Raw genomic sequence first — 144,179 nt, 5'->3', positions numbered from 1 at the left:
AGCAATTTAATAAATGTGTTATGTGCAGCATCTGTTTGCTCCTCATTACACACCAAGGACCAACAAATATTATTTACATCAACAACATAGGAATCACTACAAATAATATTGTATGACCTCTTATACACTATATTAGGCCCAGATATGGCTAATATATTGTGATCACTACATCCGATGGATCTGGATGCTGCTTTCAAGCTAATTTCTGCAGCGTTAATAAAGATGTGATCAATACATATTGATGATTCCCTTCCTGTGCTGTTTGTAACTACCCTGGTAGGTTGACTGATAACCTGAACCAGGTTGCAGGCACTGGTTACAGTTTGAAGCTTTTTCTTGAGTGGGCAGCTTTATTGAAAGCCATATGTTGTCATGGGCTATTTTGAGCACTTTTCTTCTGGGATGCTTACTTGTTTTCATTGCTTTACTGGGAAGCTTAGCAGAAGTAGATATGCTCATGTTATTTATGTTAGTGCAGGGTGAGCTGCACACAGTGGACTTCCAACTAGGGCACACCGCCTCAGTGCTAACAGCATAACTCTGGTTCATAGGCACATGGTTACTGCATACAATAGCTGTAGGATCAGCAGAGGCATTCAGGGCAGTTAGAGGGACATACATTAGGTTACTTACATTGTGTCTACCAACACCCCTGGTATAATGTACATTTTCTGAAGCATTATGACAACACAGCATCACAATGGTAGTGATTAACTGAGCTGGGCTTGGGTCATTGGTAAGTCATTGTCTCAACACATCCTTATAATGCTGTGAAAAGTGATTTGGGTGGATCCCATCCTCCTTATAAGACGTGTTTTGTTTCCACAAGGTATCAACATTGTCCACAAAAGTTACACCCATTGAGCTGCAATAATCACGTAGACAGTTGTGAAGAGAAAGAATCCTGCTAAAGCGTTCAATGCCACAATTCAGAGAGGGCACAGGACCTGATATGATGGGTCTTTTATTAGGGTCTAGCAGAGAGTCAATCAGCATTTTGAAATCCAGTTTCAACTGTTCAGAGCTACCTTTCATAATGTCATTAAAACCCACATGGACTACGATAGAATCAATATTCATGACCTAACGTAGTGCATTCGGGAGCAGCTTAGTAATGTCATTTACTCGAGCTCTGTGATAGGACATTATTTTTGCACCAGGAATGGTCACATTCCTTACCATGGAGCTCCCCAAAATCATGGCTGGCGAGAAGGATAAGGAAATCCACCCACTCCCACGCTTCACAGGATTCAGAGAACCTTTTATGGATGGGCGAGAGGCAGGATAACTTGAGCTCGTTGCACCTAGCGCCTTGTGAAGGCCTCTGACAGATGGAGAAGCCCCACTCGATCCAGATTAGGGACGGAAGGTTGCCGACATCGACTTCGAAATCGTAGGAGTAGGCACTGCGGCCACAGACACAGGTACCCTCACCGACGAAGGTGCCGGAAGATCAGGCTCCAGGACGGAGAAACTATTTGTTGTTTGTATTCACTCTGGGTCTCTCGTTAGGAGTGTAGACTGCTTTGCGGGAGGCCAGTGTCTTCGGCTTCCACGGCTCGTGACATGCGACCATCGTTGATTACCTTGCTCCTCTTGCTGTGCTCCTTTGACTCCGCTATCAGATGGGGGAGCTCCGGGCAACAACGGCCAGTCGGATAACGACAAACGACAAGGCGGAGATGCATCCAACAAGCGCGAACGCCATCCAGTCACCGTCGTAGAAAAGGTAAACATTCCACTCTGCGTTCTCTACAGTTTCTTACGTAGGCTGGCGACCCACGTGATCAAGGAAGCCACCTCAAGCCTATAATCTTTGGCAAGCAAACAGTTTTGGAACTTTAAGTGATCTGGTTCATCCCGAAACAAAGCGTAGTAGATACAGCTCCTACATCGCTGGAACCGTTCATTTATTTCTCCAGAAAAAGAGGGCTCCATTGCAAAACTCATCTGGGATTAACTTCGTTAGCTTGATGGCTAGCAGCTTAGCGGCTCTGTCAAGCAGGCTTCAACCTGTCTGTTCAGCGGGATTCCGGGACAAGAAATAGCGGTCCTAGCTGTTAAAAGATAACATGTCAAGGAATCCACGCAAAAACAAGTTCGGTATTTCTATTTAATGTTTTAGTCAAAAATAACAAGCCAAGTGTTTCCAGCATACAGTGTTCAGCTGCTGATGACGTCACAAGGGTGCGGCAACTGCCAAAGCACTCTTCATGAGAGTTGGACTTAATGTTTTAGCCTAAGGATGAGTCTGAGTTTTATTTCACTGTTAGTTTTACACAAAATAATTCTACATTTTCAGTTAATAAAATTGACAATTGTTTATTTTGGATGATGGGTGTACTGTTGCTTGTATGCGTTGTATGCGTGTGCTTACTGTGACTGTCACCCTGATATTGGCTACACTAGCCCAGCTACTTCAGTGCTTGATGAGCTGGAGCGAAGATACTGTGTCCCGGTGTTGTTGCCGTTCAGATGGTTATCAATATTAGTCATTTATTGTGTAGGATACTATCCTACTTGAAATAAAATCAAGGGAGGGAAAAAATTGACCATGTTAGCTAGCACCGGCGATACCATGAATACAGTGAAAGCGCCAAGTTGCTGTCTGGCTTCATAACGTCCAAACTCTTGTGGTATTTCAATGGTAAATCTCGTCCCTAGCTGTATTCCAAAATAGTTTTGTATAGGCTATACTATATATGGTGTAGTGTGGCTACACTATACTTTGTATAGTGTGGGTATAACCACACCTGTAACTACAAGTATAATTGTCTAAAATGCCTCTTCATTTTAATCAAACATAGGGTCAGGCATAAGCTATGCTTTGGTCAACAAAATCACTATTCAGTTAACCTCATTGGACTATTTCCTACTCTTCGATGTTATCAGAAACTGACTAGTCATCAGTGGGGTAAAGTACTTAAGTAAAAATACTTTAAAGTAAAATACTTTAAAGTAAAGTCGTTTTTGGGGTATATTTACTTTACTATTTATATTTTTGCCAATGTTTACTTTTACATTCCTAAAGAAAATAATGTAGTTTTTACTCCATAGATTTTCCCTGACACCCAAAAGTACTCGTTACATTTTGACTGGAATATGGTCCAATTCACACACTTATGAAGAGAACATCCCTGGTCGTCCCTACTGCCTCAGATCTGGCAGACTCACTACACACAAATGCTTCTTGTTTGTAAATGATGTCTGAGTGTTGGAGGGTGTCCCTGGCTATCTGTCAATAAAAAGAACAAGAAAATGGTGCAGTCTGGTTTGCTTAATATAAGGAATTTGAAACGATTTATACTTTTACTTTTGATACTTAGCAATTCCATTTACTTTAGATACTTAAGTGTATTTAAAACCAAATACTTTTAGACTTTTACTCAAGCAGTATTTTACTGGGTGACTTTAACTTTTACTTGAGTCATTTTCACTTCGGTTAGCAAGGGGTTACCATGTTCCCTTTCTCATCTCAACTGTGCTCACCTAAAAATATCCTCCGCTGGTACTGGATCAAAGGGGGCAGCAACACCGACGTGGATCCCGCCCCGCGATTTCGCCTAATAGGAGGAGCATGTAGACAACTCTACAGTGGAGCAGAAGGCCCATGGTAACCACTTTAGCACAGAGGCGAGTGAGTGGGTAGGGTTTCAGCTGTTCAGCGAGTGCTCTCTGGTGATCTCGCAGAGATAGTAGTCTAGAGCCTGTCGTCTAGGACACTGCAGGACCGCTTTGAAGAGCTCATCAAATGGCAAAGCTGAACCACACGGAAACTGAATAGAGCTCCCTTTCAAATAGGAAATGACTTATTGATTTATCCAAATCTACAGAAAGCCTCACATGACTTTGATATAGACACTCACCTGAAGATAGTAAGGTGGTTGGAGAAGAAGACAGTTGCAATCCCCCCCTGTCAAAAGTTAGGTCGTAAGGATTTCTATACCTTACGATTCGCTTTTCATCGTTCTCCCGATGAATATTGGAATTTCGTAGTGGATAAAAATCGAATAGACACTTACAACAAAAATGGAAGAAGATCAAAAGTGGGGAGTTGTTGATAAAAGTGTGCGGAGGACTTGCAGTGACCACCCTTGCAAAAAGGGTGGTCACTGGACGATTTGGAAAGATTTGTCCGGTATAACTGTCTGCATCGCATTATCTTTATTGTCTCTTGGATTTTGCGTTCTCGTTTACCTGAGGACCTCGGAGCTGAAGTCCAGGATACTAAACCTGGAAAAACAGAGAGATACGCAGCTCTCCGCGTGGATCACACTCGAGCAGGTGGAACCCGTTGTCTTTGGACGAATAGATCAGATTCTGGAAGAGGTAAGGGTTATGGACAGATTATTCCATATGAAACATATTCTTACTTTTTGTTCAAGTGATACATTGCAAGTAGGCCTACTGTGTTTTTGAAATGATAATAGGTTATGGGAATTTTAAAAAATACACACCTGTGGGGAAACAAGCTATTTAAAATGTAAAACCTATTTAATCATTCCGTTGGCTGCGCTAATGAAAATATTGATTAAGCTACTTAAAAAATGTAGAATATGTATTTTGTTTACATGTCTTATTTTAAAGGGCATGGATAGGATGTGTAGCCCAGTGGCGGTTCAGACCATTTCAACTGGGGGGTGGGGGGCAAGCTGGGGCCAGTTGTACTGTTAGAGGGGCCAGTTACATTAGACGTTATTGTTGTCATATCGTTTTCTTCACTGCATTGCAGGCATTAGCAGGCAAAAGACCATGTTCATAATCATCATCGTTGCCACTGTCTAATAACAGATGTAAAAAAAGAACGATAGCAAAAATTTGTTATGGGAAAAATATTTCATACTCTACATTTAGGGGGGCCACAAGGGGGTCCAAAATTATTGTCAAAGGGGCACTGGCCCCTCCTGCCCCCCCACCCCCCCAGAAGCGCTAGTGGTGTAGCCTGCCGCGCATATCGATGTCTCTCACTCATTCCACAAGTGGTTGAAGCAGCGGCAGTTCCGATTGGTATTAGACCAGCTGCTCATGTTAACATGCACGAGAATATAATATCCAAAGTTCAAATAAGTTTGTTTATAATAGCCTACGTTTCAATTAAGAATTTAGTCTAATATATATTTTATATTTTATTTAATCACATGCACTCTCATAGTCTACCTGTGCTACCTTAATATCTTTCTTTTAACTTTTTGGATTGTATGTCTTGTTTTGTATTGCTTAATGCACCGTTTGAGCTAGAAACACAAGCATTTCTCTGCACCTGCGATAACATCTGCAAATCTGTGTACTCGACCAATAAACTTTGATTTTATTTGTATTTTATTTGTATATTGCATGGATGAAATGTCCATAGCACGCTGGCTTTAGTTCAAAGTCTATTTTTTATCCCTAAATGTAAACCGAATGGCAGGATAATTTTTCGTCCGTCTTTGCGGCATCGTCATGGTTTAGATAACAGGACTGTGAATGACCCTGGGATCAAATCTGTTGTTTTAAAATGTGCTTTTCAACGGGCCCTTGCGCTGGCCACTTCCACACTCATACCAACAACCTCTTCTCTTGTGATTGAAGTCCCGCAGGGCCCCTATTCCCCCCCTGTTTACTTTAGGCTACCTTTGTTGCATAACCCCCCCCCCCCCCCCCAGCCCTCCACTTTTACTCAGGACATCATTGTAAATGCACTTATTGTAGGGACAGCAGTGCACTTCAAAGGGGTGCGTCAGAAGACTCCCTTTTCACTGCAATCATGGTCGCCACACTATTTTCAGGATGCACATTAATGTGTTCTTATACAACATGTACATAGGTTTGTCTTTTGTTCATCTCGGATTTAAAGAATGTATCTGTGATGTTTCTTTATCAGTTATTAGCAGAATATTAGCAGACTTGACATTTTGCATGTCTCAAATAGCTATGGAGCTTATATGTTTGATACCTTCCTTGTCCTTATTGCAGTTATTGACTATCTGCTATTGAGCATTGTGCATCCTAAAAAGTGGAGTCCTATAAACAAGCTTACTCCAGTCTTGCTGGAGGTATTGTGATTCACCCCTTTGTTTAGATCTGTTTATATATCTGGCCATTATTAATATGATGCAACAGCAGATGTGGCCGCTTCTAGCCCGACTGCCTTCGCGTGTTTCTGTCCAGAACCTCCAAGACTTTCTATTGATTTACTGCAAGTTGGAATCCTCTCTGGAAAATGGAAGCTGCAGAGGCCTAAATTATTTCCCACTATTCACATTCTGATTTTGAGGAAATATCTCATACATTTGCTGGATAATGTTCATGTTTTTGGACTCTAATCTTTGTTGCCTGAATATATATTTTCTGCTCTCCATCTCTCTATTCCTCTGAAAAAGCACAGTACCTGTACACTAAATACAGAAATTGGTAAAGTATTCTCCCACCTGGATAATGGCAAGAAAAAAATACAGTACAGAGTGCTGATGCCCTTGAATCTCAGCAGTCACATGTGACACGAAAAGCTGCTGAAACCACATCAATGGTCCGGTCACTGAATAGAGAAGTCTGCTGGGAGGAGGAACATATGTAACCAAAGGACTTCAAACGATCAATATTAACCCAACTTGTACCATCACAGACATATTATTTCTTTAGTCTAGGAATGAATATAGTTGTGTCTTTACTAGCAGACTGACTTGAGAGTGATAACAGGTATCATGATGTGGGTGGATGGATGGATGGTGAGGAGTCCGACTCAGTTATAGTCCATACATGGCAGCTGAGGCTCTCGCTCCTTTTTGGTTTAGGGGACAGAGAAAGGGAGGGTAAAGAGGGGGGCACATTCTCCGCCTCTCTGCCTCCCCACTTTAATGGTAACCCGATGCCAGAGTTTTTGATCTGGTTTTAACATTCTATTTTAAAAGGATGACAAAACATTTTACAGTCCCAAAGTCAGATTAATATTAAGACCCTCTGACTTTGCTGCCCAGGGGCCCTGCTATGGAGGCACTATAGTGAGCGCTGTCCCCTTGTCCTGTCCTGTGGCTACATCTCTGTTACTGGACTGAGGGCCTTTGGGGCATATTCTCCAAAATTCTGCTGTGAAACCTATACCCCACCTGACTCTCGCTGATTTCTCGAACAGACGTGCCACTAACACATGGGTATCATCAATCACATGGTCTTGAATCATTTAACACCAGGACATAAAATACATTATTGATCCTTTTGTTCTCATCAACAATCAACGTGTTGTTTCCATGTGTCATTAAGAGATTCACCTCCACACTCTTGTTTGCCCTCTGCAAATTCTGATCCCCTCCCGGACGCAATGGACACACCAAATACCCGCTGGTCTGGATTGTTAAATCAGCTGTAAAGGAACTTGACCTTTGCCTTCTTTGCTTTCCGAGGGGCCCTAAATCAATACACATCTACAAATCAAATCAAATTGTATTCGTCACATGCGCCGAATACAACAGGTGTGGTAGACCTTACAGTGAAATGCTTAATTACAAGCCCTTAACCAATAATGCCGTTAAGAAGAAAAAAAGTTTTTACTAAATAAACTGAAGTAAACAATAAATAAATACACATTTAAAAAAAAGAAGAAAATGGAAAAATAACAAATAATTAAAGAGCAACAATAAAATAACAGGATCTACACATCTTCTGAGGCTGTGGTTGTTTTGAAATGTCTTGGGTACCGAAATATTGAGATACAGTACAAGAGGAGAATTGTAAGGTGGTTCCATCATGCAAAAAAGTTGGAGATCTCATTCTTATCCACTTGTGTTCTACAGACCTCTCAGCCCTGATCCTTCCTTAGAACTGAATCTCTCACTGCTAAATCACTGTGAGAGGTTGAGCTCTGGTCTTGGCCTCAGCCCTACTGTACCTGGCTGTGACTCCACCAGAGAACTTTACTCTGGCAGAGCACAAAGGCGTCTCAGGCACTTCTAGATTGTGTTGTTTTAATTCCCCTGACTTACTAGCACATGTAGCATTTATCCCCACTACTCCGCTGTTGCTTTCTGCTCTCTTGAACTGCAGCATTAGGTAACATGCAAAGAGATGGCGGGTGGCTGTGTGCTCAGCGATGGTCTGCCTGCCCAGAAAACCACATCTAGTTTACACACTGTGGGGTGACAGACCAGCAGGGACCAGAGCGAGGAAACCGGGGCAAGTGGAGGTGTATTTTCCCTTTTCTACACCCCAGAATCTGGACTGAAACTCACACGAGCTTGAACAGGCCTCTGTCATTGTTCATGTTAAACAGGCCAGTTTTAAGGTGACATAATGACGTGTTCAGGGAAAGTCAGAGAATTTTCAAAGAATGAATGTTTCTCAAGACTTTTGATTTTGCTACATTGGATTTGACACCTGAGGTGTATTGTTGAAAGGTCAGCCTCTGGGTTTTATGAGTAGGCAGTGCTAGGCACTGAAAAGAAGAGTGTTTCAATCAGTGGAAGTGTCACACCTGCTCCCGCTCTTCCCCCCTGGCACTCGAGGGCGCCAGGCTCCCCAGCATTGCGTACTCCTGCCACCATCATTACGCACACCTTCCTTCCCCCCGTCACGCGCATCAGCGATTATTGGACTGACCTGGACTCAATCACCTCTGTCATTATATGCCTGGTTACCCGCTCTGTTCCTTGCTGCAGCATTAATTGTCGTTTGTCTTTGTCTACCCGTGTGCTGACGCTGTTTCTGTTCTGTTACCTGTCTGTTCCTGATTAAATGTTGACTCCCCATACCTGCTTCTCATCTCCGGCGTCGGTCCTTACAGGAAGACATTTTCTATTTCTACAGGAGTGGCTTAAACTGCGTAGAAATAGCAGCTCACAAGTCATTTTTACTGTACAGCTACTGTGATTTTTCAGAGCAATACAGAGATACAGAGCAGGAAATATGTATTCGGGCAACAGAGCTTAGAGTACAAAAACATGAACCACAAACATTATCCAACAAATGTATGAGATATTTCCTCAAAATCAGAATGTTAATAGTGGGAAATTATTTAGGCCTCTGCAGCTTACATTTTCCAGAGAGGATTCCAACTTGCAGTAAATGAATAGAAAGTCTTGGAGGTTCTGGACAGAAACACGCAAAGGCAGTCGGCTAGACGTTTTGGACGTTTTTAGAAAGTTCTTGGGATGTTGTGTCATGGTCCCCAGGAGGTTTTTGTCACGTGCTAGTCCCAGGTGTTCCAAGTAAAAGTAAAGTAATAAAATGTAATAGGGGGTTTTAAGGTAAGTGGTACGCTGTTCAGCTAAAATAGTGTAAAAGTCTTTAATCAATGATAGTATGATTACATTTGACATGATCAGTTAGTACTGACTTTTCAATATGGGTTTTAATTTAAAAACTCTGGATTTGGGTTATAAGGATATTTCTGCTGCGCCACAAAGTCTGTAGAATTTCAGAAGTCTCCTACACATTCATTACCTATGATGCATCTCTGCACTTAGCAAAATAGTGCCACCTGCCCTGCTATTTAAGTTATCAGTTAATCTGATTATTCTCTTATTGAGTTAATTTACTTATTTCAGTCATTTGAGTTTGGATTTTCAGTATAGTTGCCTAATGTTGGTGGAGCATATTATTTTGTTTTAATGTTACTCCTGAATCCCTATGATAAATATAATAGTTTTTCTTCTGTGTATTTTTAACAGAGCTGAGATTTACTTTGAACAGCAAAGTGTAGGAATAAACCTACAGGTGGGTGAAATCTGTCATTGATACAGATATGGTGGCGTAGCAGGAAGTTTGTAATGCTGTCAACAAAGAGATTGTGAGTTCAAATCCCAGGTGAGAACATGTCAAATAATAAATACTCTTTAAACAAACATGCACAATGTAATCACATACAGTACCATTCAAAAGTTTGGACACACCTACTCATTCATGGGTTTTTCTTTATTTTTACATTTTCTACATTGTAGAATAATAGTGAAGACATCAAAACTATGAAATAACACACATGGAATCATGTAGTAACCAAAAAAGTGTTAAACAAATGTTTTATATTTGAGATTCTTCAAAGTAGCCACCCAGTGTAAAAACTATTTCTTTTTGAGGGGGAGAACGTTTCTTTGCGACTACCAGGTGACGTCCCCGGTACAAACCGGGAACTAGACAAAACTTCCAGGGGACCATGACACAACGTCCTGACGACTTTAGGCGACCATTTTGTTCTAACGACTCATTATTGTTTGCAGGGGCCATAACATATACATTAATTTTAAGCTGTTGAATTAAAGTTGATACCAAGAATGGACTCACTTTTCCATGACCAGTTTGCTCCATTCCCGAGTCTGTAGTGCAGTATCTTGGTTAGAGACCAGATAAGAACATTGAGCTAACATACACAGTTCCTTTATTGTACCCGATGCTTAGAATTACTGAACACTCATAACTACAACATGTCAACTCCAGCACCTGTTGGAGGTCTTTAAACAGCACACTGACATGCCTCTGACAGTAAGTACTATGAATTGTCTTGACTGCTGTGCAGTGGGACAGTACTGGAAATTCTGTTTTGGTTCAGGGTTGAAAAGCAAACTATACTCTGAATTCATCACCATCCACAAACTAATATTGTCTTCCGTTTTTTTACCCACGTGCAGAAATTGGCGGCTCGACTTCCCAAAACACGAGAGACCAGAGAAGCGCCCCCTAGCTGTGTCTGTCCACCAGGTAAGCCTCTGTCCCACCCACTTCTCACCTCTTACCCCACACCCTCACTTTTGACTGATTCTAGCACACCTCCTGCAGCTGTGCTCAGGTTTAATCGAGGGTTTTATCCACCACGACTAATCTGTGCTGCTCAAATCCTGCTTTGGTTTCACCCCTCTGGGTGAGCTCAGTTTGCCCTGTTTAAATGGGTCACTACCCTGAGTACGTAAGCGGGAGGAGTGTAGGGTAGACTTGAGTACTCATAGTGAGATCCGCTCCTCAAGGCATTAGCTACCTGCGACTACCATAAAAGTAGCCAGGGTGCCCGTTTTTTTCTGCTTTCTTGCTAACTTCTTATGAAAATATATTTTGTATTTATTATTATGGATTCCCATTAGCTGCTGCCAAGGCAGCAGCTACTCTTCCTGGGGTCCAGCAAAATTAAGGCAGTTATACAATTTTAAACACCTTACAATACATTCATTACAGAATTCACAACACACTAAATGTGTGCCCTAAGGCCCATACTCCACTACCACATATCTACAATGCAAAATCCATATGTACGTGTGTGTATAGTGCGTATGTTATCATGTGTGTGTATGCATGTGTCTGTGCCTATGTTTCTGTTACTTCACAGTCCCGCTGTTCCATAAGGTGTATTTTTACCTGCTTTTTGGAATCTGATTCTACTGCTTGCATCAGTTACCTGATGTGGAATAGAGTTCCATGTAGTCATGGCTCTATGTAGTACTTTGCACCTCCCATAGTCTGTTCTGGACTTGGGGACTGTGAAGAGACCTCTGGTGGCATGTCTTGTGGGGTATGCATGGGTGTCCAAGCTATGTGTTAGTATTTTAAAACAGACTGCTCGGTACCTTCAGCTTATCAACACCTCTTACAAAAACAAGTAATGAGAAAGTCAATCTCTCTTCCACTTTGAGCCATGAGAGATTGACATGCATGTCATTAATGTTAGCTCTCTGCGTACTTTTAAGGGCCAGCCGTGCTGCCCTGTTCTGAGCCAACTGCAATTTTCCCAAGTCCCTCTTTGTGGCACCTGACCACACAACTGAACAATAGTCCAGGTGCGACAAAACCAGGGCCTGTAGGACCTGCCTTGTTGATAGTGCTGTTAAGAAGGCAGAGCAGAGCTTTATTATAAACAGACTTTTCCCCATCTTAGCTACTGTTGTATCAATAGGTTTTGACTATGACAGTTTACAATCCAGGGTAACTCCAAGCAGTTTAGTCACCTCAACATGCTCAATTTTCACATTATTCATTACAAGATGTAGTTGAGGTTTAGGGTTTAGTGAATGATTTGTCCCAAATACAATACTTTTAGTTTTGGAAATATTTAGGACTAACTTATTCCTTGCTACCCATTCCGAAACTAACTGCAGCTCTTTGTTAAGTGTTGCAGTCATTTCAGTCGCTGTAGTAGCTGACGTGTATAGTGTTGAGTCGTCCGCATACAAAGACACTGGCCTTACTCAAAGCCAGTGGCATGTTGTTAGTAAAGATTGAAAAAATCAAGGGGCCTAAACAGCTACCCTGGGGAATTCCTGCTTCTCCCTGGATTATGTTTGAGAAGCTTCCATTAAAGAACACCCTGTGTGTTCTGTTAGACAAGTAACTTATCCACATTATAGCAGGGGGTATAAAGCCATAACACATATGTTTTTCCAGCAGAAGACTATGATTGATAACTTCACTGAAGTCTAACAAGACAGCCCCCACAATCATTTTATAATCAATTTCTCTCAGCCAATCATCAGTCATTTGTGTAAGTGCCGTGCTTGTTGAGTGTCCTTCCCTATAAGCGTACTGAAAGTCTGTTGTCAATTTGTTTACTGTGAAATAGCATTGTATCTGGTCAAACACCATTTTTTCCAGAAGTTTACTAAGGGTTGATAACAGGCTGATTGGTCGGGTATTTGAGCCAGTAAAGGGGGCTTTACAATTCTTGGGTAGCGGAATGACTTTAGCTTCCCTCCAGGCCTAAGGGCACACACTTTCTAGTAGGCTTAAATTGAAGATGTGGCAATATCGTCCGCTATTATCCTAAGTAATTTTCCATCCAGATTGTCAGACCCCGGTGGCTTGTCATTGTTGATAGACAACAATATTTTTTTTCACCTCTTCCACACTGACTTTACGGAATTCAAAAGTACAATTCTTGTCTTTCATAATTTGGTCAGATATACTTGGATGTGTAGTGTCAGCGTTTGTTGCTGCCATGTCATCTCTAAGTTGTTTATCTTGCCAATGAAAAAGTCATCAAAAACGTCGGCAATATCAGTGGGTTTTGTGATAAATGAGCCATCTGATTCAATGAATGATGGAGCCGAGTTGGCTTTTTTCCCCAAAGATTTAATTGAAGGTTCTCCAAAGCTTTTTACTATCATTCTTTATATCATTTATCTTTGTTTCATAGTATAATTTATTTTTATTTAGCTTAGGCAAGTTATTTCTTAATTTGCACTACGTTTGCCAATCAGTTGGGCTGCCAGATTTATTTGCCATACCTTTTGCCTCATCCCTCTCAACCATGCATTTTTTCAATTCCTCATCAATCCAAGGGGATTAAACAGTTTTTACAGTCATTTTCTTAATGGGTGCATGCTTATTAGTAACTGGAATAAGGAATTTCATAAATGTGTCAAGTGCAGCATCTGGTTGCTCCTCATTACGCACCACAGACCAGTAAATATTCTTTACAACATATGAATCACTACAAAACTTCTTGTATGACCTCTTACACACTATATTTGGCCCAGCCTTTAGAACTTTGGTTTTCCTAGATATGGCTATTATATTGTGATCACTACATCCTATGGATTTGGATACTGCTTTAAATCAAATGTATGCAGCATTAGTAAAGGTGTGATCAATACATGTTGATGATTTAATTCCTGTGCTGTTTGTACATACCTGGTAGGTTGACTGACAACCTGAACCAGGTTGCAGCCACTGGTTATAATTAGATTTTTTTTGTTGAGAGACAGTCAATATTGACATCACCCAGAAAATATACTTTTCTGTTGATATCACATACATTATCAAGCATTTCACACACATTTTCCAGATACTGTTAGCACTTGGTGGTCTATAGCAGCTTCCCACCAGAATGGGCTTTAGGTGAGGCAGATAAACCTGTAGCCATACTACTTCAACAGTATTTAACATTAGATCGTCTCTAAGCTTTGCAGGAATGTGGTTCTTTATATAGGCCGTAACATCTACCCCGTTGGCATTTCTGTCTTTTCGGTAAACGTTATAACCATGTATTGCTACCACTGTATCATCTAAGTGAGTTTCAGAGATAATCAGAACATGAATCATCTGTTACAAGCAAGTTATTGACTTCATGGACCTTGTTTTTCAGGCTGCATATGTTAATATGGTCTATTTTTAGCACTTTTCTGGGTTGCTTGATTGTTTTTAATGGTTTACTGGGAAGCTTATCAGAAGATGACTTGATAGTGCAGGGTGAGCTGCACAAAGTGGTCTTCCTACTAGGGCACACCGCCTCAGTGCTAACAGTGTAACTCTGGTTCATAGACTCATGATTACTGTATACAATAGCTGTAAGATTAACAAAAGTATTCAGGATATTAGGGGGACATAAATTAAGTTACTTACATTGTGTCTGCCAACGCCCATAGGATAATGTACATTTAATGCAGCATTATGATGACTCATTGTCACAACGGTAGGGATTAACTGAGCTGGTCTTGGGTCCTTGATTAGTCATTGTTTCAACGCAGCCTTGAAATGCCAAGATGATTTGGATGGACTCCGTCATTCCTGTAGAGTGTCTTCTGTTTCCAGAAGGTGTCAAAGTTATCTATAAAAGTGACTCCAGCAGAGCTACAGTAGTCTTTTAGCCAGATGTGTAAGGCCAGCAGTCTGCTGAATCTTTCACACCCGCGGCCCAACGATGGTACTGGACCTGAAATTATTGGCTGTTTTTTGGAGTCTTTTAATGCTAAAATCAGTTCTTTAAAATCCATTTTCAGATGTTCCGAGCTAGCCCTCCTGATGTCGTTTGATCCCACATGGACTACGACAGTGTCAGCCCCCGGCATCTGTGGTAGAACAGTCAGAAACAGCCTTGTGATGTCCTGTTCTCGTGCTCCTGGGTAGCACAGAGTTTTTGCCTTGGGAACCAAGATGTTTCTCACCATAGAGCTGCCTATGATGACAGCTGGCGATGTTAAATGGGCCAGTCATTGGCTTGACAATGACAATGAAGTAGTCAAAAGCACAAACAGATCTAGAACCAGGCTACCATATATGGATCTTTAAAGGCCCAGTGCATTTAAAGTTCTGTTTTACCTTTGTATCATATTGTACAACAGCTGATGAGGCTAACACTGTAAAAGTGTGAGTAAAAGTCAGCAGTGTTACATCCTGATAGTTGCTGGTTGAAAATACAATCGAAAGACCTTCTAATCAGCGTGCTTCCATGGGCCGAAGTTTCGGCTTTCCTGGTGACATCACCAGTTAAGACCACTTTATTGGTCAATTGCAGACAAAGTCCAACTGAAATTTGACTTCCGCTTTTAACCCCTCCAAAAGACAAACATACATAGGTTTTGGAGAGGTGCAGGGGGCTGCCACACTGGGAGCTGTTATTGTGGGGGGTTAAGTGCCTTGCTCAAGGGAACAACTGCAGGCAATGGCCTCTAGGATTTGATACCAGCAACCCTCCGGTTGCCAGCTCACTTCCCGCCACTTCCCGAATTGTCAACTCTCCGGTTGCTGGCTCACCTCTCTCCAACCTCTCGACTACAGTACCTGCCGCTTCTCTTGAATATTGGTTAATAGACCAATAACAAAGAGAGTTCCAAACCTCTCGGCCAATAAAAGCTTGTTTTAAGTTTCCCCTCCCCACTCAGACCACTCCCAGACAGTCCTAGCAAAATTCTTGCTTGAGAAATAGTTTTTTGATAAAAAGCTATTTTTGTCCAGAAATTATTTGATTTTGATATAAAAATGGCTGGATTGGACCTTTAAAGTTCTCTAAAAGCATAATACTGCAGTGAGGCTTTTTGTATAATGGTGTTGCTATAGCAACGTTTCATTCAACGTTTTTCTTTCTAAGTGTGATATTGAATTACTTTATTTTTTAAAGACGGATGACAAGTTGGATAAGATAACGATAACAAGAGTAAACACATGAACAGCAACATTCACACATGACAGATGCAAATGCTTACAAGGTATAAACAAGATCATTTCATTAAAGAGACGTGCTATACGAGATAAACATATATATAAATATGTATATGTATAGAAATATAATTGATTGCGGTCATTCACTGTACTTTGGTTGTCAATGGGAACAGTGTGCAACACCCATGCCATAAACGGATGATGAGAGAAGGACTTTAAATTAGGTTGCGCTCAGCTGCTTTATAACACCCTGTGAACGTAATGACACTTTCGTGATTCACTGGTTACTGATGTTGGGTACTGATAACTTGTTTGTATGGGCTTCTGTTGTTGAAATTGTGTTACCGACAGCCATTAACGATAGAATGCAAACTTAACAAACACTAAAGACGTCATGGCAAGGTTGGAGGGTGAAAAAACAAACATGATCAAAGCAAGTTAGGGAAGATTGTATTGATGCAGTAGCTGTGGCACTGCCGCACAATGCAGGATTCCTTGTCTGAGTTTTAGGAGGGGCGACAGATGCAAGGATCCAACAGGTTTCACTGGTATATACTATGTGTACACTTGATCCTGTACATGCCAAATATTGCCCTCCTTTTGCACTTGTGCCCTCAGGCTAGCTTCATAATGACGACAGGTGCAGGTGTATTTCGGGCACAGTTGGCGGTGGTCGGCAGCGCAGGCGTTTTGTATCACATTGGGTAATGGTGCAAGCTGGTGTGACGAGGTACCATCATCAAGGCATTCCTAGGCAGGGACGACAGCCCACTGATAACTAGCCACATCCGCTACACAACTAACCCTGTAGATACAGTATGAGTGGATTGAAATGAACAGCAGTGAACTGACAACAAATCGCATCTGTCTTTGTTCCATTAGAAAAAGGATGCCACAGAGAGCACCTATGGCGCCAGTATATTAGATTAGTACCACATATTCTGGAACATACATTATCTTGGGCTGTCGGGCAAGCATGAAGCATTGTGTCTGACAGTGTCTGAAAAGGGTCTTCAGTCACCAAGCCCACCTGTTTCTCAGCTGTCAGTCATTAAGTAATTAGGTAGTGAAGAGTGTTTGTGTGTGTGTGTGTGTGTGTGTGTGTGTGTGCCTGCGTGTGTGTGAGTGGGCCTAAGCGGAACAGGCCTGTGAGAACCAGTGGAGGTGAGAGCGTACACACATTAGTGCTAATTTGTCTTGTCAGTAGGAAGTCAGGGTCTTAACTGACCGGTAAGTGTCTTTGGAGGTCCCGTAAAAAAACAGTTAAGGTGGACAGAGCTTCTGAGAGGAACCCTTTCTTTTCAGGTGTGAGAGCCTTCTAACTGGAGACTGTTCGGTAGTTCCTGGTCACACACCTCAGAAACAGGCTCTTAAATGTACATATGAGGCCTTGTTTCATTTTTTGGATTTCTCTAAATGTATGTTTTCTAAATATTTCCGGCTAACCATTCCTGAATATACTTCATGAAACAATTTGCCTTCGGTTTTTAGCTGTCAGGGTATGAAGACGACAGTTCCAAATGCCATCTCACCGAAGCATGAAGAATGCCATCTTAGCCTGAGCAGGATCCACACTGTTCATCAAATGTCCTGTTCATGAACTGTCCCCCCAACATGCACCTCTCTATAAATGGCCCCTTAACAATGACGAGGTCCTGGTTCGGTTCAGCATGGCAGGCTGCCCTCAGGATGATGAAGCAGTGCATTGTTGGATATGTGTATGTATATATGGCTATACAGTGCTCCCAGTGTCTACCTGGCCTCTGCCAATCAAGGCGGAACAAAGTGTTCGCATGGCTCCGATTCATTAGTTTATTTTCAGTTCCCGGCGACGAGGTATAATAAGCCCTCCCCTGGTCCTCGAGTCCCTGTACAGACACAGGAACCTAGGCACCTGTTGTTCAATAAAACAGAGGAGGCGTTAGATGTTGTTGAAAGGCTGGTTTAAGTAATGGTCGCTGTGATGCCTTAAGAGGAACGCTTTCGTCCTGAAGAGATTTCCAATTGTCCCTCAAAAAAAATCAACAGATGTAGTATTTGATTGATCGTGAGCTCGTCAGCTTTGCTTGACTGAAATGAACTACGGTTGAAACATTGTAAGTCTGCGTAGTGTGGTGTTGAGTGGATGTTTTTAACTGGGGTCAGTGTGTGTATTTCACTTGAAGGACATTAGGCATTATTCTGAGCTTGACATGTTTCATGAGACGCTGTGAAAATGTACCTCTCTATGCTGAACGGAGCTAGTTAGCTAGCATGCTTTACACATTTCAGTTTCCCTTTTTCACTGCGTCATGATTATAGACATATTTTTATGACAATTTGTGACACAACTCCTCAATGCCGTTATAACACTGATGACTCTCTAATGTCGTCTCATACCACGTTGCCGGATATAAAAAGTCAGACTTGGTCATTGGTTGAGTTGTGCCCATGAACCGTCTGGGAATGCAGAGATGTGTACTGTACATCCCTGAGTTTGTAATAAGCATCACATGCTGCCATAGCTAAACATGGCGAGGGGGTGAGTAAGACCCTCTATGTGTCACCATTCAATTACCCCATGTTAATGGTCACATGTTGACCAATGCCAAATAGAACGACAGTCGTATTCTTAGCAGCATGGATTATAGTATTTCACAAAGCCTTGGGCTCGAGGACTTGTTTTGGTTGGCTGGAAATCAGACATGTTAAATGGCTTGGATGTTTGTGGTTTTTATCGAGAGGTGAACCATATAATATAGATATTGAAAATGTGTTAGCTGAACTATTGTACATAACTCTGATGAATTGATTATCACATTAAAGTCCACAGTTGCATAAATCTGGGATTCTTGAAAGATGGGAAAAATCAAATCTTTTTTTTTCACACTTTAAAAAAAATGTATATTTCAAAAGAACAAAGTATCAGCTATGTAAAGGAACAACCTAATAATTGTAAAAAATAAAAATAAAAAAAAAGATAAAGCCAGTTGGTTGCATTTTATGTAAACTCCGTCAGACACCATAAAAGGCATTTCATTTGTACATTTATTGTCCAACGAGTGTTTAAACACTTTGTTAATTTCTTATATTAGATTATTCAAATATCTCAAACTTCTTTTTGTTTTATTTTACAGCACTATATAATGCTCCATATAATGCTAATTTCGTTAGCATTTTGCTATGTTTTTCTAGATACAGAACACAAAAAAAACCTAAGGAAAACATTATCCCTTTGATCAGCAAATAAGTCAATAGTTTAAGCATACAGTATGTTGCAGAACGGTGATTAAAATATTTTTCAGAATATTTACAAAAAAAAGGCATCTTAAGGGGTTTAGTTTATTTTAATGCATTTTTGTCAACTCTGTAAAATATCAACTTCGTCGTCTTTTTGTCTAACGTGAACTCCATCCGAGTGCTGAAATATCTGAAAGAATGTTTATATTTTTATTGGAGACTTTCAAATGAATCATTTTCTATATTTCACAAATGTTTGTACTGAACAAAAATGTGTGTTGAGTACTTGATGTCAGTATTTGGATATCCTATTTTAATCTATCGGGGAGATGGAGTTGACAGTTCACGGTTGTGACCATAGTGATTTCAATATTGTTTGTTTAAATCTATCAAAAGAAAATCTATCAACTTTACAGTTTTGTTGCACTACATGTAATGAAGACACGAAGAAGGGGTCCTTATGGTGTGGCTGACCCTGTTCATTCCTGATTCATTTAGAATTGAATACAAATCTGATGCAATTGACCAAATCTCTAGACACATTTTTTTGGAATCAGTTTTGAGAGATATATTCTTCAAAGTCAGAGAGGGCTATTGCAAGAAACTACATACCATCCTTTTCAGTTAATATTCATTATTGCCCATTTAATTTTAATTTTAAAAAAACGACACTTTTTTGGAGAGTTTGAAATTGTGATCCTTTGCTCTGGACAAGAGCATTTCCGGGCATAGAGCCGACATGGAAATTAATATTATTGAGAAAAAAAATGAAAGTTCCAAAAGCAAATCTTTCCCCTCATAAAATTCCCCTAAATGTAATCTTTAAACTCAAATAATGTATCCCCCCCCAAAAAAATGTCAACTATAAAAATAAAGTTTCCCTGCTGGACAAGGATTTTCCCAACTTTCAAGAATCTCTGAAATATGATTTTTTTAAATATGAAAATAAAACATTCTCAAAAGGTAGGTAAATGTATAGGTAATTCAAGGAGATGCTCATGAACATGATCATACTGTGAGATCTTGGTAACAATGAGAGGGACATCGGGAAGGAACTATCATTAACAGTGTTTACATTGACATCTATGCCATCAGAGGAGGCACGGATGGAGAAATTGTGGCTTTGTGCATATTTGTTGCAAATTAATGACATTTATATAAAGGCTTATTCATATTTTGCACCAAATTAATACAAGTAACTAATAATCTGCCAACGTGTAGGAAAATGTATGTGACAGGGAGATTGATCCAGGCCCATGTTGCCAGAGTTCGACTCCAGAGTTGACTTCAATCAACACATTATTGGCCGACAAGCTGAGTGGCACTTTCTTGGATCTAACATCAGGAAAAAGAGAAAAGAGAGAGAGTGAGCCCACCCCCCTCTTGTCAATTGCATTTCCGCTTCACCAAAGAAGATAACCTTCTGGATTTAGCTGCTTTGTGGCTTGATATCACAGTAGTGACCAACATTGAGCATTGAGGGAGGGTAAGAGTGAATGGGAGGCTAAAGGGGATGCGGGGGGGGGGGTCTATCTTTGGAAGAGCATGTCACTGGCACTGGTTGGACAACTTCCTGGGACAGTTAGGCCAGAGTAGATCTATCCTCTCCACATTGCTTTGGAAAAGAGCAGGGCGCGAGCTCACATCACATCCATCTGGGAGTATTAATCCCGGGGAATGGGGATAGCAGGTAGGGGGCAGGGGATAAAGGCCTTTAATACTTGCTGCCCGAGAGGGAGGAAGTGGGCTTTGACAGTTTACCTGGCAGGGGTCCGAGGGGAAGCCAGAGACAGAGTGTAATCAGAACCCCCTGCCACAGAGCTGGCAGCCTTGCATGGTTGGCAAAGCGGACCCCTACTCTACCCCCTCTCTGCCCACAGAATACTGGGCAATGAAGGAGCCAGCCAGGCAGGCAGGCGCTGCCACCCACAGGCCCTCACACAGCCACCATCTGGCCTGAGGCCGGGCATGTGGATAGACACACAGCACTGCATGACACAGGCAGAACTCTTTCCAACAACACTTGTTCTCCATATGCACAATAGCATAATGCATAATTGCAATTCTTTATTTCCCTTCGAATATTAATATTTTACAATATTTAGAGATGGTGTATTTGAATGAATGCATTTTAAAGTATAGTTTTAAATACAGATTTGAAATGCACATCTTTTGTATCAAAATGTGTCAGTGTTATGAAGACAATCCATTCCCTACATTAGCAGTGAAAGAGTTAACCCTTGCTTGTCCATCAATCTAAATTGGACCTGGTTCGAGGAGACGGACCACTTGAGGAGACTACGCTACGTGCAAACATTATGACTTTTTTATTGCCCAAGGTACAAACACTTGTCAGAGTGGCTCCAGTGCCAGTTTCCCTTTGAGGATTGTGGCGCTCATTGGCCAACTGGCACGCTGGGCACTCAGAGCATAACCATAGCCTGCTTGCTGACAGATCAATGCATCACCTAGCATCGGATCAAAAGAGAGCTGGGACTGGGATGTTTGTGCGTGCGTGTGTGTGAGAGGGAGAGAGGGAGACAGAAAGCAAGCAAGAGAAAGTAGGAGAGAGAGAGGAGAGACAGGGAGTGAGCACACACACACACACACAGCAGCTAAATTAAACCAGTGCAGTAAAGCCAGTTAATCCAGAGCCTCTTTTTTTATATAAATACTCTCCCTGCAGATGATAATGTAGTTCAACAAGATCCCTGTTGCCCTTGTAAACTGGGGTGGGGGTGAAGAGGTTGTGGGGCTGGTTATTTAAGGAGTCCCCAAGTTCACCTTGACATCTCTGCTGACAGGAAGAGGGGCTGGCGGATCCCCTTTCTTCGCCCATGATTAGTTTTCAGCACAGCTGCCAGTGTGTGGCCATACTTGGAGGGCTGTTGCCTGCTGCAGACAGAGAAAGAGAGAGAAAGAACTAGGGAGTGGTCTTATGGGCACAGAAAGAGAGGAATAAGAGAGGTGATGACTTAATAAGGTAGATGAGGTGGAGCACAGTAGAGCTTGCTGGCCATCTTGTTTCTAACAGTCTGGTCCTGACCAAAGAGCTTTTCTGCCACCTGATCCCCCTCCCACTGGTCCAGGTCCAACATAATTCACATCCTAAACTTGTTAGCATCTTGTTTGTAGACTTTTCACAGCTAACTTCACGTTCCACGAAAAAAAGAACAAGAAACGCCTTTATGGTGCATTTGCCTTCCTGTTGTTTCCGTTTTGAATTTGAGAAAAGGTTGAGCTAATATAGAGAGTATGCTGTCTGCAATGTGTATACTGGATGCAATATCGAAAGTTTGATATACAGTGCCTTCAGAAACTTTTCACACCCCTTGACTTTTTTCCACATTTTGTGTTACAGCCTGAATTAAAAAATGTATTCAATTGAGATGTTGTGTCACTGATCTAACACTTTACTCCATAATGTCAAAGTGGAATTTTGTTTGTAGAAAATGTTTGAAATTAATACAAAATGAAAAGCTGAAATGTCTTGAGTCAATAAGTATTCAACCCCTTTGTTCTGGCAAGCATAAATAAGTTCAGGAGTGAAAATGTGCTTAATGCATCACATAATAAGTTGCATGGACTCATTATGTGTTCAATAGTGGTTAACATGATTTTGTTAATGACTACCCCATCTCTGTACCTCACACATACAATTAACCTTAAGGTCCCTCAATCGACTAGTGAATTCTGGTGAACAGATTCAACCACAAAGACCAGGGAGGTTTTTCAATGTCTTGCAAAGAAGCGCACCAATTGGTAATGTGTAACAATAAAAAATAAACAGATGCTGAATATCCCTTTGAGCATGGTGAAGGTATTAATTATGCTTTGGATGGTGTATCAATACACCCAGCCACTAGAAAGATACAGGCATCTTTCCTAACTCAGTTGCTGGAGAAGAAGGAAACTACTCGGGGATTTCACCATGAGGCCAAAGGTGAGTTACAGATGGTTGTGATAGGAAAAAACTGTAGATGGATCAACAACATTGTAGTTACTCCAAAATACTAACCTAAATGACAGAGTGAAAAGAAGGAAGCCTGTACAGAAAAAACAAAAAATATTCCAAAACCTGCATCCTGTTGCAAAAAGGCTCTTATGTAATACTGAAACATTTTTGGATAAGAAATGTACTTTCTGTCCTGAATACAAAGAGTTGTGTGGGGCACATCCAACAACACATCACTGAGTACCACTCTTTATATTTTCAAGCATGGTGGTGGCTGCATCATTATATGATTATGCTTGTTATCAGCAAGGAGTTTTTGCACCAAAATAAACAGAATACAGCTAACCACATGCAAAATCCTAGTGGGAAACCTGGTTCAGTCTTCTTTCCGACAGATACTGGGAGACAAATTCACTCTAGCAGGACAATAACCTAAAACACAAGGCCAAATCTACACTGAAGTTGCTTACAAAAACATTGAATGTTCCTGAGTGTCCTAGTTACAGTTTTGACTTAAATCTGTTTGAAAATCTATGGCAAGACTTAAATGGCTTTCTAGCAATGATCAACAACCAATTTGACAGAGCTTGAAGAATTTTTAAAAGAATAATGGGAAAATATTGTACAATCCAGGTATGCAAAGCTCTTAAACACTTAATCGCTGCCAAAGGTGTTTGTAATATATGGGGGGTATTTTCTGTAGAACAACAATTACATTCGTTTTAATCTCACTTTGTAACACAACAAAATGTGGAAAAATTCAAGGGGTGTGAATACTTTCTGAAGGGCACTGTAAATACCAGTGAATCAGACATGTACTGAATTAGGACTTGTGCTATGTACATATAGATATATACACATTACAGTATGTATCCAGGTTCACATTGTGTTTTCAGTCAGGCATGTTGCGTGAATTGGCTTTAGGAAATGCATGGTCATTCAGCTCGAGTTGGGCTCCAGTGAGCACTAATTTGTGCTTTTACAAATACGAGCATGATAGTGAATACATAGAGGTGAAATTAGATGTAATTCAAACTGGCCTCCAGGTTCCACCTATGAACCACCAGAACAATTATAGTTAGCTGCTTTGGATGGAATGCAGTGGACTATGTCTGACTGTCTTGGCATGGAGAAGTTTAATCATGGGTAGAAAACCCAATACAGTACAATGCCATCCTGCTGCGGTGACCCTAGAGGATTAAGGAATTGCTTACATGAATGTATCTATGTTTTCTTGGAACATGCCAAAGGCTCTAGACTGTAGATGTACAATTGAAGTTGGCAAGTTTACATACACTTAGGTTGGAGTCATTAAAACTAGTTTTTCAACCACTCCACAAATGTCTTGTTAACATTTACATTTACGTCATTTAGCAGACGCTCTTATCCAGAGCGACTTACAAATTGGTGCATTCACCTTATGATATCCAGTGGAACAACCACTTTACAATAGTACATCTATATCCTTTTTTTTTGGGGGGGGGGGGGGGGGGGGGGGGTTAGAAGGATTTCTTTATCCTATAAATTACTTTATTCCTTAAAGAGGTGGGGTATAGTTTTGGCAAGTCGGTTAGGACATCTACTTTGTGCATGACACATGTAATTTTTCAAACAATTGTTTACAGACAGATTGTTTCACTGTATCACAATTCCAGTGGGTCAGAAGTTTACATACACTAAGTTGACTGTGTCTTTAAACAGCTTAGATAATTCCAGAAAATGATGTCATGGCTTTAGAAGCTTCTGATAGGCTAATAGACATAATTTGAGTCAATTGGAAGTGTACCTGTGGATGTATTTCAAGGACGACCTTCAAACTCAGTGCCTCTTTGCTTGACATCATGAGAAAATCAAAAGAAATCAGCCAAGACCTCAGAAAAAACATTGTAGACCTCCATAAGTCTGGTTCATCCTTGGGAGCAATTTACAAACGCCTGAAGGTACCACGTTCATCTGTACAAACAATAGTACGCAAGTATAAATCACCTCCCTGACCAAAGCCTTTGCTCAGTTTGGCCAGGCAGCTATCTCTAGGAAGAGTCTTGGTCGTTCCAAGCTTTTTCCATGTAAGAATGATGAAGGCCACTGTGTTCTTGGGGACCTTCAATGTTGCAGATATGTGTTGGTACCCTTCCCCAGATCTGTGACTCAACACAATCCTGTCTCGGAGCTCTACGGACAATTCCTTCAACCTCATGGCTTGGTTTTTGCTCTGATATGCACTGTCAACTGTGGGACCTTTCCAAATTATGTCCAATCAATTGAGTTTACCACAGGTGGACTCCAATTAAGTTGTTGAAACATCTGAAGGATAATCAATGGGAACAGGATGCACCTGTTCCCACCTGAGCTAAATGTTTTGTCTCACAGCAAAGGTTCTGAATGCTTATGTAAATAAGGTATTTCTGTTTTTTTTATTTATAAATGTGCAAACATTTCTAAAAACCTTTTTTCATTTTGTCATTATGGGATTTTGTGTAGCTTGCTTAGGATATTTAAAAAAATAAATAATAATAATTTTAGAATAAGGCTGTAATGTAACAAAATATGGAAAAAGACAAGGGGTCTGAATACTTTCCGATGGTACTGTATACAAAGAACTATTAATAGAAAACAGGTAAAACGAAACGAATTATACTTAGTTTGCTGTTTTTCAAGTTTTAGGTTGAAGTGATTGTGTTAGTTGTGTTGTTGGCCATCTCCTCTGAACAACAGTATCCTGAAGACAGAGCACATTTTCTATGCCAGGCGAAATTGTGCATCATTTGCTCATTGTTATGGATGTATCCCAATAAATGTTTCTAGAAAATAGCTTAAACAAACGCAAATGCAGCTTCTTCACTGTTATTCTGGCTGCACTTTTTGACGTGACTGTAATTTAGCCGTAGTTGGCTAGCTAGCGAGCAAGGGTCAAGAACTTGGCCAGCCAGTATGGCAATGGAACATTTAGAACGAACGACTAGGTCCCGTCCATAGATACAGAACAAAAAGACTGAACGACTGGGTCGCATCTCTGGCAACCGAACGGGTAGAACGAACGACTGGTCGGCTTGGGTAGCAACCCTAGGTTTGTGTCGGGACTATATCTTGGGGAAGGATGAAATAGTGTGAACAAATTAATCAAAATAATGTTTTTAATGAAAATATGTCAATCTTTATTTGAATCTGTTGGTAACCCGTTGTATAAAAGTGATAATGCCCTCGAAGCCTTACAACACCCGTGCCAATATCCTCCAAACACCTGCTTCTCAGACATTATCACCTAAATATTGAATTGTGTTTGGTTGTCAGCGCAACCAAATATCAACATTTGAAGCAGATGTATTTTCATCTTAAATATTTTCATCTGTGCCACTGATTTTAATCTGGCTTTAAATATTTGTATGTTGGATTCACTTCTCCATCTCAACCAAAAATCTATGTTAAAGAATAGGACTAAGTCAAATCAAACTTTATTTATAGTGGTTGAGATGGAGACGTGAATCCAACATATCAAATATTAATTTGTAGACAAACTGGAATTAAAGCCAGACTAAGTCAGTGGCACAGATGGAACTATCCAAGCAGGAGATACATCTCCTTCAAATGTTGATATTCGGTTGCGTTGACAAGCAAACATGATTCAATATCACTTTTGAAATACAATAAATAGCCTATTAACTTGTCGGCAAGTTAACAAGTTACATTTTGGAATCATGTCTCCAACTCAACCAAAAATAAAAGTTGAAGAAAGGAATCAAGCCAGTGGCTGAGATGGAACTATGCAAAGAGTAGATACATCTCCTATGTTGATATTTGGTTGTGTTGTCAACACAATTCAATATTAATTTTGAAATACAGTAAATAGCCTAAAGTTAAGGCTAATATAAAAACGAATGTAACATTCAACCTTAGAATGAGTAACACATCCATGGCCACATTTTGAGGTTACTGTAACTATAAATGTGTTATGTAATCATATAAAGTGTGCATGTTCAAAATAGCATGCATAGGTCATCGCAGGTCTGTGGAGATCTTCACAATTGCTGTAATAATCTGTGCAGAATCTCGAACGGCATTGATAATTTGCACCATGTACTTTTAATGTAATCTCAACAGCAATCCAGGTCATTTGGTTCTGCTATTAGATGAAGCACAGTGATATCACATGAATCGGTTGTATAAATAAACAAAATATTCTGACATTGTATTCCCATTTGCTTTTAAATGGTTGAAAGCGCAGTGATAGACATTTGGGTGACTAACCCAAAAAATTCGGACGTTGTTTTTCCGTTGGAATTTGGTTGTGCTTTTAGATGGTTGAAAGCCTAGTGATAACACATTGGAAATTCAACTAACTTTTGGCTGTTTTTTTGCTGTAGAGTGGGATAATATAGTTTGTAATCTCATTGATCAACGTCTCGGCCAAATATTACCCATGTTGAAATGACGCAGTGTGCCCAGTGGGAATGTATCCATCATTTATTTGGCTCACCGAACGAGTCAGTCAAACTACAGTGTGTGTATCTGTGTAGCTGAGGTCCTGGTTGAATTCCACACATTGCTGCTGACACATTGTTCACAACCACATACCTCTGACATTTGACACTGATAATTAGTCCCTGTGTGTATCAAACTCAATGATAGTGTCAACTGTAACTACTGTAGCAACAGAAAATCTGTAAAATGGAAGCCACATTCCATATGGCAATGCAACACTTCTAAAGCCAGGCCCTGATCTGACAGGATTTTTAGGGGGTCGTATCTGCTCTATTATCTGTGTCCACGGAGAATTTCATAACTTTATACTTGGGAGTTATGCATGAAATATAGTAGAGCCTGAGAACTGCTTAGACCACAGAAAGGCTGCTGCCTTGGAAAGCTAATCATGTCCTAACCGGTATCACGCCCAGACCCTTTAGGTGTAGTAGCCCCTGAAGCCACTTTGTGGGAAGTAGTCATACTGAGATGTTTTTGTCAAGTCATTTTACTCTCCCTGTACAATAGAGATTATCCACATTTACCTGGCTGAAAAGGTTTTTGTTTTGCTGCTTGTTGCTTTTGGCAGCTTTGATACGTCAGAGAATTTTCTGTGTCGTGATTGGGAAGTATCAACTAGCCACCTCAACAGTTAGAGTTACTTCAACGTGACATATACTGTACAGTTGCTTTCAACAACAACAACAGAATATGCCCCTTGTGCCTGTGTAGATAGGTTGATTATACTTACCTAATTTGTCATATTAAGATACTTATTAAGACACTGTGCTTACAGGAAACATGGGCCAAAACATGATACCAGGTGTCATGTGAGTGTGTGGCCCGCTATATGTTGACACCGTCCACAGCGGCCTCCTCGCTCGCTCCAGACTTCCTGTGGGCATCAGAGCAGACCACAGCCAGGGTACCACATGGACCATGCTCTTATGTTAACAGAGCTGGGACGCCTGCCAACGGCAACACATTTCATTGAAATTTAGCGGGGAAACAGTATTTCTGTGTATCTCCCGTCGGCAAGGGAGGGCAACGGTAGTTGGAATTGCAGTAGCTCATTTGCTAAGGTCACGTATTACCTTTAGGAGTTCAGGCGTAATTAGGGAGTTGAAAGCTTTCGGGCAAGAAGAGACACCGTACACCGTAGAATGGCACCCTGCCACCTCCCGCAGACGGATTGCGTAAATGTACGTGTTTAACTCGCTAGCAGATTGGCTAAATGACAGCACTTCATTGCTGATTGTTAATAAGGGCTATTAGGAGCGTGGATGAGTATTCCTCTCGTCTAATGGGGCCATCTGCTTCACATCACACTCTGATTGGGCGAGGGAGTGGAACCTTGAATAATATTATGTTCTGGTGGAAAAAAAATCTCTCCAGGACTATCCTCCAAGACCTCTGTGTTTGCCAGTTTCTCTCCAGCTGAAACATCAACATCCAATCGGAGGGGAATGAGTTTATTTAGCATTGTGACTTTGATGGATGTTGCTCTTCTCGTGAGGCATGGAGGAGTTTCGCTCGAGACGTTTCTGTTTTACACTCTCTTGCCTGACACGTCTTGCTAATGATAGTAGGCTAATATACAGGATGATAAGGCTGTGTCAGTGATTCTATTGAAGTGATTTTGACCATATTATAACTGGGTTCTATTGGCATGTGTAGGCCTATGGTTCATTCCACATTCACCTCAAACCAAAAGTACTGTGCTTTTTTGCAAAACAACCTCTGGAGTACTGGATATGATGTACAGGATATGATGCTACATCTGGGCCAAAAGTACATGTGACCACTGTTGTCCGTAATGCTTTTCCCTCAACAAACAAGAGATCTAATGGTTGCTAATTTGCACCATGCAGTCAATACGTACCAATTTATTTTTTAACCTTCTCTCTACTTGTTTTCAGTCCGTGGTACAGGAGGGCCTAAGAAAGCTAACAGCACTGGGAGTTCTTATTTCCATATTCCCGAAGATGAAGGCTTTTGAGGGGAGCTTGCTCTTATGTTGGAGTGGAAACTCGGTGGAAATGTAACTCTTCAACAAATGTGACGTGACACCCTAATACCCTATGATGATTGCACATTAAAAGGATCCGAATCAGAGTGCTCCCTCTAATTTTCGGATTATGTTTCTTTTGACTGACTTATTCCTGTGCCTGGTGCTGCAAATGCTCCATATAAGCATACAGGCAAATGGTTTTCAAAATATATAAGTGGCCAAACGTATAGGCAATGGTGGTCACATCAGAGAGCACTCTTTACCTTTCTGAAATATCAGACATTTTAAATCAAGGTCAAATCAATGAAGGGATCATTCTTTCTTAATAAAAGCATGGCTTTCCTCATGTCTTTATACCAATGAGGACTTTTCCAGATGTCAAATCCGAGAAAGGGCTCCCATAGATGGGTTACCTGTTGCTTTTGTGTTAACATCAGGCATTGATTTCGTAGACTTAGGCCTTGGGGCTTGGCTTATGCTATTCCCTCTTATGTTCAATTGCCTTTTCATATGAAACCATTACCCACAGGATCTGTGACGCACACAGCCACTTTATAGGGGTCACTTTTTTAAACAGTGACATTGCCTGGTAAAAATGTGGATTTCTTAATATTACTTTAATTGCAGGACTGCGTATTTCAAAAAAAAAAAGTTATGGAAACGATTGCCCGCGTTACCTGATTTGACTTGAATGAGTATTACATACTTATTGCAGCTCAGTCCCAGTCTTTGTAAAGGCCAGTAATGTATTTCAGTCAAGTAGAGACGGTATCGACAGAGTTCTCCCCCATACTGTACCTTGATATTCACAGTGACACATTGTGTCAGGAATACCAGTGACATAAGGAGTGTCTCTCCTAGGAGTTTTAGTGGCCAGCCTATCACAGTCATACAAGGGTTCCTCTCAGAACACAGGCTTTTCCTGGAACATAGTAACTAGCTAGCAGGGCCCTGCTACAGGGAGGAGTTAAGTTGCATCACAAACAGACACCAAAGGGCTGCCGCCAGTCGAGGGGAGCGGGATCCATTTCAGGCCCAAGAATCTCTTACAGGTCGCTTTGACCTCTGCCCCTGCCCATTTTAGTTGCCTAAAATTACTCCCAATCACTTTGGGAATGTATACTGGAGCCCTGTAAAAGGCAGAGTACACACACATTCTCATACTCTCTCTCTCTCTCTCTCTCTCAAACCCTCTCTATCTCTCACGTGTAGACATGTGTCTACATTTTCATTTGAGTCATTTAGCAGACGCTCTTATCCAGAGCGCACATTGACAGATTTTTCACCTAGTCGGCTCAGAGATTCAAACGGTATGCAGGCCTGCACTGCTCTGCTGGGAACGGATGTTTTTGTGCTCAGGGTGACCCCCATCAGCGCTTTCCACCTCCTTCCTCCCTCCCTCCCTCCCTCCCTCCATGCTTTGCCCCCCCTCCCGTAACCCCTTACAGCCCTCTTCTGAACCCTTTAAGAGCTAATTAGGCCCATTAAACAGATAGGCTGCATTTCTTTCTTCTTTGTTTATGTTGGCCGCTCTGCCAAAACTGTCACCCTCCACCTTGTCAGTTTGGTTTACTGCTTTTAACTCACCAGGACCCCCTCAACACACACGCACACAGACAGACACAGAGACGGACACGGACGCATACATTAACGATATCTGAAGGGAATTATATGATGGTTTTGTAAGTGTACCTTTGGGATGATACATGTACCAAAATATAAAATATATTGTAATTGCAGAATTCAGTCAAGTTGAAAATAGCTTGTTTTGTTGGTGATCTAAACCACTTGTGATGGTAAGTTGGTACAGCTTGATCCCGTCTCCAAGCTGTTTTGTGAAAAACATCTGAAGCTTTTTTCTTTTCAGACTTCTCTAAATGCTGAAAACGGTGTTGTTTTAGGATGAACTGTAGCTCAGTTGGCCTACCCATGGACTTCCTAGGGCACAGTATTAATATTTCCTTTTTGGAGTCTAGGAGACTGGAGGAAAAGTTCAGGACTTCATATTTCTCTCTAATTTGGTTGACTCTGCAGGTCTGTCACCCTTGCTCTTGACAGTTGAGCCTTTCTGGAGTTCGTCATTGCTGGAACAGAGGAAGGAAAAGAACAGAACAGTTCAGATGTTTTTTAACATTTGTCCTGCTATCATAATACACTGAATTGTTGTTACATTCTGAAGTACACCTATGAGGTACCATACTTAATCCAACTGAAGAGCACTTCTTGGAGTATTCAAAGTAGAGAGGTTATGTTGTCTGACAACTTCAACACAAATAAATCGTTGTAAATAATTGGTTTTATTCACAACACTCGATTGACTTCAAAAAATAAATACTGGAAGGTTCGTACACAAAAAAAAGCTTGTTTCCTTAAGAAAACAATCAGATCTCCACCTTCAAGGGAGGCTTTGCTGCTGTTTTTGACTTGGAAGTAAGTCCAGAGTGCTTTGGATTCCTCTCTGGTCAAAGAATGCTCCTGCTCCCACGTAGGAGCTCCTTTTCCACTTTTCGCTTGTAAAGACGTTAGAGCCTCAATTCTCTGAGGTGAGGAGAAAAATGTGGAGGAGCTCTATACATTTAACAGGGAAACCGGGTCCTGGCCTGGCTGTCGGTCCACCACAAGCCCAAAGCGGTGGACTCTGGTTGACTTACAGGGTTAACTGAGAAACAGTGAGAGAGGCTTTTAAATTGCTGGGATTCCATTGTTACATGAGATGCCAGTTACCTCAGAATTCTGCTCAGGCACCATTGGAGACAGACAGTTCATTCACACCTTATAGATCGAGTATGGCTTATCATTGTTACCTCTGCATCATCAGAGGACCTGTTAAGGCCATTCCTGGTGCGGTCTGAGTCCATCCATCCGTTTGTCTGTTAACGAACTCAATGGGAGCCATTTGGAAAGAGGAGAGGATGGGCTGTGCGGCGGAGGTCTGGGAAAGTGTATCGCGGGAGACGAGGGTAGAGGTCAGAAACGTAGTGCGAGGCTAATCATTTGCCCCTCTCACACACAGCAGAACATATAATGGGCACTTATCAATTACAGGGCCTAGAAGCCCTAACCCTGGGAAGGGTTTGTCTGTCAGGGTTGCAGGCCTGTCAACACGGCTAAGGCTTCCCAGAGCCCTGCATTCAAATGAAGGAGAAAATGTCTACCCACACTCCTTGTTGGGAAATTACATGAAACAATTTGTGAGATGGGGAGGTCATAATTGTCTTGGCGATTCCAGTAAAAGTTACTCAATGACTATGTTGACTGATCTCATAAAATGTGTCTATTTCCCATTACAAGATAATTGGATAGACATTGGTCTGCTTTTTAGCACGGCAGTAGTATTTTATGACTGCAATATGTATATGTTGACGTCTTGTTACCTACGTTTTATTACCGTGCAATAATTGAAACCTCCCCTGCTTAGATAAATGGGCTTGGAAAGGTGGGACGAGACAACAACGACGAAGAGACACATTGACTTCCTACTGTAGCTCCTAGTAGTCATAATGTCACATCCCATCAGATATCAGAGGGCATTGTCAGTTGTTGTCAATGAAGGTTATCTGGCTCTGTATCTCTGGTGCCTGACGGCCCTTATCGAGGGGTGAGAGGTCAGGCCTGTTGCTGTGTCCCCCTGGGGCTGTGAAAGAGGGGAGATGATGACACCAGCCCATCACAATGACTTCCCCAGCTGTGAAATGAGAGAGCCTGTGGACCAAGAGAAGGGGAGGGGGGTGAGGGAGTGGTGAGAGGGGCGATCCAACAGAGAGCCGTGCCAGGGGTTGGGAGAAAAAGGCCCCAATCCAGACAGTTGGTTTGCTCATCTAGCCGTTAAACAGACGTTTGATGCCCCCAAGATAAACAAGGTTATTTACAGTGCTGGAGAGCTGTGACAAGCCAGCAACGGTGGCCTCTCTTTACATATCAGTGGGTTGTCAGGCAGATGTGTGTTTAAATGTTTGTACTATCAGTGTGTGTGTGTGTGTGTGTGTGTGTGTGTGTGTGTGTGTGTGTGTGTGTGTGTGTGTGTGTGTGTGTGTGTGTGTGTGTGTGTGTGTGTGTGTGTGTGTGTGTGTGTGTGTGTGTGTGTTGTGTGTGAGAGGAAAGAAGAGTTAGAGTTCTCGATCATGGTGTCTTTAGATCTGAGAGCAGGGTTTAGTGTACAGGTCACATACGCTGTGTAAATTAGTTCTGTGTAAATTGGTTCGGTGTAAATTAGTTCGGTGTAAATTACTGCGGTGACCCGAGTCTGCCCTTTTGACCTCGGGAGCCTCTGTCCCATTGTACTTCAGACAGGCCACTCTCCCAAAACAGTAATGTTCAGAGTCGTGAATGAGAGGGTAGCTAGCTGCTTAATTGTTAGAGGTCCCCTTTAATCTGAATGATAAGGAAGTCTTCTGTGGAGGTTTCAGTCTCTTTTCAGAGAGAGACTCGTAATGCCCCAAAATCTGTGACTGGGATAGTAAACGCATAAATAAGGACTTGAAGGTCCATGTTTATTCCCCTTTCTATGTGTGGGTCTTTTCCCGACAGTGAAGTGCCAGTGTGATGGCTCTTTAGTTGACATGGCCAGTGCTTTCCCCCTCCATTTTTCGGTGCCAAGTGCTGGGCCTCCCGGTGAAATCTAAAAGACCCTCCAGAGAAAGCACCCCCTCTGCCCTCCCAGGCACAGACCCACCAAACCTGATACCATCATTCACTGTAGTGCTGCACCCCCCCAGCTCCGGGCCGGGCCGGGCCAGGAGGGTTAGACAGGCTTTCACAGCCAGGTCGAGGTGGTGATGGTGGGGACGGGGGGCGCAGGGCAGGGGGGAAAGTAGTGTTTTCAGCCGGTCGAGGCCCTTCATAGTAATCCAGGATTAGATCCCTCTGTGTGTGTGTGTGTGTGTGTGTGTGTGTGTGTGTGTGTGTGTGTGTGTGTGTGTGTGTGTGTGTGTGTGTGTGTGTGTGTGTGTGTGGGGGGGGGGGGGGGGTACAGCACGACAATTAACTGATGATGGAGTCTAATCCAGGACTGGGTGTTGGTCGGAGAGGGGAGGGGAGAAGCGAAAAAGTCACAAATTATGTTTCTCTTTCGCCCATGGTAACAGTGGCCATCTAGAATACATTGAACACATTGAATATATTCAATTACTGAAGATGCCTGGATGGTAGAAACATGCCAAAGGCAGGTATACCGTCAGATTTCTGTGTTTGAAATCGTGAGCTCTCCATAAATTATAGAAAGATGTTGAGAAAAAATGATGCTCTACTTTTTCAAAACTGAGGCATCATCATGAGCCCCCGTGGGCTATGTGACCAGAGGGCAATGGAGGCAGCATGGAACAGTCTCAGGGCCTTTGTCCCAGGCCTGTCGAAAATGTTTGGCTGCGGTTCATGGGTGTCCATGACTCTGGAATGGAATGGACTGGGGAGATGTGAGAAATACGCAAACACCTGTGTTTGGCAACAGGTTCATCTCCCTGGCCCAACTTGTGATGTCAGTTCTGACCTAGTTACCAAAGTTTCTGTTTCCTTTTGTGAAACAGCCCTACACTACCACCATAATATTTACTCTGTGTCTAAGAGAGAACTACAAAATCGCAGCTATTTCACTGAATTGGGAAGCTTAAAGATAGGCCTCTTTATCTGTCTTTGCTGTTCAGTATTTACGCTTGACCCTCCTGTGATTACTGATGCGCGGTGACATGGATATCCCAGATTATGAGGTGATAACAGAGAGCTGGGTTGGACACTACTGTGTATCCATGGTGAATCGGTCTCACTCCAGTGAGCCAAAATGGATTTCATGACTCCCTGGCAGCACTGTTTCTATGTGGCAGTAGTTTGAGTGGAGGTATGCACTGCAGTAGTGATGGCGGGCGTTTGGTCAAGGGTTCTGCTTGGCCGATCTGAGATGGAGGGCTGAAGAGTGGGCGGGTGTTGCGTACAGAACCATTTTGTTCTGGGGATAACAATCAAACAGCAGATGGTTTGTGAGCCAATGTGGCCACCAGCGCCAGCCAGCACCATCAGAGAGAGGACCACTTCCATATCCTGGAGCATCCTTTGTTCCGGAAACTTCCAGATTTGAGTTATCACCCCAAGGATTGCAATTTGGGATTGTTTTATTGGCGTCCACGTCAGGCCTGGGGTCCCGTGTTTCATTCTTTGAAGTCTATAATTCCTGGAAGTGCATAGCCAGTGACCGCCCTGCAAATATACCCCCACCCCTTTCAGATCATGGATGGTTTACAATTGAAAGGCCTTATTTTCCACAGTCAGGGATGATGACCGTGGTTAGATGAATGGTAGCCATGGATACGGCAGACAATTGTCATAATTTGGATCTGGTGAAGTAGGGAGAAGTAGTTGGAGACTGATTGGACGGTCTTGGTGCAAATGTAAATGATGTAATTCTTCTATAACATGTCTAGAAAGTGTGCAGGCTGTTTTTGAGTGTTATCAAACACCAATGTATTTCTAAGTTAAACTAAGAATGAAATGATTCTCAATACCCTCATAATACACAATAGGTAACATTGTTGAAAAAAAATGACAACATCTAGATGTTCTCAGCCCAATTCCCTTTTTGACTGACCAACCTTTTCACATGGGACTTCAATTCAGAATTCCCTGAGCTTTCCCTCCTGTTCTGTGAAATGAGATTCATTTTCATAAGACCTAGCCTAGCCTGGGGCTGTACCAACCTGAAGTTGATCTCTTTGGCTTTTGAGTGGAGCCTGTTCAGCCTTTAGAGGAGAGTGTAAGAGAGGGTCTGGACATATTTTCTCCGAAGAGTTGACTTCCCCCTGTTTTGGAATGCCCTGTTGTTCCGTAGGGGAGTGTTCCCCCGAAACGAGACGTGCCTAACTTCTTCTGTGGACTGCGAGAGAGTCCATATGCTCCAGTTAAATGGTTGGAGGACAAATAAGGCCTGTTCTCCATTTAGTGATGTAGTATAAGGATTTTTGAGTGTGTGTGTACACAAAGGTCACTACACTACAGAGGTTTATTAGAGTCTGTGTACCATGACGGGTCTCTTCACACTGGTGTGTATGTGTAAAGGCATGATATGTATATCCATACAAACCTACTAGTTGGGTATTTAGACACTGTTTGGACATCGATTTCATACATCCACTTTAGAACATCATGACGCACTTTCGATCGAATCGATATGTGCAAAGCATTGACGCTTTGTGGAGAAGCTGTAAACGTGTGTGGGTCTGTGTTTTAAGGGAGCCGTTCCAGTCAGTTTCCCGTTCTCTGGCCTTTTTGTCCACTTTGCATTTGTCCAACAGTGGAATGGGTTCCCAGGAGCAAAAGGATCTGGGTCCTGTCTCCCAAAATGAGGGTGAGCTGGAGTCTATGCACCTTGGATTGACTCTCCTGGAATGCAATATCTGACTCAAACGTTTCCACCCCTTTGTCCATGTCACCCGTATCCATGGAGCACAACTGCTGTTGGCAGGACAGGCCCAGAGGCCCATAGCAGCTCTATCTGCCAGTCTGAGCCCAGCGCCAGCACTGTTTTTGAGAGGGACCAATAGGCAGGTTTAGGGCATGTTTGGTTTATGGGAGAGATGCACTCTCAGGGGGACCCCTGGAATAGAACTGGTTTGGGTTCCAGGGGTTCACAGCTGGGGTTATAGGGTGACTTTATACCCAGCAGAGGGGTGAAGTTGTTTATATGTCTGTGTGTTCGGTTGGGGGTTTGGTCGGGTGAAGGGGGAGGGGGGGGGGGTTGAGGTTTGCAGAGGTTTCTGTCTGAGCATTCAGTGGATGTGTAGGACATCTCTTGAAGATCACAGCAGGTCTGTCTTCTGTGTAGCAGGGGAAGACATCTGGAAAGAGAGAAAAAGAGTGAGAGTGAGTGATGAACGTCTGTGTTGACTGAGCAGGTTCTGGGAACTGACTCTGGTCAGTGTTGTCTGTAGTTACGGCCAGACAGGGACAGATGAGACTGAGACAAGATGTTCAGCTTTCTTCAAATCTCTATGGATTTAGAGTGAACGCTGCCTCCACTTTGGAATCCCCGTGGCAATGTGACGCAAATATAGGACAAACACAGAGATACTGAAAAAGATTCTGCCGTGCTCAGAAGTATGAACACGATACCGTCCCATTTCAATTGAGTCCTCAAACTCAGAACATTTTTTTCACCTCAAATATTTAATCCAATAATAACCTGATCATTTCTTCAGACACCTTTTCAAATCAAAAATCCAATCAAATCAAATTGTATTAGTCACATGCGCAGAATACAACAGTGAAATGCTTACTTACAAGCCCTTAACCAACAATGCTTTAAGAAGTTTTAAGAAAAGTTATGGGATCCTACCCACCTTCATGTGGACCAGGTCACCAGCCATATTACTCAGTGAAAATGTTAGTTTTATTTGTTCACACAGCTCAGAGATCATTACTGTGGTCCTTTACTCCAGTGCGGTTGTATAGAGTTTTATTTAGAGATGTAACGGAGAGCAGTGAAGAAAATGTTCTCATGTCCCCGGCAACAGTCCTTAACTAAGACGTAGGGATCAGTGCACATAGCAGTAACCATTTACAAGCGGCATTATGCATGGTTCATGATTATTTTTGTTTTCTTGTTCAGTTTTCAGAGACAAATCTCAGAGCTTCTGTTTCTGGTTGAAAGGGGAAGCGAGGAGGGAGGAAGGGAAGGGGGAAATGGGGTTCAAGGGGGTTGTGAGTTGAAGGTATGTGAGAATGTCTTGTCAGTCATAACTCCACTCTGCTGGACGTACGCTTGAGTTCGCGGCCAAGTCTGTTTTTCCCATTTAGGCTTTCACCTTCTCAACGAAGAAACCCGATACTTTCATGTGATTTGGGTTTTCACTTTGTTTGTCTTTGCAGTGGACATGTCATTCTTCAACAGGCCTGTGTTTATTTTTGATATCCTGTTTTGTGGGAACAGAAATAGACAATTGATTGGGACACACGCTTTGATATTTCTCACGGGAGAGGCTATATGGACACGCCTGGTGCCCAAATTGATAACCTATGCCGTGCAGCTGAGAGTCGAGTGGAGACGAATAGATTCGGTTCAGTCAGTCGTCCTGATGAGCCCTTCCCAGCTAGCTAATTTATGCTGGCTAGCTGGCAACAACAGCAGCATGGCACTAGTTAAAACTTGTAAAAGAAAGTGATGCTTATTTCGATGGGCGAGGGAGAAATAACTTGTAGTATTGGTCACCAGCTGGAATCTGGATGTCGCCATGACATGTCAATTAGCTAACGTAACGACAAGCCAGTGTGAATGACCAGTGCAACGGTGTTGTATCGAGGCAACTGTTGCTTCCCACTGGGCAGCTGTATCACATGTCGCTGGCGGTAGCTAACGTGGCCAATTCGTTCCATCCCACTTGATTATATTTCGAGGAAGGTAGCAGCCTACATGATAAATAACTTGTAATATTGGTAGTAACCAACTGGATGTCACCATGATAGTCTACTGACTACTCAATGAGTTGGCACTGCACGCCGGAAACACAATAACACGGGGGCACAGTGTGTCCTGAGTCCCGCTTGCCAAGCACTGCTGTCCTGTAGTAGTTTAGAGGGAAGTAGCTAGATATTGTAGCTAATACCTGGCCAGGGTGACAGCTAAAGCACATTTGTTGCTTTTGTAGTCTGAAAAAAATGGAGTGATTCTGAACACAAGGCCCAACTTTGGCGGACAAGTTTCACATTTTTCAGAAGTTTCTTGCCACAAGCATATCACTACTTAGCTGGGGAGGGCCCATTGGGACAAATGGCTGAACTGAATCCGTTTGTCCCCATTCAACTGTCGCTGCGCGACATACTGTACGTCATACATTTTGGGCACCAGGCATGTCTGTATAGAATCTCCCATTTCTCAGAGGAAGTGCAGTGATATCCTGTGGTCTGAAGTCCTTCCTCTTGGTCTGAATGTGCTTCGTCATAATTTGTAAAAAATTATATAGCGGCACTAATAAAAAAAATAGATATGGAAAAAAATGCAGAGTGACTGAGCCAAATTGTGATTCATAGACAGACAGGACATATTTCTTTATTTCTCTGAACCCACACTAGACCACTTTTTTTGGACAGCTCCTATTTTCATTCCCTCGCTGATTATGTCTCAAACTCAGCAACAATTCGCATCTCAAAAATTAAGAGTGATTAAATGGAGTGTTGCTGCATTGTTTTGAAACGTTAGTAGATTGCTTACAGCCATCCCAGCTCAGTGTGTTTGATTCATTTGTTTGGCCACAGGATCCGCTGCTTTCACTAATGCTTCAGTTTCCAACATTTTCCAACACGTTGAGGTGCCCATGCTCATGACAAACAGCAGACTTAGTGCAATGGAAGTTTTCTCAGCTCCTGACATTGTAACAGAAATGTGGCTGCATACCTGTGGCTTTCCTATTGGATGCTTTCCTATTGGATGCTTTCCTATTGGATGCTTTCCTATTGGATGCTTTCCTAATTCTAGCTCCTCTCTGACTTTCAGGGGTCTCAGATAAGGTGAGGCAGGGGGGACATGAGGTAGGAATCAGTTGTACAACCGAACGCATTCAACTGAAATGTGTCTTCCGCATTTAACCCAACCCCTCTGAAATCAGAGAGACAGGGCAGTTTGTAGACAGGGTGTTATTTCAAAGTATCTGAAACTCAAGCTTTGCGGCGGTTCTTCTGTGAGGCAAATAGGCCCGGCAGGAGTTTAGATAGAATCACAAGATCACCTTTCTGTTCTCCGGGCTGCAGGAACACTTCAAGGACTCAGTGCACATTGGTGTCCAACTGGTATAGCTCCAGCATCAGGGCCCGGATACATTCTGTTATACGTGAAGTCTACCCCAGGCAGTGGCAGTTAGCTTGATCACCACTGACAGTCTTTTCTGCTCAAATATCCAAGTGGCAAGAAAAAGTATGTGAACCCTTTGGAATTACCTGGATTTCTGCATACATTTGTCATAAAATTTGATCTGATCTTCATCTAAGTCACAACAATAGACAAACACAGTCTGCTTAAAATAATAACACACAAGCAATTATACATTTCATGTCTTTATTGAACACACCGTGTAAACATTCACAGTGCCGAGTGGGAAAAGTATATGAACCCTTGGATTTAATAACTGGTTGATCCTCCTTTGGCAGCAATACCCTCAACCAAACGTTTTCTGTAGTTGCGGTCAGAAGGAATTTTGGATCATTCCTCTTTACAAAACTGTTGAGCATCAATTGGTGGACAGACATTCTCCTGCAAAATGTATTGATACATTTGGGAATTAATTTTTCTGTTGATGATAGCAAGCTGTCCAGGTCCTGAGGCAGCAAAGCAGCCCCAAACCATGATTCTCCCTCCACCATACTTTACAGTCGGGATGAGGTTTTGATGTTGGTGTGCTGTGCTTTTTTTTCTCCACACATAGTGTTGTGTATTCCTTCCAAATAACTCAACTTTAGTTTAATCTGTCCACAGAATATTTTGCCAGTAGCGCTGTGGAACATCCAGGTGCTCTTTTGTGAACTTCAGACGTGCAGCAATGTTTTTTTTGTTGGACAGATGTCGCTTCTTCCATGGTGTCCTCCCATGAACACCATTCTTGTTTAGTGTTTTACGTATTGTAGACTCGTCAACAGAGATGTTAGCATGTTCCAGAGATTTCTGTAAGTCTTTAGCTGACACTCTAGGATTCTTCTAAACCTCACTGAGAATTCTTCGCTGTGCTCTTGCAGTCATCTTTGCAGTACGGCCACTCTTAGGGAGAGTAGCAACAGTGCTGAACTTTTTTCATTTATAAACAGTTTGTCTTACCGTGGACTGATGAACATCAAGGCTTTTAGAGATACTTTTGTAACTCTTTCCAGCTTTATGCAAGTCAACAATTCTTAATCTTAGGTCTTCTGCAGTCTCTTTTGTTTGAGACATGGTTCACATCAGGCAATGCTTCTTGTGAATTTTGTGAGTGTTTTTTAAAGGGCAGGGCAGCTCTAACCAACATCTCCAATCTCGTCTCATTGATTGGACTCCAGGTTAGCTGACTCCTGACTCCAATTAGCTTTTGGAGAAGTCATTAGCCTAGGGGTTCACATACTTTTTCCAACCTACACTGTGAATGTTTCAATGATGTATTCAATATAGACAAGAAAAATACAATAATTTCTGTGATATTAGTTTAAGCACACTGTTTGTCTAATGTTGTGACACATTTTACAACCAATTTAATCAGAAATCGGAAGGGTTCACATAGTTTTTCTTGCCACTGTAGAGATAAGACAAGGTAAAATATTGTTTGCTCATACACTGTTTTCCCTTTCCAGATTCATAGGCCTACAATTCGGGGTTGTTCCTCTTATAATCAAATCCAGGCTGTGTTTTGGTCCCTTTAAGCCGATAGGTTAAAGACCCAAACTGTTACAGACCTATATCCATCCTGCCCTGCCTTTCTAAAGTCTTTGAAAGCCAAGTTAACCTCTTACATCTAGACATTCCGCTAGCGGAACACCTGCTCCAATATCCAATGATAGGCGTGGCGCGAATTACAAATTCCTCAAAAATACAAAAACTTCAATTTTTCAAACATATGACTATTTCACAGCATTTTAAAGACTCTCCTTTATCTAACCACACTGTCCGATTTCAAAAAGGCTTTACAACGAAAGCAAAACATTAGATTATGTCAGCAGAGTACCAAGCCAGAAATAATCAGACACCCATTTTTCAAGCTTGCATATAATGTCACAAAAAACAAAACCACAGCTAAATGCAGCACTAACCTTTGATGATCTTCATCAGATGACAACCCTAGGACATTATGTTATACAATGCATGCATGTTTTGTTCAATCAAGTTCATATTTATATCAAAAACCAGCTTTTTACATTAGCATGTGACGTTCAGAACTAGCATACCCCCCGCAAACATCCGGTGAATTTACTAAATTACTCACGATAAACGTTCACAAAAAACATAACAATTATTTTAAGAATTATAGATACAGAACTCCTCTATGCACTCGATATGTCCGATTTTAAAATAGCTTTTCGGTGAAAGCACATTTTGCAATATTCTCAGTAGATAGCCCAGCCATCACGGCTAGCCATTTAGACACCGATCAAGTTTAGCCCTGATCAAACTCCGATTTACTATTACAAAAGTTTCATTACCTTTGTTGTCTTCGTCAGAATGCACTCCCAGGACTGCTACTTCAATAACAAATGTTGGTTTGGTCCAAAATAATCCATCGTTATATCCGAATAGCGGCGTTTTGTTCGTGCGTTCCAGACACTATCCGAAATGGTAAAGAAGGGTCGCGGGCATGGCGCAATTCGTGACAAAAAAATTCTAAATATTCCATTACCGTACTTCGAAGCATGTCAACCGCTGTTTAAAATCAATTTTTATGCCATTTTTCTCATAGAAAAGCGATAATATTCCGACCGGGAATCTCCTTTTCGGCAAACAGAGGAAAAAATCACAAAGACGGGGGCGGCCAGGTCACGCGCCTAAGCCCACAGTCCCTTGATCGGCCACTTGAGAAAGGCGATAATGTGTTTCAGCCTGGGGCTGGGATGACGACATTCAGGTTTTTCCCGGGCTCTGAGCGCCTATGGACGACGTAGGAAGTGTCACGTTAGAGCAGAGATCCTTAGTAAAAGATAGAGATGGCAAAGAAGTTCCAGAAATGGTCAGACAGGCCACTTCCTGTAAAGGAATCTCTCAGGTTTTGACCTGCCATTTGAGTTCTGTTATACTCACAGACACCATTCAAACAGTTTTAGAAACTTTAGGGTGTTTTCTATCCATATATAATAAGTATATGCATATTCTAGTTACTGGGTAGGATTAGTAACCAGATTAAATCGGGTACGTTTTTTATCCAGCCGTGAAAATACTGCCCCCTAGCCATAAGAGGTTAACAAACAGATCACTGACCATTTTGAATCCCACCGTACCTTCTCTGCTGTGCAATCCGGTTTCCGAGCTGGTCACGGGTTCACCTCAGCCACGCTCAAGGTACTAAACGATATCATAACCACCATCAATAAAAGACAGTACTGTGCAGGCATCTTCATCGACCTGGCCAAGGCTTTCGACTCTGTCAATCACCATATTCTTGTCGGCAGACTCAACAGCCTTGGCAGTCTCTCTTCTGACTGCCTCGCCTGGTTCACCAACTACTTCTCAGACAGAGTTCAGTGTGTCAAATCTGAGGACCTGTTGTCCGGACCTCTGGCAGTCTCTATGGGGGTAACACAGGGTTCAACTCTCGGGCCGACTCTTTTCTCTGTATATATCAATGATGTCGCTCTTGCTGCGGGTGATTCCCTGATCCACCTCTACGCAGACGACACCATTCTGTATACATCTGGCCCTTCTGTGGACACTATGTAATAAACCTCCAAACGAGCTTCAATGCTATACAACACTCCTTCCGTGGCCTCCAACTGCTCTTAAACGCTAGTAAAACTAAATGCATGCTCTTCAACCCATCGCTGCCTGCACCCGCCCCCCGACTAGCATCACTACTCTGGACAGTTCTGACTTAGAATATGTGGACAACTACAAATACCTAGGTGTCTGGCTAGACTGTAAACTCTCCTTCCAGACTCACATTAAGCATCTCCAATCCAAAATTAAATCTACAATCGGCTTCCTATTTCGCAACAAAGCCTCCGTCACTCATGCCGGAGTGACATATCCTCGTAAAACTGACTATCCTACCGATCCTAGACTTCGGCGATGTCATTGACAAAATAGCCTCCAACACTCTACTCAGCAAACTGGATGCAGTCTATCACAGTGCCATCCGTTTTGTCACCAAAGCCCCATGTACCACCCACCACTGCGACCTGTATGCTCTCGTCGGCTGGCCCTCGTTACATATTCGTCGCCAGTCCCACTGGCTCCAGGTCATCTATAAGTCTTTGCTAGGTAAAGCTCCGCCTCATCTCAGCTCACTGGTCACCATAACAACACCCACCCTAAGCACGCGCTCCAGCAGGTATATCTCACTGGTCATCCCCAAAGCCAACATTACTGTTCTCTGCTGCCAATGACTGGAACGAATTGCAAAAATCGCTGAAGTTGGAGCCTTATATCTCCCTCTTTAACTTTAAGCATCAGATATCTGAGCAGCTCACCGATCACTGCATCTGTAAATAGCCCATCCAACTGCCTACCTCATCCCCATATTGTTTTTATTTACTTTTTTTGCTCTTTTGCATTTGCACACCAGTATTTCTACTTGCACATCATCATCTGCACATCTATCACTCCAGTGTTAATTTGCTCAATTGTAATTACTTCACTACTATTGGCCTATTTATTGCCTTACCTCCTTACTCCATTTGCACACACTGTATATAGATTTTTCTATTGTGTTATTGACTGTACTTTTGTTAATTCCATGTGTAACTCTGTGTTGTTGTATGTGTCATACTGCTTTGCTTTATCTTGGCCAGGTCGCAGTTGTAAATGAGAACTTGTTCTCAACTGGCATACCTGGTTAAATAAAGGTGAAATAAAAAAATCGATAAAAAGGTTATGGACTGTTTATGCCACTGGCTCTGTTCTTCAAGTTATCCAAAAGGCAATACTAATTTGATAGCCCCTTTTAACACTGGACTCAATGTGTAGTCTGTATCTGGCCAAATGCCAATCCTTTAGCACACATGGTTAAAACATTAAGTTCTTCCCTGTTTATTTCAGCAATGAAACCAATGTATGCTCTTGGAGCTTCTGTTTTAATGAAGTTTTTGCACAGCAAGACCCCCCCCCCCCCCCCCCCCGCTTCTTTCTCCTGGTAACCCAATATGAAGAGGTATTGGCTCCACAAATCGACATCGCACCTCATTTTTGCACTTGGCAGCAGAGTGGTAGGTTATGAATTGAAATGCGACTGAGCCTCCAACCCAGTGGTCCTAGGGGAGTTCTGATGTCTGTGCATTTTCACATTACCAGTGTGACATAGCTGGCCAAATTCATTTGTCTAACACAGCCCTGGAAGATGAGAGAAGTCCTTATGGAAGGGGAACATAAGTTTGTTTTGGTTGGTTTAAGAGCTGGAGGGATTATAAATGTGACTAATTGCCATGTAGAAGTCAAGCTGTTATTTGATTTTGACCAAATTATGATATATGTCAGCAGCACACTGAGATATATGGACCACTGATGTCATGAACTGTAATATGCTAACTGCAGCAACCCTTTGTGGTCAGCGCCAAGCAAAGGTTATTTGCAGTAAATCCATCATGTAAGCTTAAATGTATGCATAACACTCATTTGCTGACATAACAAAATATTCCAAGCCATAGATATAGGGGAAATTATATATACACTATATATACTAAAGTATGTGGACACCCATTAAAATTAGTGAGTTCAGCTATTTCAGCCACACTCATTGCTGACAGGTGTATAAAGTCAAGAACCCAGCCATATAATCTCCACAGACAAACATTGGTTGTAGAATGGAAATACTGAAGAGCTCAGTGACTTTCAACGTGGCACCGTCATAGGATATCACCTTTCCAACAGGTCAGTTCGTCAAATTTCTGCCCTGCTAGAGCCGTGCCGGTCAACTATAAGTGCTGTTATTTTGAAGTGGAAACGTCTAGGAGCAACAACGGCTCAGCCGCAAAAGGTGTAGGCCACACAAGCTCACAGAACGGGACCGCTGAGTGCTGAATCGCGTAGCGCATAAAAATTCTCTGTCCTCGGTTCCAACACTCACTACCTACCGAGTTCCAAACTGTCTCCGGAAGTAATGTCAGCACAATAACGGTTTGTCGGGAGCTTCATGAAATGGATTTCCATGGCCGAGCAGCCGCACGCAAGCCTAAGATTACCATGCGCAATGCCAAGCGTCAGCTGGAGTGGTGTAAAGCTTGCCATCATTGGACTCTGGAGCAGTGGAAACGTGTTCTCTGGAGTGATGAATCATGCTTCACCATTTGGCAATCCAATGGAGAAATCTGGGTTTGGCGGATGCCAGCAGAACGCTACCTGCCCGAATGCAAAGTTTGGTGGATGAGGAGGCCCCTTAGTTCCAGTGAAGGGAAAACTTAACGCTACAGCAAGGATGAAATTCTAGACGATTCTGTGCTTCCATCTTTGGGGCAACAGTTTGGGGAAGGCTCTTTCCTGTTTCAGAATGACAATGCCCCCGTGCACAAAGCGAGGTCCATACAGAAATGGTTTGTCGAGATTGGTGTGGAAGAACTTGACTGGCCTGCACAGAGCCCTGATCTCAACCCCATCGAACTCCTTTGGAATGAATTGGAACGCCGCTGGCGAGCCAGGCCTAACCGCCAACATCAGTACCCGACTTCACTAATGCTCTTGTGGCTGAACGGAAGCAAGTCCCCGCAGCGATGTTCCAACATCTAGTGGAAAGCCTTCCCAGAAGATCGGAGGCTGTTATGGCAGCAAAGGGGGGGGGGGGGGGGACACCAACTCCATATTAATGCCCCTGATTTTGGAATGAGATGTTCGACGAGCAGGTGTCCACATACCTTTGGCCATGTAATGTATCTTGGCGACCTGTTGACATGATTTACTAACTGTACTTCACCTAGTTTGTTTTTGCAGGTCTGTTTTTACAGGGGTCAACTGTTGGTTCATTCATCAGATTTTGAAAACAATAACACACGCCTCTCAGATCAGTCTCTCAGCAAGGTCATCAGCGGATATGCATATACATTAGCCCTGAAAAGTTGAAGGAAGGAATGCTAGCTTGCACAATGCGTTTTAGCACAAGCACAAGTTTTCCAATGTCAATAGTGGACTTTTTAGCCCCTTGTTGTAAAGATGTTGTTTTAACCTTACCCACGTTGTCATTTGTCTTGTGTAAATAATGTGTTTGTAGGTCAAGAAGTGGTGGGGTTTCCCCTCGGTGACGCCCCCTGTCTGTGCAGTAGCTAACACAGCAGCTACGTGCAGTAGCTAGCAGTCGTGTGCTCTATGGCCCACCATGCACACATGCCAGGGCTATTATTAGAGGCTGTAAGAGAGGAGGTACTGTAAATTAATGTCATTGTTACTAATCCAAATGTAGGTACTGGTATTGAGGTAACCTTTAGGTGGCAAATCATTAAGACAGTTAAGCTAAGCTTTCTGAGATGATATCAAGACATTAGCCTTTTATTTGGGGAAAGTGGGCATGGTAAATAATCCGATCGCAATTGCTCCATCGGACAACAGGAAATCATTAGAGCCCTAACACATAGTTTCCCTATCATCTGTCATAGGCTGTTTGCACCATTCATTTTCTGCTAAGCATTGTATTTAGCTGTACCAATGCCAGATCCCTCCAATTAGACCCCAGCAGACAGAACTCTCCACCTCTGACAACACTAAACCCACGCGCCGCTTCGGGCCCCGGTCCAAAAACCACAGGATATGTCCAAATATCTCCTGATGATTTTAAACATAAGCAAATGAAATGTGGCTGCCACGTCCCAGCCACGCATTCAAATCACTCCACTGGGTTGTTTCCTTTGGCTGATGACGAACAGCTTAGGAAGTGCGCAGTGCATGACATATTGGTTTTCATGACAGAGGCCCGTGGACTTGTGAAGGTTATTTAACAGCTACAGTAGGCCCCTCAAGGGTTACAGTGGGAGCATCCTTGAGAAGGCGTTGAGGAGGCTTTTCCGGAGTTTGCTGGTAAAAACTCCTGAAACCCAGCACGTATTTGCTCTGTGGATTTTCCCATTTTCCCGCGATCCCTCCCAGTTTTATAGTGAGTTGTAGTCTAATTCCTTTAGCGTTTGCCAGATCTGACAGGTGTTAATACATTCTTCCTCCTTTTAATCATAGATGTATTTGTGAGATGAACTGCAGACCAGTAGATCTGGTGTTTTGAAAAGGTTGAATGTTGGAGACCAGCTGCCCTTTACCTCTCCATTGGCATTCCTGTCTGTTCAAAGGCCTTCTTGTCTGGCAATGAAGTCTAATTGTTTTTTCCCCTTGTGTCTCTTTTGTGTGCTGTTAATTCATGGCCTTAAAGTCCAACAACAGTTAGATCCGTACAAAAGCGAACCATGCCAGCCTGAATGAAACTTGCAGTTTGAATGCAAACCCACTACCAAAGGGATAGTTTGGGATTTTGACAATGAGGCCCTTTATCTACTTCCCCATAGTTTGATAAACTTGTGAATAACTCGTGGATAGCTGTTCCGGTAGACTTCCAGTCATTGCTCTAACGCTAGTTAGCACTGGCTCGTAAAATGACCTCTAACTTCCTTCATACTGGACACAGATACATAAGAATTGGATCCACGAGATCATCTGACTCTTGTGAAGTATATAAAGGACCTTATTGTCTCCTGAGTGGCGCAGCAGTCTAAGGCACTTTCATCATAGTGCTTGAGGCATCACTACAGCCCCGGGTTCAATCCCAGGCTGTGTCTCATGACCGGGAGACCCAGAAGCGGCGCACAATTGGCACAGCGTTTTCCGGTTTAGGGGAGGGTTTGGCTGGTTGGGATTTCCTTGTCCCATTGCGCTCTAGCGACTCCTTGTGGCGGGCCGGGTGCCTGCAAGCTGACTTCGGTCGGAAGTTTCCTCCGACACATTGGTGCGGCTGGCTTCCGGGTTAAGCGAGCAGCGTGTCAAGAAGCAGTGCGGCTTGGCAGGGTCATGTTTCGGAGGATGCATGGATCTCAACCTTCGCCTCTCCCGAGTCCGTAGGGGAGTTATATCGATGGGACAAGACTGTAACTACCAATTGGATATCATGAAAAAGGGGTAAAAGTAAAAACAATGAAATGGACTTGGTCTTTTACCAAATTGGGCTATCTTCTGTATACCCCCCTACCTTGTCACAACACAACTGATTGGCTCAAATGCATTAAGAAGGAAAGAAATTCCACAAATTAACTTTTGACAAGACACACCTGTTAATTGTAATGCATTCCAGATGACTACCTCAGGAAGCTGGATGAGAGAATGACAAGAGTGTCCAAGTTATCAACAAGGCAAAGAGTGGCTACTTTGAAGAATTTAAAATCTATTTCGATTTTTTAACACTTTTGGTTACTACATGATTCCATCTGTGTTATTTCATAGTTTTGATGTCTTCACTATTATTCTACAATGTAGAAAATAGTACAAAAACCCTTGAGTGAAAAACCTTTGAGTGAGTAGGTGTGTCCAAACTTTTGACTGGTACTGTATATATACACAAAAAAATGAGTTCTTATTTTCAATGAGGGCCTAGGAACAGTGGGTAAACTGCCTTGTTCAGGGGCAGAACAACAGATGTTTTCCTTGTCAGCTCGGGGATTTGATCTTGCAACCTTTCGGTTACTAGTCCAATGCTCTAACCACTAGGCTACCTGCCGCCCCTGCTGACCCCTAATTAAACCTATTAGTCCCAAGACTCCAGCAAAAATCAGCTTTTCATTTATTTGACTTAAATTTATCTGGCTAGAGTCTTTGACCATTTTTAGGGCCTTCCTCTGACACCGCCTGGTATAGAGATCCTGTAAGCAGGAAGCTTGGCCCCAGTGATATACTGGGTGGTACTCACTACCCTCTGTAGCGCCTTGTGGTCGGATGCCGAACAGTTTCCATACCAAGTGGTGATGCAACTCGTCAGGATGCTCTCGATGGTGCAGCTGTAGAACGTTTTGTCCCATTCCCCTAAGGACCCATGCCAAATCTTTTCGGTCTCCTGAGGGGGAATAAGTGTTGTCGTGCCCTCTTCACGACTGTCTTGGTCGGTTTGGACCATGATAGTTTGTTAGTAATAACGGCTCTTGTGTAGCTTGTGAGCATCATAGAGCAAAACAAATAGTTTGTAACTCCAACTATTTCGGACTCAACAGACGTTTTTGTAAAAAAGACCCGGCCCCGGGCCCCTTCGGGATCCACCCTTGTCTCACAAACACTGTTCTATGTATAAAAGGGGTTTGAAGTCCTAAATCACGCCAGCGTTTCAGTGGGACTCATTGGGTTAAAACCAACGCCCAGTTCCAAACGCCTGACAGTGCATTTCCAATGATTATGTGAATTAGCAATTCAGGAAAATGTAACCTAGTATCCTGCAGCACTGCTGTTTAACCTCATTTTCGAATGATATAGTTTAAACTGTATGTTTCAAATGCTCTGGGTAACGTTTTTGTTACATAGGAACACCAACATTACTGCTGCTCCTTATAATGTACAGCAGCCTACATTTTATAGTATCTTTTATCACTAGACATGCAAACTCATTAATATACTGCATGTACGCGCTTAAAAGCCGACGGGTACAGCTAACTGAGGGTGTTCAAATAGATTCCGCTCCAGAACCTGACATTGGGACTGGATTCCACTGGAGCCACAATTCAATTGTTGCTGTTTCACATCCATGATTTAAATAGAGGAAAATATGTCAGTTGCTAAAAACAAAGGGAGATTTATGCACCCCTCCATTAAACCACTTACTGCAATGGAGTGGAAGAGGAAGCCTTTCTTCTGCCCAGTCTGGAGGGCTGTTCAACTTTTAAATGTGTGCCTCTCCCTCCCGAGAGCAATTTGGGAGAATAATGGTAAAGTCAGGTTAATGGTGGCTTTTCTGGCGCAACCACAATGCCGTCTTTGTGGTGATCTGCTGTAAGAGGCACTGCGTAATTATTTAATCTCAGGGCTTAGTGACGTTCTGTGGTCCAGCAGTTGTTTGGAAAAATATTTCAGTCTCAACCCATTTTCTCTCTTTCAGACATTCCAGGAATGGTACAAAAAGAAACAGAATGGGATCGGGTTGTGAAAGACTGAACAGAGATGTTTTATTTGTGTGCAGAAAGTGAAAGGCAGGTCCTCTGATTGGTGTTATCCAGCATTGATAACCTGCAACATAAAGTAATGCTTATTACATTGATGATTTACTTACACAACATTTAATGATTTTCTCCTGATCTGGTATTGCAGTGTGTTTACATGTATCTGTTCAATGTGGTCACTTCCCTCTGCACATGGCCTCTGAAGCTAGTATAGTATGTAAACCATGGAAGGAGACAGTCGAGGGCATTTAAATCGCGTACAGCATGTGGTGCCCCCACTCCCCCTTAGTTTATTGGCTCTTTTCCCATGGCCTCCACATCCCATGGTAACTAACTAATGGAGGCAGAGTTTGTCATGCATCGACACCCACCTCTTCGCCATGAACAAGCTTATCCAAGCTAAATGACACATAGACAATGTGTCTGGGTGTGTATGTTTTGTGTTCCATTGAAATGTATACACAATATTCTGCTTTTGTTTGACGACCAAAGCAATTTCACTCGTGGGGTTTAACAGTTGCCTCTCAGCAGTAGTAGAGAACATCTTTTCATGAGCGTTGGCCTCCCCTCTTTTCGCTGTGACATTTTCTCATATCATCAGCGGCACATGAGCCCAAAAACATCACTAGCGCCTTTAAAACTATGAGTCATGTTTAACAAGGCAACAAACCGACAAGGGCTCCTTGTGAACTGGTCTGTGAACTGTCACCTTTGGGTACACTGAGAGGATCGGGGAACCTCTGCATTGGATCTCTGTGGTTAGCGTAGGCTCCCTCTGGCTGCCTGTCTACTGTTCTAGACATGCTGTCTTTTCACAAGGACTCTCTCTCCCCAGGACCAGTTGAAATGAGCAGAGGAAGGGGTGTGTGATGAACTGCTGATTTGTCTAGACGTGACATTTTTGTGGAGCGCTGGGAACCTGATAGGGCCGTTGTTAATCTTTATTGGTTCCCTGTGGACGGCAGAGGTGCAGGGAGAGGCCTATCCCATTCTTTCAAAGAACTAATCTCCCTCGCCTTTTGGACCAGTCATATAGTCATATTTTTATTTGGTTATGATTTTTCCAGATCTCAATAAGAAGAGGAGGTTTTTCTCTCAGTAGCAAGGTTTCCATCCAATTGGTGACAGGTTTCCATACAAATATTCTAAAATCAAATAGATTTTTTTGCGTGAAAAAAAACTGGACATGATGAAGTAGTGCACATAAAAATAACTTTTGCGATTAAATTTCCATGTACCAAATAAAAATCACAAGTAAATGGGTTTTATCACATTTTCAACTCTATAGATCCTTATGTCACAAAACATGTTTTGTTATGTAATGAATGTGCGATCTAGCCAAAAGCTCTCAGATACAGTGTAGGTAGTTTATCTACATGATGAGATTCCAATAATAAACAAAAGAGCAAGATTATTTGTCAAACGGCAGCCAAGCATCGATCATCATGTCAACAGAATAAGACCCTCGATATTTATTGGAAAGGAGCATCAAGCTCATCACCGTGCACTTTCACCGCCCTTTGAAATTCATCATAATTTATTTCATCTGTAGCCTAATAAACTGCATGCTTTCCATAGTCGTAGTGGGAGGACCACACAACATATAATCGCGTGACTCCAAGTGTCACGTCCTGACCAGTAAAAGGGTCTATTTGTTATTGTAGTTTGGTCAGGACGTGGCAGAGGGTATTTGTTTTCATGGTTTTGTGTATGTGTTTAGATAGAGGGATATTTTGTGTAGAGTGTTTCTGGGGTTTATTGGTGTAGTTGATTTAGGTGGTTCAGGGTGTGTGTGTATTGTAGAGGGGTATTTGATTTATGTGTTCCGGGGTGTTGGGTATGTTCTTGTGTTTGTATTTCTAAGGGCCTGTTCTAGTTTTGTATTTCTGTGTTGGCCTGGTATGATTCTCAATCAGGAACAGCTGTACATCGTTGTTGCTGATTGAGAGTCATACTTAGGGAGCCTGTTTTCACCTGTCACTTTGTGGGAGGTTATTTCCGTGTTTAGCGTTATGCCTTACAGGACTATCTATCGTCGTTGTGTTTTTGTATATGTGTTTGTTTTTGGTTTCCCTTCTTTATCCTAATAAAAGAAGATGAGTGTACATATACCCGCTGCGTTTTGGTCTCAACCCTTCGACTACCGTGACACCAAGTTTACTTCGATATGATGGTTATCATATCAATATTTGCACATAAAGGCATTTCCGCCGCCATTGCTCGCATAATACCTTTTACAGACTCAAAAAGATCCCACCTTGTCTAACGTATTTTGTTTTGTCGACATTTAAAAAGTTCACCGGCGATTTAGCTGTTTCCCGTTAGGGTTGTGACATTTTTTATCCAACATGTACTTTACTCACATAAAAAGGTTGGATGGAGACCTGGTTAATGACAGTAAATCCTGCCCTATGCTTGAACAACTGCAACTGAAAATCCTTTATGTGCAAAAGGAAATTGGCAGAGAGCAAAATCAATTGACTGTTATTGCAAAGTATTCGTTTCCCCTCAAAATCATTTTTTTTAATTTATTTTTTACGTTTCGTAGTATCAGCATTATAGCTCTATGCGATTTATGCCCTTTAGTGCTTGTGGTAGAGCAAGTTCTGTTGATAATGAACATTTTATCATTTTCTGCCTAAAATAGCATCATTAAATTATCACCTGGCTGTGGCACAGACCCTGATGTACTATTGGCTATTGAAAGTAGTGCCCCCTACTGGCTCTCCATCACCACTACCGACAGCAACCTGTCCCAGGCGATCTTCAATACAAATTCCAACCAACCAACCCAACGCTGCTTTTAGATACTGGCTTTACGAATCTCAACAACAGGAAGAGAACACGCGTGTTCTATTTCAGCACTAGCGCCGCTGCATTCCATTCAATAGCATGGCTCCAGACTTACCACATCACAAAGCAGACTTTCTGAACGCTGCAAGGTTGTCAACCTAAAAATGTCCAATGAGAGTGACCCCTGGGTTCTGGCTGTATCTTACATAAGGCTAAAACAGACAGTGTTCTTACTGTTCTGGCACAGCACACTGTAGCCTTTTCCATATAGTCCTGTGGTTTCCCCTGTCTGGTCTAGTGTATTGGGAACTCTCTACTACCCTTACAGTACATTTCACATTTGTGCCGGCCACTACTGTGTGTTTACAAGGGGAATTGGAGAAGCATGGAATCCAGGAGATTGGCTCAGGGAGAGGGGGTTGGGAGGGTATTTTCAGCACTGGAATTCCATAGGTTATTCCTGGATCTATATCGCAGGACACGGATCGTCTTAAGATGGTAACCCACCTGCCCATAAGGCCTCTGATCCAGTGTACTCAACCGACTCAAAAGGTCATGTGAATTTAGCATCAAGCCAAGGAAATGACAGCCTTTTTGAAGTTTTGAGTAAGTGTGGATGGTTATAAAAAAAAAAGCCAGGATAAAGTGCTCAATTTACTGTTCACACACAAAAAAAGTTTGGGTTATTGGTGTTGCATGAGGAGGTGATGCTGAAACTATCATTGTGCGGAAAACAATCTTTACATCTGTTGTGGAGTTTGAGACAGACATACACTACATGGCCAAATGTATGTGAACACCCCTTCAAATTAGTGACCACACAAGCTCACAGAACAGGACCGCCGAGTGCTGGAAAAACAATTGTCTGTCCTCGGTTGCAGTACTCACTACCGAGTTCCAAACTGCCTCTGGAAGCAATGTCAGCACAATAACTGTTCGTCGGTAGCTTCATGAAATGGGTTTCCGTGGCCGAGCAGCCACGCACAAGCATAAGATCACCGTGCGCAATCCAAGCATGGTGTAAAGCTCGCTGCCATTGGACTCTGGAGCAGTGGAAACATGTTCTCTGGAGTGATGAATCATGCTTCACCATTTGGAAGTCCGACGGACAAATCTTTGTTTGGTGGATGCCAGGAGTACGCTACCAGACCGAATGCATAGTGCCACTGTAATGTTTGGTGGAGAAGGAATAATGGTTTGGGGCTGTTTTTCATGGTTCGGGCTAGGCCCCTTAGTTACATTCATTGGCAATCTTAACGTTACAGCATAGAATTACATTATTGACGATTCTGTGCTTCCAACTTTGTGGCAACAGTTTGGGGAAGGCCCATTCCAGTTTCAGCATGACAATGCCCCTGTGCACAAACTGACGTCCATTGTAACGGCTGTTGGGAGAGAGAGTAGATCGAGGCGCAGCGGAGTTAGTGTTCATCATGATTTTAATTGAACAACGTGAACACTATACAAAAACAAGAAAACTGACAGCCAAACAGTCCTGTCAGGTGCAAAACACTCAACAGAAACAATTACCCACAAAACCCAAAGGAAAAACATGCTCCTTATGTGTGACTCCCAATCAGCAACAACGAACCTCAGCTGTGCCTGATTGGGAGCCACACACGGCCCAAAACAAAGAAATACAAAAACATAGAAAAAGGAACATAGAACACCCACCCAATGTAACACCCTGGCCTGACCAAAATAAAGAACAAAAAACCCCTCTCTATGGCCAGGGCGTTACATCCACACAGAAATGTCAAGACCGGTGGAAAGCCTTCCCCGAAGAGGGGAGGCTGTTATAGCAGCAAAGGAGGGACCAACTCCCTATTAATGCCATGATTTTGTAACGAGATGTTCCACATACTTTTGACTAACTATCGCTCAAACTTAAGCTCAGTGTTGGGTAGATGCTTGCCCTTTGAATTATTATCAGTGGTGAGGGAAGGGGATACGCCCAAGAGTTTGCATGTATAGCATGCAACATTAGACCTCAATTTCCGACTGTCACCAGCTCAGGTCCTTACATAAGAAGGACAACAGGTGTCAGTGGTACTTGGACAGCATTTTGTCCGACTGAGGAGGAGCTCGGCGTTTGGCATGCTCGATATAAATGCATCAAAACAACTACCTCTTTTATGTGTGTCTGTATACGTGTTGAGTGTGTCGCCTTTGCCCCGTAGAGTGTAAAGCTTTGGCTTCATGGCCCTTGCATTGTACAACTGGAGTCCTGTGGGCGCCATCACATGAGCTATTTTTGCAACGCCATGCCTCCCAACGTGCCTTTGGACCAAGGTTGTCTATAGATGTCCCAGAGCGGCCTGCTGGCCTAGCCAACAGGATGTGATGGTGAGCCCAGAATGCTGCTGGAATCTGAGTCCATGCTTGCTTCCCCATGCTTACGTGCAAGGGGTTTAGGCTTTCGCTTCTGGAGCTGCTCACCCCCACAAGAATTATTGGAGCACCCCAAAATGTTTGCTCCGCCCATCAGTGACTCAGCCTGTGCTGGGTGGGCGTGTTTTGGCGAGCGCCCCGTCTCTTAGCGCTGTACATGAGCTTTGCAACCCAATGCTTAGTTTCTTTTTTTTATTGAATTATACATTTTTGGGCTGCATATTGAAGGCTGGCCAGCACTTCCACACATAGCTCAGCACAGTTTCTCTAGTTTCTAGTTTCATAAGCTGCCAATATCCCTTTCCAGGACATTCAGAGCTGCAAATACACAGTCAGCACAGATCTAGAATGACTTTGCAGTATGTGAAGATGTTGGCTTGGTACAAGTAGGCCCAGCCTGGGTAAAGGGATATTGCTGAAGTGGGTGTGGAGTGCAACTAACTGGTGGTTGTTTTTCAACCAGGGCCTCCTGGGTCGAGGGGAAAGAGAGGTCACAATGGGGATCCAGGTAGGTTTGCTGTACTGTACCTGCCCTCCATTCTGCATTAGACTGTAGGCCTGTAATGGAACAGGTGAAGAAACATCATAAACATAATACGTTCAATGGAATCAGTCATCTCCTGTTATATGGCAACTCTGACAATAACCTTATTTGAGAAAGCAATTTAATATGTGTGTGGGTGTGTTTTTTAGGAATTGACTTGTGTGTTTTTTTAGGAATTGACTTTAGTGTTTTTTTTCTCCAGAATTTAGTCTAGTGGGGGTTTTTTTAAATTAAGTTTAGTGTTTTGATTCTGTATATTGTGATGAAGTGAAAGTAAAACGTATCTGAAAGGAACACATTCACCGCCCATTGTGGTTGGAACCAGACATCTCCTGTGGGTTTGACCCACTCAGGTTTGACATTTGCTTGTACTATAGTCTTTACTATAGGGTCGAGTTCAAAATAGCACCTTCCCAGTAAGCAGAAGCTTAGGAAAATGCTAGAAATTGCTAGAAAAACAGAAAAGGAAAAATAATGCAACCCTCAAAGGGAAGGTTTTGTCACCCCTGATTGCATCATGTGTTTTTCCTGGATGTTATTGCTCATGTCAGAATGATCGCAGGTCTGTAGGAGTGGCCTGACAGTCTCCCTCTGTCCTTTTAGAGAGTAATTCCTTTCAGGGCTGTTTCTCTAATGTCTATGACAGCTTCTTGCAGTATAATAAGTATGTATTAAGAGTGACCTTCAGACTCTGTCCTCCTTCATTACGGTGTGGCTCCATGGGGTTCTAGGTGTCCTGAGCCCACAGGTTTTTTTACTCCTCCTCACTGAGCAGACTACTTGTCCAGCTACAGACCATTTAACAGAGAAAACATCATGTGCTTACTTCCATTCCCATTTTTCACATTGTTTTTAATGCAAACCGTCTGGAAAACCTGTATGATCCAATTTTCTTTCTCCAGTTCCACTGCTTGGCTTGATTGTTAATGGGAACATTCCCCCCTGAACAAATTGACCTGACAGCCGTCTTTTTAGCTCATAGAGTCCTAAACTAGGACCAGACAAAATAAGCCATTGAGAAGCTAATGCTGGTGATTTGATGTGACGTTAAGGGAAGTGATTTGTCATCAGTAATTTTCCTCACTGTTCTGTGATTGATGTGATGCCACCATGTGTGACCCTACCTTGTTTGACCCGGTCTTGATTTTGCAGTAATTGATTCTGTCTGGTGACTGAGGTCTTTCTGATGATCCCTCTAAAAGGTCAGAGGAAGACGTGGTCATAATGTAAGAAATATACCTGCTCCTACGCTTTGACTACTGCTGGAGTATTGCCTCTGTACCAACCTTGTGTTTCTGATGAGAGTTTTAAAGTTTTATGTAACCCGTCAGGGTCGTTCTTTATAGAACTTCAACGATCAGTTGTTCTACTTATAGAAAGCATTGATTCCATTAGTATTTCATCACTTCTGGTATTGTGATTTGTAATACAGCTCATGGAGTCCAACGTAGGAGTGAAATAAAATGTTAATTCGGGGAATCATTTTTAAAGAACCAGTTCCCAGGATTCAGAGTAAGCATGCTGAGAAGAGATACTCCATTGAAAGTGCTTCTTGTTCCAGGAGAAGACTTCATCTGGGTCCTGGAAAACTGCCCGTAATGTCACGTCTGTGTGGATGTCTCTCTCCACAATGGAAAAAGTAAATGCAATAAGTAGTGCATTAATCTCAGCTGGGTGTGGAGGAAGCTCTTGAGGAGCGACGCCGGTTTGGCGTTGGGCTCAGTCTCATGCTACAGGCGGTGTAGTGTCATCTGGCATCTCCTTGGCCCAAGTTTCCCTCTCTCCATCCCTGTTCTCATCAATCCAGAAATTGCTAGGCAGACTATTTCCAACACTACCAAGGAGGGGAAACGTCTCAAGGCCAGGAAGGACTGTCTCATGGGAGGGCTGAGGGAGAGTCCGGCTCCCAAAATGAATACTTTTATGCACCAAATTTCTTGATGTGAGGCACAAAAAATATGACCTGCCTATATGCTCAGCTTATCCACAAGTTGCCTCAAGAGTGCTGATCTAGGATCAGTTTGACCTTTTAGATCATAATAAACCAGATTTTTACGGACTGATCCTAGATCAGCACTCCCACTCCGAGACGCTTTGCGAATACGGGCCCAGTAGTCCCGTCTGTGTCTCTGAAGGTGGTTAGGGACAAAGACAAAGAGCATGAGTGAGGCAGAAGCTGTCCCGCTGGGCACAGACGTCAATTCAACGTCTATTCCACGTTGGTTCAGTGTAATTTCATTGAAATGATGTGGAAACAATGTTGATTCAACCAGTGTTTGCCCAGTGGGGTGGGTCATGATGATTTGGAAGAAGTCCCCTTATCACTGGACTAATAAAGTCTTCTATACTTTCACGGAGCTGGCTGAGACATGCACCTGTGTGATTTGTTCTTTGTAGATGGAAGTGGTGAAAAAACCTCTTCTCCTAACTAAACAGAGATGTTTTGGGTCATGATTTTTACTGTTCTATAACTCAAAGGCAGGAAGGTTGTCGAGGTGACGCATTGTACCGGTACAGAACAAATCCAAAGCAGACCACCACCGTAAACTGAACTAAAGAACACTTGAAAAACTTTCCATGTCCTAACTCAATTTCTGTCATGACCTGATCAATGTTTTTCTATACTGGATGACTAATTAAATCTTTCTCTCTCTCTCTCTCTTTTGCAGGACCTCCTGTAAGTAGAGCTGATACCTTGTGTGACCATGCAGAGAGTGGTAAAGTGACTGTGTTTTTGTGTTTGGGAGTGTTTTTTGTGTGCAATGGGTATATGTAAGTCCTTAAACGTACAGTGATATCTCTGTTTGATAGCACCCAATCTTGCCTGGATGCACCCTTTTGGTGTTGCTGTGTGGTGTGTTTGCAGAGACCTTGTAAAGAGTGGTGACATGATGGTTTTGAAGACATATCAAGGCAATTAGTTAAACGTGGTCATTATAGTCGCTCTTACTTGCGTTGTTTGTGGGGGTGGAAAAATGGGGGATATTCGTCAGTTAGTCAGTTATCCTTATTCAAATATACATTTTAAGTGAGTCTCCATTTAGAACTACAGCACAATAATTACAACTGCTATCAGCTGCTAAGCATTTTAGTGGTGCAGCGCAGTGAAATATCAAGTGGTCTTGACATTATGAATAGTACATTTACACAGGGGTGTGAATGTTATTATGCCTTCAACTTAAAGTCAACTCCTTGGAAAATATCAATCATAGGACCACTGAGGAGTGTTTAAAAGTACTTGCTAAGTCAGGAGACCAGGCTTGTTTTCCACTCCCAAACTCCTCCATCTTGTCTCTATTTGACAACTAAGAAGCTTTCGGATGTCTGAGAGCACGTCTTCCCTGTCTCCCTCGTATCCTGCCAATACTCAGGGACCCTTCGCCATGTCAGCGTTAGCCTAGCATCTCTCGGCTTACCTGCTGGTCTTAGCCCAGGTCCTGTGGGAGGGCAGGATGTATGGAACATCTTGGGGAATGGGGCTAAAATTGGGCGTAGCTGCGACAGCTGCGTCCTGGTGTTGAGAGGGGGAGGAAGGTCGATGCCCAGCTTTGGGCCATGACAGTGATTGATTGGTCAGCAGCAGCCAAGCAGGGATGGATAGCCAGACCAGGGCCAGGGATAGCCAGAGACAGAAAGGCAGGCCTGGGAGGAGTGGACTCTGTGGGTTTCCCGGAAAAACACTCACACCTGGGCGGCTGCTTTGCACACTTGATGAAAAGTTAATGGCTGATTTCCAGTCAAGTCAAAAGTAATGACTTAATTATGAAATTGTTAGCTATTACATGAGGATGAAGTTGATAGCTATTTCTTATGATGAAAATACGTTTCACAGGACAGGTATTTCTGTCACTTATGCTTTCATTACGTCAACAAAGGAAGGAAACTTTCCAAATTATTTAGTGGCGCTTTGATTTGTGGTTGGAATCCTTTTGGAAGTTAAGTGCCATTATGTACTGGGGTGTAATACCTCTCCACTTGAAATGCGTTAGCTATTCATACTAGAAGCACTCAGCTATACAGTAGAGACACAATAGCGCTACCACACAGGTCTCCATGAAACTGCAAGTGAACTTTCACATAAGGAATAGCACTGGAAGTAATTGATCAAGTTACGTTTTAAATCACTGCTTATATATGAAAAGGGTATTTTAAGACATAAATAAATCACCAACACATTTTCTTCATCCAGGTCAAGGATTAATTGAGAATCTCGCTCACTGTGACTAAACGCTAGTGTTTGTTTTCAGTAGTAAGAGGGAGCAATATGGCGCTTCCTCCTGTGTTTGATGAATCGCCTCAGCTTTTCTTAACACGCTGGTCCAGACGATCTGTATAAATACTCTTAGCCTCTATTTACATTGGGATGTTACGCTAACGCAATTACTCCATGTGATTGCAACTGTAAAATGACATGAAATTGGTGCTTTCCTGTTCCCCCCCGAAACTGAGGGCTTTGGTCCTTTTAAAAATATAATACTCCATCATTCATCATAGGTCATATCACAGGCGCTTGGCCTCGTGCATTTAACACACTCTAAAACAATCAGCGTTGATGGGAAACTCCTTCAGACTGAAATGAAACTGAACAGCATAAGAGCTCTCCATCCCTCCACCGTTCTTATGATCAGATTCAGCGTTGCTCAACACACACGGTTGACCGTTATAAGTGTACATTTGTCTGAGAAGGACATATTGTTGAAAACGAATTGCTAACAGACCTGTTTTCCAGAAAAGAATTTGGTCTCCCCTTTTTGTGGCCTTTTTTGTCTGCCTTTTGGTTCGATTACAATCAGCTCAGATGTACAGTAAACCAAACCACTCTACCACACCTCCACCCTTTCTACTAAAGGTACAGGCGGGCCCCAGGGGCCACGGAAACCCCAAGGGGGGACCTCTCATTCGTCCACCAGCACTCGGCCCAAATGGGAGCCACATGTGTCTGGCGTAATTCCAATGAGGGGTTCCTTCCGGAGGTAGGGCCCCTGACCCCTGCAGACAGCCCCCAGAGGCCCTGTAGCAGGCAGGCAAGCAGTCAGGCACCCATGTGCAGTATGTTCTCACTCAGCACCTGGCCTTGCACCTCACCTCAGCGCTGCCCCAGACCTCCAGGGCCATGCAAGGTGCTCCACAGAAGCGTTGATCATTAGGCTTCCTAACAGCGCCGCTTGATTCACTCCCCTGAGCTTAAACATCTATAAAATCTAGCTTCACTTAAGTAGATCAAATAGAATTATGATATGAGATGGGGAGTGTGTTAACATCTCTTCCCTTTAGGATTGTTGATGGACTGTTGATGCAAGATTAATGACTTCCCGGCAAATAGTCGCCCACGCGCTCAGTATAGGAAGCGGACATAACCATTACTCTTGTTTGCTTTTCAGGGAAGATTAGTGTCAAAATGTCAGTCTGTAAGCCATATAACTCCTCCATAGAGATAACATACTCCTCTGTGGACAAACATTGGCCAGTGACTTTTGGAAATGTCAAGGGTTCCTCTTCCCGTTTAACCAGTCATTACCGCTGATACAGCACGGATAAAAGAGCCGTTGATTTCTGTTCCCTTAGCTCACCGCAAACAAAACACTCAGTGTTGGAGGAAATGTTCCTTTCTCCTTGAACATGGCAATATTGAACACAGTATCGGACATCCTCATGGCTTTGTTGGTTTGTGAAAGGCCCTAAGCCGAAATAAGTTTTTTCGTTCAACTTAGTTAGCCACCAGCTGCATAAAGAGCTTTATGTAGATGAATCCATGGCATGCCTTCTCACAAGACCTATCTTTGCATGTATTTACATATTGATTGAAACAAATGGATGTCATTTGATGTTCTTTAATGTTGATGAGAATCTACCGTATACTACAGATAATTAATAACAAACAGCTGTGGCATATGATTGATCCTCGACTTAAAGAAGCATGCTATCGTCTCTTTCATGTCAATGAGGTCTATCAAACCAAATGAAATGATGTAATGTTTTATTTGTTTTTTCTTTTGTTGTGGAATGCGGCCTTTGTTTTCTTTTGTGTCTGCCTGTTATAACTGAACCTGACAAAATACAATGAGCACAGAAAACGACTTTTTAACATACAGTATTGGATACAATCCAAATACTCTGCATTGAGAAAGTTCAATAATGAAATAATACTGTAGAAAATGCTCAAAAAAAAACATTTTATTCTGGCCTGGCTCAGTGTGATGTGAACTCTTTTTGTAATAATGTCACGTTCACTTTTTATGTTGTACCCATTTCTCTCACCCCTTTTCAGGGTCCGCCCGGACGATCAGGCTTTCCGGTAACTGTCTTTTAACTTCTGTCTGTCTGTTGGTCTGTGTGTTTTGCGATCTCTCTGATCTCTCTACTGAGAAGTTGTTTTTGTACCACGAAAAAATGTTCCTAATCAACGAATGATCATTGGGGGGAAAAAAATGCATAGTTGGACAATCAACCAATGAGTGAAAATGTGATTATGACAGCTTCTCAGCTAAGATACCTCAGAGATATCTCCTTAACAGAGAGACTGAGTGCATTATATGCATACTTTATACACTCAAACGGTGCAGCCATTCAATAAGATGTACAGCAGTCTTTACTACTACATTTAGATTGGACATATCATTTGCATTGAAAAGGTTAAGACCCTTTTCATGAAAGAGTCCATTAGGAACCCAATTTTATAAGAATGAGAGACCTCCACCTAGCATCCCAGACACAAGTGCAGTAGTTTTGTTATCACCTCAGGCCCTCTTTTGCCTAGCGCTTTGCTTTACTGTGTCCCTGTCAGCTTCCTGGTTACCCAGCTCTAACATGACTAACTCCCAACCAGTCAAATCCACATGGTCTCCAGCATAGAATGGCAACAGGAGGCCATCTTAGAGCTGACCTTTGACCCCAGCTGCCTGTTCTAACCTGTGAACCCCCCTCAGTCCTGTCAGGCTCACTGGTGAAACAGGCCCATAAAACAGTTTGAAGTGGAAGAGAAGGCTCACAGGGTGAGTTTTTCAAGGGAGATTAGCCGACAGGTTTTGTCAAAGTACGGACATGATGCCTTCCAGGATTTTTGATTGATGACACTGTCAAAGAACTGGACATTTTATCACAAGTGCTCTCTTCTCTTCTTGGAAAGGATGTGGTTTTGGAGGGGGAACTTGTCTGCATATAAATCAGTAATGCCTCCCCTTTTTCCATAGAGTGTGGTATATCAGATGTGAGTTTTGAACAAAAGAGCAAAACCGCCTCGCGTGATGTTGGAACTCTATACGGTCCTGTCACGCTAACACTTCACTATTTTCTACTTTGTACTTCAAGCCTGCTATATATTAATTTCACAATATCTCCATGCAGCTTCCACTAACTCATTCCCATTGATTCATTATTCTACAATGACAACCGTTGCGTAATTATCACATTACGCCACAAACTCTTAAGATGAGTGTTGACTATCATAATACTTTTAAGCCCTGTACATCCTCCTTCAGTCATGCCTCATCTAAAGTAATCCGCTGGTCTGAGTGTGTGTATACTGAAGCAGCAGCCGTGCTAGCGGTGGTGAGTGGAGCCGGTCCGTGGAGTGAGAGTGTGCTGGGCTCGAGCCTATAGTCCAGCTGAGTCTCATTACTCCTGTTAATACACTTGTAAATCCTCCTGCAGGGGTGTGTGTGTGTGTGTGCGTAAGTGCGTGCATGCCTGCATGTTTGTTCAGTGGGGGGGGGGGGGGGGGTCAGCAGTGTGGTCAGGGACCAGTGAATTTGAGACTGCCGCAGTCCCAGCAACCCAGCAACTCTAAATCCCAGGCTGAGAGGGAGTCAGAGGGGACAGGGGGTGGGTGGAAGTGGTCGCCTAAACTCTTGTCTTTTTTAGGGCAACAGACTTTAACAATAGAAGGAAAACACAGTGGGGAATAGAGTGGGGAGTGATCAGATTTCTGTCTGAGATCTCTCGGAATGCTGCCTTGCACAATAACAGACTTGGCTCTGCGCGGGATAAAGGTTAGAGAGCCAGCTGTTCATGTGATGTTCGGGAATCAACAGTTTTTAGCGAAAGCTGCATTAAGTGACCATAGGAATTTGCTCATTCTGCTCCTTATAAAGGCATAATACTGAATATAGGGGAATGTTGAGCAGGTATGATATTGCAAGGGCTTGTCTTGAATCAGAACCTTGGAGAGGGCATATAGAGCCCTGCCTTAAGCCAGCAAATCTCTAGAGACCTGATAATGATGTTCCAGCATGGGGGTCATTGTTTTTAATCACAGCGAGATTTGAAATAGCTGCCATTCTACGTAGTGGAAGCGGTTTGTTTTATTAACAATCTTTTTTTATTTTTTTTATTGGGCAACTATTTTTCTTTATTTTCTTAAAAATAGCCATCACCTGTGGGACTCGCTAAAAGATAGTCAGCTTTATATTGATGACCACCCATGTTAGGTTAGTACTTAGGTCCATACTATATTGAGGGGGGTGGAGAGAGAGTGGAAGTCCAACCCAGGCCTCTCCACCCAACATCTTTCATGGATTCAGGGATCCAGCACGTGTTGTGTCGCTGTGCGTTGTAACGACTTATGCGGCTGGCCCCAAGCTGGTCAGCTGGCGAACCTCATCTCTGACAAGCATCTGATGTTTAAGTGATTGAGGGAAAGTTACACAGTATATTAGTGAGTTCTGACATAATGTTTACCTTTATGAACCATTTGTGTCAAATCATCTCTGATGAGGCTTGTTTTCTGACCACCGTTGGTTCACTGCCGAACTGACTTATTTCACTGTCTGGCATCCTGTAGCTAACCATGAGGGGAACCTACAGTTTTCAGCATGACTGCATCAAAATAGCTCAACCTACCTGAATGTTGGTGAATAGTTACAAAGCTATACAGTTGCTTAACTTTACCAAAGTTGACCTCTAAAGCCTGACTGTCTGCCATCAATTTAAACACATACATAATCTGTATTTGCTGAGAAGAGCATAATGTAACATTTTGATGGCATGATAGGATGAAAGCTAGCTCAAGGTTGGCAAAGTTAACATGTTGGCTATGATTGTAGTAGTTCTAGAAGATATCATCATTGTTTACCCCTTTCCTCTTGACTTTGCGTTGCTTATTAGGGTGACAAAGGAACAATGGGAATTCCTGGAAGAATGGTGAGTGACATGAAAATGTGCAACAAGTAATGTGTAGAAACAGTCAAAGGGACATTGACCAAATAGAGGGAACTTGAGTACTGTCTTTAAACTTTTAAAGAAAAGTCTGAAGAGAAAGGGCACCAAAGGTCAGGCTATAACCAGATAAAAGGTTTTTCTGAAATTTTCTGAAATTTCTGACATTCTTTATTAATTAATATGTTGTTTTGTATATGCATATGTAATTATTATAAAGTTTAAAATTGCCCATTGCAGATTGCAACCTTTGGTGCCCATTCATCAATTATTAAAACTGACGTATCACAGAGTATCAAGACATATGAGGATTGGGTTGGGTATATTTTGACATAGCTAAAGATGTGTAGTTGTACTGTAACTTGACATGTTTGCATAATGCTGAAAATTCAACTTCACAAACAAGGCTCTTTTATGCGGTCATGCCATTCATAACCGCTCATATCACCTAATATTTGCACTTATAGTGTGTGGACATGGCCTGCATTTAAAGCGTCACGTCATGCTTATGACTGCTTAGAAAGTCATTTAACAAGCATTGTATCATGTTAATGGAGCTGATCTTGTTAGCTGCGTACAAACATGCCAAATCACTGAAATGTCATACTCAAATATCTCAAAAGTCACAGATCAGAAAATGCTCTATTGTTGTGTAATGCATCATCCAATATTCCATTACTCCCCATCCCCATCCCACTCGCTCTCAAACTTGTAGCTTTCAATTTATTCATTAATTTATTAGAACATAATGACGTTGCTATAAAAGCCAATCATTTTTGTATCTATTTTTTTTGTATTAGAAACACAGCTTCCCCATATATTTCATATTTGTTACGTTTTTTGGCTTGATACATATTCACATGTTTTTATTATTCCGTGTGTGAACTTTATTTTGAGGTTTTTGTCGTTTTTGGTATGCGGAATTGCCAAGAGACATGCACACATTTTTTTATTTTAAAGATGAGGAAAACAGTTTGCATTGACAAGTGAAGGCTCTCCCCGATTTTGCGTGCAGACTTTTTGTTTTCTCATTTACTTAGATTTGTTTATTTTAGTTTATTTCAAGGCAATCTTAAACCGCAACATATGGCTAAGAGTACCTCGTCTCTCCCTGTTTTGCTGAGTTGTCGTAGCGGAGGGGATTTTTCACAAATACGACTCCTGTTTGTGGCCTGAAAATTCTGGCTTTAAAAACACTCCAACGTGGGGCTTTCTGCAGCATCGCTCCAGCTGTGAAGCCCATGCAGAGCACTCAATATTTCACACAGTGTAGAGGACTTAAGCTACTATGTGGTCCTCAAGCACCTCCTCAAAGGAAGTCCTTTTTTTTCTGGCTTATCCCACGCTCCCAGCTCACTGCCTCTCCCTTTCCTTCAGTCACTACTACTTCTGTGAGAAAAGTACGTCTCGACATTAGACAGCTCCCCGTGGCCCTAGACTTTAGCCCAGCCAAGCCCAGCCTCCTCTCCCCACACCTCCCTTCCCCTCCCCTCCCCTCCCCTTGACCACTTCTGAGGCTGATGCATGCCCCGTGTCTCTCTGTGCCTGTCTAACCCCGGTTCCTCTCCCTCTCTGTCTCTCTCCTCCTTCACACTTTGCATGCGACTGTGTCTGCTGTGACTGACCAGGGGATAAAAGGATACGCAGGGGAGAAGGTAAGTGTATAGGGACGTCAGTAGGAACAGCCAAACACCAAAGCCTGCAGGAGAGAAGGCAGGGAGAGAGGCTTCAGCAGGCTTAGTGGTGATGGTGGTGGTTAGAAGCACACACTTGTTCATTGTACAGTAGTGTATGGAGGTAATAGTTGATTTATTTCAAGGGCCCCAGGCGTTAGGGTCACATTCTGAAAACCATTTCCCACCCTGGTTGGATTACCTGTGTTTTTACACGCAATGAAACAGAGTAGCAAATAATTGTTACATAAGAGTCTCAGAGTTCTTGTTTAAAGAGTGATTGCCCCTGAAAGGTCATTTTCAAAATGAGAAGTTGTTTATCTGGCATCGATATGAGTCAGAAACATTTATTCTAGTGTCAAAATTGACTATAAATAGCATCATTTTGGTCATAAAGTAATTATCGTCCCAAACAGAGATTTGCGAGGTGATGGGGGGGAAAAGAAGGTTATGGAACAGTTTTCCTTGGGTTGGGTTTATTTAAATCTTGCCTAGATGTGCCCAGCTAGATGTGCCCATAATGCCCATGGTCAATTTGGTTTGACATTCTATAACCCTACGGGGCTAGTTAGGGACTATCAGTAAATTACACAATGTACATGAGAAAATATTTTTAAATGTCAATAGCTCCAAATTTACAATATAGAAATATTGAAAGCATTTAATGAGCAGTGGCGATTTAGCAAAATTGTGGGATGCATGCCAGCAAAGCCACTGCACAACACTAAATTAATTGCACTATAACGGTGACAAACGGTGCCCACAAACTGTTAGGGCCTACAACTGTTAGGGCCTACATAAAAGCTGTCCCAACAGCAGAGCTTTCTTTTCAGAACCATGTAGTGAATCCTTACCACTGCTACACCTGGCTATCAGCGGAACCTTGTCTGGCAGCGAAACAGTTCATTCAGATTCATTCACTGCCTTTTAAAAAAAACATAGCTGATATGGCTGAATTGCTTAAACAAATGTGGGTTCTACTGATAATTGAGATGTACAAATTATGGCATAAGGCACCGAGGAGCAGATAAGAGGCAATCCTTAATTTCAATTCTTTTTTACAATATTCGATGATTACATTTCTCTAAAACAAGCTATAGGCTACATGTGCACCACCAAGTCAGAACAGTAGTCTAAGTTATGAGGGGGAAAGGGACCAAATTATTAGGGTGAGGCACATGGGCTACTAACAGCTTACTACACAACATACAATTAGTATTACTTTCTTAGCTACAGTATACATTTTTGGACTCACCTTGTTGGGCTGTGGTCACTTGAACAGGAAGGTTGCATGGTGGTCATCAAACTTTGTCATCAAAGTCTGGCATTCTCTAGATTTATGGTGCTTTCAAGACAACTGGGAACTCAGGGAAAAAAACAAGGTTGAATCATTACATCAGTGGTCTTCAGGTCGGAGCTCTAGAAAAAGGGCCGAATTCCCGACTTGGAATTCCGAGTTGGATGACCGTTAAAAAAAAAAAAATCCCAGTTCCCAGCTCCTTTTATTCAGAGTTCCCAGTTGTCTTGAACTCACTGAAGTCTGACATTTCCCAGTTCCGAGTTTACAGTTGTTTTGAACGGGGCAGAAGTCATGCCGGATTGACAGCATGGCCAATGTATTCAACCTTTTCTGGCCCATGGTGTTGAATGTTTATCCTTTTAAGCTTGGAAAGGAGACCCTTAAACCCAGACTTAGACCACACACCCACTCCACTGAATAGCAGGCTAGCGATTGCTTTGCAACGCTTGTAGTTAGCCAATGATTCGTTCTATACCACTCATTGTTAAATTTGCAATTTCCAAATTGTTGTGTAATATTTATGTCCAATGGCCAATGAGCACCGATGCGTCTTGATTCATGATGATGACTGCTTGTCTAGCTTTCTAGCTAAGATTTTGAAAGTATGATGTTGTTGTCAGTCCAATCAAAGCAACGGTAGATATAACGTGATTTGACGTCATTATATCTGTGGCCAATGACCTTGAGCCTTCTTGGATGGGCACTTGGCTATTCTTTTCTCTTTGTTTATTATTTAAATAAACACCCTTGAAACCGAGTTAATACAATTCTGTCCGTGTCTGATCTGTGTAAAAGTCTTAACCAAACCCCCTGGACTGCCACAATATATATATTGGTTTTAATTGAACAGGTGCCCCACCTGTCCTGAATGACGGGTCGCCACTGTTAATGAGACAACTAAAAGATGTGCAACATGCAAATATTGTTCCATTTACATTGTGTAATTTATTGACGGTCCCTAACTAGCCCCAGAGATAGGCTATCCAATGTCAAACCAACTTTGCCACGGTCGCACACCAGCCCAGCTGAAGCTAATTGGCGAAAGAAATTGGTTAGCACTAATTAGCCTAAGCAACTTCAAGACCTGGTTGGACTGTTTCAAGTTATCTACAAGGGGAGTGACTATAACTGTGTATTTTTTTGGCAGAGTGAATTTACAAACGCTTGCCACGTGCGAACACACACAAGACACCCACATTAAACCCCCACTATTTGCTGGTTGCTAAAATTCTAATAGTTCGCCTCATTTCATTTTATGTGACAAAACAAGCAAGTATATTGTAGAGAATCATTGTTCCATCTATACCGCTGTGAAATATATTTTCCATAACCCAAAATACTGTATTTTCAACTATTTTTAAAGCTGGTCTAGAAAACTGAAGGTAAAAGATGCAAAAACGAAGGAATGAGAAGCATAGAAGCGCATATAGAACAGATCTACCGCTTCTTAGACTTGCTTTCAATGCGAATGACAGATCTATAACACAATTTCTATGTGAATTTGGTTGGGTTGCCCAAAAAGTTACATATTACAGCTTTAAGGCTCCCTCTAGAAATTTGAGAGACATTTGTTGAGATCATGGTATACTCCAGATACACTAAGAAGATTCCACTAAGATGTAGGTATCAGAACCCTACTTGAAATTATATACACTGATGACCAATCTGCGTTGGTGGTGGTGCATTTCATCACCATGAAATCTTATTTCCACCTCAAAGTTCTCAATATGTGTTCATTCCCTCAGATGGCCTATAGTAATTTATAGCAGACTTTTCCAGTCCACTAAATGGCCACAGTTGCAAAAGCAATCAGATCTGCCCTCTCTTTTGTTCCAATCAAAGCCAGAAGCAACAGCTTTTTGGATTCACTTTCATCAAACCTGAGGTGATATGGGATGGGCAGAGCTGAATGTGCAGCTAGAGGAGAAACATGCGCTGCATTCTTCACTGTCATACTGTAGAGAGTAGCAAGCTAGCCAAACAACTTCAATATGTCTCAGCCAGTCTGCCTGCCGGCGGAGAACCTCAGGAGTTATGGGTGGACTTGTGAGGAAACAGAAATAGTAACCAAGACTGTAAATGTAGAACCAGACAACGGCACTGGCTTTGGGTGCTCTCAACAGATCTGGGTCCAAAACAATCCAATAGCTTAGCTCATATTTCTCTGCACCAATTGTTTTAGGAGTGTAATATTGCGGCCTGTATCCCCATGTGTGGTTAGCTCTGGCTGCCAGGAGAGAGGATGAAGAAACACAGGGGTTAGACAGGGAGGCTTGACTGCAAATCCTCATTAAATATGAAAACATCCTCTCCAGAACAAAGACAGAGAGCCAACGCAAGGGGAACCTTAAAACAAATGAGTTATGCGGGTTTGTGGGTGGGCCGTAATGTATCGGGCAAGTGACTGGCAGAAGACCAGAGAAAAGGAAAACCATGATGAATTGGTTAAGCAGAGAGAAGCATTCACCCAAAGAACACTTGCTGCTGACTTCATGGGTACGAGAAGATTTAATATTGTAGGAAATGAAATCTCAAAAGGCTCTCTCTATTCTTGGTGTTTCATAGTCCTGGGTTGTAAATGTGTGTGTTTGTTTTGAGTGGTTTCTGGTCTTAGTCATGATTTTCGGCCTCTTGAGATTGACCCTTTCCAACACCAGTAATCTAGAAGGGCATCTGTAGATCTTCACTTGTCCAGTCTGTTGGATCTCTGTACCATGGGAGGAACTGTAAACCCCTGAACTATAGTAGATTCGAAGACCATTTTTCTCACCTTTTGGCCACTGTGAGGCACAGGCACCATCAATCCATCTTCTCCAGTAGCGCTGCAAGGCGACAGCACCTAACCAGAGTGTGAAACAAATACTTCCCGTCCCAAAGTAGGCATTTTTTGAGAAACATTAAAATCACCTGCATTTGTGATGGATGGTCGGGCCATCAAAGATGTCCCAGTGATAGGGTTTCTGGGGCGAAAGCTAATTAGGGAAAGTGCTGGAAACCCGAGCCGGCCCTGTCTGGCCCGAGTAGTTTCTGGGATTGTGCTGCGAGGGTCCGTAGGTCTGTATGGACGGCGCTGACACTGTGCAAATCACCCACTTTGTGCCAGAGGAGCCCAGTGAGTGTTCTTGTGTTTGTACAGCAGTGCTGCTGACCTTCTGAGCGAGCACTGCTGTCGACGGTTTAAAGTATGCTTCTGAAATTTGAACTTTTGACTTTGCTGAAAATGTATAGAAATAGTTTCTAAAGCCTCTTCGCCTGAAACGTGGGAAAGACTAGGTGTGCGTGTGTAGGAACTAGACTAACTGTATGTGTTACAGATGTTGGTGGCTATTTTTTAAATAATTTCCCTCATTTACCATTTTATTCATGTACAATACATATTATACAGAATTACTAAGCAGAACATCTGGTTAGCTGGCTAGGACTAGGAGAGAGGTATTATTCCATTATTTTGTTCCACTGTTGGTGCGTCTTCTCACATTCTGTTTATCTGTCTATAGGGAGCGCCAGGGGAGCCAGGCCTGTCTATCATTGGGCCACGAGGACCTCCTGTAAGTGTCTTCACCTCGTCTTACACCTAATAAACCTGTGCATTACCTGTACTGTTAACTGCTGCTTTCAATTCTCCTTTTCAATTCTCCTTACTAAGTCATACGTCTTCAGTTCAATGACTCATGGCCTGCCACTCTGAATAAGCCTGGCATGATTGTAATGTCATGAATTTGTCAACAGCAGTTATAAAAGAAGATATCTTGTGAACCCCAGACTCATGACCACATAGCAGAAATGTCAGAGATTCTACATGTCTGCCTGTCAGGACTTTCCAGACCAAGTTGCTGAGCTAGTCCACCACAGAGCTAATGGAGACTGAAGACCGATAATTACAGTTTGTGTGGGAGTACTTTGGCATTGTCTGAGGAGGCCATAGCTTTGATTTGCCTGTAATCTGGATCATTCCGTATTTCATCAGGATGCGAAGTGAAGACATTCCTATACCTCTTATCCTGTATCCCAGACATCAGAACCCAATGGGACCTATTGTAGGTGAAATAAGACTGCATCCTGCTTCAACAGCTTTCTTCCCCCTGTTTTTCTTCTTTTTTATCAGTAGACAGACAATAGAGGTACTGCGTTGCACCTCAGTTGTACAATATCCTGATTATGCTGTGAAGAATTGGACATGTTTTAATTTGAGGTTTTCTTGTTTCCGCCCTGGTTTTTGGACAGCAAGGTTAAGAGTACCTTGTTGTGGAGCCAATAGACTGGCTGCTCATGAGGAGTAGACATCTGTTTTCCCAATTGACGATTAGTTACATACACTACCTGTGTTCCCACTCCCCTGGCCGGTAATAAGGCATTTATAATGAACATCAGGCTACTGCGGATGTAAAGCCCAGCAGGAGAGTGAAGGAGTACACAGAGAAGCAGAAAAGCAGGGGCACTTAAAAGGGGGTTTCCCACAGCAGGTGAGGTCGACACAAGAGGCTCTCTCTTGACCTCAGGAAAGGGTGAGGAAATTGTTTTGGTGGAGAGAAAAGAGCAGAAATGACAGCAAGATAACGGTTATTCGAGGAGGTGCTTATATTCGTCCCGTTAACCACAAGGGTGTAATGGAAATGTGTTTCTTGCATATCCCTACTCCCTCTGAGGCACCTGCAGGGAGTGAGTCATGGCCAGGATCACTATTGTCCAGCACCCCTAGAGCAAGTGCCTTGCTCAAGGGCACATTGGCACATTTTTGACCTTGTGGGCTCCGGGATTCAAACCAGCTCTGTTTTGGTTACTGGCCCAATGCTCTAACTGCCAGGGTTCCTACCTGCCGCTGTAAGGTGTCCCTTCTTATCTGTCCCTGTTCTCCACACTGTCATTTTATAGATGAGCGTAGTTCTTCTATTGTAGTTGTCCTACTGCAACCTGACCATAGGGAAACATGGAAATATGGTTATATCAGATTAGTTCTCTATGTTAATAGTTATACACAATGGTCATATTGAATCATACTGTAGACGTATGTTAAGATATGTTGTCCACATGCAGAATTAGCCCTACTAGTATGAATAAATAAAACTAAATGTGATAGGTTACTCTTGATAAACCAACGACTGAGTCAGTTGACCATACATACAGGTCAATACTTTTTGCAAGTTCAAGCACAGAAGCACAGCAAGAGAAAAGGTTCCCATATTGTGAATTGTATTTGATCACACTGCATTCTCAGTGTTCCAGATCCTCTGTAAGGCTCGTGTGCAAGGCATGTACAAGCAATATCCTTTTGCTCTCTTTCCGAAACAGACAATCCCTTTGGGAGGGAAAACATGCATAGCCCCCAATAACTACTTCGGTCCCAGACATTTCATTAGGAACGTTCACCTCTCCCTAATTTTGTCTTTACGGCCCTCCCTGTCTTTTTCCCTGGGATATTGAATGGCCTCCTCTGGTCCCACAGGCCGGGTAGCATATCTAACACCCAGTGCAGAATGTTTTCATCCAAGCATTTTCCCTAATCATTATTGACTTTTACTCATTCGGCTTGTTTGACTTTTTCTCTTTCGCAGTCAATCTTTATTAGATCGGAAAGCGCCAACCTTTGTTTCTTTCATCCCTCTAAAACTCTTTCCAGTGTTGTGTTTCGCCCTCTTATTCCCTCCTGTTTTGAGAGTCAGTTGGTTTTCCCTCCGCAACCCACACAGAAGGCTCTCCCCGTAGTCTGTGGTATCACTCCCTCTGTCAAGTACTGTTATAGCTCTGCCCAAATGTACTGCTGTGGAAGAGAAAAACGGTACCCTCTCACACTGACCCTCTTTCACCAGAGTTTCATGTAAATCTTTCAGCAGAAAAAAACTTTTAACTCGACATCTATTTCTGACTCTCTGTAGGGACAGCCAGGAACAAGAGGCTTCCCAGGCTTCCCGGTAAGACTTTGCAGCTTCCCCAATTAAAGTCTGTATTAACGGTGTTATAATGTTAGGGTACTATTTTACAAGTGGAGCTTTATTACATAGTTGGAGCTCCCAAATGTCAGAAGGTTAGATGTTTCCTGGCTGGAAATCTCCCGTGGGCAGATTCTGCACAATCACGCAGTTGACCAAATTACACGAGAGTTTACTTCTGGCTAACCGAGATTACATGGCTGGTTAAGTGCATAAGTGCCTTGATCATTGGTCTTGTTTTATTCAAGTCTATAGCCAGTCTACTGTCTCCTTTATGCCTCCTCATCGGGAATAGAGCCTTGTCCAATAGCAAAGCCGGCCCTTTATGTTTTAACATGGCCGTTTTGAAGTGTGTGTCAAGTTTGCTGCATCTTAAGTCACTATAATTTCCCTTAAAGTCCCTTCAGAAATGTAAATGGCTCTTTGTGACCGGCTAGACTCACCGCGCCACTTACACCTGCAGAACACAAAACATGCACTATATCCTCAATTTCCTTGACCTTAGAATACCTTTCTTCCCCTTCATAAGGAGTTTCATATCATTGCTGTGGTCTGTGCAGCTATATTAGCTGCTATTAACCTGTGTTTAAATGTCTTCCCCTCTCTTTTTATCCTAGGGTCCGATTGGGTTGGACGGCAAGCCCGTGAGTTTCGCCCCATTCCTGACAAATGTTGAATAATTGAGTAATTGAAGTACTTTAAAAGCCCAGAATTCACCACCTTATGATGATGATGATGGGGATAATTAAGTTAATAATGATTAGGGTCATTATTGTAGTAAAATCTCTATTAGTATCATTATTGTTATTATAGGAAGGAGGTAATAGTGTTATTGATATTTCTTAAACATTTTGCCAAGATACTCAAGTAGAGGCTTGCTTTGATTATTTTACCACATGCATTCACTCTTTTATGCTCACACAGGGACAGAACGGCTTGAAAGGAGACTTGGTAAGTGGTGTTGTCATTTTGCACACAGTTTTGTAGTTCATGTAAACAGCGTAGGCCTATTGCTGTCTGCACTCCTGTATTTGCAAAGGACGTAAACTCACACTCTTTATGTGTTTTGAATGCCCTACAAAATGTGATCACCATAAACGTGCAGGTCGGTAAATTCTTCTTATGCACCATTTGTTATCCATGTGACCATCTTAGCAAGTTGTTTACCTTGTGCCCTGAGTGAAGCCACAAAATGAATTGGGAAAACACTGTTGTGGCCTGATTTATTTGGATATTAATGCGCTAGAACACATGAATGATCGGCTATGAAAAGCCAAATGACATTTACTCCTGAGGTGCTGACCTGTTCCACCCTCTACAACCACTGTCATTATTATTATCTGACCCTGCTGGTCATCTATGAACGTTTGAACATCTTTGCCATGTTCTGTTATAATCTCCACCCAGCACAGCCAGAAGAGGACTGGCCACCCCTCAGAGCCTGGTTCCTCTCCAGGTTTCTTCCTAGGTTCCTACCTTTATATGGAGTTTTTCCTAGCCACCGTGCTTCTACATCTGCATTGCTTGCTGTTTGGGGTTTTAGGCTGGGTTTCTGTATAACTCTTTGTGACATCGGCTGATGTAAAAAGGGCTTTATAAATACGTTTGATTGATTGATTGATTGATTGACAGCAGTGGGCTGTGTTTTAGTGACAGGCAGAATGTCTGTCCGTATTTCAATTCATGTGGTCTTCAAATGGGAGTTGGAATCCACTCTCAGGTTCTCAATCAGACTCGAGGTAAAACTGACTGAGATAAAACACAGGGGAGCAAAGGCAAACAATAGTTTGACTTGTCCGTTTGCATATGGTGATTCAAATTCTTTTGAGAGTCCAATTCAGTGGAGGTTTCCAAGAATACACTGAAATACACCTCTAAATAAACAGTATAAAAGAACAATGAATAAAACAGACAGACCATAGAAAGCAAGAATGGATAAATGGCAAACCATAAAAGGCAAACCATAAAAACCTCCTCTCCAAAAGAATCACCCATAAATGACTTATTTTGGCTTCCACTGTGGTGCCAGGGGATTGAGACTTCAATTTCCCCCATAACTCTGACACCTTTATAGGCCCTAATGAATCTGGTGGAGCTCCCTGTGAGGCTTCTGAATATGACACAATGACTGTTGAACGTCCTGTACCCCTTCACCTCCAGCCCCGTGACCGCTGGACAGATCTCGTCTAGGACCTTGAATCCCTCTTTTATTGATAACTTTCCTCTCTTTTCTGAAGCCTCGCCTCCTTTTTTCATTGGCAATAAAGACACATTCACTAAAGACTATATTCTTCTTGGACGATGGTTGTGGTACCCCTGGAAGCTGTTTCTTTATCTAGTACTCCAGGTCTGACTTTTATCAGGCCAGCTGCCGATTTTCGAGGTCTTTGTGTCTCCGTTAGAAAGCCGTTACTCTTTGTTGGATTTTAAGGACTTATTTTATTAGGGGATATTCACGTCGCCAGCCTCTCGCTCGGAGCGTGTTTGGAGCGCTGCCTTCCTACAGAAGCTGACACCCAGAGAGGCAGCTCGGGCAATACAAAGGACATGCCTGTCCGGGGCCAAGTGGGGTGGATAATTTTCGATGTTGATTAATGTTCATTTAATGAGACCCTTTTCCTCTCCTCCCACTCCTCTTCCCCCAACAACTGTTTTTAAACTTTGTTTCCGTTGAACATGCCATACAAATAAAGGCATTTTAATGAACTATATCAAGAGTGCCTAGGTCCTCATTTCTTTTTGATGACCAATACCCCTTTTACCAAAGCTCACTTTCTGTCTACCAAGATCTACTAGTGTGTACCTCAGCAGTGCTTTTCTTCCTCCTTCCTTTTTTTCTACAGCTGTCAATCAGAATTTTAAAGGGTAGTGAAGGCCAGTCTGTTAAATGCACAGATGAAATCTTTCCAGTCTCCACAATGCCTTTATGGAACTCCTATGCACCAGGGTCACAGTCATGGAGTGTGCTTGATGTGTCCAACTGTGTACCACTGACAGATGTTAGACAGCTCTCCCCAGGCCTTGATGTGTAGTCAAACAGAGCAGAGCTGTGATTGGTACAGTCCTTTGGTTGGTTTGCCTATTGCTTGGATCTGAACTTTAGTTGAATTCTCCTCAGGTTTGTTTTTATCGTTTCCATTGATCCTCTTAAAATGTATTTTAATGCATGTGCAGTAAAATAATTAAAGTTGCATTTATAAAACGCAAATGATAGTTTGCTGACATGGTGTTTTTACATGGTTTTAATCTCTTGATCATAGATTGATATACCGGTACTGTTTATTGCTTTTTAGGGTCAACGTGGTCCTAAAGGAGTTGCAGTAAGTTATTTTTTATTTTCAGGTTTTGACAGCTTTTCTGTTATTTGACATTAGTTGATTAATGTGTCTGTCTCTCTTCACGACGATCTGTTCTCTTCACTCATATCCTTTCTCCTTCTTCGGCCCTTTTTTTTTTTTACTTACTAGGGTGAACCTGGTCTGAAAGGGGAAAAGGTGAGTTTGTGGTATAATCCACTGTAACGCAACATAAAAGTCTTAATTACGAAATCAATCTAACTCACGATCCATCTCTCTCTCTCTCTAGGGCGTATGTGGAGACTACACTCACAGGGTAAGTGAGTCATTAACTGTATCTCTGTGTTACTACAGCAACATCAGGGTCATATTGATTCATGTTAAAGGCCCAGTGCAGTCAAAAACATGATTGTCCTGTGTTTTATACAGTGCATTCGGGAAAGTATTCAGACCTCTTGACTTATTCCACATTTTGTTACGTTACAGCCTTATTCTAAAATTGATTAAATCGTTTTTCCCCCCCTCATCAATCTACACACAATACCCTATAATGACAAAGCAAACACAGGTTTTTAGAAACGTTTGCACATTTTCTTTTTTTTTTACAAAAATAGACAAAACATTTACATAAGTATTCAGGCCCTTTACTCAGTACTTTGTTGAAGTACCTTTGGTAGGGATTACAGCCTCGAGTGTTCTTGGGTATGACGCTACAAGCTTGGCACACCTGTATTTGGGGAGTTTCTCCCATTCTTTTCTGCAGATCCTCTCAAGCTATGTCAGGTTGGATGGGGAGCGTTGCTGCACAGTTATTTTCAGGTCTCTCCAGAGATGTTTGATCGGGTTCAAGTCCGGGCTCTGGCTGGGCCACTCAAAGACATTCAGAGACAGGTCGTTGTCCTGTTGGAAGATGAACCTTCACCCCACTCTGAGGTCCTGAGTGCTCTGGAGCAGGTTTTTATCAAGGATCTCTCTGTACTTTCCCTCGATCCTGACTAGTCTCTCAGTCTCTGGCGCTGAAAAATATCCCCACAGCATGATTCGAACACCACCATGCTTCACCGTGGGGAAGGTGCCATGTTTCCTCCAGATATGACGCTTGGCATTCAGGCCAAAGAGTTCAATCTTGGTTTCATCTGACCAGAGAATCTTGTTTCTCATGGTCAGAGTCATTTAGATGCCTTTTGGAAATCTCCAAGCAGGCTGTCATGTTCCTTTTATAGAGGAGTGGCTTCCGTTTGGTCACTCTACCATAAAGGCCTGATTGGTGGAGTGCTGCAGAGATGGTTGTCCTTCTGGAAGGTTCTCCTATCTCCACAGAGGAACTCTGGAGCTCTGTCAAAGTGACCATTGGGTTCTTGGTCACCTCCCTGACCAAGGCCCTTTTCCTTCGATTGCTCATGATGGAACCCACTGTGTTCTTGGGGATCTTCAATGCTGCAGAAATGTTTTGGTACCCTTCCCCAGATCTGTGCCTCGACACAATCCTGTCTCGGAGCTCTACAGACAATTCCTTTGACCTCATGGCTTGGTTTTTGCTCTGACATGCACTGTCAACTGTGGGACCTTATATGGACAGGTGTGTGCCTTTCCAAATCATGTCCAATCAATTTAATTTACCATAGGTGTACTCCAACCAAGTTGTAGAACAATCTCAAGGATGATCAATGGAAACAGGATGCGCTTGAGCTCAATTTCGAGTCTCATAGCAAAGGGTCTGAATACTTAACTAATTAAGGTATTTCTGTTTAGTTTGTTTTAATACATTTGCAAAAAAATCTTAACCTGTTTTCACAAAAAAATGTATTTAATCAATTTTAGAATAAGACTGTAAAGTAACAAAATGTGGAAAAAGTCAAGGGGTCTGAATACTTTCCGAATGTACTGTATATACGCATTTCCACAATATGAGGTTGGAATAATTCTGTGAAAATGATAATAATGCCCTTTTAGTGTAAGAGCTGTTTAAAAAGACCGCCTGAAATCTCTGCCTATTTTGGTGGGATGGAGTTTTGGCCTGCCTAGTGACATCACCAAATGATAAATCAGTTAATAGACCAATAAGAAAGAGAGTTCCAACCCTCTCTGCCAATAATAGCTACTTTTCAGTTTTCCCCTCCCCACTCAGATCACTCCCAGACAGTCCTAGCAAAATACTTGCTTGAGAAATTGCTCTTTGCTATTTTTGTTTCTTTTTGACCATTTTAATTGACAACAGTCATAGTACGATACTTAATTGTTATTCAGAAATGATTTGACATTGAGATAAAACGGCTGCATTGGACCTTTAATAAAGTGACTATATAGTCTAGAATGACCATACTGAACTCTAATCATTTTGTATTTGGAAAAATTGCCCCTCAGCGATCTCTTACAGTAGCACCACAGTGGATGGTGCTAAAATGTGCTTGTATGCTGACTTACATTCTCTTTGGTGTTCTCTGTAGCAAATAACATTGTATTCTTCACAGGTACAGACGTAAACAAAGTGAATTGTGGGTCTGCGATGTAACATCAGATTATGTTCAAATTACAAAAAAAGAGGCCTGACAAATGAGTCTATGATGGGTAGCACATGCAAACACCGAGGCAGGCATCCCCATGAAGCAAATCAGGCCATCTCTCAGGGGCTTGGCTGTTTGAGTTTAAACAAGGCAATTACTGACAGCATGCTGGAGCATACACGACATCAGTGTTTCCCAACCCTGGTCCTCCAGTACCCTCAACAGCACACATTTGTATTGTAGCCCTGGACAAGCACACCTGATTCAACTTGTCAATTAATCATCAAGCCCTCAATGAGCTGAATGAGGTGTGTTTGACCAGGTCTACAATGAAAAGGTGTACTGTTGGGATTACTGGAGGACCAGGGTTGGGAAACACTGCAGTACAAGATAAGGGTCTATGTGTGGGGATGCCAAGAAAAATAATCTGCTGTGTGTTAAGGGATTGTTCAGATAGCTCATTCCATGTCCAATGTAATTCAATCTCCCACTTTTCAATGGGTGCTACAAAGACTTGTTGTTATAAACTTTTGTTGCCCCAGTAAAGAATATGTATGATGACCTCATAACAACAACGCAAAGCATGTGGAAAATAATACTTAATTCATATACTCTGCCAAATGCTTTGGCTAAATTAACAAGTGTAGCAGAGAATGTGTAGTTGAGAGGGAGAAGGTCAAAGCATTTGGGCGGTTGTTTAAAACCTTCAACCTGTGCTGGAGCCCCCGCCATGCTGTTGGCCCCCTGGCGCACACTGCATGGGAAGTCCCTGCCAGCGGGTGGTTCCACTCAAGTCCTCCTTGTCCTACAGGGGGAACCAGGAGGGGGGTGTAGGTTCAGGTTGGATGCTGTTCGACAGAGTGGTTTCAGGAGTAGGACGGGATATCAACAGTTATTCTATGTGGGTGTGTGGCCTCTGTACAGGATCTTCCGGTGAAAACCCTGGCTGCCATACGCTCCAGTCAGTTTGCGGGTAACCCCAAAACTGTGTCCCAGTTGTGTCGCAAAGATAGCCAATGCTCCACTCGCAGGTGCTCCTCTGTTCTCCCCTACTCCTCCCCTCCGTTTCTGGAGTCAACAGGCTACAGTAGAGTAGCGCTGTTCTCCAAACTTGGCCTATTTCTCACACAGTCCACTGATTATCTATCTTCAGATTGGACATATTATGACAGACATCAGGCTTCAACTTTCAACTCTTTTTTTTCTCAATTCATTATATTTCTGATTGCCAGAAACTGCACCACGTACTCTCATTTACTCTATTACCACTGTATGTGGTAAACATGTTTTTGTGTCAAATAAGAGGCACTCTAAAGCTATTTTACTTCTTCGGTCAATTTTTGGTGTAAGTTTAACTTGGTGCATATTGGGTGTGTATGGTGGATAGCTCTGATAGCGGTGGGGGGATAACAACACACTTGTCTACAGTCGTGGCCAAAAGTTTTGAGAATGACACAAATATTCATTTTCACAAAGTTTGCCGCTTCAGTGTCTTTAGATATTTTTGTCAGATGTTACTATGGAATACTGAAGTATAATTACAAGCATTTCATAAGTGTCAAAGGCTTTTATTGACAATTACATGAAGTTGATGCAAAGAGTCAATGTTTGCAGTGTTGACCCTTCTTTTTCAAGACCTCTGCAATCTGCCCTGGCATGCTGTCAATTAACTTCTGGGCCACATCCTGACTAATGGCAGCCCATTCTTGCATAATCAAATCAAAAATCAAATGTATTTATATAGCCCTTCTTACATCAGCTGATATCTCAAAGTGCTGTACAGAAACCCAGCCTAAAACCCCAAACAGCAAGCAATGCAAAGGAGAGGTTAGGGAAGAACTCCCTAGAGAGGCCATCAATAATCAATGCTTGCAGTTTGTCCGAATTTTTGTCCACCCGCCTCTTGAGGATTGACCACAAGTTCTCAATGGGATTAAGGTCTGGGGAGTTTCCTGGCCATGGACCCAAAATATCAATGTTTTGTTCCCCGAGCCACTTAGTTATCACTTTTGCCTTATGGCAAGGAGCTCCATCATGCTGGAAAAGGCATTGTTCATCACCAAACTGTTCCTGGATGGTTGGGAGAAGTTGCTCTCTGAGGATGTGTTGGTACCATTCTTTATTCATGGCTGTGTTCTTAGGCAAAATTGTGAGTGAGACCACTCCCTTGGCTGGGAAGCAACCCCACACATGAATGGTCTCAGGATGCTTTACTGTTGGCATGACACAGGACTGATGGTAGCGCTCACCTTCTCTTCTCCGGACAAGCTTTTTTCCGGATACCCCAAACAATCGGAAAGGGGATTCATCAGAGAAAATGACTTTACCCCAGTCCTCAGCAGTCCAATCCCTGTACCTTTTGCTGAATATCAGTCTGTGCCTGATGTTTTTCCTAGAGAGAAGTGGTTTCTTTACTGCCCTTCTTGTCACCAGGCCATCCTCCAAAAGTCTTTGCCTCACTATGCGTGCAGATGCACTCACACCTGCCTGCTGCCATTCCTGAGCAAGCTCTGTACTGGTGGTGCCCCGATCCCGCAGCTGAATCAACTTTAGTAGATGGTCCTGGCGCATGCTGGACTTTCTAGGGCGCCCTGAAGCCTTCTTCACAACAATTGAACCGCCCTCCTTGACGTTCTTGATGATCCGATAAATGGTTGATTTAGGTGCAATCTTACTGGCAGCAATATCCTTGCCTGTGAAGGCCTTTTTGTGCAAAGCATTGATGACGGCTCGTGTTTCCTTGCAGGTAACCATGGTTGGACAGAGGAAGAACAATGATTCCAAGCACCACCCTCCTTTTGAAGCTTCCAGTCTGTTATTCAAACTCAATCAGCATGACAAAGTGATCTCCAGCCTTGTCCTCGTCAACACTCACACCTGTGTTAACGAGATAATCACTGACATGATGTCAGCTGGTCCTTTTGTGGCAGGGCTGAAATGCAGTGGAAATGTTTTTGGGGGATTCCATTCATTTGCATGGCAAAGAGGGACTTTGCAATTAATTGCAATTCATCTGATCACTCTTCATAACATTCTGGAGTATATGCAAAGTGCCATCATACAAACTGAGGCAGCAGACTTTGTGAAAATTAATATTTGTGTCATTTCAAAACTTTTGGCCACGACTGTACTGTTCATGTATTTCCTCCCTGTCTCTAATGACATACAGTACTGTATATATTTCCTCATTGATACCTCAGCATACAATTTTACTTGATACATTTTATGTTAACTTTAGTTTCAAAAGTCATTGCCACTGAAATATTGCTTTGGCAAGGTCTGAGGACATAACTTCTTTTTTTTTTTTTACCAAAACCTCAAGTTGGAAATGTATACCGCATGTAAAAAATAAAATAGGCAAGTTGTACAGTGCAGGTTCTATGCATAACGCAATGGGACCATACAGTATTCTTCACCTCTTTAAAAACTGTGCCTGATAATACTGGTGAATCTCAACAGAAGCGACGTATTGTACAGCCTTGTGTTGGAGGATTGGCCACAGTAAGTCTGTGAACTGTACTCTCTCTCTCTGGCAAGACTGAATCCTACCTGATCTCCACTCAGCTGCAACAGGACAGGGGCCAGGAGTAAAGTTGATCTGGGAGATTGATGTATAAACAACTCAACTGCTGCCCCTATGGTCTTACAAGCATTCAAAAGGGCTGCCTGATATTAAGTAAACTGACAGCATCCAATCTGGTCAAAAACCAATACCTATTCAGTTACCAGTAACCAATCTGACCATGGAGGGCACATCAACCCTCCCCTTTGACACCAACTCCTGCCCCCCTAATTTGCCCTGTTGTTACTCTTTCTCTCCCACCGTCTCTCTCTTCTCTCCCTGCCTTGACAATTTCTTGCTTTTCATTCTCATGTTTTGTTTTTATTTCTCTCTTTCTTCTTCCCTTCCCAAACCCACCCTCCCTCCCCTTCTCATTCTGTCCTGTTTCCTTACCCTGGCCTCCCGGTGAACTTGTCGCCCCGTGACTTTCTTACACCGCTGGCCACCTGTGCTTTGTGACCTCAGCAGATGTTACCCATCCCCATGCGAAACATGCCCCCAATAAACCCTGTAATCCTAAAGCGCCTCAAGGTACATTTCTCTCTGCCCCTTCCTGCCCGTTTTTTCCCCACTGGATGCTAACCGCCGTCGACTTCCGCCAACCCTCCTCATAACCCACCGCTAACCCGTTATGGCACCTGTGTGTCTCAAACCTGAATTCTGTTCTAGCAGGAAAAGGACAGAGTCTGAGACACAGTTGGAACAGTTGATAGATTTAGTTGGAATCCAAAAAGAGAAACAAATCAGTAGTATTTACTTTGAACATATTCATGACTAGAGAGGGTTAAGAATAAAAACAGATACATGCAGTAGATTCTATAAATAGCCCGGGCTTCAAGGCCCATTTAAATTCCATTAACGTAAATGAAATGTCGAAAAAGCCCAATTTGGCTCTTTCACAAACCCTGCATTGCTGTGGGAAAGAAAGCATTTTTTTGTCTGGCAAAACATTAAAAGCTTCTATGATTTTCATAACCTTAGCAAAGATATGAAAAGAACAGGAAAGAAAAGTTACCTTTTCTGTCAGGACGGGAGTCTTCTCCAATCCTCTTTGTGGACTTTCACCCTGGCTCTCTGAAAGGACCTTTGTCCCTCCCAGGTGCACCACTGTTGGCATCCCTCCTCTATCTTGTTTTGGCCAGGTGTACAGTCTCGCTGTGCCAGGATAGAGTACCTTGTTTGGAGACAATGCAACACACTGTGGTATAACCATCAATAAAGACATAGAGGGGAATTACCACCCAGACCCAGGCCGAATTGGCTCTGTTTTTTAAATTGAACCCCTGGAATCAGTCCTGTGCAGCATAACGGAATGTGTTCATTTCATGGAAGCACATCCGGATCCTAAATCATGGCCAGACACATACTGTAAAGCACGGGATGGATAAAATATGGATCTAATGTGGATGGATGTGTTCCTGATTTTTCAGAGCCTCGATGTCTGGCCTGGCAACAGAGGCTCAGCTTGAGCTAAAGATGGGGTCCTTGCAAGCGTTAGTGTAGCCTACTCCACAGTGATTAGGGAGGGTTTGAATTCAAGGCCAAGATTTTGTATTGTGACTTTTCTAAAGTTAGACCACATGTGCAGTAATAAATCATCTGTTTGGGTATTTGTTATGTCATATCTAGTCATTCCTTTGAATAAAAACGAAATGACCGTGGAGATATCCAGAAATGTGGTTTTAAAGCCAGTAAATGCATTTCTAAGACAGTTCGCCATTGAATATTTTTTGAGTTTGGTCAAATAACGAAATAGATGGTTTGACATAATCAATGGGATGATGGTATGACCACGAGCCCTGCTAGACTCTAGAATATTAAGACAAGTTGAGGTGTAGGCCTCTTTCCTCTTCTTATCCGTTCCTCGTTGTAAATACATTATTTGACTTTTTGGATTTTGTTTAGTCTTCTATTTTGTGTTGGATATTCCCCCTGGCTCACAGTTGAGTTGCCGCAGAGCAACAATAAAGAAAGATCAGTTGAAGTTTTTTTAAGTTTTTTTTAAGTAACATGTCACTCAAATATCCTAAGATACCACAGAAAAGATTACTTGTGCCCTTGTTATGTCAATGAGTTGGTATTGTTAAAAACAAACTGGTTTTGACAGAATAAACCATTGAAGGACACAAAAACACAAAATATATCCTGGTGGTATTCTCTCCAAACCTGGTGCTCAATGAAAAGAAACACCCTTATAACCACCCTATAGGCCTTGATTCCTGCTAATATTGCCCGCCATAAAATTCCCAGCATGTGTAGTGCTGTGATGTGTTGTGTTGGCATGGCCTGGCCTGGCATCGACTGGCAGATGGTAACTGAAGGTCTCTCAGCAGGGTGAGCCTGGAGCTCAGGGCCCACCAGGACCTCCCGGGCCTCCAGGGCCCTCAGGGACCTCTGGACTGAATGGTGCTAGTGGACCGCCGGTGAGTCCCCTCAGCCAGCTGACCACCACCATCAGCACTGGACAAGTGACTCTATTGAGGAAGAGGCTATGGCCATTGAAGTGGAAATGTTATGAGTGTTTGCCCAGGAAATGATTGTTCTGTATCTGTGATGTATATTTCTGTTAATCTGATGTAGGGTAAACCTGGTGAACCAGGAAAACCTGGGAAAGATCTAAGGGTGAGTTTGTTTCGCCTCTTGCGTTTGCCGGAACTTATGTGTTTTCCTAATAGAAAAAGTAGATGGAAATCTGGTGTTGACCTGCTTGTGACTTCTTCATTTTCCTTCCCCATCTTCTCCAGCTCCTATCAGGGATGAAGGTAAACATGATTTGTATTTTCCGTAATCAACACCACTATACATATACTACACACGAATGGACATGTATTGCCACTACTTATAGCTGCACATACTGTATGAAACGCAAACGCTCCGTGATTGGCAGACATCTCTCAATTGTCCAAGTGTAGCTTCCAGTCTTTCTGTATCTGCAGACCAATTCATGTTGGGAAGCCTACATTTGTGTTCTCTGCGTTGCTATTGGACTAGAGGACTATATTTCCCCTGATTACGTTCATTGCCATGGATTATTAAGAACGGGGAATTTAGATATGTGGGCCATGGAAACAGACAGGGAACCAACTTCTCCATAAAAAATGAAACCAAGTTCATATCACAGCGGGACGTTGAAAGAAATGTGCCCTGTAACTTCTGATTGGGCTTTCACAGCGAGGAATACCTTCCCCTTAACTGGACTGTGGTGAAATATAGCCATCTAGTTGGAAACAAGTCTTTGAACTCCCCAAATTGAATTGAAGTAGTGCGTACTCTTTTGTTGACCTGTGCTTGTAATGAAAGAGGAGGCGTAACTACAGTACATGTGTTGTCTGTTACTGTAATATGAATCTTTCTGTTGTTTCAGGGGGAGCCAGGCATGGCAGGAATAAAGGTAGGTTGTGGATCTAAATTAAAGCTTAAATCCATAGTTCAATTGAAATGTGTGGTCTCTGGGAATTCATAAGTTGTGCATTGCATGATTTATAGGTATTCACGACAGCAGAAAAGTAATGACCGTCTGTTTTTCCTTTAGTAGTGGAATTGTATTTTTGATGAATCCATCTGCTTTCAAGCACCCGAAGCAGAAGGAAGAAATATTTCATGTAATCATCCCACGACTTGATTGAAAAATCCGCTGTTTGCGGCTTGTCAGAACTGCTACATTCAGATAATGAATGTGCTGATCACCAATGGGCTGCGTCTTCTAGCAGAAGTTGCAGACTACGGATAGGAACTTGGCGAAATCCAGTTGAAAAGGAAGAGTTAGGTGGATTAAACAAGCCATTGCGATCTGTCTTGCTGTCGTCTGCAGTTCTACATCGCCTTTTAACGCTTCTATTTTCACCCTCCTCTTTCTCATTCTGCTGTCTCTGTTTCACCTTTGTGTCTTTCTTCCGTAGGGTGATGTTGGCCCCGCTGGTCCTGAAGGCCCCAAGGTATTGTTATGAACAATATTACCTGTTGATCAGTCTCATTTGACCTGTTCCACTCACCACACTATCAGCAGGACCAGAAATCAACATGTAACCGTTCCTGTACCTCAGAGTACTTCCTCTGTCAATGATATAGCACAGGTTTTGTATTTAGAGCTTAAACTGATCACAGTCAATTCTAAATTCTATTTGTAAACCTCAGGCCCAACTGCAGCCTGTCTCGCCCCTAGCCATGGGCCTTCTCTACCTCTGCTTTTATCACTTCCTTTAGTATTGTACTATACTGTATAGGAAATCCAGGGATGGTCCCATACCATTATTGATTGAGGGAGCATTCCTCTCCTACACACACACACACACACACACACACACACACACACACACACACACACACACACACACACACACACACACACACACACACACACGCTCCCATTGGGTGGCTGTTGGGGCTAACATTGGCTTTGAGGTGCTGCAGGGGGCATGAGAGCTGTGACTCTTAAACTCTCCACGTGTCTGTCCTTCTCCACTTTTCCATGGCTTAATGGACTTCCTCTGGTGGGCTCACACTCACAGCCGCTGCCCTTCACTGAACTTGGTTCAGCCAACACACAGCGTGACTGCATGGGAGTGGGGGGGGGGGGGGTGAATGTGGCTCCCGCAGTGGTCTAAGGCACTGCATCTCAGCGCTAGGGGTGTCACTACAGACCCTGGTTCGAAAACTATTATTAAATGAATTATAGATGAACATCTCCTTTATGCAACCGCTGTGACAGATTTCAAAAAAGCTTCACGGGGAAAGCACACTTTGCAATAATCTGAGTACTGTGCTCAGAAAAATACACTAGGCAATACAGATACCCGCCATTTTGGAGTCATCTAAAATCATAAATAGCATTAGAAATATTCACTTACCTTTGATGATCTTCATCAGAAGGCACTTCCAGGAATCCCAGGTCCACAATAAATGTTGTTTTGTTCGATAAAGTCCATAATTTGTGTCCAAATAACTCCTTGTTGTTTCCGCGTTCAGTAAGCTACTCCAAGTGTAGGAAGCACGGCCAAAATGCCACAACGAAAAGTAAAAAAAAGTTATATTTACGTTCGTTCAAACATGTCAAACGTTGTATAGCATCATGCTTTAGGGCCTTTTTAACTTAGAACTTCAATAATATTCAAACCGGACGATTCCAGTGTCTTGAAAAACGTTTTGGAACACAGCTAACTCTCATGTGAATGCGCGCCAATGAACTTATTTGCTTTCCTGAGTCAACAACTTCCAACTTCCTCTGTTCGCTCTCTGTTCATCATAGACGCCCCAAACAACTTTCTAAAGACTGTTGACATCTAGTGGAAGCCTTAGGAAATGAACCCTAAGTCACTGTGTGTTCGATAGGCAATGACTTGAAAGGACTACAAGCACCAGACTTCCGACTTCCTGGTTCGATTTTTCTCAGGTTTTTGCCTGCCATATGAGTTCTGTTATACTCACAGACACCATTCAAACAGTTTTAGAAACTTCAGAGTGTTTTCTATCCACATCTACTAATAATATGCATATTCTATGCATATCCTGGGCCCGAGTAATAGGCCGTTTAATTTGGGCACGTTTTTCATCCGGCCGTGAAAATACTGCCCCCTACCCTAGAGAAGATAAAGGTTAAGTTTAAAAATGTACACAGATACAAAGAGGGAAAGAGATTGAAAAGGGGAAAGAGAGAAGAGGACGATGGGGTAGAGATAGGGGTTGAAAAGAGAGGTAGAGAAAGAAAAAAGAGGGAGAGAGAGAGACAACAACAGCCTGCATGGCTCCCACATCCCCCAACAAAACAGGGTCACATCCACACAAGCCTCTGGAGCAGGTTAAACGTCTTAGCCATCTGGGCATTGTCAAACTGTTTGGCTGCTGCTGTCAGCAAACCACAGCCTCTCTATGACACGATCCGCTCTCAAAGTCATTAGTACACTTCCTCAAGTGAGATATACAGAGTTTGAGTCAAACTGTGAGTTTGTAAAATAGGTATTTCTGTTTGGCAATTGCCATTTCATTTATGTTTGACCCCTATTTTGAGGAACTCTGGAAGAACCAACAGCTTCCAGCTCCTAGTTATATTATTGCCTTGTCAACTCCAGCTTTCCTCCATCTCACTGTTTTCCCATGACAGAGCCCCAAAAAGTTCAGTCTGGTTTATGAGGAGGTTGAACAACCCTACAGTAGGTTGCTCAGAGGACGACCAAGACTAAGGCTTAACTAAAGCCATGGCCTTGTTTTTACGAGAGTATGTTCACCGCTTTGAAAGTTAGTGTTGCACTAGATGTTCAGAGGTGTGTGAGTTACTCAAATGTGAAGGCATTGAAATACAAACTCTCCCATGTTTCCACTGCACCCTGTTCCTGATGGAGGATCCAATACCTTTTTGTAGCTGCGTCAAGAGTTTGTTCATGGGTCCACTACTATCAGAGTGTATTGCACCATCTGGTGGAATTGTACAGGGCTGTAACTCCATTTACAGAGGCACAAGGAAAGGGTCTTCCTCTCAACTTTGACTGGCTGTATTTTCATATATTGAAAAATAAATCATAGGAATTATTTAGAATATGTGACTAAATGTTTTGTGTTTCTCTTGTCTTTCTCTCTCCTTCTGTAGGGACTGAAGGGAGAGCTTGGACTGAAGGTGAGAGCCGTATTACAACTCACCCTCTCTCTCTGTTGTTGGTTAGATAGAAGCAATGGTGTCTCACAGGTTCTATGTGAATTTCTCTGACTGTCAAAAACACGACGTGGGAGTTTAGGAAGCTTATTGTTTAGCTGACACCCGCTGAAGCACAAACGCACCCCACAGACCCCACACCACTGACTTTGGTCCATTAGTATATTTTCATGAATGGGCTGAATTATTTTCACTTAAAGCCTCACAGGAGAGGAGCCTCCCAGTGAAACATGTGATAGTGGGTGTGCAGCCACCAGACGGTAGCAGGTTGTAAATAATATTATCTAAAATAACCCGGGAGTATTTATCTGTAGACACAGATCATAGACAAACTCTGGGCTGGTTCCTGAATCTGGCCCAGATATCATCCCAGTTCAAAAAGCCCAAGTGGTGCGGTCTTGTCCTCTGTAATTCCCTCCTGTTTAGTAGGGCTTGATGGAATATTCATTTCCCTCACTAGACCCACCCCCCCTTCAGTCAAGGGACCACCATGCGAGGCTCAGAACCCAGAGGTCTAGACGTTGACATGGCTAGGAGACGTTTTTAGGAGATTTATGTAGCCCACTTTCAGAATGGAAGACTTATTTCCCTTGGTAGCATTGGTTGTCTTTTGAGTCCCTCTATTTGAGTCTTTCCTCTGATGATGTCTCCATCCACACTGTAGGGAGGTGAGGGGAAGAAAGGCCTCATAGGGGAGAGGGGAGAAAAGTACTGGAAGCTATATGTGGAGTGTGCCATCTGAAGTTATTTTATAGATAAATTGAGCACTGTCTGTGACTTGATTTTGTTATTGCTTGTTTGAGATAATTACCCTAATATAGTTTGTGCTGTTGAACTAGTTCATTTGAACATTGATGTTTTTTAAAGTAACTGTCCAGTGAAAATCCCACTTTTACGATGTCTTCTTCTGTTAACTCATACCCAAATAATTTTGTTGACTCGCCCTATACTCGTATTTGTGGCCAAAGACTAAATTGGAATCAATTTTTTTTTCAAAAACCCCACCGAAAACTTGTATCTCAAACAAACCATTTAAAAAATGCTTGCTATTTCCTCACAGAGTATGATGTCATGAGCTGGTCAATCAATGGTCTAGAGGAGGATGAGCTGGCCACTCAGCGGTCTACTCCCACACCATTCTGTTGTTGGGGTTTGCCCTCACCATTCCAACACAGAAAAGCTGCTTTTTAACATACCTAATTACCATTTTTTGAAAGGAGAACTATTTCACTCATATTCTAAGTAATTACAGGTCATATTTCATACTGCGCTCAGAACAGGTGCATCCACCAAAATAGAATCGAATTCCATAATTGCGTAGCTGGTCCACACTCAAAAAGGAAATTCAAGGTATCTTTTTAGTATTTATTTAATTCAGGGGTGGGTAGATAGACAAACGTTTTGGCCTTCGTCAGTGTCATCAGTGTCTCCTCTTCAGGTGCTCTTCTTTATTTTGAGCTTGTTAAGGTGTAACGACCGACAGGTGCGTTCGTGTGCGTGCTCCTGGAACAGGCACACATGCCAATAATGCATCAAAAATATACAATATAACCACCCCTGAATGAAATAAATACTAAAAAGAAACCTTGAATCTCTTTTTTCTGAGTGCCGACCAGGTCATATTTCATAGAAATCTGGAAACACTGGACAGTTACTATAAATCAGAAGGCACACGTTTATTTCAGTCCTCACAATATGTGGGCAAATGATCTTATACATCATGTGATGCAATCAAAGAAACAGACCAAACAATCCTAGGATGAAAAACGTTGTGTCAGAGAAGGCGCCACACGGGGGGTAGGAGGAGCCTTCCAGAAGAAGCTGTATTGCCCATCTCTGACCGGAAAGCTTCAACAACAACAACATGGTTGCTCTCATCCTCCCATTTACCCCCCTGGGATTTGAACACATGTGATCCCCAGGCCTCTTCAGTCCTTTGACTCAGTCTCTCATAGACAGTGAGCAGCGCCCTCTGTGGGACATTCTCCAGTGACGTGACTGGATGATGTAGCACAGCCACTTGTTTGCTTACCTGTCAGCTCCCTGTCATACCGACTTTGCCCTCCTTGAGTCTCGGACTCACGGCCGACCAGTTTCCATGGTGAACATTCCCGCTTCCTCGGCCTGAGCCGCCCGACACAGCAGTAGCAGCTGCCGTGTGTTTTCCCCATTAGACTCCACAGACCGAGAGATTGGGAAAGAGAGGGAAAAACACTTCAAGGAAGGGCGCTTTTAGCAGAGACACGGTATCCACAGCAACAGTGGGGCTGTGAGAGGAATGGCTCGAATTGTTTTATAGTAAAGAGAAAGCGCTTTTGCAGGAAATGTTCCAAAGCTACACTATATTCACCTTAGGATTTGGGATTTGCCTCTGCCCAGGGGAACTTTGTTCTATATTTATACTCCACAATGTTGGATCAGGCTCACAGTATTGTACAACCAGATTGTAATAAAAAGAACAGGTAAAGGATTGTGGCATGGGCCATAATCGTTAATGTCCACATGGTGCCGACCACAAGTCTGACCGAGCTACTTCCACATCTCCCGCTCAGCAGGATACAGTCGCCATGCTACAGTCGACAGGCTAGAGTCGCCAGGCTACAGTCGCCAGGCTACAGTCAACCAGGCTAGACATAGAGGAAGTGAACAGGATAGCCATAGACCTCCTCCTCTGCTCTGCTTTCGTAATGGTGAACAAGCTCACCGTTGCCGTACAGGGGTTCACCATTAGCCCTGTAATGGCGGATGTCTCTCCCCCGGTCTGGACGACTGGTTGATTTAATGAGCCTGTTAGGCTGTTAGAAAAGCCTGCTTTTGAAATGTCTCCCTTGGGTCAGAGCTGTGTGGGCACTCCCAGACACTCCAGTCAGGAAAGCAGACGACAGAGACCCAGAGACAGTGGATAAGGTGACAGTGGTGCTCAGAACACAGGGGGAAGAGGTGTGTGGGGAGGTAGACTTTGCCAAGCCTAGCGCTTCAGACACCGACCGTCTGTCTGACTGAATGGGGCTCTGCCCTCACTTTCCCTCGAAATCAGAGAGCCCTAGACCAGCACAGCTGGAGAGCACATTAGACCAGAGGGGAAGGCAAAAAGTAGGCCTCTCTATTCACCTACCTAGTGCTATTATTCCTTTCACTTGCTTCAGATCCACTCTGGTAGTGGTAGTGGCTGCAGTGGCCATTTTAAGGCCATCTTTAAAGTATCTCACACTGTTTACGCCCTCTTTACTGGTGTATCAGAGGGATCATTACAGTTTGTTTTGAACAGATGATGAATCTTTTCCCCTGTGACCAACAGGGCATTTCCTCTGAACTGGAAAGGCCATGACCGCACGCGGGCCATGAAAATCAAGCACCAGGCTTATCAGTCGACAGATTACGCGCGGGCCTACACCCATGGAGTTTCATACACACACGCCGGTGTGAAAATAGAACCTGGGGGTGGTGAGTGACGCTGACGGGTAGGGATAGCTAAGTAGATGGGAGGAATGGTGCGAGCTGATTAGAGAAGCAGGAGATCAAAGGGAGCTGTGCTTCCTGTTTCTTTGCTGTGATTGCTGGGGGCCCCTCCATGCGATTAGAGCCATCGTCGCTCACCTGCCCTGATCCCTCCTGTCCAGGGGGCCCGCTCGGCGCTTTCATCTTCTCAGAAACGGACGGACACTCTATCCCCACGTGACAACCCCCTGACGGGTTGGTGTGAAAGCCATGGGGCAGTTGGGCATGCGGGGGCTGTGGCTGCGGGGGCTGTGGCTGCGGGGGCTGTGGCTGCGGGGGCTGTGGCTGCGGGGGCTGCGGGGGCTGGGCTCTGGCTCGGTGCCCCCCCCCCCATTGGTCCAGTACAGTCTGCAGTCTACTGGCGCCCCATCCTCCCCCCTCCCACTCTCCTCCCCCCTCCACAGTGAGCCTGAACCACAGCACCTGTCAGAGGCTCCAGCAGAAATGCACTTGCTGAGTGTCTGTCGGTAGGGTGGGGGAGAGGAGAGGAGAGTTGCCAAGTTGGGTGATGCCACCTGCCCCTTTGTCAGACATAGAGGAGTCAGACTGCCGCCTTTGCTCTCTCTGCCAGGGACGTTCCACCACTCCTCCCCATGTCTCTGTTCTTATTTGTTTATGTAATACGCTTTTTCTCTTGAGGATCTTGGTCACGGACATTGATCATTTGTTTTCATTACTTTGATACATGGCAACAACAAGTTTGTTTTGGTTGGTTGAATTGTGCCTCCAATTGATGCGTTTTCATTTGAGCTTCAGTGTGTTTCGTCAATACTAACTGTGTGCTGTCCTGCTTGTTTGGGAACAAAATCGCTGTAGTTATTGATAATCAATGTCCTCTTTTAGGGGGACTTTGGTATGCCGGGAATGCCAGGGAAACAAGGATTGAAGGTAGTCCACCCATGTGCAACTATCTCCTGACCTTTCACCCTTGTCCTAAACCATCCTGTGCATACAGTGTGTCTGACAGTGTGCATACTGTGTATCTGAGATGAAATGATGGGAGCAGTCCAGTGTCTTTCTCCATCCATATTGTTCCTCTCAGACCTTTGTTTGTCCAAATTTGTTTGGGAGAATGCTTTGTATCTGTTAACTGGTAGTATACTCTATGCCAGAGGTATTCAAATCTAACAATACGAGGTCCGGAGCCTGCTGGTTTTCTGTTCTACCTGATAATTAATTGCACCCACTAAATCAGTCCCTGATTAGAGGGGAACAATGAAAAGGGCAGTGGAACTGGCTTGGAGGTCCAGAGTTGAGTTAGAGGGCTGTATTCCCAGTATGCTGTCTGTTGAACTGCCTGACAAAGAATTTCCTAATCCAAATGTTCCCCAAAATACAAGTCAAACCAATGATTAATAGTGCATGGCATTTTTGAGTAATAGTCTCAGGTCCATGGTTGTTCTGCATCTTGATTTAAGAACCAGATCTTGACATTCATGATTAGTCGTTTGAAATGGGGTGTAAATTGTTACGAGAGAAGTCACCCTGGTAACTTTTGGCATAAGACATGGCATTTGAGTCTCAGCAAGTCAAGTAGATACTGTATAAGTAAGCGAGAGGCACCGGTTGCGTCCTTAATGGCACCCTGTTTCATATCAAGTGCGCTACTTTTGACCAGGAATAGGGTGCCATTTGGGACTCGGACCACAGCCCCCTGCTATAAACCCGTGCAGGTCCTGTGGTCACAGCTGTGACCATGCATCATCCGCCGTGTGTCTCCTCGTTAATCTAGCCAATTGAAGAGGGGAGCAAACACAGGGATTAATTAAATAACTCTCGTGTGCTCTTCACTATTTATAGCAACCAATTTCGAGGGTTAATCGGCTTGCGGTGGGCTAGAAGCTCTTGACGGATGACAATCAGCGACAGATCCGTGTCCAAACCCAGACCAGCTATGTGCAAGCGTAGAAGGCACCAACCCAGACATGCCTTTCCAAATATCGATCCCAGTGCATGTTGTTTACTTGCGCTGAGGGAATGATGTTCTTCCAAGAAAACGGACAAACATGTGGATGTTAACAGGCTCCGCGCTGTTTCAGACTATTAGGAAATGTATAGAAACTGCTTGTTAGGGATATGTGGCATGGCTACTCATTCAAACAGGCAAGTTTACTGAGTACCAATTAGCTTACCTCCCTCTGTGTGCATGTGCACGTGTGTGCTTTTTCACATATTGGTTCATCAATATTTGAAAAAGAAGAGTAGGACTTTCATTCTTTCTGTCTTCTTTCTTTTCCCCCTACCTTTGACCTTTGTGCCATCTTGGACACCGTAGGGAGAGCCAGGTTTTCCAGGCGCTCCTGGAAGAAAGGTAATTTCCTTGGAATGGTGTGGCTAACACAGATCGTAAAAGCCTATATATATATGTATCCAGGGTACTGAAACTCTTCTTTCCACTATAAAGGGTCAAGCTGGTATCCCCGGTACACCTGGTTTTCCTGGAAAGAGGGGCTACAGGGTAGGCCTGGAATGGACATTGTGTTTGTGCTCCGTGTCTGTCAATCATCAGTGTTCCCATAACAACGAGAGCTCCATCGAGTCAGTCGTCTCACTGTTTGTCTTTGTGACTGACTGGAGCTGCGATTAGAGTCTCGAGTTGCTTCTTTAGCTTTCTCCTCTGTTAGGAGGCTTGGCTTGTGTAGAAGTGCTTTGATCTTTGCAGTAGTTATGGACTGAAAAATCAGCTTCCTGAATGACTTTCTTCTTATAGCTGCTTGTACTGCGGTGACGCGGCATAACATGCATCACGTGACAGCGGGCCATTTCAGAGAAATCGTTCACTCACATGACCCTGTTTCCATCAAATCACAGAGATTTTCCAAATGTGTGAAAACATCCTCTTGTTAGAGAATGCTTTTGCAGATTTGAGTGCGTGCCTCTGTGTTGAGGGGTTAAGAACCAAAGCTGTGGACAAGGAGCTGTGCTGTTGGATGTTTTCATGTGATTCACTTTGTGGTTCAGATCCGTATGGATCCGTTGTGACCAACCTTCAGGGCTGTGTTATTCATCTCTCGTTAATGGCACTGTCCATGTCCTGTTCTGTGGCAGGGTGACAAAGGCGAACCCAGCGCAGCAGGAACTGGCATCAAAGGAGAACCAGGGACACCAGGACTCCCAGGCCTATCAGGATCCAAGGTACTAAAGCTATCCAACAAGAGGCTGTATACCTGTCAGAAAAGGCTACCTTGGTTTAATAATATCATGCATGACAATAAAACATTTTTTTTTTTTTTGTATCTTTCCCAGGGTGACAAAGGCGACCAAGGTCTCAAGGTGAGATGGGAACTTTTTGTAGCCTCGGTTGACATTTTGGCCCAACAGGAAACGTATGATCACTTAACATTGTCCTCTCATTTTGCTCAAGTAACGTTCACTCCCATCCTGCTAGTGTTGAATGCTGTGTTGAGGTTGATAATTGAAAGGGGAGAGGCTAACTGTCTAACCTTTGATCATCCTCCAGGGGGAAGCAGGATCTGATGGCCCAGCTGGACCAAGAGTAAGTACAGGCTCTGTCATGCGTAAATGCCAGTGGGAGATTTGCGCAAATGAATTATTATGATTCTTAATATACTTTTTTTGTTGTTGATCCCCAACTTGATAGGGTCCTCCAGGTGAAGCAGGGGAGCCAGGGAAATCAGAAATCATCAACAATGAAAATGTACGTCACCAACTCTTTACTGCTTCCTGTGATGAGCCTGTGTTTGATTCGTAAAGTACTGTAAATGGTACCAGGACTTCTAACATTGTGTTTTTTTTCTCCTTAGGATATTCGGAATGTACCTTTGATGGTGAGTGACTGTCTCTAAAGTCTGTTGATGATGCATTAGAAATGTATAGGCCTTCTTTATGCAGTTCTGTGTAACAAAAAGACAGCCAGTTGTGATCAGACAGCTAGTTTAAAGGCCTACTGTATTTTGCCACTTTAATTCCAATACAATGTTTTCTATTATGAATACGGTACTAGATATACAGTATGTTTTCAATAAGTCATTCTGAGTCACTATTATACTGCAATGTAGAAAATAGTATAAAATTAAGAAAAACCCTTGAGTGAGTGTGTCCAAACTTTTGACTGGTACTCTCTATACTCTCTATATATATCTGATATCTGATATATATATAAATAAACAAAACAATCTTGAACAGGATTATCTATTTTGTATGCATTTTGAATGGAACTGATGGATAGAGAAATGCTGCGAGAGTGCTCGAGCGAGCACTGATTTAAAGCAACAATATTCGAGTGATCGGCTCTTTTAAAACTCTGCAGCTGTATTAAAAAAAAGACTCTTTCAAATAAAAAAAATGATGTGACCCCCAAAAGCCAGATGGAGATGTGTACATTGGAGACGCATTCGGTCCCTATGTTACTGTATGCTGCAGAAAATGTAGGCCAACCAGTTTTCAATGAGTCAGTCTCTTTATCTATCCAGGGCCCACCTGGACCTGCAGGGGTCCCCGGAACACCAGGAACAAAGGGTGAAGTTGGCCTTCCAGGCCCTTCAGGTCTTGACGGAGAGAAGGTTAGAGCACCCCCTATTGTGTATTGTCCAGTATAAATGTCCATTGTACAGCTGTTACGGATGATAAAACACAACATCAACAACAACATGGCAAAGATGACGATAAAAATAAAGACAACAAAGACAATGATGTCTATTTTGTGTGCCAGGGTCCTCGGGGGAAGCCTGGAGAGCCAGGTCCTGTTGGCCCAGCAGGCCCTGAAGGTCCCAGAGGGGAGGGGGGCCTGATGGGTTTCTCAGGACCTAAAGGAGACAAGGGGGACATGGGTCCCTTTGGATCACCTGTGAGTGACTGGGGAACCACAGACCCACACCACACCACTACACACACTCCCACACCAAAGCCAGAGCACTATCATTAACTAGAGGGAAGGGAGGCCCTTAGCTCTTTGTACCACCCACGTATTATGTAATTAGAGACCTTCTATAGGCTACAGTAATATATCAACTCCAGTTCTGACGCTGGAGTGGGCTACACTCATCAGACCATGTAGCCAAAACATACCGCAAGACTACGCCATACTGTGGGAATGGCTTTACCGTTGTCTTATGGTTATTATGAGGACGCCATGCAGCGTTAATCATATTAACAGATATATGTACTGTATTTTTTGTTAACCATGAAAGGATTGTTTGAAAAGAGTTGTGCGATTATCTCAGTGCTTTCATTCAAGCAGTCTGGGTGGTTCGACTCTGAGAAAGGATGGGCAACATTGCGTCCCTCGTTGTGGGCAGATTCATGTCCTGGCAGTCACGAGTTGGAGACTACTACCAAGACCAATCTCAAAAAGCTGGTCGTAATTCATTGTGTCATTTTGAGGCCTTCAAGATCTATTTTGACCTCGAACATCTGACAAATGAGAGGACTACATTTTCTATAAAAAAAAATATTCATTCAAATATGTAAATTGACTAACAGTTTATTATGAAAAGTAACACACAAAACAACAATCCAAAACAACAAAATATAGGCAATATTTTAACGTCTATCACTATCTCCCCTTTCCTTGTTCTGTAGGGTTTAGACGGCCCTACTGGTGAAAAGGGGGTTTCTGGGCCCCCTGGCCCCATTGGATTACCAGGCACAATGGTACGCAATGGTGCCCCTCAGACTGCATCTGACCCTACAGTATGAAGTGTCTGACCTGGCTTTGGGGATCAGTGAAGTACTGTTCAGAATGCTATTCATTTGTACAGTGCTGATTGGGTGTACTGTAGTGTTTTATTCATGCTAACTATGATGAGCGTAGCCTAAGTTAACCTTGTATCTTGATGCTTCAGGGTCAGAAGGGTGAGTCCGGAGATAAGGGAGGAAGGTCAGACATGGTGAGGCCCCCTCACTGCTGTATATCTCATTGTTTTTAATGACCCATGCATGTTTGAGTGGACTTGAGAGGGTCAGATTCAGAGGATTTGTTGTTAGAGTGAACCCACTAATGAAGGAGTGTATCATTGATGACCTGGTGTTTGTCTTTAGGTCTATGGGCCCCCAGGGCCTCCAGGGCCCCAAGGACCAGTTGGCCCCGCGGTGAGTACACTACAGTTGGCACGCCATTAAGCAATATAGGCCCTCAGAAATATCCATAAAACCTCCTGATAATATGTCGTATTTACATGAAGTGATTGACATATCCTGACTGGAATTGTGTCTTTAACCCTCAGGGACCTGAAGGACTGGGAGGACCAAAGGTAAGAGTTGGTTGTTGTAGCCTCTGTTATGTCTTACTGTACCTCCAGAATCCTTTGATACTGTAGTTAACAGTAGCTATGTTTATTGATTTTAGTAAGTGAGTTTAATGCCTATGTACTAAACATCAGTAATAACTTTTCTGTGCCTCTTTTAGGGGGAGCAAGGCATAGGCATACGGGGAGAGAAAGGAGCATCTGGTTCGAAGGGGGATAAAGGGGACAGGGGCCATCTTGGACTTCCTGTAAGTACACCAATCAAGAGCGACACCATTCAATCCCTATGTAGATTGTGGTTGGTGTTGTTTTTTTTCTAATTCCCTTTGACCATTTTGCCATTAGACATTTTATTTAGACCCCTGGAAACCACAGTAGGGTAGGCATACTGTTTGTTCAGACTTTTGTGTCTTAGAACCAGGCAGCATGATTGTTCTGACGTTGTCATATGTCGCTTTGAAACTAGGCTTAACTCACCAAGGATGGTTTCCTGGCTCAGCAGTTGCATTAATGTTTTCAAAGTGCATGGATGGATGGTTGCTGCAATCCATTACACAGGGGCAATACAACCACTAATATAAAAACAAACAAATGAAATCTACATTACCCATTGCCATTGTCATATGTTCAGATAACCCAATAATGATTTATTGTGTTAAAAATATTTAATGATCATTTTCTTTATTTTGCCAACTTTTTTCTGATAATCTCTCTGAAATGTTGTTAATGTAGTTTCTTGTAGTTGCATGTCAAGGAATAAGTTTGATATGTATCACTGGGGGGTCTCTTCTCCTTACTTCTGGTTTACTTCTTGGGTGTCAAAGGTCATTGCTGACAGTCAGTACATGTACTAGTCACATCATCAATGGCACAGTAACTCCTTTTATATGGAAGTGATGAGGACTATTATGTATATGTATGCTAGTCAATGTTAATACAAGACATGCTATTTGCAAATCATCAGAGACTCATATCTTCACACTTCTGTACATACACTGCCTTCGGAAAGTATTCAGACCCCTTGACTTTTTCTGCATTTTGTTACGTTACAGCCTTATTCTAAAATTGATTTAAAAAAATGTAATCCCGAGCAATCTACACACAATACCCCATAATGGCAAAGCGAAAACAGTATTTTAGGAATGTTTTCTAATTTATTAAACTTAAAAGCAGAAATACCTTATTTGCATAAGTATTCAGACCTTTTGCTATGAGACTCGAAATTGAGCTCAGGTGCATCCAGTTTCCATTGATCATCCTTGAGATGTTTCTACAACTTGATTGGAGTCCACCTGTGGTAAATTAAATTGATTGGACATGATTTGGAAAGACAGACACCTGTCTATATAAGGTCCCGCAGTTGACAGTGCATGTCAGAGCAAAAACCAAGCCATGAGGAATTGTCGGTAGAGCTCCGAGACAGGATTGTATCGAGGCAAATATCTGGGGAAGGATACCAAAACATTTCTGCAGCATTGAAGATCCCCAAGAACACAGTGGGTTCCATCATTCTTAAATGGAAGAAGTTTGGTACCAGCAAGACTCTTCCTAGAGCTGGCAGCCCAGCTAAACTGAGCGATCGGGGGAGAAGGGACTTGGTCAGGGAGGTGACCAAGAGGTGACCAAGAACCCGATGGTCGCTCGTTCCTCTGTGGAGATAGGAAAACCTTCCAGAAGGACAACAATCTCTGCAGCACTCCACCAATCAGGCCTATATGGTAGAGTGACCAAACGGAAGCCACTCCTCAATAAAAGGCACATGACTGCCCGCTTGGAGTTTTCCAAAAAGCACCTAAAGACTCTCAGACCATGAGAAACAAGATTCTCTGGTCTGATGAAAACAAGATTGAACTCTTTGGCCTGAATTCCAAGCGTCATATCTTGAGGAAACCTAGCACCATCCCTACGGTGAAGCATGGTGGTGGCAGCATCATGCTGTGGGGATGTTTTTTAGCAGCAGGGACTGGGAGACTAGTCAGGATCGAGGAAAAGATGAACGGAGCAAAGTACAGAGAGATCCTTGATGAAAATCTGCTTCAGAGCACTCAGGACCTCAGACTGCGGCAAAGGTTCACCTTCCAACAGGACAACAACCCTAAGCACACAGCCAAGACAACGCAGGAGTGGCTTTGGGACAAGTCTCTGAATGTCCTTGAGTGGCCCGGACTTGAACAAGATCGAACATCTCTGGAGAGACCTGAAAATAACTGCAGCGACGCTCCCCATCCAACCTGACAGAGCTTGAGAGGATCTGCAGAGAATAATAGGAGAAATTCCCCAAATACAGGTATGCCAAGCTTGTTGCGTCATACGCAAGAACACTCGATTCTGCAATTTCTGCTAAAGGTGCTTCAACAAAGAAATTAGTAAAGGGTCTGAATACTTATGTAAATGTGATATTTCTGTTTTTTTATTTGCAAACATTTCTAAAAACCTGTTTTTGCTTTGTCATCATGGCGTATTGTGTGTAGATTGATGAGGGGGGAAAAACAAATCAATTTTAGAATAAGGCTGTAACGTAACAAAATGTGGGAAAAGTCAAGGGGTCTGAATACTTTCCCAATCCACTGTACATGATTCAAACTGCTTTGAATATGGGGCATCAACCATAGAAAGAAGATGAACCATGCATATGTATCTGAAAGACACTGAAAACAAATGATTTGATAGAGATAATCAACTGCAGCTATAAAAGGAGTTACTGACAGTTACTGTTTCTCATGTCATCACAACACCATCACCCTTCATCAACAACTGGATGTGTTCTTTGTGTCACACGAATCACTGCTTCACTCACCCCCCTCAACCCTCTCCACACCTCCTCCCCCTCTCCCACCACCTCCCTCCCACCTCTGCTCTCTAACTGTTTACACACTGTCCAGGGAGCTCATGGTTTAGACGGCAGGCCTGGTCGAGTGGTGAGTGGCGCAAGTCCTGTACCCCCAACACACACTCCTCCCCTACCCCGCCTCTCCTCCCCTATTCTGCTCCCCACACGACTTGCTTGTCTGTCTGTCTGCCTGTCTGCTTGCTTTCCTCCATGCTTGTCCTTTTTTGTTATCTGTCTGATTGTCTGCAGAGAGAGCATTTCTGTTTTTAGGCACTCTTCGAGGATTGCTCTGGCATAGGGATGATATTCACATGACTGTGTCCCATGTCTGTATGGCAATGGAACGTGTCAGGGTACTAAAATGGGCCCTTTGATGCGTTTGCTCTCAGTACTTAGAAGCAGTAAAGAGCAAGAAATAGTCCCCTTGTTCATTACAGGTTGAATCCTAGCTTGAGATTTGCATGTATAACCTAGACTTCTGCCTAAATCATGTGTTGATGTCAATGGAAGATTTATAAGGACATTTGAGTTACGCAATCAGAGCTCATGCCATTGAGTGTCAGAGTTCATGCCATGGCAAATCTTCAAAACAGGTGTCTTAACAATGTCTCTCCTGCAGTGTAAAGCTTTGAACTGGCGTTGTGATGTCATACCAGGAGAGCATGCTGGGATGCTCATGCTGCATGTTGATATGCATACAGGACAGTATGGCGTTATGGCTCCCCAATGCTATATGCTGTACGTACTGTATTATCTGCCTGAGATGCAAGGTCCTCCTGTTGAATCCTGACTTCCACACAGAGAGAGAGCTGCAGCTGAACTCAATGTTTTTCTCCTTTTTTGTTACTGTTCATTCTTTAGCTCAACAAGCTTGGTATAACATGCACAGTGGGATAACCGTGAGAAGACCACTACCTAATCAATTGGTTATTATTTGATAATGGTAAACCGAAACAGAAATGGATAACTACTCTTTTGGCACTTAAAGACATGCTCCGGTAATTTGGCGACAAAGAAAGTCTTTTTTTAAACCCCCTGCTTCGGGCCTGGATGTGTCAAATCAAATGTCACGTGCGCCGAATACAACCTTACAGTAAAATGCTTACTTACAGGCTCTAACCAATAGTGTGTGTGTGTGTGTGTGTGTGTGTGTGTGTGTGTGTGTGTGTGTGTGTGTGTGTGTGTGTGTGTGTGTGTGTGTGTGTGTGTAGGTAAGTAAAGAAATAAAACAACAGTAAAAAGACATTTGAAAATAAGAGTAGCAAGGCTATATACAGACACCGGTTAGTCAGGCTTATTGAGGTAGTATGTACATGAATGTATAGTTAAAGTGACTATGCATATATGATAAACAGAGAGTAGCAGCAGTGTAAAAAGAGGGGTTGGGGGGGGCACACAATGCAAATATTCCGGGTAACCATTTGGTTACCTGTTCAGGAGTCTTACGGCTTGGGGGTAAAAACTGTTGAGAAGCCTTTTTGTCCTAGACTTGGCACTCCGGTACCGCTTGCCATGCGATAGCAGAGAGAACAGTCTATGACTGGGGTGGCTGGGGGTCTTTGACCATTTTTAGGGCCTTCCTCTGACACAATGTGTAGTTCATACATGCATAATCTATGAGCAGAATTACGGTCTTACCTCAATTAGCGAACAAAATCCCAAGTTTGAAATCAACTGTGTGCCAGCCCCCTAGCAATTTTCAGGGGCCACTTTTGGATCGTTAGTGCTACTTTTAGAACTACTGGCTAAAAAAGCATACAAAGGTACTGGAGAATCTCTTTAAGTGCTCCAGAAAGCTTGTTGAGCTATTGATGATGGAAATGAAGTAATCCATTTTTATTTTGATGTCCTCCCATTGTAATGTCTGCATCCACTGAGGGTCTGTCTTGTCCTTACCTTACAGGGTCTAATAGGACCAGTTGGTGTGGCAGGGCCAGCAGGACCAAAGGGAGATAGAGTGAGTACTCACATCACTGATCATCATCACACACCGACACATGTACGTACACACACACACACACATACAAACACACACACGCAAAAGTAACACACACACCACACAAGAGCTTTCAGTCAAAACAGCTTATTTATCTATTTGAGATCAATGGTTTATTTTTTTTATTTTTTTTTCAGGGTTTCAAGGGAGATTCAGGAGTCCCAGGACCAATTGGGCCTCAAGGCATCCCTGTAAGTAGTTTGTACAATTACCTAAGTATCAAGAACATCAAATAAATAAAACAAAAGTGACAGAGAAAACATGAATCTTCTCTTAATCAAGTCTAAGGGAATGAGTGGATCAAATTGATTGACAGCACAAAGATATACCTCACGGTAACGTCTCTGACTGCTTGCACAGGAACTCATAATGTGTTTAATTTCCGCTTCTCAGGGTTTAGTAGGACCACAAGGATTCAAAGGGAACCGGGTAAGACAACAGCTGACAATGATGTGTCTTCCGGAGCAAATCATTTATTGTTCCAACAGAAAACATGTTCTGTGCTAATTAAGTACATTTGGTACTTATGATAAACTGTTAGATTTAAAATGGCTGCTGATCCTCCATGCTCCTACTCAACACTAAATATTATTCTCCCACATAGTCTTCATTGAAAAGCAGTACTCATTTTTAATTTGTCTTTTTGGTTGTTCAAGATCCATAATAGTTGTTCAATTGCAAGCCCATTGGAATGTCAAGCTTAAAAGCATGGTGGGCCTATATTAGTTGATATAAGAAGGACCATGGTGGGCCAAGGATAGGTGATATGAGCAGGACCATGGTGGGCCTAGGATAGGTGATATGAGCAGGACCATGGTGGGCCTAGGATAGGTGATATGAGCAGGACCATGGTGGGCCTAGGATAGGTGATATGAGCAGGACCATGGTGGGCCTAGGATAGGTGATATGAGCAGGACCATGGTGGGCCAAGGATAGGTGATATGAGCAGGACCATGGTGGGCCTAGGATAGGTGATATGAGCAGGACCATGGTGGGCCTAGGATAGGTGATATGAGCAGGACCATGGTGGGCCTAGGATAGGTGATATGAGCAGGACCATGGTGGGCCTAGGATAGGTGATATGAGCAGGACCATGGTGGGCCTAGGATAGGTGATATGAGCAGGACCATGGTGGGCCTAGGATAGGTGATATGAGCAGGACCATGGTGGGCCTAGGATAGGTGATATGAGCAGGACCATGGTGGGCCTGTATTAGGTGATATGAGCAGGACCATGCTAGGCTTGTATTGGGTGATATGCCTGTATTAGGTGAAATGAGCAGGATCATGGTAGGCCTGTATTAGGTGATATGAGCAGGACCATGGTAGGCCTGTATTAGGTGATATGCCTGTATTAGGTGATATGAGCAGGACCATGGGAGGCCTGTATTAGGTGATATGAGCAGGACCATGGGAGGCCTGTATTAGGTGATATGAGCAGGACCATGGTGGATTCAAAGGCTCTCCTAATTAGGCAAATCTGAATAAAAATGTTCATGTGAACATCAATAGCCTCATCTTCTGAATATCCCATTACTACAGAGGAAAAAAGAGATGTGCTCTTTGATAGTATGTGAGTTTATGTGATTCATATAGCAAAAGTGATGTTTGAAGAAATTATATTCATATGTCCTTTACCTTTGCAGTGGCCTTTTTACCTCAGAGTTCAATGAATCTTGTTCAAATATGCAAATATGACAGAGGTAGTATAAATTAAGTCAGAGATCAAAAGAGATTGAAGATGTTCAACCTTGATAATGAGATGACTGGAACATGTGAACGGACACATCAAAGAACTTACAAAATTATATTCTATTTACTCTGAAGACCAGTCAAAACGTTGTATAAATTGTCCTTGGTTTACCTTGTGCCGTCGTATCTGAATATTTTGTTCTTACTTCAGGTAATAACAGAATGCTATACTCTCATTTTGTAAAATAGTCACTGCAAAATAAAATAGGAGTATGCACTTTAATTATACCAATGTATTAAATCATATTTTACCCATGTCCCCCCCCCCCCCCCTTCCTCTTGGAGAATGTTTGTTTCCTTCCTATTAACATCTCATTTAATATTCTGACTCCCTACTTAAAAGTCACAACATGTCATTGACCCTCCCAGCACTTCCAACTGTGCTCTTGACAGCAGGAAATATATGACATTGACAGTTATGTGTACTTCCTATTTGTGTAACAAATTTATTTGCTACGTTGGGGTGTAAAGATGGGATAAGAGATTGATATTATGAGGTATTTTGCTAAACCAGTTGGAGGTGCTGTGGCCGGCTGTGGGATCCTGGTGCTGTTTTTACTTTTGTCCTGTTTTCCTTTGTTTCCGCAGGTCTTCCTATCCCCTTTTCCTCCCCTCCACCCTGCTCTGTTTCCCGTGGCTCTTTTTGCCGGGTCGTGTTGTCCTCTCTCTCCCTCTCACACACCCTGGCAACCTGCTCCTTCTGCATTCTAATGTCGTAGTCTCGGGTTAATCTTCCTCCTTCTCCTCTTCCTCATCCACCTCTTCCTCATCCTCCACCTTCTCTTTCCATTTACCTTCCCTGCTAGCCTGTAATCTCCTCTCCATGGCTGACAAATAATGTTCCCATAATGTTGCCGCAACGTTAGCCAATGTTGATGTTTTTCAGGCAACGTTGAGGCAAAGTTGTGAGAGGGCTTACATGTTTGCCAGGGTTTATTATTCTTCCAATTCCTTCTTGATAAACTCGTCCAGCCCCTAATCCAACCCGTTCAAACGCCTTGATCTTGGTGAGCGGATGTTTGAATGACAATGTGGTCAGGTTTTATACATTTTGATCACTATATAGAATAGCTTGCTTTGGTTGGAAATATTTGATCTGCTCCCAGTAGAGAACTAGGTTAATGAATTTAGAATGTATTGTAAACCGTACAGTTATACCTGTAAATATAACTGCAACTTCAGCAGTATAGGAATAACATTTCTTGAAAGAAAAATATTAGCTTTTGAATACTCTAAGTGGCTTGTTTACTTGTAGCCCGCTAGCAGCCAGTCCAGCCACCTTCAGTGGACACAAACAACAGCGTCTTTCCGTTTCATCATTTGGTTCTCATTTTCGGAGAATGGAAAGAGTATTTTTGGGGATTGGGATGATAAGGGAAAGTAGTAGAGTGATACTATTTCTGGTATTTCTATGCCATATTTTGCATGGTGCTGGCTTTATAGTTGGGCAACTGGACATAATCAATGGTGTCTTTACTCAGAGGAGGTTAGTGATCATGTTCTTTGTCAGGTCTAGAGTACGGTATGTGCAGTGAAACATGATGGTCAGTCACTCGCAGTAGACGACAATGCACCGCAGAGAGCCAGCTTTCTAAATGTGATATATGACAATTAAGATATTGTTATGGTACTATGTGGGTCATCAAGTCTATGTTGTGTTAGGGCTAGTGATACCCTCGTAATAATCTATACAGTGGTAGTTGATGAACCGATAAAGTGTTTCCATTCCTGCAACAAGTCTGTGAAGGTTACATTAGACACTTAAGGAACCCGCTCACCAATAGCATTGGCCTGTATCCCTACTCCCTAACTCCCTCCACTTACTTTCCCCACCACAAAATTCTTAAACTTCAGTACTCTTCTTCGTAAGCCCAAAAAAGCACATCAATCTTTAAATACCTGTAAAATGTCTAAATTACTTAGGTAAGAATTCAAGCTTCATGATTGTGCTTTTAAAAAAACACACACATTTGCTTACTGTGTGGATGAGTCAGCAAGGAGGAACTAAAGACTGTCTCTTTTAATGCAATGTTGTTTTCAGGGAGAGAGGGGCAAGAAAGGCAACAGGGGAACTAAAGGGGATAAGGGAGACCAAGGAGCACCCGGATTAGATGCCCCCTGTCCGTTGGTATGTCCTGCGTTCAATGTGCAGCCAGGAGGCAAAAGGAAGAAGCGATCCTCAGAATGCCATATAACCTGCAGTGACAGTCAGTAGTCTCTGAATTCTGATTCTGACTTCCTTTTGCCTCTGATGATAATCGACTCTAATAGACCCTGAAGTGGTTTTGGTCCTAACGTCCTTTACAGTATTAAGTCCAGCGATACAAACTACAGCAGTGATGATAATTTGGTATTCAGTGAATGGCTGGATGATTATTAGTTCTGAACAATTACCCCAGGACCAGGGACCATAAACTATCAGCGGGGGTTTTCTTTTCAGGGGTAAGACGAACAGGAACATGGCCCATTCTCTCCATTGAGTGTTCCTGTCAGTCTCAGGCCACTTGCATGTTTAAGTGCGTCTGTAGTGACAGGCTTCGGTCTGTTCATGGAGCGGCAGCAGGTCCTCTCATTGGCCAGCAGGGGGTACTGCTCCTAAAGGAGGGGCAATGTGCAAATGTTTACAAAGTTGATTTCACAAACAGGGTTTCCGAGGCTTTAAAGGAGAGAAGGGTGAACCGGGCCTACCTGGCCTGGATGGGCTGGATGCCCCTTGTCCTGTGGTATGCTTCCTCTCTTCCTTCCCTAATCCAGCACTTTGGCTTCCCTAACCACAATTCCGTTCACTCTCGTATTCACTTTGCTGTAGGTATGAGTAAAAGCTTATATAACAGCGCTGCGTGAAAATGACATTGAAATAACAGATTAGTATCGTTAGTTAAGTAACAGGTTATTACCCCGAAAAAGCAACGCCTTTATTAACCAAGTAGGCATGCGCACACTTCAAGTTCTTGCTCAAGACGTAGCTATTTACTACAAATACTGCTTAGAACACTTGTTTAGATGAACTGTGCATCATGATTTTTCACTTTTACTAATATTAATAATTGATTTCCCGAGAATGTTGTTATTCTGTCTTGCAAGGGCAGCAGAACACCTACACTAATTTGTGGTGTGTGACAGAGTCTATTTTCTTGATCACAACCCGTGATCCATTCAGTGACTTTTGTTTGAAAATGTCAAATACTCTTAATAGTTAATGGCTTTACTTTTCGTTATTTGTATCCCTGTCACACTCGCATGGCACCCTTTTCCCACCTTGTCCCTTACCTTTTTGGCCAACAGAACTGTATTGGGAAAGATTATCTTGGAAAAACCAGCGTCTCCTCATTGATTTTCATTGAACCCTGTTTTGAGTTTGTGTATTGAAAAGGAGAAGGGGAATGGAAGGTTTGATTCATTCATAGAAGTTGCCAGATGAAAGAAAATAACAGCCAAGTGACTGGGCTTAAACCCTATTTCTAAATAAAAGTTTGAATGAGGCCTCACGAGTGGCGCAGTGCCAGAGGCATCACTACAGACCCGGGTTCGATCCCAGGCTGTGTCACGACCGGGAGACTCATGAAGTGGCGCACAATTGGCCCAGCGCAGTCCGGGTTAAGGGAAGGGTTTGGCCGGCCGGGATGTTCTTGTCCCATCGCGCTCTAGTGACTCCTTGTGGCGGGCCGGGCGCCTGCACGCTGACCCCGGTCGCCAGTGGTACGGTGTTTCCTCCGACACATTGGTGCGGCTGGCTTCCAGGTTAAGCGGGCATTGTGTCAAGAAGCAGTGCAGCTTGGTAGGGTCGTGTTTCAGAGGACACGTGGCTCTCGACCTTCACCTCTCCTGAGTCCGTACGGGAGTTGCAGCGATGGGACAAGACTGTAACTACCAATTGGATTTCACGAAAAAGGGGTAAAAAGTACAGTTTGAAGGAATTTAGACTATAGAGTATTTCCACACATACACATATACTACTGCGCCTGAGCAATGGAGCAAATGGAGCTGCTGCATCCCCACTTTCTGGTGAAAAAGTGGGGGTGCAAAATGATCATCATCCATTGGGTAATTTTCAATGATTAATAATGTTTTGAGCTAGTATGTATTAAAATAGATGTGTCCATTTGAAATATTATATAATAACGATGCAATTGTGTCGATTGCACCCTGTCACATCGAGATGGATTGTTTTTACCACTCTAAAGTTTTGCTTCGCTCCCATGCGCCACTGTTTTAGTTCAGTGCAGATAGAAAGCACTAGTTGCACCACTGTTTTAGTTCAGTGCAGTTAGAAAGCACTAGTTGCACCACTGTTTTAGTTCAGTGCAGATAGAAAGCACTAGTTGCGCCACTGTTTTAGTTCAGTGCAGATAGAAGCACTAGTTGCACCACTGTTTTAGTTCAGTGCAGATAGAAAGCACTAGTTGCACCACTGTTTTAGTTCAGTGCAGATAGAAAGCACTAGTTGCACCACTGTTTGAGTTCAGTGCAGATAGAAAGTGCTAGTTGCACCACTGTTTGAGTTCAGTGCAGATAGAAAGTGCTAGTTGCACCACTGTTTTAGTTCAGTGCAGTTAGAAAGCACTAGTTGCACCACTGGTGTATAAAATGAAAAGGGACCTGCAAAAAAATAGTTTATCTATTTTGTTGTACTGTTGTTACATTTGCATCGTTGTGTCATCCGATGGTGTTGGTCCAATGGTGTTGTTACATATCATTTGAGCGGCATGTATCATTTGACTTTGCCTGAACACGGCCCGGGCATGTCTTGGCTTTGCTGTATGGCAGCCTCTGATTCTGAGTAGCCTCCCTTTAGCGTATGAAAGGTTGCACCTTTGCAGAAAACTGCATGTCAGGTAGCTTGTGGGCTGTCAATAAGTAGCTCGCAAATTGAGAAATAATCAGTAGGCCTAATATTACATGATTAAATCTGTGAAATAATTTCACCCCCCAAGCTGTTTACAGGCATTTAACACCATTCTGCATTTTGCCATGTATTTTCCCAACATCAATCGGTTAAACTACATTGTCAAAATGTTTTCATTCAGTTACAAAAGTAACAGTCCTGGGTGAGCCCCATATGCAAGCGCACCATTGTCGCTTTGCAGTTGCAATGTAGTCAAGCTGTGTAGGCTACATGCAGTGCATTTGGAAAGTATTCAGACCCCTTCACTTTTTCCTCATTTTGTTACGTTTACATTTAATCTGAAATGGATTAAATAAATACAAATCCTCATCAATCTACACACAATACCCCATAATGGCAAAGCAAAAACCTGTTTTAGAAATGTTGTAAATGTATTAAAAATAAAAAACAGAAATACCTTATTTCCATAAGTATTCAGACCCTTTGCCATGAGACATCCTTGAGATGTTTCTACAACTTGATTAGAGTCCACCTGTGGTAAATTCAATTGATTGGACATGATTTGGAAAGGCACACACCTGTCTATATAAGATCCCAAAGTTGACAGTGCATGTCAGAGCAAAAAACAACTTCATGGTAGACGGAAGCCACTCCTCAGTAAAAGTATCACGTCTGGAGGAAACCTGGCACCATCCCTACGGTGAAGCATGGTTGTGGCAGCATCATGCTGTGGGGATGTTTTTCAGCAGCAGGGACTGGGAGACTATTCCGGATCGAGGGAAAGATTAACGGAGCAAAGTACAGAGTGTTCCTTGATGAAAACCTGCTCCAGAGCTCTCAGGACCTCAGCCTGGGGCGAAGGTTCACCTTCCAACAGGACAACGATCTTAAGCACACAGCCAAGACAACACAGAAGTGGCATCTGGACAAGTCTCTGAATGTCCTTGTGGCCCAGCCAGAGCCTGGACTTGAACCCGATCGAACATCTCTGGAGAGACCTGAAAATATCTGTGCAGAGCTTGAGGGGATCTGGAGAGAAGAATGGGAGAAACTCCCTAAATACAGGTGTGCCAACCTTGTAGCGTCATACTCAAGAAGGCTCGAGGCTGTAATCACTGCCAAAGGTGTTTCAACAAACTGAGAAAGCGGTCTGAATACTTATGTAAATGTGATATTTAAGTTTTCTTTTTAATACATTTGCAATAAATTACAAACCTGTTTTTGCTTTGTCATGATGGGGTATTGTGTGCAGATTGATAGGGAACATTTTTAAATCAATTGTAGAATAAGGCTGTAATGTAACAAAATGTGGAAAAAGTGAAGGGGTCTGAATGCTTTCTGAATGTACTGTACAGTATGTGACTATGCGCCATAAAGCACAGGATAATTTGTATCTGGATAAAACAAACAGCTCCGCTTGGTAAGTAAAATTGACAAAATAAGCCATTTCTACCCTATTTCCATCAAATATGTATGCTTCTGAGACAAGTTAATTTAAAAAATGTTCATGGTGACAATGCTTCAAAAAACGGTGCCAAAAAAAAGCCCTTGTTGGAGTAAAAGCGGAACGGTCAAATAATGTGCTTGCTGAGAATACACTTTTGTTATTCCTCATACTTTTCATGATTATTCTGTTTCTTCACTATTTCTTGTCAAATATATAGCCTACTGACTGTGGTTGTTGTTCAAAATGAGCATTTGTGAGTAATTGCAAAATAGTAGCATATTCCTGTTACTGCAGGCTACATATTTGTTCAAATGTAAAACCTTTTTATTCTCTCATCATTTAAAAAGGAAAGATTCTCAAGGTAGGCTACAGTAGAATGATTTGTGTGGTTTTAAGAAACAAAACACAATTACGTTATGAATGCTGTGCTGTTCTTTGTTTCTATTTATCAAATTAGGCCTACACAATAAGAAAACATGCAGGCAGTATATGAGTAGCTCCCCCCAAAATATTTTTGATGAAGTCGTTTTTATGAAATAAATGGTTGAAGACCCCTGCTCTAGCCCAAACTGTTCAAATATAATCAATATTATCGGAGCTACGTTTTATTATTTCTGTTGCAGATTCAGGGCCGCAATTTATGGATATATAGAGCTGCCAAAAAAAATCTAATTTGATCATGATAATGGTAAATTAATAATACCTTGGCAATATTATTTTTAGGTGAACATAATCAGTGATCACATTTAAATGCAAAACTCCAGTTGGATTTTTTTAAGTTGACAGTTCTTGTTCAATGCCCTTCCAGATAACACTGCCATATTGCGAAAAATTAGAATTTAAAGATAAACCAAAGTAATTTGTAATTGTACTACATTATTGTGATCGCATTATTTGTGACATAAAGAAGACGAAAACTCAATGTGCAATTAAACAATGCTTTTTATTAACCTACCAAGTGCAAAATTATAATTAAAATCCTTATTAGGTAAAACAATATTATTAATGTATAATTTTATTTATTTATTTTTTCATCATTGTCATGTGTTATCCTGGCCACGTTGTGGCCTGTCAGTCGATAACTGTAGGTGGGATTGTCAAGGGAGGAGCAGGATATTTGTGAGAGTCTCAGAGTTGGTAGGGTTTCAGATCTGTCAATCAATCACTATGGGTGGGATTTTCAGGGAAGGTAGTAGATAAGTAAACAAGTAATTAAAAAACTTTTTCAATATAATTTATTGTGACAAAACCTAAGAAAAATAGTTGTGTTCTGTTCATAAATATGGATTCCCCCTGTTAAGAAACAGCGTTGCAGGAAAATTATTTTAATATTATAAATGCTATAACATTTTTGCTCTCCCACTTTCAGAAAAAGTCAGTTGCCCGTGTGTACCACTACTTGTTTGTTGCTGCTTTTTAACACAATATGCATAGTACATTGCATAAATATTATACACATTAAACACATATACACACACAATAGTATTATCCTGACAAAAGCATTTTTATTCAACAGTAAATTGCGTTGTGTTATACGGTACATTAAGTCACATTCTACAGTCTTAGCAGTGTGGGTAACACATTACCTTAAGTTTATATCTGTGTTAGAACAACTTAATGTAAAGTGTTACCTCAGAGTGTATCTTTATTACTCACTCCCTCTCTTTCCTTAGGGGGATGACGGCCTACCAGTATCAGGGTGTTGGAATAAAGTAAGTGAAAGAGCGTTGAGTTCCTGCTGTGAACATTATCTGCATCTTGAGGTGATATAGTGCTTGGCAGTTCTACTTTTTAAATGATCCCCATGCTAGTATAATCAACAACATCATCTATAATTTCTTAATTTATACTGTAGAAAAGTGCTTATTATTAATTGTATTCATGTTCATTATGTCCTCAATGAACATTGCATGAACTAATGTGTGGTTTGTTGACTCTTGTTTTCTCCTTGCAGTGACGATAACTTCGAGGTGGCATGTGTGATTGTACATAGAATATTTATTTTTGTACTTTGTATGTGCTTTCTTATATTGATGGAAGAAAAAGAAAATCATAACAATATGCCAGGAGTTTTGTACAGATTGTTTATTTTTATTACTTGTAATAATGTTTATGTATTGGATTTTATTTTATAGCTATGCATTTTGTCAACATGTTTGAATAAGGAAGAATTACAATGTGGCTACATACAGTATGCATGATATTTGTGCATAATGTGAATGGATATTGCCTATTAACTTATTGTATCATGTGATTTTGTTTTGTTGTGACCATGCTGCACTGAATTGTGGGGCTGGAAAGATGAAGTGTTGGCTTATTGAAATATCTTAGTTGAACCCTCTTTGTAGCGATCAAAACTATCAAAATGAACAGCACCGCAAATAATTCCTGTCTAAATATGTACACAACTCAAGTCACGGTGACAGACAGCACTGTATTTAGTCTGCACTGTACAGTATAGCCATTTGAATCACTAGCACACAGATACCCATGGATCTCATCCGATTTTTAACCGTTTAGGATTTCTGATATCATAAACCCATAAAGTATCCTGAATATCCAGCATGCCACACAAGCACATTTTGTCGCTTTCTCTGAAAGGGGATCTCATGAAGGTGGTTTCAACTAAGATTGCCAGACCATTTCAAGCTTTAATTGTTTCCACCATGGCAAAACTGCCATTTTTAAATAGAAAACAAATACTTAGCATTTGCTGCTTTTTCACTGGCTGAGTAGTTATACAGCCAGAGTGACCAACCATTCTAAGCTATAGCTTCACATATAACCTGACCTCAATTTGTCCAAGTTATCTGTAAATATCTTTTGAGGACCAAATCTAAGGGGCCACCTCCTGCTTTTTCACTATCAGGCTCTCTTTAACCGTAGGTGTTTGCCTTTTCGTTAGAACGTTATCAAATTGAGACGAACCCATGTTACAAGCTTTCTCTTGGATGACTGAAATATTGCTGCTCACCCTTAAGGCGTGCTGCTGCAACCAGCCACATAGCCTCTACGGCCAGTGTACCTCATCCATGTATTTATATGAAGAAAGCCATTAATGGACAATAAATATATATTTTTTGTTAAGAAAAACCAGACTTGTTAATTACAGCTGTTTTATAGGATGTAGTAGTCTACGTCGCCCTCGCTAACTGTGTTTATGAATCAGTATTGAAGAAATGGATGAAGGGGACTGGAGAAGAGTTGCCCCATTACCGCTGCTCATTGTAAAAAAGCTGTGTTCTGCTCTGCCTGGAAATGTATAGCTAGATTAAGAGATTGTCAGATTACCACCCTCAATAAAGTCTTCATCAGGTTCTTATACCTCATACTAGCGTGTGCCTTGTCCCCCTGCCTTGCCCTCCTTGTGTTAGAGTTCAACCCATAGTTCATGGGAAACCATTGAGAATCTGTGTTCAAATGGACATGTGTGTTTGTTGACCTAATATGTTCAACATGACAATTAGAAATAAACATCCCATTTTTACAGTACATACAGTTGTGTGCTTTAAAAATAACACACAGTCAGGACCATCATTATTGGCACCCTTGATAAAGATGAGCAAAAAATACTGTATAACATATATAATACAAATACTGAGCTATATTATACACTGCAAAAAATTAGGAAATTATATTATTTTATACTAATACAATTGCTCGGAGCAATATATCATAAAAGTAATAGTGGTCAAAAACAGATAGGGGTAAAAATGATTGGCACCCCTGTTTTCAATACTCTAGCACCCTCCCCTTGTGAGTATAACAACACTGAGCTTTTTTCTAAACTGTGATTAGAACACATTTGGAGGTATCTGAGACCAGTCCTCCATACAGAATCTTTCCAGATCCTTGACATCCTTTGTCTACTCTTATGGACTGCCCTCTTAAATAATGTATTGTTTCATTTTGCAGTCACTTGTATTGTGAATAAGAATAGAATATGTTTCTGAACACTTCTACATTAATATGGATGCATGCTACCATGATTACGGATAATCATGAATAAATCGCAAACAATGATGAGTCAGATTGTTACAGAGGCATTAATATCATACCCCCCCCCCCCCCAAAAAAAAAAAAAAAAAAATGCTAACCTCCCCTGTTATTGTAATTATTGTAATGGTGAGAGGTTAGCATGTCTTGGAGGTACGATATAAAATGCTACCCTCCCCTGTTATTGTAATGGTGAGAGGTTAGCATGTCTTGGAGGTATGATATAAAATGCTAACCTCCCCTGTTATTGTAATGGTGAGAGGTTAGCATGTCTTGGAGGTACGATATAAAATGCTACCCTCCCCTGTTATTGTAATGGTGAGAGGTTAGCATGTCTTGGAGGTACGATATAAAATGCTAACCTCCCCTGTTATTGTAATGGTGAGAGGTTAGCATGTCTTGGGGGTATGATCTTTGTGCATCTGTGTCTCTATTTACAATAAAAGTGACCCCAAAATGACACAATACATTATTTACCATTAATTTATATTGTGCACAACATAATCCCAAACATAACCAAAACAAACTGCAAATGCATCCAACAAGTTTGTGTAGTTATTGCATGCTATGAACATGGGACCAAATACTTCATTTTTGACTATATGTTATACACTATATGTGAATTTGTCTAAATACTTATGACAAATTAAAATGGGGGGACTAGATACTGTACATAAAGTGCATTCATTTCTAAACCGTAAAACATATGTATGAAAATACCCTCAAATAAAAGGTGACATTCTTTACTGTCACTTCATATAAAACATTTCACCTCAAATCCAAAATGCTGGAATATAGAGCCACATTAAAAGTGTTAGCTTCACTGTCACAATAGGGGAGTGATTTTTTCTTGCATCACTTTGCATAGAGTACCATGCAGAGTTGTGGATCTGGGGATCCCTTTGATATGCAAATGTTCCATTTAGCATGAATTGTGGGAAGTGTGCATTTAAGTCTCTTAATTTCATTGCCCTGCTCTGGTTTGTAGTGACCTGAATGTGTGTGTGCCAAAAAAGCATGGATTGTGCTGTTTGAGGTGAGGTCTTTGAACTGACATATACAGCACACTACAGTACACATGAATGGGGGAAAGGCATATAGATTGGTAGTATGGAAGTAGTTATCCATTGACATGAACCTCTTTTTCCTTAAAAGGGTCAAAATCCTTTCCAACTGGCCAAGTAGTAGAGGTTCAAGAGGTCTGCTCAGCGACATTTCGCTCAAAGCTACAGAATGGAAACTTGAAGACATTTGGAGGTATCTTTGAGTTTTGACCCGACCTGTGGTTGCCATTTTACTCAAAGATTTTCCAGCCGACTGAAGACAGAGCCAGTAATGTTGGGGGGGCTCCAGTGGCTTCAATAAGAAGTCAATAAACAAAAGGATTTCAGTTTCCAATGAAGTTTTTTGTTGAAGGCTTCTCAGGGTAGAAAAGCCGTCAAAGCCACAGAGAGACACGGATGCATTTCTTTGAGATGAATTTGCGTGATTTTCATCTGTCTTTATTCACTATGTGAAAGTAAGACATGAACCTTTTATAGTGTACACTTCCCTGTGTTTTATTTGACACCAACAACTGTGATTCAAGAATTCAGAGCAGCTCACAGAACATACAGAAATATTCTCTCCCTGTTCATGTGTTTCCAAGACAAACCAAAAAAAAACGAATGGAAACGCTTTTGATGATTCCTGATATCAAACTCACTGCCTTCTCTACTATCCTGGGTGCTGCAGGCATACAACAAACTGTTTATGTAGCTATGTTGCCTGACTTGTGCCCAAGGAAGAACTTTAGTACGAGCATTATACTGTTGGTATACATTATATATACTAAAGACATAGTATATTACATTTATTTACATTCTTGTACTGAGGTGTAATACTCACCATATCAATGCTGAAAGAGTAAGTATTGTACAGTAGGTGAGGGTTCACACTTTATAAAGTGCTCACTCCGTGTTGTTGTATATATATTACATTGGTGTGACATGGGAGCCTCTCCAAAAACCGGCGTCAGAACATATCAAGCATATGAATTACTCATCGATATATACATTTTTAGACTGTCTTAGAAAATACATGTCAGCAGTCATACTGACAGCTTTCAATGAGTATTCTAGAATAACTTGATTCATATTCCTGAGAAATGCCATACTAAATGCAAGACATCATGCATCATTTTGGGCAGCTAATTTCAACTGGAATAAATTTGAAAACATGTTTATCCTGTCTGTATGAATCAGTGGGCTTTACGGTTACTGTTTGTCGCCCTTAAATATCGATATGAACCATAAGAAAGTTTATTTCTATTGTAGGAACATCTTTATATAAGATTGTAACCTTGAACAGCTCCTCCAAACAATTTTATTCTTGAATACTGATGAAAGAAAGATCCCCTGATTTTTGTTGTTGTGGCTGGAGGCACCAGATCAGATTTGGAGTTATTGGACAGGTGATAACAGACGCTGAGATTATTTTGAATCGAATGAATTGCTTATTTAGGTCGCCTGTGATGTTTTTATTGGAGCTGATCTACAATTTAATGACGTTCTTGTGTGAAAACAACGTCTGAAGTCTGAACTGCCAGTATGTCCATCTTGTCAACGACTATGATATCTTGCGCCTTTTACTATGTTTAACACAAACTTTCCTGTTTCCTAAAATAATCAAATGCACAGAAGCATTCCTTATGTCATATTGACAACTGTCTTCTACCCCTTTGCACAACTCAATCCAAATGCACAGAAGATAATTATTTGAATATTCAAAGTGGTGAATACAGAAAAAATGGTGTATTGCGAACAAGGGGCAGTTATTGTGGTTGTCCTTTAAATTTCATAAAAGCCACATCAAGTCTGAGAACTAGGCTTACTAAAGTATGTTGTTCATACTTTACACAAAGTTGATTCTGAATGTATTTAAATTCACATGTAACTGCACATGAACTGCTCCTATAAAACCTCTGTGGAACATGGTCCTTATAAGAGTGGATCAAGTCAAGTGTTGTTACTGTATTAAAGTAACTACTGTAAATGTCACTTAAAGTAAAGTGTTGCCCACAATTGTTGTGTTTAACAATTGATGAATGTTTCCATTTATTTTGAATGCTCTAAACAAGAAGTTGTCCTCCCAAAGATTAAAATTCGTATTTATTTAGTGGAGCCCGTTTGTGCAATGATACATAATACATGTGTAATTGGGCCATTTGATGCTTTTCATTTGATTAATAGATGATTTACTTCACCTCAAATATTTTTAACAAGAGAGTCCATCGTCCCCAATACAGCCCACAGTCCTTAATTAACCAGAATAATCCTATGAAGATTGAATATAAATATACTAAGAATCATTCATTCTTTTGTAGCAAATCATTCAAAACAGCAGTCACCTGTGTGCATTTACTGTAGGGTCATCTTTGAAAGTTTGTGTGCATTTCATTTCAGCTTTTTCTCACTTACATTTTGCACAATGATGGCAGTACTCTTTAGTTTTACCAGATATTTTCTGGACATTATTATTACATGTATTATTTGTATTATGTTTCTTTGGTATACATTTCCCAATTGGTACAACTTTACTGTGTCTTGATGTTATATTGTGTTGTGTTAATATATTAAGTGTACTCTTCATGTAATATGCATATAAGTATTTAACAATGATCTATTACAACAAGTCATTCATGAAAAACACCTATTAACTGATGATAGGTCATGCGTAATTATTTCTGGAACTGAGCACAAAATTGGTCCTTCGTAAGTATTTTTGTTGTCTGCTGCAAAAACTCAAATGAAGTCCTCGATTCATTATTCATTTTTGTCAAAGACAATTTGTAATTCATTCACTCTCACTTTTTATATGAAGAGTACACGGATTTGTTTTAGGACTGGTGTTGTATCAACTGTAAAGTTATGTGGTTCATCACTGGTTGACTTTACCGATATGTTTATGCCAGTCTATGCTCAATGCATTCTGTTTTGTATAAAGTGGATGTATCTCTTTTTGATGCCATCACCATTCTGAGCTTTTAAAGAAATGTAGGAGATTCAGGTTTAGAAACCATTTTTAGATATTATTGTACAGTACTGTATAATACTTCATGTGCTGTTGACATACAGTGGGGGAAAAAAGTATTTAGTCAGCCACCAATTGTGCAAGTTCTCCCAATTAAAAAGATGAGAGAGGCCTGTAATTTACATGTCAGCTATGACAGACAAAATGAGAAAAAAAAAATCCAGAAAATCACATTGTAGGATTTTTTATGAATTTATTAGCAAATTATGGTGGAAAATAAGTATTTGGTCACCTACAAACAAGCAAGATTTCTGGCTCTCACAGACCTGTAACTTCTTCTTTAAGAGGCTCCTCTGTCCTCCACTTGTTACCTGTATTAATGGCACCTGTTTGAACTTGTTATCAGTATAAAAGACACCTGTCCACAACCTCAAACAGTCACACTCCAAACTCCACTATGGCCAAGACCAAAGAGCTGTCAAAGGACACCAGAAACAAAATTGTAGACCTGCACCAGGCTGGGAAGACTGAATCTGCAATAGGTAAGCAGCTTGGTTTGAAGAAATCAACTGTGGGAGCAATTATTAGGAAATGGAAGACATACAAGACCACTGATAATCTCCCTCGATCTGGGGCTCCACGAAAGATCTCACCCCGGGGGGTCAAAATTATCACAAGAACGGTGAGCAAAAATCCCAGAACCACACGGGGGACCTAGTGAATGACCTGCAGAGAGCTGGGACCAAAGTAACAAAGCCTACCATCAGTAACACACTACGCCGCCAGGGACTCAAATCCTGCAGTGCCAGATGTGTCCCCCTGCTTAAGCCAGTACATGTCCAGGCCCGTCTGAAGTTTGCTAGAGAGCATTTGGATGATCCAGAAGAGGATTGGGAGAATGTCATATGGTCAGATGAAACCAAAATAGAACTTTTTGGTAAAAACTCAACTCGTCGTGTTTGGAGGACAAAGAATGCTGAGTTGCATCCAAAGAACACCATACCTACTGTGAAGCATGGGGGTGGAAACATCATGCTTTGGGGCTGTTTTTCTGCAAAGGGACCAGGACGACTGATCCGTGTAAAGGAAAGAATGAGTGGGGACATGTATCGTGAGATTTTGAGTGAATACCTCCTTCCATCAGCAAGGGCATTGAAGATGAAACATGGCTGGGTCTTTCAGCATGACAATGATCCCAAACAGACCGCCCGGGCAACAAAGGAGTGGCTTCGTAAGAAGCATTTCAAGGTCCTAGAGTGGCCTAGCCAGTCTCCAGATCTCAACCCCATAGAAAATCTTTGGAGGGAGTTGAAAGTCAGTGTTGCCCAGCGACAGCCCCAAAACATCACTGCTCTAGAGGAGATCTGCATGGCGGAATGGGCCAAAATACCAGCAACAGTGTGTGAAAACCTTGTGAAGACTTACAGAAAACGTTTGACCTGTGTCATTGCCAACAAAGGGTATATAACAAAGTATTGAGATAGACTTTTGTTATTGACCAAATACTTATTTTCCACCATAATTTGCAAATAAATTCATTAAAAATCCTACAATGTGATTTTCTGGATTTTTTTTCTCATTTTGTCTGTCATCGTTGAAGTGTACCTATGATGAAAATTACAGGCCTCTCTCATCTTTTTAAGTGTGAGATCTTGCACAATTGGTGGCTGACTAAATACTTTTTTCCCCCACTGTACATGTTGTTTTCTCTTAACTATCTATACTGTATGTATGCTAAGTAGAAATGAAGATGTAGAATATTTTAAAACCAGTTTGTGTGACAATCTATCAGTTTCAGTAGCTAACTAACTGATATGAGGGCATTTATTTCAATGCATTTGATGTAAAAACCATCTGCATGCTGATATTATTGTTTAGAGGCACTATTTTACCATTTAATAGCAACAGCGAAATAACTATACACCATATATGGGCATATATTTGATATGCCAATTCTGCACAAGATGAGGAATTCTGTCAGTTAAGTGACCTTTTATAATTCCCTCTGGTGTTACAGACTCTTGAAAATGAATACTATTTGCAACGTTAACATTAAACTGAGGTTTAAAAATGTTGTTTCTTGAGATTCAATGTGAGTCATCCGTAACCCTTTGAATTAAATCAATCTAATCCATAGTTCGGTAAGTTTTAATAACTTCGTTGAGTGTGCTGTCAATGGTGTTTTAACAGTTGTTGTTTTTTTTTCAGAAAATGTTTTTACTTTTTATAGATCTTAAATGGCGGAGTACGTCACTGACTGCCAATTGTTATTTCACTGTTCAATACATGTCACATTTTGAGAACATTGTCAATAATTCCAAAAAATAAAGAATTGAGTTATCATTTTTAAATTGTTGTTGCTGGAGGCATCCTCAATTAAACCTAGTGTAAATAACCTGCAGTAGCCTATGGACTGCTCAATATGGCATAGAGCATCTATTCTGATAAAAATGAGTCAATTGTATGCTAATCTACTGAACTTTGAGAGAGGTAATCAAGACATACGCCGGGCCACCATGTAAACGTATAATATCAACGCAAGGTATGAATATGGCCAGTATTCAACTCAGTTTCTACATTGATAAACACCATGCGACCACCAGGGGTAGCCACCAGAGGTAGCCTTGATTTTTCTTGCCGTCATTGGACCGAGTAGGAGTACCATTATTTCCACATAAGACAACAAGCTTCTGAGGAGGATGTCACAGATCACAGTCCATTCAAGGGAGATGACCGTCTTTGTTTTTTCGCAGGTGTTTGAACATCTGGAGATGCTCGTTCATTACACTTATGAAATACTGCATTACATTTTGAGAAACCAGGAACGTACTCGACGATATTGTAAGTAATATAGCTACAACTTAGGCTATTGTTGTGACGTATTACAGGCCAGTGCAATTTCATTTAGGCTATGATAGGACAAGCTCTGATGTGTGGCTGTGTGAACTTATGATTTTACAACATGTATACCATATATACATGGCATTTTTAGTCATACTTTTCGTTGTGTTGCTGCAGCATACTGTATGCATGTCAGTGTTTCAATTTCATAGAATGGTAATTGTTGCATTCTCTAGAACAGGGGTCCCCAAACTTTTTTGCATCAGGGGACCCCCTTTGTGATAGCAAATACTTCAGGGACACCCACATAATATCAGAATACAACTCCTACTTTAGAGTGTGATTAAAAATGGTATACAAGCAGTTTTACTATTACTGTTGCAGTGCATGGCCGGACTAAAGAAGTCTTGGGCCCTGGGAAAAAAGAATTGAAGCAAATTTCCTGCAAATCTATACATTTTTCCTTGGGGCAGAGAGAACGTTTAGCAGTTTTAAAACTATTTTTGTGCAATTATACACATTTTGCTGCCTTGGGGCAAAATATACATAGAATTAGATATTTGGGGATGGGAATATTGCTAGCAACAACAGATTAAATTCATTTTTGAAGACATTTAGAGAATGCAATACCATTTAATTTTATATATATATATATATATATTAAGATCTGGTCGCAGACTCCCTGCAGTACCTCATCTGCAGACATCACTTTGGGAACCACTGCTCTAGAGTAACATTCTCAAGATATAGTGATACACTGTATCTCAGATATGTTAACGTTTCCGTTTGTAAGATATTGTATCAGTTCCGTGCAATGAATGCAGGAATATCGACTTCCTTATTTACACAGTCATTGGCTTGTACAGTATTTTTTCACCAAGTTTCATTCATTGGAGGTTAAACCAAATGCAATTGATGCTTGGAAATTTAGAGATAGTTTGTCAATTAAATATTATTGTAGGGATGTATCTCCTGTGGATTCAAAATCTATTCAAGATGATCTGTTGCTGATCACATCTATTTTAACATTAAAGCAGGGACGGCTCCAGCTATAAGCAGTTGCCCCCCCCCCCCCCCCAAATGTTTTATTTTTATAAACTCAGTCAGGGTCTTAACTTACTGTTTAGAGTTAGAATAGTAGAATACACAAGGTGCAAGTTCAACATTTTGTCATTTGTGCATCAGCAATTTTTATATTGTTATGTCAGTCACTGACAGTCACTCAATTAGCTCTGTCAGCTAACAATTTTTAGATTGGTAAGGAAGTTTAGCCAGCTATCTAAACTTGTAGTAATCATGGCCCTATACCGACCAGGCATGCAGGGCACGTTCCCAGGGTCCCTGACCTCCAGGGGGCCCCCATTGATTTTGTTAGTCACTCTCACTCAAACATCATTAACATGGCATAAGTCATGGCAAAAGGTGTAGAATTACAGGAAATTAGCTGTAAAACAGAAATGTTTTCCCTCTGCCCATGGCAAAATTTGTAGAATTGCATGAAATGTGTTATAAAATTGCGAAATGTTCTCTCCACAAAACTCAGTCGGGGTCTGAACTTACTGTTAAGAGTTAGAATAGGTCTCCAAAGTGGCGCAGCGGCTTCCGGGTAAGGGGAGGGTTTGGCCGGGGGGCTTTACTTGGCTCATCGTCCTCTAGCGACTCCTTGTGGCAGGCCCGGCACCTGCAGGCTGACTACGGTCATCAGTTGAACGGTGTTTCCTCTGACACATTGGTGCAGCTGGCATCCGGGTTAAGCGGGCGGGTGTTAAGAGGCGCGGTTTGGCGGGTCATGTTTCGGAGGACGCATGACTCGACCTTCACCTCTCCCGAGCTCGTTGGAGAGTTGCAGCGATGAGACAAGATTGAAATTGGATATCACAAAATTGGGGAGAAAAAGGGGGTAAAAAGAAATAGTAAGAATAGTAGAATACACAAGGTGCAAGTTTGAAATTTGGTTGTGCATCAGCAATTTTTATCTTGTTATGTCAGTCACTTACAGTCACTCAATTATCCATGTCAATTATCCATGTTCACTCAATTATCCAACAAGTTAACAATTGTTTAGATTGGTAAATTAGTCTAGCTAGCTATCTAAACTTGTAGTAATCATGGCCAAATACCGACCAGACACGCAGAGCACGTCCCCAGGTGCCCTGATCTCCAGCGGGCCGCCATTGATTTTGTTAGCTACCAAATCTCGATAAGAGCCCCAAAAAGTAACATAAAGCATAACATTCTTCTCAAGGAGAAAGGAGACTTTTCACCAGACGGAGACCTATCAGTGACAAGACGAGGGTGACCAAGAGCTTTCCTATGGTGGCCAGCCAACAGCTGGCCATGGGCAACGGTTCAATCAAAGCCCCACTGCCAGAGGACAGATGCCTGGCCTCCAGCCTCAAGGTGGAGCCTCAGGGCAGCCCAGTGTGGGACACGGAGCCCCTGAGGCTCAGGATAGCCCACCTAGAAGAGCAGCTGGCCCAGAGGGACCAGGAATTTAAGGCCCAGGAGCTGCAGCTGCAAAGCCTGCAGAGAGAGCTGGAGGCTAAAGTCTCCCATATAGAAAAGCTCCAGGATGCCATCGGCTACAACAGCCTGAGCCGCTCCGCTCCGGCTCCCAATTACCACAGCCACCGCATGCTCAGTGTCATCAACCAGGGTCCCACCCGCTTCCACAGGGTGGCCGTGGAGGTCCACTGCAGGCTCAAGGCCAAGGAGGGCGTGTCGGCCGAGCCCACCTCAGGGCACTTCTGCGGGGGTTTCAGAGCCCAACATGTGTCCATAGAGAGGGCCCGTGTCCGCAAGGACTCCAGGTGAGTGTCAGACATCAACAGTACCACAGAATGTTGTTGAGGATATCGGAAGGGATAATAACTCTAGAAACATTTCCATGTAGTGCTGGACATCCCAGACTGATTGTCCTCCATTGTACTTGTTCCTATTGTCTCATTCTCCCACATTTAATTACATTCTAACCTATTTCCCAATAGGCTAGAAGCAATCAGCTGGGTCTGTGATGATAAAGCCTGCCTTTAATCCTTATTTGTTCTCACTGAATGCCGGTGTCTGGTATAGGCTACATGCAAATTAAAAAAGAACTATGCCGGGATTCAATTTGATCTCAAATCAAATCAAATCACGTTTTAATTGTCACACGCGCCGAATACAACAGGTGTAGACTTTACCGTGAAACGCTTACTTACAAGCCCTTAACCAACAACGCAGTTCAAGAAAATATTTCCTAAATAAACTAAAGTAAAAAATAAAATAACAATAACGAGGCTATATACAGGGGGTACCGGTACCGAGTCAATGTGCGGGGGTACAGGTTAGTCGAGGTAATTTGTACATGTAGGTATGGGTATCTTGCTTTGGGCCGCAATGCACGTTTTAAAGTCAGATGTTCCCGTGTTCACGGAGACCACGTTCACAGGAAGAAGAGCATATGTCGGTTTAATTGTAAATGACCTTTAAAACGGCGCATTGTCCAAATCTGTGTTCTGATTGATTCTCGGCCCAAGTGTTCTCAGGAAAACTGTCTGACTCTCTTGAAAGAACAACAGCTCTGGCCAAGCCTTTGTAGTGTCTGCCACTCCAAGGAGATTCGAAGGCCTGTATTAGCATTGGGGATAATTGGAAGGCACACGGGGAAACAAAGGCGTTGAGCATCAATATGCAATATGTATGGACTGGATAATTATGGCTTCAATTATGCAGACCTCGGTTGCCTGCCTCATACTCTCCTGCTTTAGTTCATTCACCAGGTCGATTTTAGGTTAATGGACGGGCCCTCGGCTGTCTGATGTGATAACATAGGCCTTGTAGTTAAGAGCGATACAGGGCGAAACTGACAGCACTAACGGTACTACATCAACAGTTTGTCTTTCATGTGGCCGGTTTAGAGACTAGTGACAACATAGTGCTTTGTCCATCTGTGAAAGAATGAATGCTGTAGTATAAATACAGTAGTAACGCCGTCGTTGAAGCGTTTACTCATGGTGGTGCAGACTCAACCACCAGTTAGCAGCCCCTACTGTATGTAGGGCTTAGTGGGCTGTTTAAGGGGAAATAATTTGACTTTTGGTGTGCTATCCTAATACTTTACTGCAATACATTGAATCCCTTTGTTCAGAAATGTTATCCAGAGGCAATAAAACCACATTATTCAAAATAATCTGCCCATTTCTGCTCCAAGTACCAATTTACTTGACTTGCTGTCAAAGCTGATATTTGAATTCCAACTAAAACGCTGGATGAAGATTGATATGGAGGTGAAACAAGCCTTTGACCTCTAAAAGTAGAGTGTCTTTGCCTCTTATCTGTGCTCCTCCTGCTCCTAGCACCAAGAAGCTAATCAATGACGCTATCATGAACAATGACTTCCTGAAGAAGCTGGATCCGCAGCACCTGAGGGAGATGGTGGACTGCATGTATGAGAGGATCTACACTGATGGCCAATTGGTCATCCAGGAGGGAGAATCAGGGAACTACCTCTATGTGCTGGCAGGTCATATCGACTTTATTATCTTCTTACACAGTATATCTTTGGCTGTTTGTCTATACTCAGGCTAGGTTTTGTCCCTTCAGATGGCCTGCTAAAGGTCACGCAGAATGGCAAATTGCTTGGAGAGATGAGTCCCAGGACTGCCTTTGGAGAGTTGGCTATATTGTACAACTGTAAGAGAACTGCTACAGTGAAAGGTGAGTTTAACTAGTAGTCTCTAGAATGAGAAGATTTCCCCTTTGAGATACAGTACTTTTCCACACACATCGTAAACGAAGTGTTCATACTCAAGTGCAACAAACCCTACGCATGTGACATACATGATTACCAACATATGACAGAGCAGCATGGCGGCACACGATTTTATGAGATGTCACTAAGGGACTATTAAATCGCCATTAGAATGTGCAAGACCATATTTCACACAGGTGCTTTCTCTAATCTTGCATGGAATAGTACTGTAGGAACCACACACCTTTTTCACATATTGAAAGTATGTTCACGCAATGTTTGGCCAACTCATATAACGTTCTAGGAATACCTGGCCCTGTGAATGTCTGATGTTGTGTGGTGTATTGATTGGACTTGTGATTTCCAATGGCCAGCTGTATCCCAGGCTCATATCTGGGCTCTGGATCGTCAGACCTTCCAGAGTATTATGATGAAGTCTACACAGGCCACACAAGAAGAGTACTTCAGCTTCCTACGCAGGTACATCTAGAGGCTTGGTCCTCAACCCTGAAGCAGGCGTTGATGTCTAAGGGCATGAAAGTTTGAGATGCGAACGCATATACAGTACACTGACGAAGCCAAACATTAGGAACACCTAATGTTTGGCAAATAGAAATCCAGTATGGATGGTGTTACTGTAAGAGATCGATGGGTTGAATGGAGCTGAAGGTTGGGAATAATAACAGCTAATAACAACAAGATAACTAATGTAAAACATACTGTACAGTGTCCGTAAAACGTGTATAGGTTCAGAACTTTTGTGAAATAAATGGGAGAGGTTGAGGTTAGAGGAAGGACAGGAGAAAAAACAAACAAAATATAACTATTATAAAATAGACTGTTCCCGTAAAATGTATATAGTATGTATAAGTTGGAAGTAGAAGCCTAAGCGTTGTTGTTCATTAGTTTGCTCCAATTAGCAGAGAAGTGGTAGGGTTAAAACGTAATAAAGGAAAATATATTTAAAAAAAGATGTGTATATATATATATATGTATATGTATGTATTTATGTGTGTTTGTATGTATGTGTATGTATGTATATGTATATAAATAAATGCAAAAAAATATATGGGGGATTGGAAGGGATGCAGACAATTACATTGATGGAAGCTACAATTTATCTGCAATATTAAAAAACAATTGAAATAAAAATGTAACATTAGGAACACCTTCCTTATATTGTGTTGCAATATATGGAATGGCATCAAACCATGTGTTTGATTCCGTTCCAACATTCCGCTCCAGCCATTACCACGAGCCCGTCCTCCCCAATTAACGTGCCAGCAGCCTCCTGTGCTACTACCATACCCCGTTCAAAGACACTTAAATATTTTGTCTTGCCCATTCACTCTCTGAATGTCACACACACAATCCATGTCTCAATTGTCTGAAGGCTTAAACATCCTTCTTTACGCTGCCTCCCCTCCTTCATCTACACTGATTGAAGTGGATTTATCAAGTGACATCAATAAGGTGGGCTTTCACCTGGTCAGTCTATGTCATGGAAAGAGCAGGTGTTCTTAATGTTTTATATACTCAGTGTCTACTGTTAAGTTAGGTTATCTTTGAAGTAGTTGGCAATATGTTGCATTGCTAAATCCACATTTTTTTCCCCCAATAACTATCTCTGTTTCCTTATCTTTTACAGTGTATCTCTGCTGAGAGACCTGCCAGAAGAGAAGCTTTCTAAAATCGTTGACTGTCTGGAAATTGTGAGCCTTTTACTTTGTTTCTAATCAGACTTTTTTTTTATAACAGGTGATTTGGGAAGATTTGTTGATTATTTTGTCTCATGCCTATAGGACTATTTTGATAAAGGAGAGTATATCATTCGGGAGGGCGAAGAAGGGAACACTTTCTTCATTATAGCTAAAGGAGAGGTAAGACACGATTGACACATGGTTCATATTTGTAGCTGAAAAGAGTCACTTTCGTATCTGGCATTACAGAGAAGTTAAAGTGCTTTATCCGGCCTTGATAGATCACGCAATCTTGATTGCAGAAAACGTAGTCTGCCATTTTGGATTGAGGGCAAAAGAGATCGCCCTTAACATGCTGTGGTTTCTGGCCAGGTGTGTGTCACCCAGACCACAGATGGATGTACTGAGCCGCGGGAGATAAAGACACTGGGTGTAGGCGACTACTTTGGAGAAAAAGCCCTCATAAGGTAAGAGCTGTTACTGATCGCTTTGACCGACTCAAAATGTTAAATGGGCAAAAGCACTCTGGCCTGGTTTGTCTTGCACCAAGGCAAGTTTCAAACACACTTGTAACACAACGTCGGTTCCCTCGTTCTCCCATGTTAATATGCGTTTGTCCACTTTCTATCAATTGTCATTGCTAGCCCCCTGACTGACAATCCACACATTTTACCAATGCGGTTTCAATCAAATCCTTTCACAATATTGTAGAGTAGTGGGCCTTGGAATGTCTGTCTGTCTGACAAAGATATGCATTATAAGGCGGCTATTGCATGATTCTATAGTGAATTTCCATTGGATTCAACTGTGTGTAGCTCTGCTGAATAAGACTGTCTGTTTCTTTCCAGTGAGGATGTGCGTTCAGCAAACATCATCTCTACTGAGAATGACACACAGTGCTTGGTGGTGGACAGAGAGTGAGTGTGCGTGCGCGCGCGCACGCACGCACGCACACACACACACACACACACACACACACACACACACACACACACACACACACACACACACACACACACACACACACACACACACACCACACACACACACAATGAAAGGAAACACCAGTCATGTGTTTATGCCACCTCTCCAGCAACTTCAACCAGATGGTGGGCACTTATGAGGAACTGCAGGCGTACCTGAAGAAATATGTCGAAGAGCTCTCCCGATGTGACGAGAGGAGAAATGCACTGTAAGTAGTTCCACAAAATTACTGTTTCCACATAATTCAAATAACAAATGGTAGTTACATTGACAAATACCCAACCACCCCAGACATTTTAGGGCCCCACTGTGGGCAGAAACAGAGATTTAGGAGTTGAACCCAAATGGTTCCCCCTTCCTCCCTCCCTCCTTCCTCCCTCCTTCCTCCCTCCCTCCTTCCTTCCTCCCTCCCTCCTTCCCTCTTTCCACAGGCCCCATTCCCCCGTTATCGACTCGTCCCCAGAGGCCCAGGAAGTGCATCGGCTCAGGGAGAGGATTGCCGTCCTCCCCACCCATGACCCCTTCCAGGACCTGGAGGTCATAGCCACACTGGGCATGGGTGGGTTCGGCCGAGTAGAGCTGGTGAGTGGCCTGACGTCTGGGTCACACCACACCATAAAGCAACGGCAAAAACAACAGCAGAGGGCATAGGCCTACAGTTGCTATAAAAACGATGTAACATCCTGTCAATAAGAGTTATGTTTATATTGCAGGTGAAACTGAGAGATGAAGACACTACATTTGCTCTGAAGTGTATTAAAAAGAAGCACATTTTGGACACGAGACAACAGGAGCACATCTACTCTGAGAGGAACATCCTTCAGCTGACCAAGTCACACTTCATAGTCAGGTCTGCGTCACATGCTCACGATGCTCTCCGGTTGTCCTCACACAACACTTCCTATTGCAGAGTCCCCAAAGCAGTGTAAACATCCAGAGCCTTTTATTCAGGCTTTTGTTCAAGCTTTGACAACTGCAATGTTTTCTTAGAGTACTTCACATGATACATGTTTATATCAGTGTAAAGGAGTTCCAATATGAATGGAACATGACTGCTATCACCTGGACCATATGACAATCAGGTTCAATCTAAAGAGCACGGCCCACTACTCTGTCACTGTAAGGTCTACTACACCTGTTGTACTCGGCACACGTGACAAATAAACTTTGATTTGAAGAGGGAGACGAGACATATTGATGTTTGCAAGGCCTCCCATGTGGAAAATCATATACAGTGGGGTCTGAAATTATTGACACCATTGATAAAGATTAGCAATAATGACTGTATAAAATAAATAATTAAAATACTTAGCTATATTGTATGCTCAAATGCTAACTTCCCCTGTTATTGGTAATGGTGAGAGGTTAGCATGTCTTGGGGGTATGATATAAAATGCTAACTTCCCCTGTTATTGGTAATGGTGAGAGGTTAGCATGTCTTGGGGGTATGATATAAAATGCTAACTTCCCCTGTTATTGGTAATGGTGAGAGGTTAGCATGTCTTGGGGGTATGAAATGTTGAGCATACGATATAGCTCAGTATTTAAATGATTTATTTCATATAGTCATCTTTTATCAAGAGTGTCAATTTCAGGCCCCACTGTAGATTTTGTACTCTATTTCCAATCATCATTTGCATTTTTAGGATCCTGTATTGTTTCATAAAAACAATGTATGGTTATACAACATCATACAATCGCAGTAGGTTCATTTATGCAAAGTGGGGCCTCGTGTATCCGCTGAATGCATAAACAAACAGTTAAGTGAAGGACAAATTCATTGTTCAGATCTATGAAACAGAGAAGAGAGTGTTTGTATTTACAATGGAAATTAATACAGCATGTATTGTATGCATCTAGTCAATGAGTAACGCATGTTTTTAGTGGTTTCAAACAAAAGTCAAACTTGAAATATAAATGAGGCAAATGCTGCCTAGACCAGTCTTACTTTCACTTACTTTTGATGGGTTTTAAAATTCATGAAACAAATATTGTAATCTAGTATAACTAGGTTTCCATCCAATTGGCGACAGATTTTCATGCCAATATTCTAAAATCTGCATAAAACAATATGCGCATTTTCACACCAGAGATGTGTTTCCATCAAACGGACTTATTGCAGATATAAGGCTGTGCTTGATGACATAGTGCGCGTAAAAATAACTTTTGCGATATAGTTCCAATGTACCGAATAAAAAGTTCAATGGGTTTCAATTGCATTTGTTAACTCGACTGATCGTTTGTCACAAAAACCGTTACGTAATATTGCAAATGTGCCCACTCTGGTCTTGGCACGTGCACTATAGCCAACAGCTCACAGATACAGTGTGGGTAGGGCTAACTATACATGATGAGATTATTATGGATAAGATCGAGAATTTTTATTTGTCAAATGGCAGCCAAACATTGATCATCATGTCTCCAGAATAAGACCTTCAAAATGTATTGGAAAGGAGCATCAAGCTCACTTTCACCACCCTGTGAAGTTCACATTAATGGATTTAATCTGTAGCCTAATAAACTGCATGCTTTCACGAGTAGTAGTGGGAGGACCACACAACATACAGTACCAGTCAAAAGTTTGGACACACCTACTCATTCAAGAGTTTTTCTTTATTTTTACTATTTTCTTCATTGTAGAATAATAGTGAAGACATCAAAACTATGAAATAACACATATGGATCATGTAGTAACCAAAAAAGTGTTAAACAAATGTTTTATATTTGAGATTCTTCAAAGTAGCCACCCTTTGCCTTTGACAGCTTTGCACACTCTTGGGATTCTCTCAACCAGCTTCATGAGGAATACTTTTCCAACGGTCTTGAAGGAGTTCCCACATATGCAGAGCCCTTGTTGGCTGCTTTTCCTTGACTCTGCGGTCTAATTCATCCCAAACCATCTCAATTGGGTTGAGGTCATGTGATTGTGGAGGCCCGGTCATCTGATGTAGCACTCAAATAGCCCTTACACAGCCTGGAGGTGTGTTTTGGGTCATTGTCCTGTTGAAAAACAAATGATAGTCCCACTAAGCGCAAACTAGATGGGATGGCATATCGCTGCAGAATGCTGTGGTAGCCATGCTGGTTAAGTGTGCCTTGAATTCTAAATCAATCACAAAGTGTGTCACCAGCAAAGCACCATCACACCTACTCCTCCATACTTCACGGTGGGAACCACACATGAGGAGATCATCCGTTCACCTACTCTGTGTCTCGCAAAGACCAACAATCTCAAATTTTGACTCATCAGATCAAAGGACAGATTTCCACAGGTCTAATGTCCATTGCTCGTTTTTCTTGGCCCAAGCAAGTCTCTTCTTATTATTGGTGTCCTTTAGTAGTGGTTTCTTTGCAGCAATTTGACCATAAAGGCCTGATTCACGCAGTCTCCACTGAACAGTTGGTGTTGAGATGTGTCTGTGAATTGAACTTTGTGAAGCATTTATTTGGGCTGCAATCTGAGGTGCAGTTAACTCTAATGAACTTATCCTCTGCAGCGGAGGTAACTCTGGGTCTTCCTTTCATGTGGCGGTCCTCATAAGAGCCAGTTTCATCATAGCGCTTGATGGTTTTTGCGACTGCACTTGAAGAAACTTTCAAAGTTCTGGAAATGTTCCGCATTGACTGACCTTCATGTCTTAAAGTAATGATGGACTGTCATTTCTCTTTGCTTATTTGAGCTGTTCTTGCCATAATATGGACTTGGTATTTTACCAAATAGGTCTATCTTCTGTATACCACCCCCTAACACCACAACTGATTGGCTCAAATGCATTAAAAAGGAAAGAAATTCCACAAATTAACTTCTAACAAGGTACACCTGTTAATTGAAATGCATTCCAGGTGATTACCTCATGAAGCTGGTTGAGAGAATGCAAAGAGTGTGTAAAGCTGTCATCAAGGCAAAGGGTGGCTACTTTGAAGAATCTGTTTAACACTTTTTTGGTTACTACATGATTCTGTGTGTTATTTCATAGTTTTGATGTCTTCACTATAGTAAAACAATAGTAAAAATAAAGAAAAACCCTTGAATTAGTAGGTGTGCCCAAACGTTTGACTGGTACTGTATCGTCGCTTGACTCCAAATTTACTTCGATATGATGGTTACTATATTTCCATATAAAGGCGTTTCTACCGCCATTTTACTGACCATAAAGTTCCCTCCATGTCGAACAACAAATTGTCTGTCAGCATTTATAAAATCCCCTGTTTCCATCAGCTCAGTCATGACTTTTTTCATACATCAGGTAATTAATCCGCATGAAATGGATGGAAACCTGGCTAGTTTCAGACAAAGGGATTTTTATTATTTCCCAAGTGATTTGGTTCCATTGCCATGACTCCCATGACTTGAGAGTGAAAGGTCTCATTTAACTGAATATCCTATAAGACAAGTCAGCCCTCAGATTGACACGGGAAAAGGGACTGTGGAAGTGAAGGGTGTTGACCATGAAACAAGAAGTGGTTCATGAGAGGAAAGCTAGAATTTTTTCTCTTAAGAGTGAGAGGCCCCTCTCCACGTGTTCTATGGTCCAGTAGGAGTTGCTAAGGAGTCCCTTTGGAGAATGTCGTTGTCCTTGGTCTCACCGCTGAGTGTAGACTGAGGTTTGATTTATCCGCCCTGTGACATTCAAGGACAAAAAGGTCTGGGCAAACACTGATTCCAGCTGCCACTCAAAGAGGAAAGTTCAGTTTGAATGCCATATCCATCTTCACACATCTCTCTCTTTTTCAAAATGCTCCTTTCTCTCACTCTGCTTTCCTAGTAACTGTTCTTTGGGGCTCAATTGACAAGCAGATCCAAGGCAAACAAAAAGAAGCTTAACACCTGAAAGTACCTCATCCAAAGAACTATACTGCGAAGCAGAAGATCCCTGTCAAGCAGTCATGTCTTTAAGAACTCCAGAACAGTAACATTGTTCAGATGGTCCTAAGCCCTCTAAATGTCACTTTGTGTTCCAGGTTGTTTCGGACATTCCGAGATGACAAGTATGTGTACTTGCTACTGGAAGTCTGCCTGGGTGGTGAGCTGTGGAGTGTACTACGGGACATGTGAGTGTAGGTTGTCTTACATCTGCTAAAACACCTCAAAAGCCTGGAATCAATAGAGCTCGCCAGCTTGTAGTCCTAACAGCGAAACATTTTAGAATTTACCTCTAGTTCGTACAGCAATTCCAGGCAAAATGAATGGGGAAAGAAGCCTTTATGGGCGTGGTGTTTTTTTAAATGACATAAATGCCTCAAAATTCATAAAAAGTTATGTTAGCTGATTAAGATGATCTCATAGAACAAAATGTTTAAGATGTCTTAAGCCTGTGTTTACCACAGACTTTATTTTCAACGTTTATTCCAAAACCCTACAAAAACATTCATTTTCCCATAGGCTTTGTCCAATGAACCATAGTGGAGTTTGTGCCCAAAAAAAGATGCCATTACTTTTGATTGGCATTATAAGAGCGATAGTAATCAGTACAAAATCCTAGTATGTGTCTTAATGTTGGCCTTGACTGTGAAACAGGAGTTTCTTTGAGGAGCAGACAGCCCGCTTCTGCATTGCCTGTGTCCTGGAAGCCTTTGACTACCTCCATGCCAGAGGAATCATCTACAGAGACCTGAAACCTGAGAACCTACTACTGGATGCAGAAGGCTATGTCAAAATGGTAATAGACCTTAATTTGATCATTTTCAGTTGTTTGTATATAGTCATACACTACATGACCAAAAGTATGTGGACACCTGCTCGTCGAACATCTCATTCCAAAATCAAGGACATTAATATCGAGTTGGTCCCCCTTTGCTGCTATAACAGCCTCCACTCTTCTGGGAAGGCTTTCCACTAGATGTTGGAACATTGCTGCTGGGACTTGCTTCCATTCAGCCACAAGAGGTTTAGTGAGGTCAGGCACTGATGTTGGGCGATTAGGACTGGCTCGCAGTCGCTGTTCCAATTCATCCCAAAAGTGTTTGACAGGGTTGAGTTCAGGGTTCTGTGCAGCCTAGTCAAGTTCTTCCACACCGATCTCAATAAACCATTTCTGTATGGACCTTGCTTAGTGCACGGGGGCATTGTCATGCTGAAACAGGAAAGGGCCTTCCCCAAACTGTTGCCACAAAGTTGGAAGCACAGAATCCTCTACAATATCATTGTACTATATGCGCAAGATTTCCCTTCCCTGGAACTAAGGGGACCTAGCCATAGACCATTATTCCTCCTCCACCAAACTTTACAGTTGGCACCATTCATTCGGGCAGGTAGCGTACTCCTGGCATCCGCCAGACCCAAATTCATCCATCGGACTGCCAGTTGGTGAAGCATGATTCATTACTCCAGAGAAGGCGTTTCCACTGCTCCAGAGTCCAATGGTGGCGAGCTTTACACCACTCCAACCGACACTTGGCATTGTGAATGGTGGTCTTAGGCTTGTGTGCGGCTGCTCGGCCATGGAAAGCTTCCGATGAACAGTTCTTGTGTTGACGTTGCTTCCAGAGGCAGTTTGGAACTATGTAGTGATTGTTGCAACTGAGGACAGATGATTTTTGCTCGCTACACGCTTCAGCACTCTGCTGTCCCATTTTGTGAGCTTGTGTGGCCTACCACTTCACGGCTGAGCCGTTGTTGCTCCTAGATGTTTCCACTTCACAATAAGAGCACTTACAGTTGACCGGGAAAGCTCTAGCAGGGCAGAAATTTGACGGACTGACTTTTTGGAAAGGTGGCATCCTATGATGGTGCCAAATTGAAAGTCTGTGAGCTTTTCAGAAAGGTCATTCTAGCCTTCTATAGCCAAAACCACTAGGGGTGTCCACGTTTGAAGGGGTGTCCATGTTACAGTATCTGTCTATTTCCTCAGGCTGACTTTGGTTTTGCTAAGAGGATTGGCCTGGGGAAGAAGACATGGACATTCTGTGGGACCCCAGAGTATGTGGCCCCGGAGGTCATCATGAACAAGGGCCATGACTTTGGAGCTGACTGCTGGTCTCTAGGGATCCTCATCTTTGAGCTGCTGACTGGCAGGTGAGTCAGTAGGACAGTATGACATGTGGTCTGCCTTTGACAATAACAGTGCCCCAAAAGGGTGGAGTGTTGTGGACATTGAGTATGTGCTTGAATCTTGAATAAGGCTCTTCTGGCACTTCACTCTGAGAGGAACCATTAGACGTTAGGCCACATTCCACAACCACAGTAACATATTTGACACTAGGATGTTGAGTGTATGAGGGTCTATCAGCCCACTTGAGATAGCTTGTTGGTCTGCATAAGACAATACAGTGTGTGTAAGTGTCCCAAGCATATCCACGATACCATTTAGCTAGAGCCTGTCATGTTCATCATGAGCAAGATCCCTCAAGATCCCCTATTTGTTTTCTACCCGTATTCTACCCTCCAACCCAACTCTTCCAGCCCACCATTTTCTGGAAGTGACCCTATAAAGATCTACACCATGGTCCTCCATGGGATTGAAAAGGTTGACTTCCCCAAGAGGATCAGCAAGCGCCCTGACGACCTCATCAGGAGACTCTGCAAGTATGCGGCTGTGGCATCACTAACTGCTAATGTTGTAATCCCATTAAGCGACAAATAAGAGGCTGTAGTTTAATTAAATGAACAGTGTGTCTGTCTGTCTACTTTGTTTGAGGTAAAGCCAACACAAGTAATGGAACTATAGTGCCCCATAGGGCGGCACACAATTGGCCCAGCGTCGTCCGGGTTTGGCCGGGGTAGGCCGTCATTGTAAATAAGAATTTGTTCTGAACTGACTTGCCTAGTTAAATAAAGGTTAAATAAAATGTAAAAAAAATAATAATAATAATTGTGGTCATACGCACATCCTTAAAAACGTAGGTGCTGGGCTAATAAAGTATAACCTACATGAAAAGAACAGAAAGGGCTACTGAAAGAGTTAACACAGGAACTTTATTTAAACACACATATGGGGATGCACATGGGAATGAAAAGTAGGAAAGTTGGTAGAAAGTAGTGCAGTGGTACTGGAACACAAGAGATTGGTGGCACCTTAATTGGGGAGGACAGGCTTGTGGTAATGGCTGGACCGGAATTGGTTTCTATATCTTTGAAGCCTTTATTTTAAGCCGTCCTCCCCACTGTGAATGGTATTGGTTCTGAAACAGCATAAACAGAGGTAATGAATCCACTGTACACAATACTATAACTGATAGCACAAGTAGAGCAACAAGGTTATTAACAAGGGAAGGACTATATGAAGGTCTGTATGAAAATGTATATGCTACCTACACATATGACAATACAGCTATACACAAAGGCAGCATACAGCCATAGTAACAACCAACTATTAAGTTCAGAGATATGAGTGAGTCCTGTTGTTGATGGGCAGAGACGTTGCCCTCTGCCACTGCTTGAGAGACACTGTGTGACCTGTATATTTAAGAGGATGGACAGATGTCCGTCCCCCTAGTAACATCCCTAGCAACCTATCAGGGCACAAGTCACACAGGTCAGAGAGCGTTTGAGAGGCAGGTTTATGGTACCCCCTAGACTCTCAGGCTCCAGTCATGGGGGAAGGGGAGTGTGCAGCTCAGGGTTGTGAGGTGCTAATAACAGTCACCGGCAGGGAATTTGTAATCCCTACTGACTGTATTCTCCCAATTAGCACCTCAACACCAGTAAACCTGGCGAAGATCCTCTGGATCTAAACGTTGCCGTGGTGGTAATTGGCAGCATATAAAGGATGTGTTTGTCAATTCAATCTGGCAGTCTGCTCCGATAGCAGAGCTGTATTGAGGGTGCCAGAGAGAATAATTAAGGACTTTACCAACGCCCTTCACTTGTGGATATGACAGGTGACAGTAAATGTCTGCTAAAATATTTTATGAAATTGTTGCCATTAGCATAGTTACATTCAGTAATCCTCAGAATGATATCAAAACAGTCCAACTGGGCCTGCTAGGGCAGCAGAGTGTGTTCACTCATTTGTGTCTGGAAGTAGCTAGTATGTTCGCCAACTTTAGCCAGTTAGCTTGTGTGCTTGACTGCCGTTGTGAGTTCAGAACACTCAGATAAACCCTGCTGTACTCTTCGGCCAGAGCGTCCAGTGTGCGCTCTGAACGCTCAGAGAGTGAAATGCTCTGAATTTATGCACTGGACAATCTGACAAAGCTCTGAATGTAATAACGACCCAGAGCGCACTTTGACACACTTTCAGCTGGCATAACAATATGTTGATATTCGATTGGCCATAAATAGGCTACTAGATAAGGCTAGTGAGCACCATGTTTCAAATCCTTTGGCCAGCTCAGTGAGTCACATAGCAATTGGGCTTTTAGTAATTGACCAGACAAAAACAATTGAATGTAATTGGTCCATGAGGGACCTGCATTGATAATAATCACATATCAAACCAGACCAGGTTGGAATCAAATAGACTGTGTCATATCTACTGTATCAACCTGTTTTCGTGTGTATAGGGTATTAGCTGTAATCATGTTGTCAGCATTCTGTTTGTCCAGATGGTTGTCAACAATGACAGGTACATATATATTGTCCTACCTTTAGGCTCAACCCTGTGGATAGGCTTGGCAATAAGAAGAACGGAATCATCGACATTAAGAAACACAAGTAGGTCCACTTCTTTTTAATAAAGCATCATCAACACCAACTACACACCTAGATAGATCCTAGCCACTAATCAGCTACTGTTCTTTAACGGATGGATGATGGATTTCTGATCAAATGTCAAATCCAGCTCAGTTTGAACAACTTGCTCAGTGGTGCCTTCATAACCAGTAGGCTATGGATCATTCTCTCTCCATTCAGTCACCCAGAGACATTAGGATAATTATTTCAGAACCCATTGGTGTCATACCTCTCTGCACTGTGCAGACAAATGTGTGTTGAGCACCCCCCCTTCTCTTCAGTATCATGTTACAATAGGCAGTATTGCATAGACCATAGGACTGGCAGAGCTGGCTTCCTCTCAACAGTCATCCACTAATGCTCGAAGCTGGAGGAAGCAAATCATAAAATCGTGATAGCCATTTTGACATATGTTTGGTCTTTAGAGAGATGTTCCTGTTCTGTGTAGGCGTGTGATGTTTGGTAGAAATGGTATGTAAACATTAGTGGCCCTATTAGCAGTTCAATATGACCTAAATCATTCTGTTTTTAGTGTTACTGAGATTGCATACTCCTGTGTGTGTGTGTCTTCCTGCAGAATAAAACATTTTGTTCACTCCTATAGGCTGGGATCTGTCTTTGTGGGGTGATGTGTGTGCATGTATGCAATATTTATACCAACTGTTCTGTATTGTATTGGGTCTGGTGGAGTGTGTGGGCACTGGGGGATGATGGGATCTGTAGTTCTGACAGAAAATGAATAGCTGAACTTTTTGTTACGTCTTGCAGGTGGTTCCAGGGCTTCAACGGGGAGGGGCTGAGATGCCAGAAGCTCATATCCCCACTGAAGAGAGAGGTGAAGTGTTCGGATGCGTAGTACTCTATTCACAAAATTATTTAGTACAGGTATATGACCGTCAAAGGAGTTCTTGGATGTAACTGTATCTGACTGGTGTTCTTTGATGTTTCTCTCCCCAGCTGAAGGGGCCGATGGACCACAGCCACTTTGACATCTTTCCCCCAGAGCTGGAGGAGCCTCCAGATGAGCTGTCAGGCTGGGACAAGGACTTCTGAGGTGCCATTTTGAGCCTCTACTCCGCACAGCCATGTCTCCAGACAGTTGGTGTCACTCTACTACCTGACGCTGGTGTTCCACTACTGCAGTGAGCTGTGCTATCTGACCTAAAACAATAGACACCACAGAAGCAGCCTTGACTGAATACTGTAATCCCATTTCTTCCCTGCGGTTGCCATACTTGCCATATATTTGACATCATGAGTGCCTGGCGGTTGCTGCCTTGCAGACGGAGAAGATCGCCTTTTTTTTGGCTCTTGGCCGGAGGAACAGTGTTTGAAGTGTCACTTGAAACTCTTATGAGACAGCAAGGACTTTCATCAAGCGATTGATTAACTTTGAGTGCCAAAAACCCTAATCTAAGTCAAATTCTTTCCCTCAGACAGAAACTATTGGGACAATGGAAGTAAATAAAAAAGCTTCTTGATTGTTACAATTAAAAACCACTGCATTTCGGCTTTTGGAATTCTTCAGGGTTTTTACAAAAGCAAAGAAATAATGAGGGTTTTATACAGTACATTTCAAAATGGCCTACTATGGACACTATAAGAAAACATACTGTAACAAAATATGTGATTAGTAAAAAATCTGACCAATTGTCCTTGACACATTACACACAATACATACACTGCTCAAAAAATAAAGGGAACACTTAAACAACACAATGTAACTCCAAGTCAATCACACTTCTGTGAAATCAAACTGTCCACTTAGGAAGCAACACTGATTGACAATACATTTCACATGCTGTTGTGCAAATGGAATAGACAACAGGTGGAAATTAGAGGCAATAAGCAAGACACCCCCAATAAAGGAGTGGTTCTGCAGGTGGTGACCACAGACCACTTCTCAGTTCCTATGCTTCCTGGCTGATGTGTTGGTCACTTTTGAATGCTGGCGGTGCTTTCACTCTAGTGGTAGCATGAGACGGAGTCTACAACCCACACAAGTGGCTCAGGTAGTGCAGCTCATCCAGGATGGCACATCAATGCGAGCTGTGGCAAGAAGGTTTGCTGTGTCTGTCAGCGTAGTGTCCAGAGCATGGAGGCGCTACCAGGAGACAGGCCAGTACATCAGGAGACGTGGAGGAGGCCGTAGGAGGGCAACAACCCAGCAGCAGGACCGCTACCTCCACCTTTGTGCAAGGAGGAGCAGGAGGAGCACTGCCAGAGCCCTGCAAAATAACCTCCAGCAGGCCACAAATGTGCATGTGTCTGCTCAAATGGTCAGAAACAGACTCCATGAGGGTGGTATGAGGGCCCGACGTCCACAGGTGGGGGTTGTGCTTACAGCTCAACACCGTGCAGGACGTTTGGCATTTGCCAGAGAACACCAAGATTGGCAAATTCGCCACTGGCGCCCTGTGCTCTTCACAGATGAAAGCAGGTTCACACTGAGCACATGACAGACGTGACAGAGTCTGGAGACACCGTGGAGAATGTTCTGCTGCCTGCAACATCCTCCAGCATGACCGGTTTGGCGGTGGGTCAGTCATGGTGTGGGGTGGCATTTCTTTGGGGGGCCGCACAGCCCTCCATGTGCTCGCCAGAGGTAGCCTGACTGCCATTAGGTACCGAGATGAGATCCTCAGACCCCTTGTGAGACCATATGCTGGTGCGGTTGGCCCTGGGTTCTTCCTAATGCAAGACAATGCTAGACCTCATGTGGCTGGAGTGTGT

The 144,179-nt window shown here is 42.4% G+C and overlaps 1 protein-coding gene and 1 pseudogene across 2 annotated transcripts; both read left to right on the top strand.

Moving 5' to 3' along the window:
• The first annotated feature begins 63,178 nt into the window (after positions 1-63,178).
• LOC106606370 (uncharacterized) lies at positions 63,179-116,898 on the top strand. Its single transcript, XM_045720531.2, has 39 exons — positions 63,179-63,232; positions 66,040-66,075; positions 67,719-67,745; positions 72,561-72,611; positions 74,937-74,972; positions 75,608-75,634; positions 75,915-75,941; positions 78,284-78,310; positions 78,458-78,484; positions 78,576-78,602; positions 84,818-84,883; positions 86,683-86,775; positions 86,933-86,974; positions 87,097-87,114; positions 87,717-87,743; positions 88,252-88,287; positions 90,933-90,959; positions 95,337-95,381; positions 96,769-96,804; positions 96,898-96,951; positions 97,542-97,628; positions 97,740-97,766; positions 97,954-97,989; positions 98,095-98,151; positions 98,258-98,281; positions 98,927-99,016; positions 99,166-99,300; positions 100,035-100,106; positions 100,298-100,342; positions 100,494-100,544; positions 100,679-100,705; positions 100,861-100,947; positions 103,582-103,617; positions 105,433-105,486; positions 105,663-105,716; positions 105,919-105,954; positions 109,318-109,404; positions 115,243-115,281; positions 115,524-116,898. The coding sequence occupies exons 2-39, from the start codon at positions 66,055-66,057 to the stop codon at positions 115,524-115,526; spliced, it is 1,761 nt and encodes a 586-aa protein (XP_045576487.2). The 5' UTR covers positions 63,179-63,232; positions 66,040-66,054; the 3' UTR covers positions 115,527-116,898.
• Positions 116,899-126,668: 9,770 nt separating this feature from the next.
• On the top strand, positions 126,669-143,298 carry LOC106608672 (cGMP-dependent protein kinase 2-like; annotated as a pseudogene). Its single transcript, XR_014379080.1, has 18 exons — positions 126,669-127,227; positions 128,755-128,921; positions 129,002-129,115; positions 129,524-129,629; positions 130,798-130,861; positions 130,952-131,029; positions 131,222-131,316; positions 131,698-131,766; positions 131,943-132,048; positions 132,305-132,415; positions 132,547-132,683; positions 136,796-136,885; positions 137,352-137,493; positions 138,685-138,848; positions 139,236-139,358; positions 141,366-141,428; positions 142,215-142,281; positions 142,404-143,298. The product of XR_014379080.1 is annotated as a cGMP-dependent protein kinase 2-like (transcript).
• The last annotated feature ends 881 nt before the right edge of the window (positions 143,299-144,179 follow it).

Source organism: Salmo salar, chromosome 01 (genome assembly GCF_965601325.2).
Source record: "Salmo salar chromosome 01, fSalSal1, whole genome shotgun sequence".
Classification (NCBI taxonomy): Eukaryota; Metazoa; Chordata; class Actinopteri; order Salmoniformes; family Salmonidae; genus Salmo; species Salmo salar.
Note: the sequence above shows the minus strand (reverse complement) of the source record. Positions and strands in the feature narration are given on the sequence as shown.

Excerpts from the sequence above, each read along its gene's own strand:
- LOC106606370 (XM_045720531.2), top strand. The coding sequence starts at position 66,055 with ATGGGAATTCCTGGAAGAATG. Across the intron at positions 66,076-67,718 it reads TGGGAATTCCTGGAAGAATG|GGGATAAAAGGATACGCAGG; the intron begins GTGAGTGACATG and ends GTGACTGACCAG. Across the intron at positions 75,942-78,283 it reads ACGGCTTGAAAGGAGACTTG|GGTCAACGTGGTCCTAAAGG; the intron begins GTAAGTGGTGTT and ends ATTGCTTTTTAG.